The sequence below is a fragment of the Hylobates moloch genome, unplaced genomic scaffold, assembly GCF_009828535.3.
Source record: "Hylobates moloch isolate HMO894 unplaced genomic scaffold, HMol_V3 SCAFFOLD_9, whole genome shotgun sequence".
Taxonomy (NCBI): Eukaryota; Metazoa; Chordata; class Mammalia; order Primates; family Hylobatidae; genus Hylobates; species Hylobates moloch.
The window spans coordinates 43,434,037-43,578,215 of record NW_026652284.1 but is presented as its reverse complement, the minus strand read 5'-3'; the positions used below and the strand labels follow the sequence as shown (position 1 = coordinate 43,578,215).

The 144,179-nt window shown below is 40.2% G+C and overlaps 3 protein-coding genes and 1 non-coding gene across 11 annotated transcripts; 1 reads left to right on the top strand and 3 right to left on the bottom strand.

Moving 5' to 3' along the window:
• Positions 1-16,541: 16,541 nt before the first annotated feature.
• On the bottom strand, positions 16,542-17,701 carry MOS (MOS proto-oncogene, serine/threonine kinase). Its single transcript, XM_032759746.2, has one exon. It carries the CDS (start codon positions 17,699-17,701, stop codon positions 16,661-16,663), a length of 1,041 nt encoding a protein of 346 aa, XP_032615637.1. The 3' UTR covers positions 16,542-16,660.
• A 7,240-nt stretch (positions 17,702-24,941) lies between these two features.
• LOC116813991 (small nucleolar RNA SNORA3/SNORA45 family) lies at positions 24,942-25,052 on the bottom strand. The gene has a single exon (XR_004371098.1). It is a non-coding gene; the product is annotated as a small nucleolar RNA SNORA3/SNORA45 family (small nucleolar RNA).
• Positions 25,053-70,870: 45,818 nt separating this feature from the next.
• On the bottom strand, positions 70,871-117,880 carry PLAG1 (PLAG1 zinc finger). 3 transcript variants are annotated; one of them, XM_058444521.1, is made up of 4 exons: positions 117,745-117,880; positions 77,811-77,909; positions 74,749-75,107; positions 70,871-74,225 (listed from the first exon to the last, which is right to left on the bottom strand). In XM_058444521.1, the coding sequence occupies exons 3-4, from the start codon at positions 74,988-74,990 to the stop codon at positions 72,965-72,967; spliced, it is 1,503 nt and encodes a 500-aa protein (XP_058300504.1). In that variant the 5' UTR covers positions 74,991-75,107; positions 77,811-77,909; positions 117,745-117,880; the 3' UTR covers positions 70,871-72,964. The 3 variants fall into 3 exon arrangements, with proteins under 3 accessions (XP_058300504.1, XP_058300505.1, XP_032615636.1); XM_058444522.1 differs by having other exon boundaries at positions 74,958-75,107; XM_032759745.2 differs by lacking the exon at positions 74,749-75,107.
• A 495-nt stretch (positions 117,881-118,375) lies between these two features.
• On the top strand, positions 118,376-125,660 carry CHCHD7 (coiled-coil-helix-coiled-coil-helix domain containing 7). Of its 6 annotated transcripts, XM_032759738.2 has the most exons (6): positions 118,376-118,461; positions 119,388-119,535; positions 121,240-121,309; positions 123,031-123,129; positions 123,925-124,067; positions 124,191-125,660. In XM_032759738.2, the coding sequence occupies exons 2-5, from the start codon at positions 119,477-119,479 to the stop codon at positions 124,027-124,029; spliced, it is 333 nt and encodes a 110-aa protein (XP_032615629.1). In that variant the 5' UTR covers positions 118,376-118,461; positions 119,388-119,476; the 3' UTR covers positions 124,030-124,067; positions 124,191-125,660. The 6 variants fall into 6 exon arrangements, with proteins under 6 accessions (XP_032615629.1, XP_032615628.1, XP_032615630.1 ...); XM_032759737.2 differs by having other exon boundaries at positions 123,925-125,659; XM_032759739.2 differs by lacking the exon at positions 119,388-119,535 and having other exon boundaries at positions 123,925-125,659.
• The last annotated feature ends 18,519 nt before the right edge of the window (positions 125,661-144,179 follow it).

Here is a 144,179-nt window from a genome sequence, read left to right as displayed (position 1 = left end):
TTGCAGTGAACACCTCCCAGGTTCAAATGATTCTCCTGCCTCAGCCTCTGGAGTAGCTGGGATTACAGGCACCTGCCACCACGCCCAGCTAATTTTTATATTTTTAATAGAGCTGAAGTTTCATCATGTTGGCCAGGCTGGTCTCAAACTCCTGACCTCAGGTGATCCACCTGCCTTGGCCTCCCAAAGCACTGGGATTACAGGCATGAGCCACCACGCCCCACCGTGTCTTGTCTTTGATTGTATTCTCAGTGCCTGGAACCCTGCCTGGACACCATAGCCAGCCTATACATGTCTGTGAAAATAATAGTCTTATTAAAAGAACTAGAAAAAAAGGCAGTCACTAAACTTTAAGTGGGTTTTGGGTGACCAAGAAGTTAACAGTGAAGAAGCTCAGATTATGATTAAGAATTTGGCTTTAAAAGAGCTGTACTAGAGGTATTGAAATGACTCTGAGGTCACCCCCCAGCCTACCATGAAGTCGCCGGAGATGGACAAACTGGAGGACGACTCTGCACCTGATGTTTAAGAGAAAGTGCACCCTCCATGCTGCTGGCAGGTAAACAATGTTCCAGAAAGGCGGGAAGAAGGAACTCCAAGGGTGAGTTCTCACACCATCAGCCTGCAGTGCTGTGTTCCTGTTTCTTTATGCCAACTTGTGACAGGTGAAGCCTAACTCACATAGTCAAGGCCAAGCTGCAAGGGAGTCTGGGGAAGTGAGCATCTCACATTTTCAGCTGTGTAACTGAATTGAATAACAAATGTCTACAGAGGAGGAGGTATTAGAGCAAAGGTGGAATAACGAGGAGGAACTGGCCGTGCAGTAATCTGGGGGAGGGGCTTCCTGAACAGGAAAGAGCAGATGCAAATTCCCTGGGAGGAGGTGAGCTTGCTGTGTTTGCGGAACAGAGGCCAATGCAGTTCAGCACAGTGAGTGAGAGGAGGGGAAGGAGATGAGAAAGAAAGAAGTCAGGGGCCAGGTAATGTAGTACCTTGTGAAGTAGGATTAGGAGCTTGCATTTTATTCTAAGCACAGTGGGAAGATGCCTGTACTAGTTTCCTAGGACTACTGTAAACATTTACCACAAAGTTGGTTACGTGAAACAACAGAAATTTATTCCCTCAGAGTTGTGGGAATAAATAAATAAATAAATTTCTGTAGCCAGAAATACAAAATGGAAGTGTTGGCAGGGTTGAGCCTTCTGAACCCTTCTGAGGCATAATCTGTTTGTGCTGCTCTCCTAGCATCCGCTGGCTGCTGGCAACACCTGGCATTCCTTGGCTTGTAGACACATCACTGCAATCTCTGCTTTCATCATCACAGGGCCTTTTCCGTGTGTGTCTGTGTCAAATCTCTCTCTCCTTTCTAAGGACACTAGTCACTGGATTTGGGGCCCAACCTACATCTAAGACTGAACTCATTCTGAGATCCTTAACTTAATTAGATTTGCAAAGATCATATTTCCAGGCCAGGCATGATGGTACACCTGTAGTCCTAGCTACTCGGGAGGCTGAGGCAGGAGGGTCCCTTGAGCCCAGGAGTTTAAGGCTGCAGTGAGCTATGATTGCACCACTGCACTCCAGCCTGGGTGACAGAGGGAGAGCCTATATCTAAACAACATAACACAGTACAACACAACACAACACAACAAAACACCACACTGTGCAAAGACCATATTTCCAAATATTCATGGGTTTTGGATGTGAGGACTAGGACATGTCATTTGGGTGACACTAAGGATTTTTGGCAGGGTGGGTGAGGGATGTGATTACATTTTGTTTATTTTAATTTTTATTTATTTATTTGTTTTGAAATGAAGTCTCACTGTCTCTCCCAGGCTGGAGTGCAATGGCACGATCTCTGCTCACTACAACCTCCACCTCCTGGGTTCAAGCAATTTTCCTGCCTCAGTCTCCTAAGTAGCTGGGACTACAGATGTGTGCAACCATGCCCAGCTACTTTTTTTCTTTTGTATTTTTTTTTTAGTAGAGATGAGGTTTCACCATGTTGGCCAGGCTGGTCTTAAACTCCTGGACTCCAGTGATCTGCCTGGCCTTGGCCTCCCAAAGTGATGGATTATAGGCGTGAGCCACCACACCTTGCCTGGCTTACATTTTGAAGAGATGGACTATAGGAGGATAAGAGTGAAAACAAGAAGATAGTAGCCTTTTGCAGGGATGTAGGTGAGGGATGATCTTGGTGAGGGGCACAAAAGCGGAAACCTTGAAGGCAGAGACAACTGGAGATTGGAAACATTGTTTGGAAGCAGATTCTATATGCTTTGCTAATGGGTTGGATGTACATAGTGAGGAAACAGGAGGAATCAACAGTGACTTTTGGGTTTTGAGCCTGATGAACCAAGCCATTTACCGAGATGGGGAGGCCTGAAGCAGGGACAGGTTGGGGGTGGCAAATGGAGGGTTCTGTCTCTTTTTTTTTTTTTTTTTTTTTTTGAGATGGAGTCTCGCTCAGTCACCAGGCTGGAGTGCAGTGGCGCGATCTCAGCTTACTGCAACCTCCGCCTCCCGGATTCAAGTGATTCTGCTGCCTCAGCCTCCCGAGTAGCTGGGACTACAGGCATGCGCCACCCCACCCAGCTAATTTTTGTATTTTTAGTAGAGACGAGGTTTCACCATGTCTCTATGGTTACTGGAAACTGAGGCAAAAGGAAAAGTGAGTAATACTGATGCCGTCTTCATTTAAAATTGTGTTTCTGCTTGTCATAGCTTGTTTTGCTTTGATTTTGACGTTTAAGAGAATGCATTCCAATATTATTTACCTCTATTACTGGGTTTCTTGCCACTCCCTAAACTACTAAGCCCAAAGCCTCATCCTGGTCCTGGCTCTGATGGGCGCATGCAAGAGAAGCTGCCTTAGTGCAGCACAGGGGACCCTGGGGAGAAGTTGGAGGACGTGCTGAAGTCCAGGCTCGGCCCCTTATTAGGCATGCGCCTCACAAGAGTCATCGTCTCCATGGGTCCTCGTTTCCTCCTTTGTGAGAGGAGGGTGTTCAATCAGATGATCTCCCAATTTTGAATGGCAAGGCATGGAACTGAACAGATCCAAGGGTAGCTCCCCACCACCAACATACTGCTAGACATGGGAGATGCCTTCTGCTTTCTCTATCCCTCCTTCCTGCTCCCCAGCACTAGAGTTAGGCTTAGGATCCACAGGGGGAGAGTTTTGAAATAGCAGAGGAAGCTCCCTTCTCCCTATTTCAAGTCCTTCCACCTAGGGTGACCATTCATCCAAAATGGCCAGGGTAGCCTCAGCACATGACCAAGGTATCATTATTATTATTAGTGCCAACTTTCACTCAAGTGTGTCCCAGTTTCTATTTTAAATTAAATCGTCTATTTACTCAAGCCACAAGTGTAACCACTGACAGTGGAGGAGAAAACATTGAACTGGATATCATTTCAGGGTTTTAAACTGAACTGGACTGGGTTGTAATAATCTAAAGTTACCAGAAAGTATAATAATAGATTTCTTCCTAGATTTTTATTAAGGGATGGGAAAAGATGCTTTGATACAACATAATTCAAACCAGTAATTGGGAAAAAAAAAGACTTTTATGGTGTTCCATGAAAAAAGAGGCTGGTTCAGCTTGCAACTCAGTTCACAAGTGCTTTTCCTCCAAACAACCATAAAACAGCTTGCAGCAAGCACTGTATGTGTTCTCCCATTTGATCACATAGATTATTAAAAGGACAAGAATAAAGATTTAGCAAAATCTGGCCTGGCGTGGTGGCTCATGCCTGTAATCCGAGCACTTTGGGAGGCCAAGGTGGGTGGATCACCTGAGGTCAGGAGTTTGAGACCAGCCTGGCCAACATGGTGAAACCCTGTCTCTACTAAAAATACAAAAAATTATCTGAGCGTGGTGGCAGGCAACTGTACTCCCAGCTACTTGGGAGGCTGAGGCAGGAGAATCTCTTGAACCTGGGAGGTGGAGGTTGCAGTGAGCCGAGATCATGCCATTGCACTCCAGCCTGGGCAACAAGAGAGAAACTGTCTCAGAAAAAAAAAAAAAAAAAAAAGAGAGATTTAGCAAACTTCATCAATTTTACTGCTTTCCATTAATTTTAACAACCACCCAACCACCCAAAGTTGTGTTTCTATTACTAAGAGTGAATTAGCATCATTTCATTTATTTAAGAGTCATTCGTATTTCCTTTTCTGTGAATTGTCTGTTCATATCTTGTACCAGTTTTTTTCTATTAGGTTATTGATATTTCAACTCATTGATTTGATAAGCGCTCTCTGTTAAGAAGTTAGCTCTTTTTTTTTTTTTTCTTTTTTTTGAGATGGAGTCTCACTCTGTCACCCAGGCTGGAGTGCAGTGGCATGATCTCGGCTCACTGCAACCTCCACCTCCCGGGTTCAAGCAATTCTCCTGCCTCAGCCTCCTGAGACGCTGGGACTACAGGTGTGTGCCACCACATTCAGCTAATTTTTTGTATTTTTAGTAGAGATGGGGTTTCACCATGTTAGCCAGGATGGTCTCGATCTCCTGACCTCCTCATCGTCCTGCCTCGGCCTCCCAAAGTGCTGGAATTACAGGCATGAGCCACCGCACCTGGCCGAAAATTAGCTCTTAATCTGTGATCTGAGTTGCAGAAATTTTATTTCAGTTTGTCAGTCTGTCTTCAATTTGTCAGTTCCTCATCATGGTTGTTACTATCAAGAAATTTTATTTTTGTTGTTGTCAAATTAAATAATATTTTCTTTTCTTGCTTTGGGTTTTGGGTCTTCTTTGTCTCTCACAACTTCATTTTTTAAAAAATCACCATGGTTTTGTTATGGTACATCTGAGGTTTCATTGTCTACATTGATTTCATTGATCTTTCTGACACGTATTCTGGTGTAAGATATTAGGAGATTCAAATTATTTTTTCTAAATGTTTACCTAATTGTTCCACTCTATTTTTAATAAATCTTAGAATTTATTGTTCTCTCTTATGTATGAAAATAACTTGGTCAACAGTTGATGGCTAAACTCTGAGTGGTGCATAGGAGTGTGCTGTGTGTTATATGCTTTTCTGTTTAAAACATGGTTATCTTTATCTTACCAGTGTTGACTTAAAATAGTGATTGAAATTGAGCCCATTGATGTGCATTTATTTTTGTTTTTGTTTTTAACGGCTTTATTGTGGTATAATCACATACTGCACATGTTTACTAGATTATTTTATTTTAAAATTTCACAAATAGACAGTTCCTGGTTCTGTCCACTGAAGAGGCCTAGGGGTAATGATAACCCAATAGCAATGAGCACAACTGGTGTCTGGATTGGAGTCTCTAAATAGCATTTCCCACTAAAAACATCAGGGCTTACTGGAGGAATGCTTGATTCTAAATCTGGGTAGGAATTTATAAGATGAGTTAGGGACATATTGTTGCATCAAAAAGCAAGGAAGATTTATGGATTATGTCCAAAGAACAGGGGCCAATATAAAGAAACTCCCATTAATCAATTATGAAACCATTTAAGCATCAAAAAGGATTAAGACTAGAATTGATAGATATTGAATATATAAAAAACAAATTTATGATAGAGAGAGAGACAGAATGAGATCAAAAAGAGAATAACTCTAATAGCTCATTGGATGCCACGGTAAATAACTAGGACACCAATTCCTTACTCTGAAATTTGATAATTAAAAGGAAAAAATTAGCATTTACCCTAACTTTCTTTCTTTCTTTTTCTTTTTTTTTTTTTTTTTTGAGACAGAGTTTCACTCTTGTTGCCCAGGCTGGAGTGCAATGGCACAGTCTCAGCTCACCACAACCTCTACCTCTTGAGTTCAAGCAATTCTCCTGCCTCAGCCTCCCGAGTAGCTGGAATTACAGGCATGCATCACCATGCCTGGCTAATTTTTTGTATTTTTTTGCAGATATGGGATTTCTCCATGTTGGTCAGGCTGATCTCGAGCTCCCGACCTCAGGTGATCCACCTGCCTCGGCCTCCCGAAGTGCTGGGATTACAGGCATGAGCCACCGCACCCGGCTACTCTTACTTTCTTATACATACTGCATTTCCACCAAATAGCTCTATTTTATGTGGAAGAGTTTTTTTTTTTTTTAAACAGATTTCCAAATACTACATAGGGTAGGAATGATAAAATTAGGATTGCCTCATTTTGTAAGTCCTAAATAGTTGAGTCAGGTGATATGTAATGGATGGAACCATTACATGAGAGAAAGCTGGAGGATGCCAGATTTATGGAATGGCATCCTCCAGCTTTCTGGACGTAAATCTGTACGGATGCCAAATTTCCGTACGAATTTACGGAACCCCTTGATCCATCTCATTATCTCTGAAGGTGGAAAAACGAATGTATTCTTCCTGAGGTTAGGCACACAGCACCACATATGAAGGATTCTTCCCCTAAATGTTGAACCTGAACTTAGTCAAGGCTCTAAAACGAAATTCTCCTCACAGGGAATAGGGGGGATAATAGAAAGATTTAAATGTCACCACAAAGAAGCTGATATGGTTTGGATGTTTTGTCTCCTCCAAATCTCATGTTGAAATGTGACCCCCAATGTTGGAGGTGGGCGTAGTGGGAGGTATTTGGGTCATGGGGGTGGATCCTTCATAAATAGCTTGGTGCCATCCTCATGGTAATGAGTGAGTTCTTTCAGTTCACGTGAGATCTGGTTATTTAAAAGAGGCTGGCAGCCGGGCACGGTGACTCATGCCTGTGATCCCAGCACTTTGGGAGGCCAAGGTGGGCAGATCACCTGAGGTCAGGAGTTCAGGACCAGCCTGGCCAACGTATTGAAACCCCCTTCTCTACTAAAAATACAAAACTTAGCTGGGCATGGTGGTGGGCGCCTGTAGTCCCAGCTACTTGGGAGGCTGAAGCAGGAGAATAGCTTGAACCCAGGGAGGGGACGTTGCAGTGAGCCGAGATCAGGCCACTGCACTCCAGCCTGGACTACAGAGCGAGATTCTATCTCAAAAAAAAAAAAAAAAAAAAAAGAGGTTGGTACCCCCTTCCTGGCTCTTGCTTCCTCTCTCACCATGGGATGCCAGCTTCCCTTTGCCTTCAGTCATGAGTGGAAGCTTCCTAAGCCCTCCCTGGAAGCAGATGCTGGAGTTATTCTTCCTGTACAGCCTGCAGACATGTGAGCCAAATAAACCTCTTTTCTTTATGAATTACCTATTCTCAGATGTTCCTTTACAGCAATGCAAAGGGACTAACCCAGAAGCCAATAGGCAAACCCAGTATGTGGGACATTTAATAGAAAATAAACCTGGTTTGGTCAGGTGTGGTAGCTCACACTTGTAATCCCAGCACTTTGGGAGGCCGAGGTGGGTGGATCACTTGAGGTCAGGAGTTCGAGACCAGCCTGACCAACATGGCAAAACCCTGTCTCTACTAAAAATGCATTGGCTGGGAGTGGTGGCTCGTGCCTGTAGTCCCAGCTACTTGGAAGGCTGAGGCAGGAGAATCGCTTGAACCCGAGAGGCAGAGGTTGCAGTGAGCCGAGATCATGCCACTGTACTCCAGCCTGGGTGACAGAGCAAGATTCCATCACCAAAAAAAAAAAAGAAAAAAAAAAAAAAAAGAAAGAAAAGAAAAAAGAAAATGAACCTAGTTTCTGCAAACTAGCAAACAAACAATTGGGTGGGGGAAGGAATCTAGATTAAAAGAACACCTAAAAGAAATGTGTGCGTCTTATTTAGATTTTGATATAAACAAAACAACCATAAAACGTATTTTGAGGCAATTAGGGAAATTTGATTATTGATAAATCATTTGATATTAGTGAGAAATTGTTAATTAAGAGTGATAATGACATTATGGTTATGTAAGAAAGTGTCCATATTTTAGAGATGCTAACAGAAGGATGAAGAAATAAAATGATGTGACTTTTGTGTTTGCTTAAGTTACTTTAGTAAAGAAAGAAATAATAAAAAAGAACTAAATGAAGGATATTTGTTGAAGATCATTTGACCGTACACACAAGAGTTATTTCTGGGCTCTATTTTATTCCATTGGTCTATTTGTCTGTTTTCATGCCAGCACTACACTGTTTTGATTACTATGGCTTTGTAATATGTTTCGAAATCAGGAAGCGTGAGTCATTTAACTTTGTTCTTTCTTTTCAAAATTGTTTTGGCTCTTAAAGATCTTTTACTATTCCGTATGAATTTTAGGGTAATTTTTTTATTTCTGCAAAGAAAGACATTTAGATTCTGAAATAGGATTCCACTGAATCTGTAGGTTGCTTTGGGTAGTATGGACATTTTTATAGTATTAAGTCTTCCAGCTGGGCACAGTGGCTCATCTCTGTAATCTCAACACTTTGGGAAGCCGAGGCGGGCAGATCACCTGAGATCAGGAGTTTGAGACCAGCCTGGCCAACATGGTGAGACTCTGTCTTTACTAAAAATACAAACATTAACCATGCGTGAGCGTGGGCACCTATAATCCCAGCTACTTGGGAGGCTGAGGCAGGAGAATTGCCTGAACCTGGGGGGTAGAGGTTGCAGTGAGCCAAGATAGCGCCATTGCACTACAGCCTGGGTGACAAGAGCGAGACTCCATCTTCCAATTCATAAACACAGGATGAGGCCAGGTGCGGTGGCTCACGCCTATAATCCCAGCACTTTGGGAGGCTGAGGCGGGTGGATCACGAGGTCAGGAGATCGAGACCATCCTGGTTAACATGGTGAAACCCCGTCTCTACTAAAAATTACAAAAAATTACCTGGGCGTGGTGGCGGACGCCTGTAGTCCCAGCTATTCTGGAGGCTGAGGTAGGAGAATGGCGTGAACCTGGGAGGTGGAGCTTGCAGTGAGCCAAGATGGCGCCACTGCACTCCAGCCTGGGCAACAGAGCGAGACTCCATCTAAAAAAAAAAAAAAAAAAAATTTAAACACACGATGTCCTTCCATTTATTTGTGTCTTCTTTCAGCAATGTTTTATGGCAATGTAAAAGCCTTTCACCTCCTTGATTAGGTTTATTCCTAAGTATTTTGTTCTTTTGATGCTATTGTAAATGGAATTATTTTCTTAATTTCTTTTCAGATTGGTGTTTATATTATAAAGAATTTCTAGAAATTGGAAAACAAGAAAAGTTTTTTTTAAATAAATAAATCCACAGCCCTCCAGACAACTAGCCCCAGACAAACAAAACTTTAATTTCAGTCTTTTCTCTGTATGTTTTAAGAAAAATTTCTTGATTTTAAAACACTTATAATCAATGTATAATTTTGTACTCTGCCCCATTCATTGAACACTATAGTACAGCCATTTCTGTTATCACAGTCGTCATATCCTTTTGAATCAACTGTTTTATTGCAATTTATTTAGCTAGTTTAAAACATTTATCTTTCTTTGAATTTCTTACCAGAAATTCTGGTAAGAATTTTAGTGATTTTTTTCAATTAAAATTCTTATTTTATAGTATTTCATAGGATGGAGGTCCAGAAGCAGAATTACTGAATCAATGAATATAAATATTTTTGAGGTTCTTGATACACTGCCAAACTGCAGTTATTTTCCAAAAAGCTTTAATAACTTATATTGTCACTAGCAGTGGCAAGATCTTCTTTTACCACAACTTTATTCAAATTAAGAATTGTGTATGTGTGGGTGTTTTAAAAAAAGATAACTTATTTTAAATTTGCAATTCTTCAAGTACTTGTGAGATCATATTTTCCTGTTTTTCATATTGTCTCCTAAATGCATATTCTTTATTATGAATTGACCTTTCAAGATTTTCATTCATTTCTCTATTAGGGCATGATGATTTTTATTTGTGTGTGTTCTTTTTCAATTATTCTTTTCTTTTTTCCTTCCTTCTTTCCTTCCTTCCTTCCTTCCTTCCTTCCTTCCTTCCTTCCTTCCCTCCCTCCCTTTTTCTTTCTTTCCTTTCTTTCCCTCCCTCCTTCCCTTCCTTCCTTTTCTTCCTTTCTCTCTTTCTTTCTCTCTTTCTTTTTCTTTCTTTCTTCTTTTCTTTCTCTTTCTTCCTTTTTCTTCTTTCTTTCTTTCTTTTTTCTTTCTTTCTCTTTCTTTTCTTTCTTCTTTTTGTTTTTTTGAGACAGGGTCTTGCTCTGTCACCCAGGCTGGAGTGCAGTGGCACAATCTCAGCTTACTGCAACCTCCACCTCCCAGGTTCAAGTGATTCTCCTGCCTCAGCCTCCCAAGTAGCTGGGATTACAGGCGCGTGCCACTACGCCAGGCTAATTTTATATTTTTATTAGAGACGGGGTTTTGCCATGTTGGCCAGGCTGGTCTCAAACTCCTGACCTCAAGTGATCCACCTGCCTCGGCCTTCCAAAGTGCTGGGATTGCAGGCGTGAGCCACTGCACCTGGCTATGTATGCGTTCTTTATATAATAAAAATATTGACCTGTTGTCACATTTTGACAAAATATTTTTCTCCACCCATTGTCTGTAGTTTATTCATATTTTAATAATCAGAAGTTACCATTTTTTGTAATTAAATCTGGCAATCTCCTTCATAGTTTTTTCATTGTTTTTAAGCTTCTCTGTTCATATTCATAACTTTTCAATTCTATATATGCTCTTTAATCCATCTGGAAGCGATTTTGGTGTGTGGTATGTAAAGTATTTATTGAAAAAACATATAATTTTAGTAAAACCAATGGTGGAAGGCTAAAAGCTCCTTGCAAACAGGAAACATGTTTTATTCACTCTTGGGTTTCCCTGACTTTCCCAGGCAGAAGAATCACTAAAGGCAGCTTTTGTTTCCTCAGGCTCCAGCAGCCTAAGCTACATTCAGGAAACATGGGTCTCCACTCCCTCCATCTGCTCTTTCTGCTGGAAGACACTAAGCACCTTTCCCCTTGCTGGTGTCATGACATCTCCCAGGGGGTTGCTGGTCTCTTGTCCCTTGTGGACATCTTCCACCATGAGCTTTTGTAGAAGCAAGGAAACAGCTACCTTCCCGGGGGCTGCCCAGCCTTGAGCCAGCAGCGCCCCCTGGCGCCTTTTTCGTTTTAATTGTTCACACAATGCTCCATTCTCTCTGCTGGTCATTTCTCCTGGAAGGCGCCTCAAAAGATCTCCTTCAGCCGCTGGGGTAGCTTAGGCTAGTTTGCTCCGACATTGCTCTTAGGGTTAATTTCTTCTTCATTTGAACAGCTCCTCCTCAGTTAAGGAGAAGCCATTATTTCTTGGTTGCCTTTTTCTTTTTTTGATATGGAGAGGCAGAGGGGTTGTGGGTGGAGGCCGACTATTAGCCTCATCTTCTTGGTGATCTCTTTCAGGAACTCTTTTTTTTTTTTTTTGCGAGATAGGGTCTTGCTCTATCGCCCAGGCTGGAGTACGGTGGCCTGATCTTGGCTCATGACAACCTCGACCTCCTGGGATCAAGCGGTTCTCCTACTTTAACCTCCCAAGTAGCTGGGATTACAGGCATGTGCCACCACGCCTGGCTAATTTTTGTCTTTTTGGTAAAGACAGGATTTCACCATGTTGCTCAGGCTGGTCTTGAACTCCTGACCTCAATTGATCTGCCCCCCTCGGCCTGCTGGGATTACAGGCGTGAGCCACTGCGTCCGGCCCAGGAAATCTTTGAAGCTTTGTACAAATAAAATCCCAATGAGGATTTCCTGCTGTTTGAGTTAGAACTACAGGTCTTTGTAGAAATAAAATCCCAATGAGGATTTCCTGCTGTTAGAGTTAGAACTACAGGTCTTTGTAGTTCTACGGGTGCAGTGGCTCACGCCTGTAATCCTAGCAGTTTGGGAGGCTGAGGCTGGCGGATCATCTGAGGTCAGGAGTTCGAGACCAGCCTGCCCAACATGGAGAAATGCCACCTCAACTAAAATACAAAAATTAGCTGGGCAAGGTGGCAGTCCCAGCCACTTGGGAGGCTGAGGCAGGAGAATCGCTTGAACCCGGGAGGTGGAGGTTGGAGTGTGCCAAGATCGCGCCATTGCACTCCAGCCTGGGCGACAGTGTGAGATTCTGTCTCGAAAAAAAAAGAAAAGAAAAAAACCATAAAACTCTTTAAAATTGAATTTTTGTCACTAAGGAGGAATCTATAAAACAGGATGGGGGAAGAGTTCAAATAAATGAAACCTAGAAGTAGTCCTCAAATCTAATTAAAGCCAGCACTGGAGATCAGTCCTGTTAGAAAACAGAAAAACAAATTGTTGAATGTATCTGCATCATTTTCTCTCCTACCACCCTGGCAGAGATACTGAGTACCAGAATGGCCAAAACATAGTGGCAAGAGAGCCAGCAGGGAAAACCCTGAACAATCCATTAATTGCATACTCAAGCCTACATTCAATTGACTCTCTATTCAGAAACAGAATTGTCCTAGCCATGGGTTTATCCTAGCTCAAGTTAAAAGAGCAGGAAATTATGAGATAATTATGGAAAGATATACTCCAGTAGACAATTAATAATAGACCATCTACCGTAGTAGACTAGCATTACACTTGTCACAACATTCAGTTGAATATGAGAGAAAGCAGGTTATTTTTCTTTCTTTTTTAAACAATTTATTTTTCAGGTTGTTTTGTGGCAGAATTAACATTTCTTAAGGCCTTAAAGTAAAGATTACTCAATGTTGGACAAATGTTTGCTCAGACTGACTGTACAATATGTTCTAATATGGTTCACCATTTCTGAAAGTGGGAAAATCTACTTCCAGTTCTTAAGTCAGGGAAATTCTGTAACTTGACCCCTATGTGAGGGGATGTGCTTCTGGCATTGGTTGCTATTATTCTGTCAAGTTTTTTTCTCCCTTCTGTTTAAATTTCTGCTGGCTGCACTCTATTATTCCATAGACCTTTAGGTTTTCCCTCTTTGTAATTTGATGCCCTATTCAGCAGTATTCAGGAAGCTGTCTTGCTTTAGTTTAGTCCTTCTCAACTGCTTCTGCTTTCCTTAGCTGAATGTGTGGCTTGTTTCATCTTTTCAGTTTTCCCCTTTCACGGGAGCTTGTATTATTTCAATATTCTTTATAAGGAAAGTATAAATTTCACGTGAGTTGATTCACATATATCAAGGTATTAAAAAAAATTTAAGGTTTTTGATATTGTTTGCTTTAAAAAACATGCCCATACATACATTTTCTTCTTTTCATTCTTTAAATTTAGTTTTAATTTTCATCAGTTGTACGTGAATGTCAGTTAACAAGTCAAATAGCTACACTCGAATTATTGCATAGAAAAGCTGGCCTCTAGGGTGCCACATCAATTCTTAGAGTCTCCCAACCATGCTCAACTCCTTTTTGCTGTTGGTTTTGGTATTTAACTTCATACCTCTAAATATAGCATGCTTATATGACTACTTCATTATTATTATTATTACTATTATTATAGTTTTCAGCATTATCTATTGACATCCCTTTTTGGAAAATGAGGATTTACTTTTTTTCCACTCCTATCCCCAGTACATCTGGTCACAATTCCCCTCCATCTTTCCATCACAGTTAAGTTATAACTTTGGTTAGATCAATATATGATGTTACAGTATTACATCTACGTAAAGCCATTTGGGATTGTTCCATTCCTTATGCAATGTTTGCTTTCCTTTTGTTGCCCAACTTTTTGTTTCTCCTAAAGTTAATAAACTTTTTGTTTCATTTACTTTGTTTTCTCTATACTCATCATTAAGTTAACCCCCAACTTGCCTCAAATTCTGGAAATGTTCTTTCAGTCCAAACACAGGGATTCATTAGCTTTATCTTGAGTTTTTGGACCTGCTCTAATCTGTGCTGGTGCACAACTGACAGCTCATGGTCTTTATTTGCCATAATCTTTGGGGATTCCCTTTGTTTCTTTATTGAGTCCTATTTATTCCCTGGTTCCCAAGTTTTCTTCTTTCTTGGATTATGTTCTTGCTCTCGTGGAATGAACCCCCTCAGGTAACTTCCTGGAAAAGGGTACACAGATATAAATTTGAGATCTGACATGCCTGAAAAGGTCTTTAGTCAACTTGCACATACAATCTCGGCTCACCGCAACCTCTGCATCCCGGATTCAAACGATTCTCCTGCCTCAGCCTCCCAAGGAGCTGGGATTACAGGCATGTGCCACCACGCCTGACTAATTTTCTATTTTTAGTAGAGATGGGGTTTCACCATGTTGGCCAGGCTGGTCTTGAACTCCTGACCTCAGGTGATCCACCCACCTTGGCCTCCCAAGGTGCTGAGATTACAGGCGTGAACCACCACGCCTGCCCGTATTATCTTGCTTAATACTTATCTTTGCACTGTTAAGTATGCCTTTACCTCTGACTTGATGTGTATGTCAAAGAGCATACTTTGACTCTTAGCTGCTACAGAGGGAGCAGTCATGCGCCTGATCTACCTTTCACCAGGGTGGTTTTCCAACAACTCAGACTTCTTTCATCTGCTTGTTTCCTTCCAATACGGCATTTCTGTGGGTTTCTTCATGCAGCCATAACCTTCTTTCTCTCCAAAGCAAACCGGGCCCAGGAGGCTTCTTTCTGCGCCTGTCCAGTATTCCCTGCCCTGTCCCCAGGGTGACCCCCTCCTGTCCAGCAGCTGAATTTTGCTGCCAACTTCTGAGCTCTGCATGGCTGGATCCTCCGTAACACCTGCTCTTCCTTCTTTTTCTACCAGCTCCTCTAACCTCAGCACTGTTTGATCTCATTCCTGTTCTCTGATTTCTTCCCCAACATTCGCACTTCCTAGCGGGCTCCTGTTCTCCAGGGCCCCTAATTTTGCAGGTCTCTCTGGGATCTGTCACTGCTGGGTCCCTTGGTCCCCACCCCCCTGCCCTGACGCCAGCCACCCCTTACCCTTTCTGCTCTCTTTCCTTAAGGCTCCATTCAGTCTTTAGTTATTACATTTTAGAGTTTGTTTTCTCTACCCCAGTTTCACTGATTATGGAGCCTACAGTGTTTATTCCCCCTTCTTCACCTTGTCATTCTATGTGGTCTCCAGGTGAAGGGAAGATACTATTGTAATTTAAACTTACCAACATGAACTCCTATTGCCACAATAGTCAGAGAAGGGGGCTGGGCACAGTGGCCCAAGCCTGTAATCCTAGGACTTTGTGAGGCTGATGTGGGGGGATCACTTGAGGTCAGGAGTTCAAGACTAGCCTGGCCAACATGGTGAAACCTCCTCCTTACTAAAAATACAAAAATTAGCCAGGTGTGGTAGCACGTACCTGTAATCCCAGCTACTGGGGAGATGGAGGTTGCAGTGAGCCAAAATCGTGCCACTACATGCCAGCCTGGGTGATGGAATGAGACCCCATCTCAAATAATAATAATAATCAGAGAAGGGAATTCTTTATCGGTATAGGTGGTTTGTTCCCCCAGCTACCTGGACAGAGTTAGCAGCACTCTGTCAATGTTTTACATGGCCACAGGCAGCTCCCTTTTGCTTTTCTGAAGAACAGTTCCAAACCATGTTCTCACTCTGTAGACCCCCCTACCCTCAACCACTCTTAACAGAAAAAAATAGAAGTTCACAGATGTGTGCTTCCCCAGTCCCCTTTTTCCTATGGTAAATGTGTCTATAATACCAGTGTGCCCCCACCCTTGGCTCCCATCCTGGGAAGAGATGTCCTTTCTCTCCAAGATGACAATCTCTTCCCCTAGGTACTATGCTTCATCCCTTCTACAAGTATCTAAACTTTATCAATTATTTTTGCCTCTGGTGGTTCATTTTACAAATAAAATTATTTCTTTCAACCTAAAACTAAATGTAACTAGATAAAGAATCTGAAAACATTTCTGTGTCTCTGACCCCCTTTTAAGGTTCCTGCCTCTCCCTCATTAACAGTGCATGCACAGCCTCTGCTTCAGGGCCTTGCCATTCCCTCTGCCAGCCATTGCATCAGCCTTGCTTTCCACCATGCACAGAAACTGCTGTTGCTAAAAGAAAGTCAAAGTTGTCCCAATGACAAAATCCAATCACCTTCTCCTTTAAATCCTGTGTACCAACACCCATTGTTTTGATGTCTAGAGTGGGCAATCTAGTTCTATTTGTCTGTTCTCTTCTATCCGAATGTTAAATTTCATGATTCCTGACATCATATAATCTTTATCTTCTACTTCTGAGTCCCAATACCAGGTAAAAATGACCCAGTTTAGAAGTGTTTTAGCAAAATGTTTCTACTCATTGCAATGCACAAGTTAAAAATATTACAGTAAGTCATTTATTATATATTTCCTTTGAATGTAAATATACCTTAGTGTATGACTTTTATGTGTGAAGGTCATTACAAACAAGAAGTTTTACTGGGGGGAGTAGTAGGAAAGCATTACTTATTTTTTAAAAAGTTTTTACTGATTCGGTGTGGGAGCAAGTACACCATTAATAGTTGGAATTTATGTGGTAGGTATGGGATATATATGGATTTATAGAAAATTTTGACATTTCTGCAGTGGAGTTCTGTTTTGGACAAACTTTTATCATAACAAATTTAAATAAATGAAATACTAGCAATGGAAAGCAAAGCACATGACTATATGAACAAGATTAGTTACTAACAGTACCGAGACAACAGGTACTAGACTGGTAGCTTTGCTATGTGTCCTAGAAAAAGCATTGGAGACTAAAGGAGTTTTTAGTAACTTTATTTTCTAAAACTCCATCCTACAACTATGTTTTCTTCGACATCTCCACTTCCTTTAAAAACAAATAGAATCAGACAAAAGCTTATCTTGACCAGGTTTTCAGTCAGCCGAATTCAGCTTTCAAAGAGGTGAGATCCACCAAAAGCAGCCGTGCGCTCGGCCTCTGCGCCGCGCTGGGTCTCCAGCAGCGCCGGATGACGTCCCCAAGGCGCTGTCCGGGGAGCGAGTCTTCGAACACCGCAGCGGAGAGGGACGGGCGCAGGTCGTAGGCCACCACTGCGTACAGTATGTGCTGCCGCTCCCCCGAATACGGCGCCTGCTTGGTAGTCATTTGCCAGAGAGTGATGGCAAAGGAATAAATGTCGGCTTTAGGCGTCACGCCCTCTCCTTTCAGGAGCTCCGGGGCGCGGTGGGTGTATGTGCCTCCTAGGGGGTAAGAGGGTGTCTGGAAGCACAGCAGATCTTCCAACTTCTCAGAGCAACCGAAGTCACTAATTTTACAGACATCCTGCTCACTGATCAAGATGTTCGCGGGCTTCAGGTCCAAGTGCACAATGCTTTGCGAGTGGAGGAAGAGCAGGCCGTTCACAACATCTAGGGAGTACTTGAGACACTTTCCCAAACTTAACTGTCCTCCAGTGCGGCAGTGAGGCTCCCCCGCGTCCCCCTCAGGGTGGCCAGCGGCGCCATAGATGACTTGGTGTAAAGTGACGTTGCCACCGAACTCCATGATGATGGTCCCTAGGCTATTGGACCCCGCGGGCGTGCGCGTGCTGGCAGCCACCACGCGCACGATGTTATCATGGCGCAGCCTTGCTACGTTGAGCTCAGCCCAGAAACTCCGCCGAGATGCTAGTCGGTTCTTGGTGCACTTGTTCACTTGCTTTATGGCCACAGGAACACCGCGGTAAGTCGCCTTGTACACCGAGCCAAACCCTCCGGCTCCCAACCTCTGCAGCAAGCACACCTGCTCCCAGTCAATGGAGCACCAGGCCAGCCGGCGCGGCAGCCGCGGGGCCCGAGGAGGAGTGGCCCCCAGAAGCAGCTTCGCAGGGAGCTCGGAGGGACTGCTGCAGGGCCGCGCGTCCACCGATGGGGAAAACTCGCTCCGGAGGTAGGGGCGTAGGGCCAGGGGCGAGGGCATCGCACTTTGCAGGGGGACACCAGGGCCGCTGGGGTGAATGAAGAGACCAGGGGAAACCGCGGGACTTTGGAAACATGACTGACTAGTCCTTCGCTCCACCTCATCCCTTTTCTCCTTTTCCTTCACTTGTTCCAAATGAGCTACATCTGTGCTGTCACTCAGCAAGAGTTTTTATCAGATGGAGGGAGAAACCGGAATGAAGCACAGCTATCCCTTTCAGATGAAAGCATTTCCCTTCCACACTTGAAGTGAATTCTTATAAAAACAAGCTCATGCCAGATAAACAGCATGGAGCTGCCCCAGAACTCACCCCTCTTTTACAGTATTTCTTTAATTATAATAAAATACGTTTTTTTAAAGTCTCATCCGCTGCACATTATCAGTCCTCAGACTAAAGAGACCACAAAGCACGATGAAATTGTTTCACACTTTGCAGGCTATAATGATTGTTAGTGTCATTCTCCAGCTGCATTAAATCACTTCCAGCAGTTATTGGCTAAGAGTTAAAATGCAAACAGCAGACATTTGTTTAACCAATTACAGGGAAAAACTAGGTGCAACATTCATATGGATAAAAAATTGCAACCTTAATCAATCCAAATAGAACCACTGATACAGGTCATAACACACACCTAAATTCATCAGTGGAAAGGAGAATCCCCTGACACTCTGCAGCTTACACAGCAAATTAGCAAGACATCTTAGCAACATACTGACTTCCTAACAATCCTTCCTTTACAAGGCAATTTGGCCCACCTGGTCAGCTCACTTGCAAGAGAGTTCTAGACTTCGTAGCAAATGAGTTACGGAAGTTTTGAACAAGAGTTGGGGGAGAAAAAAAGAATAGAAATGATTCAGAGTTGTGATCAGGGCTTCAAATAATAACACATATGGGAGAATTGTAGAAGAGGAAAAATCTGAAGAAACAAAAATGGCATAAAATCACTAGTACCTAAATATAATGTAGAAAACCAGAAGTTGGAATGAAATTCAGGGTATTGGCCATCAAACAGTAAGTTCTTCCTTTCTGATTTTTATAATGAAAATTAATTTTCTAGCAAGTGCAGTGAGTCATGCCTGTAATACCAGTGCTTTGGGAGGCTGAGGTGGAAGGGCCACTTGAGGCAAGAATTTGAGACCTGCCTCTACAAAAAATAATAAAGTTAGCTGAGTGTGGTAGTGCACTCCTATCGTCCTAGCTACTTTGGAGGCTAGGGCGGGAGGAGACTTGAACTGAGGAGTTTGAGGCTATAGTGAGCTATAATCGTGCCACTGCACACCAGGCTGGATGATAGAGCAAGACCCTGACTCTAAGCAAAAAATTAATTTCATACCGTATCTTTGGAAAAAGGACCAATAATAATACCATAGTCATGAGAAAACACACACACACACACAAAAGTGTTAGGATCTGTATTTTAAAAAATCAAATGGTGAAGTTCCCTTCTTCTAAAGCACCTATGTGCTGGGTTATGTGTAACCACATTTTAATGATAGCAGTTGTATGTTTTTGAAGTATATTGATTTTGAGAAGGTAAATTAATAAACATGAACCATTTACAGAAGCAATTTGAGGTCTGTGAAGCCCTGGAATAGGATTTCTATTCTATACTACCTGCGTGGCTTAGTATGTGATCTAGTGTGTGTATAATATTTAACCTGCTTGAGCCTTAATCTTTTTTTTTTTTTTTTTTTTTGAGACAGAGTTTTGCTCTTGTTGCCCAGGCTGGAGTGCAATGGCATGATCTTGGCTCACTGCAACCTCTGCCCCCTGGGTTCAAGCGATTCTCCTGCCTCAGCCTCCCAAGTAGCTGAGATTACAGGCACATGCCACCATGCCCAGCTAACTTTTGTATTTTTAGTAGAGACGGGGTTTCACCATGTTGGCCAGGCTGGTCTCAAACTCTTGACCCCAGGTGATCCACCTACCTCAGCCTCCCAAAGTGCTAGGATTACAGGCGTGAGCCACCATGCCTGGCCAACTCTATGGAATATTTTAGTAGAAAGATTGCTGTGTGCAATTGTGTCAAACCCCAAATATAAAAGGATGCCAATGAATAGAGAAAAAGTAATACAATTATATTCTATAATAAATCTACATTGCAAAATTTACTCAGTAACTGTCACCTAGTTGGGATTATAATTCAGGGCTCTGAAATGACTATATAATAGGAGTGCTGTGAATATTAGCAGAGTAAGAGTGCCTTAACCCCCTAGATATTACACATAATGCAAGATAATGTGACTTATTATATAATCTTTATTTTTAAGATAATCGCATACACAATTCATTTTCAAAGTTGGTTTTACTCTTTACACAAAACATAAGGTATTAGTGAAAATGTGGCATTCTGTGTATTTATAAACCCCAAGTTCATTAGATCTATCATCTGCCAATCTGCCCAAGAATATTTAATTGAATATCCAATTTACAACAGCCTTTGTTTTCTTTTTTAAGGTATCTTAAAATATTTCTTTTACTCAGCAAATTGCACTTACCCTGAAAGCAGGATCTATCTCCCTATTTATTTTTTCTCCCCGTAACACAGTACCAAACACATTTCTTATTATGTTCTTACTTTAATTTTGTTTTTTTCTTTTTGAGACAGTGTCTCGCTATGTCACCCAGTCTGGAGTGCAGTGGTGTGATCTTGGCTCACTGCAACCTCTTCCTCCTTGGCTCAAGTGATCCTCCCACCTCAGCCTCCCAAGTAGCTGGGACCACAGGCACACACCACCACACCCAACTACTTTTTGTATTTTTTTGTAGAGATGGGGTTTCACCATGTTTTCCAGGCTGGTCTTGAACTCCTGAGGTCAAGCGATCTGCCCGCCTCAGCTTCCCAAAATGCTAGGATTACAGGGCACTGTGCTCGGCCCTTAAGTTTAATGTTTAATCCTGATTTGGTTACCAAATATGTGTGCACTATGTAATATTTTGGATCTCAAAAATGGGTAAAGCTTTAGCATGGTGGTAAAAGGCCCTTAGGGGCCAGATGGCCTGGGTTTCTTACCATCCCAGTGCCTGTTTCCTTATCTGCAAAATGAGGAAAATATGTCCACCTCAGGATTGTTGTGAAGAGTAACAGTTTCAAATACTTAGATCAGGGCCTCAATGCTAATTATTATTTATAAAACTCATTTAAGAAACCATGTGTATGGGCTTATACGAATAAGAAACAGATTTGTTAGGTAGTATTGGTTTAAAAGTATCCTATCAGGGCTGAAGTAACTCGTTTTCATGTTAAACTAACATAAAATTTGAGTATTTTTCTGCTTTTGAATTTTGCAGTTAAAGGTATAAAATCCTGCTGTATTACTGGTACAGTATATAGTAAAAACATGGGTGGAAGGTTAACACTGATCTGATCAAATGCAATGTGCCTATGTCATCCCCCAAAGGCAAAGAGCAAAATGTGTTGATAACAAGGAATTCTCCTTGGAATTATATATGAAACAAAGGAGACAAGATAAACTGCACCTCCTGAGGAGCGAAATGCTCTCGTGTTCTTGGCGCACAGGCTTTACGTGTTTTGTTCTTTGATTGGCAGCATGACTATTAAGATACTTCCGTATCAAACACCATATTTATCACAAGAGTAACAATAGATACCAGAACGGATAGCTCCTTTTAATTTGACTTTAATCAGAGCCTGAGGATCGCGGATCGTGGGAGCGCGTCCTCTTGACCAACGTGGTTGGCTTTCTGGGCACGCTGGGCCTGAGCCGCCCCAGCTCCGGGGGCGCGCACCGGGTTCCACGGGTACCGGGCACGGCGGGGCGCTGCGCCCTCCCTGCCTCCTGCGCTTGCTGCGCTGGGGCCGAGGAGGTGGCTCTGCCTTTCTTGATTCCCCAGTCTCTGGAAGACAAGCCGCCCTCACCGCCTCCTGGCTGCCCGTGGGCTCGCCCGCTGGGGCTTTTGTGCGTTTCCTAGTGCACGGGCTTTCGGCGCGCTGGTGCCCGGAAGCACGTGGGCGAGGCCGTAGGTCCCCGAAAGACGCTCAGAGTGCGCCCAGCCTGCCCTTCTGCGTACGCAACAAACTTTCCTTTCTCTTTAGAGTCATCACGTCGTCTTTTGGAAGGCAGTCTTAAAAAGGCCGTGAAACTCAACAGCAGTCTCAACAGCACATAAAACCCCACCGACGGCGGCCGCGCTTGCGCCTGCGCACTCTTGACGGCCGCCCGAGTCCTGGCAGGGGACCGCCGGGTTAAGCGTTCTCGGGTTACAGCGGATTCGAGAGGTTACAGTGGATTCCAGAGGTTACAGTGCGAAGAGCGCGAGTATTGCAACCGTGCAAGTGTGGTATTGCTGGTTACAACCGTGAATTTCATCGTTGAAATTTCACTTTTACCTTTTTTAAGACTAAAAAGTTAAGCTGTAGATGAATATATACGCCTTACTAAAAATTCCCTAAGATTATAGAGTCAAACTTGAAAAACATATCAGTTTTTTTTACTTCAGTGGAATTATACTATTGACATTCTAAAATCTGAATTTTATACTTAGCAATATAACATAGACTTGTTTCTATGTCAGTAAGGTACAGATACAGCTACTTTAATTTTTATATGGTCCATATAATATGGTCGGGGCAGATTTAAGTTTGTGGATTGCATGGAGCACGTCCCTGGATGTGACCAGCGCACACTATCTGTTTCCATGCGGGGAGGTTGGGGTTGGCTGCTTCCACTTTGCCCTGATCGCTTGGATTTTGTGTTTTGACTCTGGAGATATGTAAATAAATTTTTACTTCTCTAAATACAGCTAAACTTCACAGAAGGTTTTAAGACATACAAATGTGTTTCAAACTGGTTTTGGAAACCTTTGAATTTAATGATATCTTGCAATTTTCTCATATTTTTAAAAACATAAAATGCTTATAGATATTTGAAAATTTGAAATTTGATCTGATTAAAATGTGGCTGTCTTGAATGATTTTGTCCAATTTATGATCACATACTGGCATCCTCCCTCAAGCCAGACTATGTTTGCTTGCTTGTTTTTGTTTTGTTTTGTTTGTTTTTTGAGACAGCGTCTCACACTCTGTCTTCCAGGCTGGAGTGGAGTGTCGCGATCACAGTTCACTACAGCCTCCACCTCCCTGTGCTTAAACTTTCCTCCCACTTCGGCCTCCCAAAGTGCTGAGATTACAGGCGTGAGCTACCACGTCCCGCCTCAGAAAATGCTTTCTAACTTTGTATTTAATATTTACTAAATTCTGTATTTTTCACTGATAAATGTGTCAAAATAATAGGATGTTTGAATAAAGGATCCAAAAGTAATATACTCTATTCAATTCACCATCTTTACTCAATTTTAAGCAAAATTTTCTCATGCGTGTCATTATGGACTCGTGGCCTCTCATAGATTCAATGTGATTTAATCAACTGCAATAATTATTATTTTTGCTGCTCAAATTGACACACTTTGGCCAGTGGGGGGCCCTGTTGTGTTCTTTTGACACAGTCCCATTACTATGAATTATTTCTTGCCTCTTGGTACATACAGCAAGTTGCCTAAGGCTCATAATGTCTCCTGGAATCAGTCATTTCTCCAGGGTATCCTGGAAAGATGCCATAATCTCAGCATTAAGTGCACACATTAGGTTCATTCTCTTAAGCCCTTGTTACTAGTTCATTTTAGCTGACAGAATTGGAAAACATATACTCTTTTTTTTCTTTTAAAAGGCATGGGTTTCTATTGATATTTCTAATTCAGTTCTGACAGTATGATTCCCAATTAAAGCATTTAGATTTTACTATTTTCCTTCTCTTTCCTTATACTTGAAAGCTGATTCCAAACAAAATTAATCTAATTACTAATTTATCTGATAAAATTATTAAATAACATTTAAGATTTCTTTGCAGTTGTTTTTATCCTTATACTGTATGCCACTAACATGTGTAATCAAATTATTTTCTTGTAGAGTCACTCCTCATAGCTCATTCTGTGAGGCTTTGTTTTATATAAACCATGTATGATTAATTTGTTTTCAGTTCTGGGAGGTTGTCAGTATAACTAGCTGGCAGTTTTCCTAGAAGGTGGCAGTTTTCAGCCAAGAGGTTTTTTTCTTTTGTGATAATAAACCTTTGAGTATGGTAGAAAACTGTAAGAGTCTACCTTATGAGACGTGGGTGAAGGGAAAATCAAGCAAACGGATTTCCCCAGTTCTGTATGAAAATTTCATTTAGCCATTATCTGATCCTTACGTAGTGACCAGGTGCAACATTACACACAGAAGGTTCATATGCACAAGTTCTGGATGGCACCCAATTCTATCTTCTACTATTCAATTTCTGGCAATATTAGAACCCACAAAACTTCATGTATTTCATTACAATTTAATTTAGTAAATAGTAATGATATTAAAGCCTTTAAAATTTATTCTTTCTCTTCTTTGAGCTTCCTTTTATAATATATAACATTTCCTACCAACATATTATTATATTATACCAAAGTTTACAATGCATAAATCCAAGTGATTCTCTAAGCTGATTTTATCATAACCTAGTCCCCAAATCTTTAATTTTCCTTTTTCTATAGTTTCTCTTTATGTATATAGAATGTATCTTCTTAATGCCTCTTAGTCGACTAAGATTTTTTTTTTGAAATACTAACAATTCCTTTCTCACCTGGCCTTCTGCAGCCTAGACTTATCTGAAAAGAGACTTAACTTTATTTTTAGCCATTCTAAAATATTCGAATATTCTGCCTTTTCTTTCTTTTTTTTTTCTTTAGGCGGAGTTTCACTCTTGTTGCCTAGGTTGCAATGCAATGGCATGATCTCGGCTCACTACAACCTCCACATCCTGGATTCAAGCAATTCTCCTGCCTCAGACTTCCAAATAGCTGGGATTACAAGTGTGCACCACCATGCTCAGCTAATTTTGTATTTTTAGTAGAGATGGGGTTTCACCACGTTAATCAGGCTGATCTCGAACTCCTGACCTCAAGTGATCCACCTGCCTTGGCATCCCAAAATACTGGGATTACAGGTGTGAGCCACAATGCCCAGCCATATTCTGCCTTTTCTAGATGGAAAATATTCTAATTATTTCTAGGATGTGCCTTCTTAATGGCTTGAGGATTGCAGTGCTAATGGTTTGAGGCTGGATTTTTCTTTGTTCTTCTTAATTTTTTTATTTTTTAAAACTTTACAATACACCATGGCAGGTACCATCTGCCTGATAGGTGTGAGGAAAGATGACTGCCAGCCTGCTGTCTAAAACCCCAGGCAGGGCATGTTTCTAATCTGGGCACCGATTGGCCCCACCAGTGAATCAAGACCAGCAGATTCTCTGCAAGTGCCCTAGCACACCAGGACACTCAGAACGTGACTTGAGTCTTGGCGAGGCTGAATTTTATATGAGATTAAGAGGCACTTTATAGCAAAGCTCTGGGCATCTCCGGTTGGCATCTTTGAAAGTGGAACATCAGGACACTTGGAACTCTACTCAAGGCGATTTTAGGTGACTCTGGGGGCAGAGAAGGAGGAGGAAGTCAATTATTCGGTCTTTAGCTGTTGTGAGATGGGGGCCAGGGTGTGGTCTTAGTGGGTCACACTTGAACAGGAAATTGACAGGACTTCCCAGTGGTTCTCTCAACCTCTTTAGTGAGGTTTTGGTTACTTTCTTGGCAACTTGTGTCAGAACCTAATCTTTCCATGTATACATGAAACAATCTAATTGGCATGGTGACTTCCTTGGTCCTCCTTTAAATGTTTCAGGATATCATAGTTCCAGGATCCATAAAGGGGAAATTAAAATTTGGGGTCACCCTGGTGTACCTATTGCAGATTTAAAAGACCATGCACTATAATGGTCCGTTACAAACTGAGGAAGGCTGGAAGTGCCCTGCTGACATTTAGACATGGTGGTGCCCATGGCGAGTTGATCTAGGCTAGGGAGGAAAGCAGGATATCTTCTTATTGGATGCTATAGGAAAGACATAAGGGAGGGGGTGTGAAACCAAGGCTAGACAAAAAGATTTAATTTTTGATACCTACCCAAGACCGGAGGGTGCTGAGCTGGAGTTGAGTCTAAACACGGTAACCCAGGATAGCAAAGGCAGGTGAGGAGGTGAAGTCCACAGGAAGACAAGAGGTTCACCAAAGACTGGAGGCTCGTCCGCAGCCTCCTTTGCTGAGCTCAGGTTCCCTACTACTACAAATTCTTGTGGAAATGAGGATTATAGTTTCAAACTTTAAATTAAGACTCTGTCACATCCTAATCTGTACACAGGAAGAGGAAATAGAGAAGCACGCACACACCAGTGGCTCGACTCCCCAGCCTTCTTAGAATCTTAAGTTTTGTTTGCTCTGTTGATATTGTTGTGTATGTATGTAACAAATATGAGAAATTAATTTAATGACTTTCATAACCCATTTACTGAGTAACCCAGAACATATCTGAGAGTCGCTTTTCTCTGTACAGGAGATCCCTGGGAAGCAGTGAAGTATATGGGGGAGGGGCACCTGCCTCAATGGGGCTTCAGTGCTTCTGGGAGTGGGGAGTGGGCTAATCATCATGCAAAATCCTTGCTCCTCCACTCAGACCAGTGGACACTTACTAAATGTTCCCCTGTTATTCACAGTAACATTTGCTTTAGGCTTTTGTATTTATTAGCTCACCACAGTGTAATTCTTAACAATCCATGGAACGGTCAGCGGGAGGCTGACTTGAGGTTTATATATCCCAATTATCATTGACACTTGTTTTCAGAAAAAGTGAGTTGCCAGTTACCAAAACAGAATGGCTCGGTCCCTTCCACCATTGAATATTGATGCAGCTCTTGCCCATTGACTATGTCCTGTTATATAACCAGATGTTATAATAACTTGAGTCCATATTGGTCCTCACATTCGGCCCAACCCAAACATGGTGGGGAAAGGGCAATAATTTGCCCCAGATGGCCCCACAGGAGATAGCAGACATATTGTAGCTAGTGTCATTTTTTCCACCAAAAGGATCAGTGTTGAGTTCGTGTGTTTAGCAACCTTGTCTATCCAAGTGAAGTAGGACTGCGACTCCAGATTTTAACAGCAGCCAGTGTCAGAAGAAGTAGGGGACCAGGCTGCTGCCTCATGCCTGTAATCCCAGCACTTTGGGAGCCCAAGGTGGACGGATCACGAGGTCAGGAGATCAAGACCATCCTGGCTAACATGGTGAAACCCCATCCCTACTAAAAATACAAAAAATTATGCAGGCATGGTGGTGTGTGCCTGTAGTCCCAGCTACTCGGGAGGCTGAGGCAGAATTGCTTGAACCCGGGAGGCAGAGGTTGCAGTGAGCTGAGATCACGCCACTGCACTCCACCCTGGGTGACAGAGCAAGATGCCATCTCAAAAAACAAAACAAAACAAAACAAAACAAAAAGTAGGGGCAGGGAAACACTAGAAGAAATATAGGAAATTATTCAAAACTAGTCACCATTTTGAATAACTTGGATTTTACGTTGTATTGTCCCTTGTTAATTGTTTCCTGTGCTTTTAACTTACACTTCTCTACTCCTTGGTTTGTTTTATTAAATAATCCACACCTTGTCTTCCATGTTCCTACCCTCCCTAATCAATATATTACCATGTGATGGGTAATTATAATATTTGGCTCTAGTTTAGGCCATTGGTTTAAATTCCGTTGCACTACATGATGACATCAAGCTGGAGTAGGTACATCAACATATTATTGTTAGTGGTGTTCACAGGGAGAGAGAAGACTGTATTAGCCTGATTCCTAAGAGAGCTCATGAAAACTGAGAATTACTTAATGATAATTTTTCAATATAGAAACAAAATTAGGCATAGCATTGACAGAACAGGAATAGCCGCATTCAATTTACTACAGTCCACAGTTAACCACTGTATTAATTAGAGTTCTTAGGTTCCAAGAAGTAGTAGAACCCAACTTAAGCAAAGAAATTTATTGGAAAGATTCTGGAGGATTACAGACCCAATGGGAACCTTAAGAACCATGCTCCAAAGTAGGCAAGAAGTTAATTCCTAGAGAACTGGGAAGCAGGAGCCATGGCAGTGGTCCCAGCAGAAAGCTAGGGCCAGAATACCACCATTGGATTGATTCTTCAGCCCTTCCTTTAGTCTTCAAAGCAAGCAACCGACAGGCCAATTTCGTTCATTTTCTGACTTCCTGGCTGTACCAGTGTACCCGTAGATACACTGGTACATAATTTTGCCTCCTTTTTTGGGAGGCAGGCACCTAAAAATACTATTTCAACCAGACCATGAACATCTGGAGGGAAGTAATTTCTCTAAATGTACAGCCAAAGGCAACGAATGTCCTCTGCATTTACCAGGGGATGCACCTCTGGCAAAGACCAGAGCAATAGAGGGGAGTGGAGGTTTAAGCTACCCCGGGGTACCTAATTCCTGCATTCAGCTGTGATGGGTCTCAGTCCTCTAAGCCCCTCGTGCTATTTCATGCTCATTGTTTAGGTTACAATAGAGGATTCTGGTGGGGCGTGGTGGCTCATGCCTGTAATCCCAAAACTTTGGGAGGCTGAGGCGGTAGGATCACTTGAGCCCCAGAGTTTGAGACCAGCCTGGGCAACAAACACCCCGTCTCTACTAAAACTTAAAAAAAAACTAGCCTGGCGTGGTGGCACACACCTATAGTCCTAGCTACTAAGGAGACTGAGGCGGGAGGATTGCTTGAGCCCGGGAGGTTGAGGCTGCAGTGAGCCGAGATCTTGCCATTACACTCCAGCCTGGGTGACAACGTGAGACCCTGTCTCAAGAAAAATAATAGAGGATTCCAAAGACTCTGGTTTTGAATAACCCAGTTACAGTCCCTCCCAAAATTTACTCTCCACCCATTCAAGGATAGTTTCTTTTTCCCCCGCGAGACTATAATAAATAGTTCTTACACCACTCCTGGGAAGGGGAGAGTGACCCTGTGATGACAGGTAATGCCCCAGGCCTGTGAGGCTTGCTTGGAGTGTCAGCACGATTTAGTCAAATTGCGCACTCATGGCTCCATAAGTTCCAGTGTCTGTGGAGGTTCTTTTCACCTGTTAGGGTCTTCAGACCTGGCTGATTATCATACTCCATTTCTCTTGGTTATCATGATTGGTGCAATGTGTCTCAGTTGCTGGAATATTCTACAGCAATGAAGAAACAGTGCCCTTAGGAGTATGCTTGTCTGAGAATAAAATGAATGTAAAATAAGGCAGAACAAACAATGGTTGAACTCTTAAGACTAATTCTGCATAAAGTTAGAGCTCTTCATGGACACATCAGTTCTGTGATCCTGGAAATAAATTATCTTTGGAGAAATAGCGAGTGTGGGGAAGACCTGATTGGGATTGAGATAGAATTTCCCCATAGGGGCCAAACGCAGTGGCTCACAGCTGTAATCCCAGCACTTTGGGAGGCCGAGGTGGGTGGATCACAAGGTCAGGAGTTCAAGACCAGCCTGGCCAACATGGTGAAACTCCATCTCTACTAAAAATACAAAAATTAGCTGAGCATGGAGGCACATTCCTGTAATCCCAGCTACTTGGGAGGCTGAGGCAGGAGAATTGCTTGACCCGGGAGGCGGAAGTTGTAGTGAGCTAAGATTAAGCCACTGCACCCCAGCCTGGGCTACAGAGCGAGACTCCATCTCAAAAATAAAAAAAAAAACAAAAATTTCCCTATAGGTAGGTGAGATAGGAACCTCCTGCTCACCACCATCTCCCTTTCTCACCTAGCTCCTGTCACCCAGAGGCAACTATTTTCAAATTTTTGAGATGGATGTTTGGGTATTTACCTTCTGTTTTGGCATATACTTTTGTAGCTCTCCTATTCCGAAGTTGATGGCTGTTATGCCTACTACGTAGTTACCAGTTTGGGTTTTCCCTTTACTTTTTAAAAATTTTGTTTTATTTATTTATGTTTTTGAGGCAGACTCTCACTCTGTTGCCCAGGCTAGAGTGCAGTGGCACGATCTCAGCTCATTGCAACCTCCGACTCCTGGGTTCAAGCAATTCTCCCACCTCAGCCTCCCAAGTAGCTGGGATTACAGGTACATGCCACCAAGCCTGGCTAGCCAGGCTGGCCTCGAACTTCTGACCTCAAGTAACCCACCCACCTGAGCCTCCCAAAGTGCTGGGATTACAGACTTGAGCCACTGAGCCTGGCCTCCCTTCACTTTTATTCCTAGAATTCTCTTGGTTTGGATTCACTTTTTCCTGAATCCCATGCCTTCCTCTCATCTGATTTATTTTTTATTTATTTATTTATTTATTTATTTATTTATTTATTTATTTATTTATTTAAGACAAGCTCTCGCTCTGTTACTCAGGCTGGAGTGTAGTGGCGTGAACTGGGTTCGCTGTAGCCTCAACCTCCTGGGCTCAAGTGATTCTCCCACCTCAGCCTCCCGAGTAGCTGGGACTACATGCTTGTGCCATCACACCCAGCTAATTTTTGTATTTTTTGTAGATATGGGGTCTCACTATGTTGCTCAGGCTGATCTCAAACTCCTGAGCTCAGGCCATCTGCCCACCTCGGCCTCCCGAAGTATTGGGATTACAGGCATGAGCCAGCATGCCCGGCCTATTTTCTTATTTTGGTGAAATACATCCTTCAGTAGCTTCCTGAAAAAGAATACATGGGAGATCATTTGTTCCAGTCCCTACATGCCTGATAATGTGTTTTACTCTGACATTTGATTAATAATTTGGTCCAAATTGTATATTGAAATTAATTTTCTCTCACAATTTTAAGAACATCTATGGAGAAGTCTAATGGTTTCCTCCTGGTACTCTGCATGTAACTAACTTTTTTTTTTGTGGAAGTTTTTAGGATATTCTCTGAATTAGATATCTATTTTGGCAAAACAAATTATCCCTAAACTTAGTGGGTTTGATTTAACGTTTATTATCTCATTGTTTCCATTTGGTCAGGAATCTAGGTTCAGTTTAGCTAGGTCTTCTGGCTCAGGGACTCTCAAAACACTGCAATCAGGGTTTCAGCTGGGGCTGCAGTAAGATTTGATATAATTAATATAATTTTCTTCTGCTTTCACAGACTTCTCATCAAGCTGGAGATAATGAAATAATATTTAAACTGCTGAGAGAGAGAAAATAAGCATCGACCTACCATTCTTTATCTAGCAAAAATATTGTTTAGAAATGAAGATGAAATAGAGTTTTTCAGGCAAATGGAAACTAAGAATTTGTTGCCTATAGACCTGCACTATCAAAAATACAAAAAGAGAAATGATACCAGATAGAAACCTGGACACATACAGAGCAATAAGGAATATTGGAAATGGTAAATATGGGCCAAAGGAAAAGATTTTTCTTATTTTTCAATTGTCTCTAGAAGACAACTGAATATTTAAAATAGTAGTAGTAGTAGTAGTAATAATAATGCATTGTTGGATTTGAAGCATATGTAGAAAGCATGATGACAATGGCACAAAGGAAAGGAAGGGAAAATGGAAGCCTGTTGTTCTAAGGTTCACATTATAACTGAAGTAACACAATATTTTATGAAGGTAGACTATGGTCAGTTAAGGATATATATTGAAACCTTAGAAGAACCATTAAAACAGTAAAACTAGGAGGTATAGCTAATAATCCAAGAGTGGAGGTTAAAAAAAAATCCCAAAACTTAGCCCAAAAGAGGGCGGGGAAAAAAGGAACAAAATATCTGTATAATATATGGAAAGGTAATAGTTAGATGATATATTTAAGCCCAAACCTGTCAATAATCAAATTAAACGTAAGTGTTCTAAATAGTCCAATTAAAAGGCAGAGATTGTTGGACTGGATAAAAATAGCTAAACCCAACTATATTTTGTTTATAAGAAAACTAAGTTAAATATAAATATCCCTATAAAGCAAAAGTAAAAGAATAGAAAATGATAAAATACTAGTCAAAGACTAGTGAAAAGAAAGTTGGAATGGCTATATTAACAGCAAGAAAAAGCATAATTTAAAATAGAACTTTTACTAGGAATTAAGAAGGATACTTCAGAATGGTAAAGGAATCAAGGAATGTAGTAATCCTAAATGGGCATGATAGAGCTTCAAAATTAATAAAGCAAAAAAGATGAAACAGAAAGAGACTATCTATAATTATAGTTGAAGATAAACACTCTTCCTTCAGTGATTGGTAAAACAAGCAGACAAAAAATGTCAATTATATAGAAAAAGGGAACAACGCTTACATTAGAGTTCTCCAGAGAAACAGAACCAACAGGATTGATCTATCTATCTGTCTGTCTGTCTGTCTGTCTGTCTGTCTATCTATTTATCTATCTATCATCTATCAACATTTAAGGAATTGACTCGTGACTGTAGGGGCTTGACAAGTCCAAAATCTGTAGGGTAGGCTGGCAGGCTGCAGACTCAGGGAAGAGCTGTCGTTCAGGTCCACAGGCAGTTTCCTGGCAAAACTCTTTCTTGCTTGGAGGAGGCTAGTCTGCTAGTCTTTGTTCTATTAAGGACTTCAGCTAACTGGATACATCAGCCTACTCATGTTATGAAGGGTGATCTGCTTAATTCAAAGTCCAGTGATTCAAATGTTAATTTCATAGAAAACAAAAGTGATGTTTCCCACAGAAGCATCCAGACTAACATTTGACCAAGTATCTGGACACTGCGGCCCAGCCAAGCTAAGATATTATACATAAAGTTAATCATCACAACTCTGATCAGACTTGACCCAAAAACTGACAAACTACATATTCTTTTTAAGTTTGCGTGGAACATTTACCAAGACAAGCCATAAAACCAGTGTCACTAGATTTAAAAAGATTAATATCAAACAGAGTGCATCCTCACATCGCAATGAAGTTAAATTCATTAAGGGGAAGATATCTGGAAGCTCCCTAAATATGTGAGATTAGATCATATACTTCCAAATAATTCATGAATTTAAGAAGAAATCACAAAGAATGTTATAAAATATTTTTAACTGAATAAAAATGAAAACTCGATATATCAAAAATTTTTGGTATGCAGCTAAAGCAGTGCTTAGTGAAAAGCTTATAGCTTTAAGTGTTTATATTAGAAAAATAACTCTAAAGTAATTCATGTAAGTTTTTGTCTTAAACTAGAAATAGGGTAAATAATGGAAGGTAACCAATAGAAAAAGTAAATGAAACAAAGAAGTTGCTTTATTTTAAAAAATCAATAAAATTGATAAACTTCTAGCTAGACTGCTCAAGAAAAATTAAAAGTAAACACAAATTATGAATATTTGGAATGAATATGAACATATCACTATAGAGCCTAAAGACCTTAAAAGGATATTAAAGAAATAGTATGAACAATTTTATGCTAATATATTCGACAATTTAAGTAAAATGGACACATTCCTTTAGAAAAAAATGACCAAAACTGGGCCAGGTGCAGTGGCTCACACCTGTAATCCTAGCACTTTGGGAGGCTGAAGTGGGGGGAATCACCTGAAGTCAGGAGTTTGAGACAAGCCTGGCCAACATGGTGAAATACCATCTCTACTAAAAATTACAAAATAATTAGCCAGGTGTGGTGGCACATGCCTGTAATCCCAGCTACTCGGGAGGCTGAGCCAGAAGAATTGCTTGAACCCGGGAGGCGGAGGTTGCAGTGATCTGACATCGCACCACTGCACTCCACCCTGGGTGACAGAGTGAGACTCTGCCTCAAAAAAAATAAAATAAAATAATAATTACCAAAACTGACTACAGAAGAAATAAAAAATTGAATAGCCTTACATTTGTTAAATAATTTTTATTTATAATTAAAGATACTTTTATAAAGAATACTCTAGGACCATAAGGCTTCACAGGTTAATTGTGTTAAATATTTAAGGAAAATATAATACCAATCTTATTCATAGTCTTTCAGAAAATAGAGGCGTATCCATTTTTCTAACTCATTTTAAGAAATAGCATCATTCTAATATCAAAAGCAAACAAGGACATTGCAAAGAAGAAGGGGAAGAAGAAAGAGGAAGAGGAGGAGAAAGGGAAGCAGGAGATAGAGAAGAAGGAAGGCAGGTACAGTGCAATATTTCTCATGAACATAAACACAATTTTAAAAAAAGCATTAACAGGCTGGGCTTGGTGGCTCACACCCGTAATCCCAGCACTTTGGAAGGCCAAGGCGGGCAGATCACAAGTTCAGGAGTTCGAGACCAGCCTGACCAACATGGTGAAACCCTGTCTCTGTAGCGGAGAATGGTGGTGCATGCCCATAATCCCAGCTACTCAGGAGGCTGAGGCAGGAGAATCGCTTGAACCAAGGAGGAGGAGGTTGCAGTGAGCCGCTATCGCGCCACTGCACTCCAGCCTGAGCAACAAAGCAAGACTCCATCTCAAAAAAAAAAAGTATTAACAAATTAAATTTAGTAATATATACAAAAGAGACTATATTATAATCAAGTAGGGTTTATTCCAGAAATCCAAGGTTGAATTAACTTTAAAAAGTCAACTAATAAAGTCACTAAGTTAATGAATAAAGGGGACAAACTGTATTGTCATTTTAATAGATGCAAAAAAAGCACATCACATTTAAATCCATTTAAGATGTCTAAGCAAACTAGTAATAAAAGAGAACTCCCTCAACCTGATAAAAGGCATCTGCCAAACACCTGGAGCTAACATCATGCTTAATAGTAAAAGACTGAATTATTTCATCCAAAGATTGAGAACAAGGCAAAAATGTCTGCTTTCAGTCTTTAAATCGACATAATACTGGATTACCTATGCAGTGCAAAATAAGGCAAAGAAAAAAAAAGAGTCATAGAGATTGGAAAGAAAGAAGTAAAACTTTCTTTATACTTGGAAAAAATAATCATGTATATAAAGAATCTCACGAAATCTACAAAACATCTTCTAGAAATAATAAATGAGTTTAACAGGGTAGCAGGATACAAGGTCAGTATACTAGCAATTAATTTACAATAGCATCAGAAAGCATGAACATAAAGATTAATTTAACAAAATGTGTGTAAGATCTGCACACTAAAAACTACAAAATTGTAGGTCCACATTCGAAAATGCACCCAAAGGCAGGCACTGTGAGCTGCACAACCACACACTCATTTCCAGCCCTCTTGCCTGCCTCTGTCTAGGAGCTGAAAAAACTACGCACCCATTTTTATTTACTTACTATTTATTTTGCAGCTACCCTTGCAGCTAATGGTAGTCAAAGGACCCATTTGTGCAAATGAGAGAGACGTAGGATAATCTTCCAGGCCACTTCTGGGACAGCTACACCCTCCAGCTTCCTGCCCTGGATGTAGATGTGCTGCCTGAAGCTGTGAAAACCTTCCAACCAGGAAGTGGCACACTAAGGTGACAAGTATTCTGACAGCTCTGACTGCCTACTTCCATATTTCCTGTAATATTAAATAATTGATTGCCATTATTGCTTAAATCAAAGTTAGTTAGCTGTCCTGTTACTTACATTCCATGCTGATACATGACCTCACACAATTGGGAATAGATAGAGAATGGCCCCCAAAAGATTAGGAATTCTGCTGGTCACGGTGGCTTACACCTATAATCCCAACACTTGGAAGGCCAAGGTGGGAGGATCGCTTGAAGCCAGGTGTTTAAGACTAGCCCGAGCAGTGTAGTGAGACCCTGGTTTTACAAAAAATAAAATAAAAAATAAATGGCCAAGGCAGGCAGATCACTTGAGGTCAGGAGTTCAAGACCAGTCTGGCCAACATAGTGAAACCGTGTCTCTATAAAAAAAAATACAAAAATGAGCCAAGTGTGGTGGCATGTGCCTGTGGTCCCAGCTACTCAGGAGGCTGAGGTGGGAGGATCGCTTGAGCTGGGAATGCAGAGGTTGCAGTGAGCCGAGATTGTGCCACTGCCCTCCAGCCTTCATGACACAGCGAGACCCCGTCTCAAAAAAAAAAAAAGGAAGTAAAAAAAATTAGCCAGGCATGGTGGCACGCACCTGTAGTCCTAGCTACTCAGGAGACTGGGGCATGCCAGGCTTGAGCCCAGGAGTTTGAGGTTTCAGTGAGCTATGATCACACCACTGCACTGCAACCTAGGTGACAGAGTGAGACCCTGTCTTTAACACTACCACCAAAAGGACAGGAAGTCTCACTTGGGAGTCTCGCAATTCTAATTGAGTGAATGCAGTTTCTCTTCATTCTCCTTCCTCATCTCAGTTCAGAAGAGCTCCTATAGAACCCCTTAAAGCTGATGTACATATGGAGAATAAGCACTTACAGAGTAAGGGAGGCTAAATTTGGTACTTGCATTCAACAGACAGTGCCCTGAGTGTCTGCAGGGTCCCTTCCCCACCTTACTCCAGAGGGTCCAGGAGGCCACAGTGGGGAGCAGAGGTGGCCCCCAGGAGTGTGCACTGCTGTGTTTAGAGTCTTCGAAGCCTTTGTGTGATGATTTAAGTGAAGTTGCTGAGAGGTTCAATAATTGGGAAATAATCCTTTTGAATCTCTTATAATTGCTATTAAATCATAAATTTCCTGTAATTAATAGAACTCAGGAGCAAGTGGTAACCATGGAATTTTTTAGGGTCAGCTCTCAGTCAATGGAGTAGCATTAACACCCATGTGTTTCATAAACGTTAGAATTGCTGTTTTCTAGAGACAACTGTACATTCTCTTCTCCCACCCTCAGGGATTGAGCTTCTTAGTGTTTGGACTTATTGTGCCAAAATTGGTTTTCATCTAAACAAACCAACAATTCTAGATAGCTAATAGCCCCAATCACCTTTCCGTTAACTGTTGGAATTTGACAGGTGCCCCAGAAATACCTTGGGACATTCATTTGAAATTTAAATGAAGAGGACACATTTAGACAGCTCTAGAAACATGAAGGCAGCTCTAGCTTTGCCCTCCTCAGCCCAGCCACAAGCGTAGCCCCTCATCAAGTCCAGTATGAGAACCAGCAAGCTGGCCAATGCATTGTGCACTTAGGAACAATGCACTCATCTATTTTAGGCCCCTGTTCTGAGTGCAAAGCTCTGTCCACAGTGATTTCCTGATTTCTTCCTGATCACTACAGTGCAGGGTGAGGGGAATGGATAAGGTCTCTCAATTTTACATGTCATATCATTAATAGACCACTTTAAAAAATAGATTTAGGTGGTACAAGTGCATAATCAGCATAGCAATTGATGTAGAAGAACTATTTGAAAAATCCAACACCCATTCATGATAAACTCTTTAAAAGCTAGCAATAGAGGGGGAATATCTTCAAATTGATACAGCATATTTATAAAAACCTACACTGAATGGCATACTTAATGATAAAGGCTGAATATGTTCCCCTTGTGTTCAAGAACAATACAAGGATGTCTGCTCTTACCACTCTTATTCAACATAGCATGAGAAGTTGTAGCCAGCGCAGTAAAGCAAGAAAAGAAAATAAGTCAAAAAGATCATATAGGAAGAAACAAAATTGTTCCTATTTGCTAATGACATACTTAGATATATAGAAATCCCTTCAAAACTTACAAAAAATAAAAATAAACCCTAGAACTAATAAGTGAGTTTAGCAAGGTCACATGATACAAGATAAACATAAAATAATCAATTGCACTTCAATTGTTCATTGGTAGTTACCAATGAGCATGTGCACACCAAAATTAAAAATACGGTCCCACTTACAATCATTAAAAAAATATAAAGTGTAAATCTAAAAAAAAAGTACAGAACTTGTATACTGTATACTACAAAACTACAAATCACTGATGAAAGAAATCAAAGAAGATCTAAGTAAATGGTGACACATACCATGGTTCATGGATTGGAAGACTCAGTATAGTAAATGTTTCAATTCCCTAATGGATATTCAGGTGTAATATAATTCCAGCAAGATTTTTTTGCAGATATAGACAAGAATATTTTAAATTTAGATGGGACTGCAAAGAAATCAGAAGAGCTAAGACAATTCTGAAAGGCAAGAATAAGAATGAGAGAATCTGTCTACTCCATCTCAAGACTAATTTTATAGCTATACCAATTAAGATTGTGTAGTATTGGCAGAGGGATAAACACATAGATGAATAAAGCAGAATAGGGAACCCAGAAAGATATCCACACAAATGTGCCCAAATGATTTTTGACAAAGATTCACAAGTAATTAAAAACAGGAAAGATGGCCGGGTGCGGTGGCTCATGTCTGTAATCCCAGCACTTTGGAAGGCCAGGGTGGGCGGATCACCTGAGGTCAGGAGTTCTAGACCAGCCTGACCAACATGGCGAAACCCTGTCTCTACTAAAACGACAAAACTAGCTGGGTGTGGTGGCGCATGCCTGTAATTCCAGCTACTCAGGAGGCTGAGGCAGGAGAATCACTTGAATCCGGGAGACAGAGGTTGCAAAGAGCCAAGGTCATGCCACTGCACTCCATCTGGGAAACAAGAGCAAAACACCATCTCAAACAAACAAACAAATAAATCCAGGAAAGACTACCTTTTCAATGAATGATTTCTGGAGCAATTGGACATCTAGAGGCAAAAAAAGAAACCTTTCCCTGAGTTTCACAGTTTCTACAAAAATTAACTTAAAATGGATCAAGGACAATATAAAATGTAAAACTATAAAACTTTTAGGGAAAAAAATAATAAGAGAAATCTGCAAGAACTAATGTTATGCCAAAATTTCTTAGACTGGACACGAAAAACATGATCCACAAAAGAAAAAGTTAATAAATTAGACTTCATAAAAACTTAAAACGTTTGCTCTACAAAAGACCTTGTTAAGAGGGTGAAAATATAAACTACAGACTGGGAGAAAACACATATCCACACGCCACATATTTTCAAACCACATATCCAACAAAGAACTAGTCTATGGAATATATTAAGAACTCTCAAAGCTTAGCAGTTAAAAAAAAAACTCAATCTAAATAGGCAAAAGACAAAAAGAGACAATTCATGCATGAGGATGTACAGATGACAATCACATGCAAAGATGTGTTATTAGAGAAACTTACTATCATTAGGAATATTTATTTTCTCTCACATCTTGCTTTGTCTTTGTCTACAGCATTTATCATCACAGTATATATCATGTACTTATTTGTTTCTTTATTGTCTGTTCCCCTCCAGTAAAATGTAATCTCTATGTGGGTGGGAACCCTGGGTTCTGTTCACTGCTTTTTCACCAGGACCAGAATTGTGCCTGGCTGGTGGTAACCACTCAGTACATATTTGTGGAATGAATGAATACATGCCCTTGCATGTTTAAATGGAACTCAGCTGTGAGTTTTATCCATGGGGTCCTGGTTTTTTAAAATAATAGATTTTTAAATCACTTTTCCTTTCTTGTCTATAGTAATTTAGTTCAATTTTCTACTCCTTGGGTAATTAATACTTTGCTCAAAAACTATCAGTTTCCTCTACACTTCCAAAATAATTTCCATAGATTTAGTAGTCTCTTATAATTCTTTTACTCTATCTTTTTTTAATCTCTTTTTTATAAGGCTCAACATGAGTTTTCTACTTTATCATTTTTTTGTTTAATGAATTTTGCATTTATTTTTGTTGTATTTTTACCTCATTGAATTCACCTTATTTTTATCTAATTTATTTGGATTCATTTTATTGTCTTTTTTCCCTAATTTCTTAAGGTTGTGTATTAGTTAAGATGAAGACTAAATTGCTGTAGCAAAAGGATCCCAAAACCTCTTTATTTCTCTTTCATGGAACAGCCCAGGAGGGATAGGTGATCTATTCTACATATTTATTTCAGGAACACAGGCAAACAGGATGATGCTGCCACTCTCTAAGGTAGGGATTAGCACTTACAGCATGCAGACAAATTCTACCTGTGGCTTGTTTTGCAAATAAAGTTTTATTGCAATGCAACCATGCTAATTTGTTTACATATTGCCTGTGGCTACTTTTGATCTATAATGGCAGAGCTGAGTAGTTATTGCAGAGAGTTATGGCAGAGTTGAGTAGTTATGGCCCACAAAAACGAAATTATTTTCCCTCTGGCCTTTTTCGAAAGAGCTTGCTGATGCTGCTGTAAGGCAGTGTCCAGTCTGCATAATCAAAACTGGGTCACCAACATGTCCTGGCTGTTTTCAGCTTGTGGGGAGAGAAAAGGAAATGTGGAGAAGTCATGTCCACTGTACCAAGAAGTGGTACACAGCCTTCCACCCACATTTTACTGGTGAAACTATGTCACATGGCCACATCTAGCTGCAAGGGAGTCTGGGGACTGCAGTGTAGTTGGGCGTCAGCTACACACACCATGACCCACCTACTATTCTTTCACTGTGGTAAAAGGAGAGAATGGAGTTTGAAGGATACCTACCATTTCCTCCTTAGATAAACAGGAAGTGCCTATATTTTCTGTCTTTCTTCTTTAATAATGAAGAAATGTCAAACAATGATTTTTTTTTCCAGAACAACTTCTTTGACTCAGAGGTTCTGGTATGACACAGCCTCCTTTTCATTGTGCTTTTTTTAGGTAGTTTGTAATTTCAGTTTGGAATTCTTCTTTAAGGAATATTTTGGAGGATGTTTCTTAGTTTTCAAATACTTAAGTATTTTTTAAAGTCATATTTTGATTATTTATTTCTATTTGTTAAGAGAATGTGTCCCTAAAATGTATACTTATCCAAATGTGTTTATGACCAAATGAATAAGGAATTTTGTAATACCTGGACACACATATGGGTGTGTATGTATTCCTTTTTCAAATGACAAAGATTTATCTAATAACTACACACGTTTGATTACATTATGTCCTTTCTTATTTTTGTCTTTTATATCTAATTCTGAAAGATTTATTAACCTCCCACATTCTAATATAATTTTTAGAATTAAGTTTTTGCATTTCTAATAATTTCCACTTATATATTTACCTCTCATGTTTTTAAATTTAAGTTTATTATATTTTCCTATTTATTTATTTATTGAGACAGGGCCTCACCTTGTCCCCCAGGCTGGACAGTGGCTCAACCTCAGCTCACTTTAGCCTTGACCTCCTGGGTTCAAGGGATCCTCTTGCCTCAGCCCCCCAAGTAGCTGGGACAATAGGCACATGCCCAACTAATTTTTGTGTTTTTTGTAGAGACAGAGTTTTACCATGTTGCCCAGGTTGGTCTCAAACTCCTGAGCACAAGTGATTCAGTTGCCTCAGTCTCCCGAATTGCTAGGATTGTAGATGTGAGCCATTGCACCTTGCCAAGTTTATTATATTTTCTTTAAACATTGTTCATTTAATGTTATTTGTATCCATGTGTTTCTTTTTGAATATTTAATCTTAAATCTATGTTTTCTGATATTAATAATTTGTGACTGTGATGTCTTTTTTGCTAGTATTCATTTATCGTAGTATTCACTTTTTTCCTAAGCCTTATATCTCTAGTAAGAAAAAAAGAAAAAAAGCCTTACTAGAGAAGGTAAATGAGGATAATAAAATATGCTCTGTCTTTTATAAGGCTGAAAGAAGATAATGGCTGGGAGAGTTTTGTAAATAATGAAGAACTACACATATAACAAATATTGTTCATTCTGCTACTGGGTCTGTGGACCTGCCTAAGTTGTTCTCTGACTTCAATTATACATTTCTGGGCAGATCAGATCTATTATCTATTAATTATCTATCAATCAATCATCAATCTATCCATTATCTATCTATCCATCTATTATCTATCTATCTATCTATCTATCTATCTATCATCTATCTATCTATCTATCTATCTATCATCTATCATCTATCTATCTATCATCTATCTATCTATCTATCTATCTATCTATCTATCTATCTATCTATCATCTATCTATCTATCTATATCTATCTAATGATTCTAACCAATTTAGTCATTAGCAGTGGGCTGTATCTACTATTCCAACATAACTATATCACACACCTGCCCATTTTCATTGCCAATACCAGATAGAATATTTATGCCATTATTATTTTGGAACCCATAAAGTATAGAGTGAAAAGTATGTTTATTTTTATTTTCCTACTATTGTTATCTAAAAACATATACAGTGTTTCAAGAAAACAAGCTACTGTGAAGCATCAAATAAGAAATACTCTGGTTGGGGGCTGAGGTGGGGAGGCTGCACTTTTTTTTTTTAATCAATGTTTATTTTAAGTTCCAGGGTACATGTGTGGGATGTGCAGGTTTGTTACATAGGTAAACGTGTGCCATGGTGATTTGCTGCACAGATCAACCCATCACCTAGGTATTAAGCCGAGCATCCATTAGCTATTCTTCCTGATGCTGTCCCTTGCCCTGCAGCCCCGACAGGGCCCAGTGTGTGCTGTTCCCTCCCCATATGTCCATGTGTTCTCATCCTTCAGCTCCCACTTATAAGTGAGAACATACAGTGTCTGGTTTTCTGTTCCTTTGTTAATTTCCTGAGGATAATGACTTCCAGCTCCATTCATGTCTCTGCAAAGGACACGATCTCATTCCTTTTTATTGCTGCATAGTATTCCATGGTGTATATATACCACAGTTTCTTTATCCCGTCTATCACTGATGGACATTTGGATTGATTCCATGTCTTTGCTATTGTGAATAGTGCTACAATAAACATACATGTGCATGTATTTTTATAATACAATGAATTATATTCCTTTAGGTATGTATCTAGTAATGGGATTGCTGGGTCAAATGGTATTTCTGCTTCTAGATCTTTGAGGAATCACGACACTGTCTTCCACAATGGTTGGAGTAATTTACATCCCCACTAACAGTATAAAAGATTTCCTTTTTCTCCGCACCTTGCCAGCATCTGTTGTTTCTTGACTTTTTAATAACTATCATTCTGACTGGTGTGATGGTATCTCATTATTGTTTTGATTTGCATATCTCTAATGAGAAATTTCTCTAATTGAACTTTTTTTCATGTTTGTTGGCTGCATGAATGTCTTCTTTTGAGAAGTGTCTGTTCGTGTCCTTTGCCCACTTTTTAATGGGATTTTTTTTCTTGTAAATTTGTTTAAGTTCCTAGTAGACTCTGGATGTTAGACCTTTGTCAGACTGATAGATTGCAAAAATTTTCTCCCATTCCGTAGGTTGTCTGTTTACTCTGATGATAGTTTCTTTTGCTGTGAATAAGCTCTTTAGTTTAATTATATCTCATTTGTCAGTTTTTGCTTTTGTTGCAATTGTTTTTGGTGTTTTTGTCATGAAATCTTTGCCCATGCCTATATCCTGAATGGTATTGCCTAGAGTTTCTTCTAGGGTTTTTATTGCTTTGGGTTTTACATTTAAGTCTTTAATCCATCTTGAGTGAATTTTTGTATAAGGTATAAGGAGGAGTTCCAGTTTCAATTTTCTGCATATGGCTAGACAGTTCATTCAGCAATATTTATTAAAGAGGGAGTCATTTCCCCATTGCTTGTTTTTGTCAGGTTTGTTGAAGATCAGATGGTTTTAGGTACGCAGTCTTATTTCTGAGTGTTTTATTCTGTTCCATTGGCCTATTTGTCTGTTTTTGTACCAGTACCATGCTGTTTTGTTTACTGTAGCCTTGTAATATACTTTGAAGTCAGGTAGGGTGATGCCCCCAGCTTTGTTCTTTTTGTTTAGGATTGACCTGGCTATACGGGCTCTTTTTTGGTTCCATATGAATTTTAAAATGTTTTTTTTTTTCTAACTCTGTGAAGAATGTCAATGGTAGTTAAATGGGAATAGCATTGAATCCATAAATTACTTTGGGCACTATGGCCATTTTCACGATATTAATCTTCCTATCCATGAGCATGGAATGTTTTCCCATTTTTTTTTGTGGGTCCTCTCTGATTTCCTTGAGCAGTGGTTTATCATTCTCCATGAAGAGGTCCTTCACTTCCCTTGTTAGGTGTATTCCTAAGTATTTTACTCTATTTGTAGCAATTATAAATGGGAGTTCATTCATGATTTGGCTCTCTGCCTGTCTGTTGTTGATGTATAGGAATGCTAGCGATTTTTGCACATTGATTTTTGTATCCTGAGACTTTGCTGAAGTTACTTATCAGCTTAAGAAGCTTTTGGGCTGAGACAATGGGGTTTTCTAGATATAGGATCATGTCATCGGCAAACAAACATAATTTGACCTCCTCTCTTCCTATCTGAATACCCTTTATTTCTTTCTCTTGCTTGATAACCATGGCCAGAACTTCCGACACTATGTTGAATAGGAGGGGAGCCAGGATTTTAAAATTGTTCTTAAATCACAATAAAATTATAGTTGCAAGCAGGCACATGACAAAATGCCTCTAGCACAACTTCCACTGGTTCCCATGTGGTTAAAAAAACGTAAAATTACAGACCTGAAAGCTTGTTTTTTTCTCCAACATGTTTCCACCTTGTCAGTAGTCACTTCTTTTTATGTCCACAATCTAATTCCTTCTTTGTTTCTTAATAATCTTCTGGATATTAGAACAGGAATATCCATTTATTTTAAATCTTATTTTATCTCTTAGCTTTAAGTGTGGTTCTTGTAAACAACTGGCTAAGTTAAAAAAAAATCCATTATGACAGTGTATATCTTTTTATAGGGAAATGCAACTCATTTACTACATTTGCATTCACACTGGTACTTAAGCTTTATGTTTAATATATATATTAGTCTGGGTTTTCCAGATAGACAGAACCAGCAGGAATACACACACACACACACACACACACCCACACACACACACACACACACACACACACACCCCTCTCTGCCATAAGGAATTGACTGATATGATTATGGAAGCTGAGAATTGCAAGATCTGCAGTTGTCAAACTGGAGACCCAGGAGAGTCAATGGTGTAAGTTCCAGTCTGAGTCTGGCTGAGTCCAAAGGGAGAAGAAGCCCATTGTCCCAGCTCAAAGTCAGTCAGGCAGAGAGAAAGAATTCTTTCTTACTCATCCTTTTATACTATTCAGGTCTTCAATGGATTGGATGAGGCCCACCCACGATTGGGAGGACAATCTGTTTCTTCAGTCTATCAATTCAAATGTTAATCTTACCCAAAAACATCCTCACAGACACATCCAGAAATAATGTTTAACCAAACAACTGGGCATCTCATGGCCCAGTCAAGTTGATATATAAAATTAACCATCACAAGTCTGCCCCTTGTCAACTGGGCACCCATATACATCTCCTTAAACCATGCTTATTTCCAAATAAATATAGTAACAAAGTAATAATTCTGCTAACAGGATACAGCTATCCTGCATACCAGCAGAAACACACTAACCCCTTCCCCAGAAGATGAGGTAAAATCCTAGAATGATGTTTACCCTTCTCCTGATATCTCATAACTTAAATATTATAATTGAAATACTTAACTACATTTAAATATTATGATATAAAGTTAATTCATGTTATGTTACATAAGGGAATTAGAAAGGGAATAAAGCAAAGGTATTTGCCTATATGTGTATATGTATGTTAATGCACACAAACATATTTATAGCAAGATGAGGAGTACTCATAATTACAATCCCATTTCTGTAACTGATCACATGATTGTAGCTGGTATTTGTAAGTAGTTACAAATACCACTACCCATTCTGTATGCCATGTGCCTTCAGCAAGCGCTTTGGCTGGTTGTGATTCTTTACCTGGTGGGGTGAACGAAGCCTTCATTCCTGAAGTGTCTGGGCCATTAGCAGTGCTGCCTCTATGGGGTTGTTGCAATTTTACATTGACCTTAATCACAGGGCATGGTCATACTAAAAGAAGCCCTAAGGTATCTCCTGTATACCAGACATTTTCTCCCTTAGCTCTATTGTGGAGTAGTAGTCCAAATTCCTTTTGGTAATCAGGATCAATCACTCTAGCCAGATCAGTAACTCCCCTTTTTGCCTATTGATTCAGAGGCATGGAGATCCCCAGTGGCCAGGCAGCAGTCTTTCACTCTGCAGTTTTCAAGTCCTTGATGGTGGCACCATCGCTGCAGTCGCACCAGAGACGTGGTATTGTTTTTGATTTACTATTTTCCTAGGTAAAGTCAGCTCTAATGGCTTCCATTTGGTCTTTCCCACAATAATAACCCTCACTACACAGGTTAGGGAACTAATGTGGAGATTCTGCCAACTGCTGAGTATATCTATTTCAATTACGCCTTCCAGAACAGAGGTACACCTGATGGCAGCAGCAGCCTGTCTAGAGCAGCTGCTGCCATGACACTGGCTGCAGCAGGGGAGGCCCAGCTAGGGCTGCATGCTCCATGGAGCCACAGGGACCGGGGAACAGGCGGAAGTCCTGCCCCCTTCCAAGTCGGCAGGTGAGAGCACTGCCCTCCTGGGTGCAGCTGCCGCCTCTCAGCCATGGCTGCATACTGGGCATCCCTGTACTCTCTGGGGCCCAGGAAACCCCCCTTCCCCCCAGGCTTAGAAGTGCCTGGTCCTGCTGCTTGGCCTCTCCCTGCTCCCGGTGCCAGCTCCAATTTTGGAGCAAAGTTCTGGCTGAGCCCTGGATGCTGTCTGACCCGGCTAGGTGTGCACACACTTGGGGTGGCACTGACACGCCAGCCCCCTGCCGCCTCAGCCTTCTCCAGACGGTCACTGATGAGCTCAGGAGGGAGGCCAAGGGAGTGCTGAGGGTGGGTGCACACAGGTCTGCAGGTGCCCCTTGACCCGAACAGCCTGGGTGTCATGGATGACATGTAGATGGTGGCAGGAGGCAGGCAGGCTCCTGGGTGGAAGGAGGCAGGTCTCTGGTGAAGTCCCTTCAAGCCAGAGACCACCTGAATCATGGGGGTTGGTCTTTCAGTTCTGAGTGGAGTCTGCAGCCTGGAGTGAGAACTTATGGTGCTTCTTCTGGGCCCACTCATGGCTGCCCATGGAAAAATCAGCATGCACTTCCTCCCTTCTGAACCCCATAAAAACCCTAGACTCAGTCATACTCACAGAGACAACATGATGACCTGCCTGCTGATAGAAGCTACCCACTCCAGGTCTCCTCTCTGCTGAGGGCTGCACAGGACAACCTCCCCGTGGATAGGAGCTACCCACTGTGGGTCTCCCCTCTGCTGAGAGCTGACACTCGTTGGGATGACTTGCCTGCAGATAGGAGCTATGCACTCCAGGTCTCCTGAGAGCTTTAATGTTGCTCAATAAAGAACCTCTTTGCCTTGCTTACCCTCCAGTTTTCTGCATCCCTCATTCTTCCTGGATGCAGGATAAGAACTTGGGACGTGCCAAATGACAGGATTGAAAAAGCTGTAACACAAACAGGGCTGAAACACACCCCATCACTTGCCATGTTGCAGGTGACAAGAACGAGAGAAGAGCTGCAGAACATCAAGGAGCCCAGACCTAGGAGCTCCATGGGCCAGGATTGTGATACCCTCTTTGGGGCTGTGCAGTTCCTGGCATCTCCAAGCTTCTGGGCACCACCATGTTCCCTGGTGCCCATAGTGGAAGCCACTTGCAGTACGCTTGGTCCAGCTGCAGCCTCACATGGAGCCGGCACCTGTGCCAGTGCCTGGACCTGCCTGCCTCACTGCAGCCGGCATGCCTGGCTGTGTGCAGTGGCCAGACCCCACACTCACTCACACACCCCTTGCCACTCTGTGCCTGGCTCACCTTTCGCAGCCATGGAATCTGGGCTGGTAGCACAAGCCAAGTGCAGCTTGCCAGGCTGAGTGGGTGGAATGAGCCCAGTGGGCCTGAGCAAAACTCGGGCAAAGGCGCCACCAGCCACAGAGGTTTCTGGCTGGCAAAGCAATACCCCAAGGATCCTGTGACACAACCACAGCATGGGTTCAGTGACACACTGAGCCAACTGTGAGTTGGACTTGAGCTAAAACTCCATTGATCACTGGACCTAAGCCTATACTCTGACTGGTGGAGTATAGTGACATATTGGGTTACCTGAAATTAGTGTCAGCTCAAAGCCAATGTCTAGTAGTCTCTGGAAAGTCTAATTATTTCCTTTTCCTCATGCACAGTTACCCTGATAGAAGGCCATAGGTTTTTTTAAGGGAAGGCTGGGAAAAAGATTAACAATATAAATTCTTGGCAATGTCTGGGGTCCTTCTTCAAGGAGACTCAGCCTCTTCATTCAAGCGGTTCTGGGCCTGTAAACTGGCTCTGTAAGTCTGGGAACTGACTGAGGGGTTGTGACTGTTTTTATAATTCAGGTTAGACTTTTATTCAGGCGACCTATAACTTTTTTGCTGTCAGATAAGAATTTAATAGGCTTCCTATTTCACTTCTAGATTTCATGGGGAGATACTTCAATCTTATATAAATAACCTGGTTTTCAATAACATAGTTTTGCCCCTTAGCAGGTATCCACTGATGATTCATAGTTGCCAATTCCTGGCTTTGCAATTTCATCATTCTTTCTACAATTATTAGTTGGAATTCTACTTCAATACATATTTGTTTGTTTGTTTGTTTATTTATTTATTGAGACAGAGTCTCACTCTGTCGCCCTGGCTGAAGGGCAGTGGCGTGATCTCAGCTCACTGCAACCTCCACCTCCCAGGTTCAAGTGATTCTCATGTCTCAGCCTCCTGAGTAGCTGGGATTACATGCGCACACCACTGTGCCCAGCTAATTGATCATTTTATGTTTATGACCATGGCTTCATAAATTCTTGTCTTATTCTATGGGTTATAATCCATTACCATCACTATTTATATTTATTTTTGCCCAAGCGAAGCCAGTGGGTACCCCTTGAAGTTGGTTTCTGTGTCCTTTTTCACATGTTCTCCCATCATTCTTTAAGGATTTCCTTACTTTCTAGTATAACAATATGTTAGAGGATTGTCTTGTACTTTACTTGCCCCACTCCTAGAAGCAGCCCTGAATGTTTTAGTGGAGAATGGTACTTGGAAACCAAGATTTGGGTATTTAGTGTGCTCATTACTACTAGCTATCACTGCTTCTAAGCCTGCTCAGATGGCAGAGTTAGGAAATACACATATGCATGCTTGTGTGTGTGTATGTATACATATATCTCTATATCACATATATACACACATTGCTTTTTAAAAAAAATAAGGTTTTTTTCTTTGTGGACAAAATATCCTTTCTTATACAGAATATTAATGAGAAGATTTAAAAATTATTTTCTATTCCTCATTGCCTTTGTTTCATCTGTGCTTCCACTTTTCTTTTTTGCCATTTAGGTCTCTGTCTCCTTCATGTGGAATGTTGCCTGAAACATCCAGTGGTCACTGACTGATTGCATATTTAAGAGTGATGCACAGCCGGGCATTATGGCCCACGCCTGTAATCTCAGCACTTTGGGAGACCAAGGCGGGCGGTTCATGATGTCAAGAGATCGAGACCATCCTGGCCAACATGGTGAAACCCCGTCTCTACTAAAAATACAAAAATTAGCCGGGTGTGATGGCATGTGCCAGTAGTCCCAGCTACTCAGGAGTCTGAGGCAGGAGAATTGCTTGAACCCTGGGAGGCAGAGGTTGCAGTGAGCCGAGATTGTGCCACTGCACTCCAGCCCGGCGACAGAGTGAGACTCTATCTCAAAAAGAAAAAAAGAAAAAAGAAAAAAGAGTGATGCACAAGGGATTATTCCCTATAATGCTGAAATAGTTTATTTAGACCCACCTTTCCATGAAAACAACTACAGATGTTGGGGGAATGTATAAAGAGAAAAATGACTTCTTAAAAGCAACATAAATGGGAATATACATTCATATAACCATTTTGGAGGGAAACTTGGAGAATCAACAAAACTACATATGCACTTACCTTTTGACTCAACAATCCAGCATCTAGAATTTACCCTGAAGATACATTGCTAACAATGTGAAAATGCATATGCAGTTATTAATTGCAGCATTATTTGCAATTGCAAAATATGTGAAACAATCTAAGTGTCCATACATAGGAGAGTGGTTAAATAAGCTATGCTACATCCACAGAAGATAACATGATGCAGCAAAATAAATAACAAGGAAGAGTTCTATGGACTGACTTGAAGTGATTTCCAGGATATATTGTTACATGAAAAAGCAAAACATAGAATAATATATATCCCATAATACATCTTTTGTGTAAAAAGTGGGGGAGGGGAATAAGAAAATATATATGTTTTGCTTATTTGTGGAAAAAAAAAAAAAGAAAGAAATTTAGGAAGAATAGACTGGAAACTAATGAGATTGCTTACCAAAGCTGATGGGTAAGATGTGGGTAGAAAATGTGAGAGTATGAGAATAGGATAAAAATGATCAAGAAGTGGCATTTCTTTGACATAGTTTAAAAATATATTCTGAATGTTAGAACCATGTTAATGTTTCACATACTTAATTAAAGAAAATATACTTAAAGAAAACATCAGCGAGGGCAGGGAATTAAAAAAAGTAAACACAAAAACAAATGAACTCAGCTATATTTTATTTTATTTTATTTTTATTTATTTTTTATTATACTTTAAGTTCTAGGGCACATGTGCACAAAGTGCAGGTTTGTTACATATGTATACATGTGCCATGTTGGTGTGCTGCACCCTTTAACTGGTCATTTAGCATTAGGTATATCGCCTAATGCTATCCCTCCCCTCTCCCCCAACCCCATAACAGTCCCTGGTGTGTGATGTTCCCCTTCCTGTGTCCAAGTGTTCTCATTGTTCAATTCCCACCTAAAAGTGAGAACATGCAGTGTTTGGTTTTGTGTCCTTGTGATAGTTTGCTCAGAATGATGGTTTCCAGCTTCATCCATGTTCCTACAAAGGACATGAACTCATCCTTTTTTATGGCTGCAGAGTATTCCACGGTGTATATGTGCCACATTTTCTTCATCCAGTCTATCATTGATGGACATTTGGGTTGGTTCCAAGTCTTTGCTATTGTGAATAGTGCCACAATAAACATATGTGTGCATGTGTCTTTATAACAACATGATTTATAATCCTTTAGGTATATACCCAGTAATGGGATGGCTGGGTCAAATGGTATTTCTAGTTCTAGATCCTTGAGGAATCGCCACACTGTCTTCTACAATGGTTGAACTAGTTTACAGTCCCACCAACAGTGTAAAAGTGTTCCTATTTCTCCACATCCTCTCCAGCACCTGTTGTCCCCTGACTTTTTAATGATGGCCATTCTAACTGGTGTGAGATGGTATCTCATTGTGGTTTTGATTTGCATTTCTCTGATGGCCAGTGATGATGAGCATTTTTTCATGTGTCTGTTGGCTGCATAAATGTCTTCTTTTGAGAAGTGTCTGTTCATATCCTTTGCCCACTTTTTGATGGGGTTGATTTTTTCTTGTAAATTTGGTTAAGTTCTTTGTAGATTCTGGATATTAGCTGTTTGTCAGATGGGTAGATTGTAAAAATTTTCTCCCATTCTGTAGGTTGCCTGTTCACTCTGATGGTGGTTTCTTTTGCTGTGCAGAAGCTCTTTAATTTAATTAGATACTATTTGTCAATTTTGGCTTTTGTTGCCATTGCTTTTGGTGTTTTAGACATGAAGAAGTCCTTGCCAATGCCTATGTCCTGAATGGTATTGCCTAGGTTTTCTTCTAGGGTTTCTATGGTTTTAGGTCTAACATTTAAGTCTTTAATACATCTTGAATTAATTTTTGTATAAGGTGTAAAGAAGGGATCCAGTTTCAGCTTTCTATGTATGCCTAGCCAGTTTTCCCAGCACCATTTATTAAATAGGGAATCCTTTCCCCATTTCTTCTTTTTGTCAGGTTTGTCAAAGATCAGATGGTTGCAGATGTACGATATTATTTCTGAGGCCTCTGTTCTGTTCTATTGGTCTATATCTCTGTTTTGGTACTGGTACCATGCTGTTTTGGTTACGGTAGCCTTGTAGTATAGTTTGAAGTCAGGTAGTGTGATCCCTCCAGCTTTGTTCTGTTGGCTTAGAATTGTCTTGGCAATGCAGGCTCTTTTTTGGTTCCATATGAACTTTAAAGTAGTTTTTTCCAATTCTGTGAAGAAAGTCATTGGTAGCTTGATGGGGATGGCAATGAATCTATAAACTACCTTGGGCACTATGGCCGTTTTCATGATATTGATTCTTCCTACCCAGGTGCATGGAATGTTCTTCCATTTGTTTGTGTCCTCTTTTATTTCGTTGAGCAGTGGTTTGTAGTTCTCCTTGAAGAGGTCCTTCACATCCCTTGTAAGTTGGATTCCTAGGTATTTTATTCTCTTTGAAGCAATTGTGAATGGGAGTTCACTCATGATTTGGCTCTCTGTTTGTCTGTTGTTGGTGTATAGGAATGCTTGTGATTTTTGCACATTGATTTTGTATCCTGAGACTTTGCTGAAATTGCTTATCAGCTTAAGGAGATTTTGAGCTAAGACGATGGGGTTTTCTAAATATACAATCATGTCATCTGCCAACAGGGACAATTTGACTTCCTCTTTTCCTAATTGAATACCCTTTATTTCTTTCTCTTGCCTGATTGCTCTGGCCAGAACTTCCAACACTATGTTGAATAGGAGTGGTGAGAGAGGGCATCCCTGTCTTGTGCCAGTTTTCAAAGGGAATGATTCTAGTTTTTGCCCATTCAGTATGATATTGGCTGTGGGTTTGTCATAGATAGCTCTTATTATTTTGAGATATGTCCCATCAATACCTAGTTTATTGAGAGTTTTAACATGAAGCACTGTTGAATTTTGTCGAAGGCCTTTTCTGCATCTATTGAGATAATCATATGGTTTTTGTCTTTGGTTCTGTTTATATGATGGATTACGTTTATTGATTTGTGTATGTTGAACCAGCCTTGCATCCCAGGGATGAAGCCAACTTGATTATGGTGGATAAGCTTTTTGATGTGCTGCTGGATTCAGTTTGCCAGTATTTTATTGAGGAGTTTTGTATCGATGTTCATCAGGGATATTGGTCTAAAATTCTCTTTTTTTGTTGTGTCTCTGCCAGGCTTTGGTATCAGGATGATGCTGGCCTCATAAAATGAGTTAGGGAGGATTCCCTCTTTTTCTATTGATCAGAATAGTTTCAGAAGGAATGGTACCAGGTTGTCTTTGTACCTCTGGTAGAATTCAGCTGTGAATCCATCTGCTCCTGGACTTTTTTGGGTTGGTAGGCTATTAATTATTGCCTCAATTTCAGAGCCTGTTATTGGTCTATTCAGGAATTCACCTTCTTCCTGGTTTAGTCTTGGGAGGGTGTATGTGTCCACGAATTTATCCATTTCTTCTAGATTTTCTAGTTTATTTGCGTAGAGGTGTTTATAGTATTCTCTGATGGTAGTTTGTATTTCTGTGGGATCAGTGGTGATATCCCCTTTATCATTTTTTATTGCGTCTATTTGATTCTTCTCTCTTTTCTTCATTAGTATTGCTAGAGGTCTATCAATTTTGTTCATCTTTTCAAAAAACCACCTCCTGGATTCATTGATTTTTTGAAGGTTTTTTTTTTTGTGTGTCTCTATCTCCTTCAGTTCTGCTCTGATTTTAGTTATTTCTAGCCTTCTGCATGTGTTTGCTCTTGCTTCTCTAGTTCTTTCAATTGTGATGTTAGGGTGTCAAATTTAGATCTTTCCTGCTTTCTCTTGTGGGCATTTAGTGCTATAAATTTCCCTCTACGCAGTGCTTTAAATGTGTCCCAGAGATTCTGGTATGTTGTGTCTTTGTTCTCATAGCTTTCAAAGAACTTTATTTCTGCCTTCATTTCATTATGTACCCAGTAGTCATTCAGGAGCAGGTTGTTCAGTTTCCATGTAGTTGAGCGATTTTGAGTGAGTTTCTTAATCCTGAGTTCTAGTTTGATTGCACTGTGGTCTGGGAGATGGTTTGTTATAATTTCTGTTCTTTTACATTTGCTGAGGAGTACTTTACTTCCACCTATGTGGTCAATTTTGGAATAAGTGTGATGTGGTGCTGAGAAGAATGTATATTCTGTTGATTTGGGGTCAAGAGTCCTGTAGATGTCTATTAAGTCCACTTGGTGCAGAGCTGAGTTCAATTCCTGGATATCCTTGTTAACTTTCTGTCTCATTGATCTGTCTAATGTTGACAGTGGAGTGTTAAAGTCTCCCATTATTATTGTGTGGGAGTCTAGGTCTCTTTTTAGGTCTCTAAGGACTTGCTTTATGAATCTGGGTGCTCCTGTATTGGGTGCATATATATTTAGGATAGTTAGCTCTTCTTGTTGAATTGATCCCTTTACCATTATGTAATGGCCTTCTTTGTCTCTTTTGATCTTTGTTGGTTTAAAGTCTGTTTTATCAGAGACTAGGATTGCAACCCCTGCTTTTTTTTTGTTTTCCATTTGCTTGATAGATCTTCCTCCATCCCTTTATTTTGAGCCAATCTGTTTCTCTGCATGTGAGATGGGTCTCCTGAATACAGCACACTGATGGGTCTTGACTCTATCCAATCTGCCAGTCTGTGTCTTTTAATTGGAGCATTTAGCCAATTTACATTTAAGGTTAATATTGTTACGTGTGAATTTGATCCTGTGATTATGATGTTAGCTGGTTATTTTGCTAATTAGTTGATGCAGTTTCTTCCTAGCATCAATGGTCTTTACAATTTGTCATATTTTTGCAGTGGCTGGTACTGGTTGTTCCTTTCCATGGTTAGTGCTTCCTTCAGGAGCTCTTGTAAGGCAGGCCTGATGGAGGCAAAATCTCTCAGCATTTGCTTGTCTGTAAGGGATTTTATTTCTCCTTCACTTATGAAGCTTAGTTTGGCTGGATATGAAATTCTGGGTTGAAAATTCTTTACTTTAAGAATGTTGAATATTGGCCCCCACTCTCTTCTGGCTGGTAGAGTTTCTGCAGAGAGATCTGCTGTTAGTCTGATGGGCTTCCCTTTGTGGGTAACCCGACCTTTCTCTCTCTCTGCCCTTAACATTTTTTCCCTCATTTCAACTTTGGTGAATCTGACAATTATGTGTCTTAGAGTTGCTCTTCTTGAGGAGTATCTTTGTGGCATTCTCTGTATTTCCTGAATTTGAATGTTGGCCTGCCTTGCTAGGTTGGGGACGTTCTCCTGGATAATATCATGCAGAGTGTTTTCCAACTTGGTTCCATTCTCCCTGTCACTTTCAGGTACACCAATCAGAAGTAGATTCGGTCTTTTCACATAGTCCCATATTTCTTAGAGGCTTTGTTTGCTTCTTCTTACTATTTTTTCTCTAAACTTCTCTTCTCGCTTCATTTCATTCATTTGATCTTCAATCACTGATACCCTTTCTTCCACTTGATCAAATCGGCTACTGAAGCTTGTGCATGCATCATGTAGTTCCCTTGCCAAGGTTTTCAGCTCTATCAGGTCATTTAAGGTCTTCTCTAGGCTGTTTATTCTAGTTAGCCATTGGTCTAATCTTTTTTCAAGGTTTTTAGCTTCTTTGCAATAGGTTCAAACATCCTCCTTTAGCTTGGAGAAGTTTGTTATTACTGAACGTCTGAAGCCTTCTTCTCTCAACTCCTCAGAGTCATTCTCCATCCAGCTTTGTTCCATTGCTGGTGAGGAGCTGCGTTCCTTTGGTGAAGAGGCACTCTGATTTTTAGAATTTTCAGCTTTTCTGTTCTGGTTTCTCCCCATCTTTGTGGTTTTATCTACCTTTGGTCTTTGATGATGGTGACGTACAGATGGGGTTTTGATGTGGATGTCCTTTCTGTTTGTTAGTTTTCCTTCTAACAGTCAGGACCCTCAGCTGCAAGTCTCTTGGAGTCTGTTGGAGGCCCATTCCAGGCCCTGTTTGCCTGGGTATCACCAGCGGAGGCTGCCGAACAGCAAATATTGCAGAATGGCAAATGTTGCTGCCTGATCCTTCCTCTGGAAGCTTTGTCTTAGAGGGGCACCTATGTGGTGTCAGTTGGTCCCTACTGGGAGGTGCCTCCCAGTTAGGCTACTCTGGGGTCAGGGATCCACTTAAGGAGGCAGTCTGTCCGTTCTCAGATCTCAAACTCCATGCTGGGAGAACCACTACTCTCTTCAAAGCTGTCAGACAGGGATGTTTAAGTCTGCAGAAGTTTCTGCTGCCTTTTGTTCAGCTATGCCCTGCCCCTAGAAGTGGAGTCTACAGAGGCATGCAGGCCTCCTTGAGCTGCAATGGGCTCCACCCAGTTCGAGCTTCTGAGCCACTTTGTTTACCTACTCAAGCCTCAGCAATGACAGATGCCCCTACCCCAGACTCGCTGCCACCTTGCAGTTCGATCTCAGACTGTTTTGCTAGCAGTGAGCGAGGCTCCGTGGGCATAGGATCCTCCAAGCCAGGCATGGGATATAATCTCCTGGTGTGCCGTTTGCTAAGACCATTGGAAAAGCACAGTATTAGGGTGGGAGTGTCCCGATTTTCCAGGTACTGTCTGTCACGGCTTCCTTTGGCTAGGAAAGGGAATTCCCCGACCCCTCGTGTTTCCCAAGTGAGGTGATGCCTTGTCCTGCTTCGGCTCATGGTCCGTGGGCTGCACCCACTGTCCATCAAGTCCCAGTGAGATGAACCCAGTACCTCAGTTGGAAACGCAGAAATCACCCGTACTCTGCATCGCTCACGCTGGGAGCTGTAGACTGGAGCTGTTCCTATTCGGCCATCTTGGAACCTCTCGCAAACCCAGCTATATTTTAAACAGATAACATGACTAAACTGAAAGTGATGAAGGGGTAACTGTGAACACAGTATTTTGACTACACGTCTTCAGGGTAAAGACCAAAAGAACTGTAAACAAATATTATGCTCTTGTGAGTAGATATGGGTTAGCAATTATGAAGTACTTTTATGTATATTATAAAACTGGGTAAGTAAGTAAATATATTGTGGATAATAAGAACCAGGAGAAGAGAGTTAATATATGAAAAGGGGGAAGGTTAGACTGAACTCTGAATTGTTGTATTAAAATTTGGTGATGCATAACTATGGACTGGTAGAGATATATCTATCTGTATGTACGTATCTCTGTATCTATAGAGATAGATACACACACACATATATACACACGTTTTTTCATATATTCACAAGAAAACTTCAGATCAACATTGCTCATGAACACAGACATGAAAATCCCTAACAAAATATTAGCAAATAAAATCCAGTAGTCCATAAAAAACGATAATACTGCACAACGAAGTTGGGCTAAGCTCAGGAATATAGGGCTGGTTCAGCATTCAAAATCAATCAGTGCAACTCACTATATGAGTAGACTAGATAAGAAAAAACGTATCAGTGAATGAAGAAAAAACATTCAACAAAATTCAACATCTACTCATAATTTTAAAAAACTCATACAAACTAGAAGTTGAAAGGAATTTCCTTAACTTAATAAAAGATGTTTATGAAAAACTTCCAACTAACATCATACTTCATGGTGAGAGACTGAATACTTTCGCTATAAAATACAGAAAAATGCAAAGGTGTTTTTAATTAACACCTTTACTTAACATCAGCTTAGAATTTCTAGCTAGTTCAATAAGGCAAGAAAAAGGAATAAAAGGCATATACAGTGGAAAGCAAGAAAGAAACACAGACACACACACACACACACACACACCCCTACCTGGAACTAATAAGTGAGTTTAGCAAGGTCACAGGATATAAGGTTAATATACAAAAGTCAATTTTATTCTTTTTTTTTTTTTTTCTTTTTTTATTATACTTTAGGGTTTTAGGGTACATGTGCACAATGTGACAATGTGCAGGTTTGTTACATATGTATCCATGTGCCATGTTGATTTCCTGCACCCATTAACTCGTCCTTTAGCATTAGGTGTATCTCCTAATGCTGTCCCTCCCCCCTCCCCCCACCCCACAACAGTCCCCGGAGTGTGATGTTCCCCTTCCTGTGTCCATGAGTTCTCATTGTTCAATTCCCACCTATGAGTGAGAACATGCGGTGTTTGGTTTTTTGTCCTTGCGATAGTTTACTGAGAATGATGTTTTCCAGTTTCATCCATGTCCCTACAAAGGACACGAACTCATCATTTTTTATGGCTGCATAGTATTCCATGGTGTATATGTGCCACATTTTCTTAATCCAGTCTATCGTTGTTGGACATTTGGGTTGGTTCCAACTCTTTGCACAGCAAAAGAAACTATCATCAGAGTGAACAGGCAACCTACAGAATGGGAGAAAATTTTTGCAACCTACTCATCTGACAAAGGGCTAATATCCAGAATCTACAATGAACTCAAACAAATTTACAAGAAAAAAACAAACAACCCCATCAAAAAGTGGGCAGAGGACATGAACAGACACTTCTCAAAAGAAGACATTTATGCAGCCGAAAAACACATGAAGAAATGCTCATCATCACTGGCCATCAGAGAAATGCAAATCAAAACCACAGTGAGATACCATCTTACACCAGTTAGAATGGCCATCATTAAAAAATCAGGAAACAACAGGTGCTGGAGAGGATGCGGAGAAATAGGAACACTTTTACACTGTTGGTGGGACTGTAATCTAGTTCAACCATTGTGGAAGTCAGTGTGGCGATTCCTCAGGGATCTAGAACTAGAAATACCATTTGACCCAGCCATCCCATTACTGGGTATATACCCAAAGGACTATAAATCATGCTGCTATAAAGACACATGCACACGTATGTTTATTGCGGCACTATTCACAATAGCAAAGAGTTGGAAGTCAATTTTATTCTTATACATCACCAATAAAAACTGGAATCTGAAATTTAAAAAAATACCATTTACAATAACACTAAAGGAGTACTTAGATATAAGTCTTATAATATATGTGGAAGATTTGTATGTAGAAAACTATACAATACCAATGAAACAAAGATCTAAATGACTGAAGAAAGATACTAAGTTCATGGATTGAAAGACTTAATATTTGAAAGGTGTTCATGTTTCCCAAATTATATATGCAACAAAACCCAAAAAAAAATCCAAAGAAACTTTTTAATAGGTATCAATATGTAGATTATAAAATATATACAATCTATGTAATGTACACAGAACCAAAGGAATAGCCAAGGCAACTCTTAAAAAGGAAAATATACTCGGAAGATGCATGTATCCTGATTTCAAGACTATTACAGTAATTATGATAGTGTGAGACTGGTGAAATGATAAATACATACATCAATAGAACAGAATAGATAAGCCAGAAATGAACAAGTGGTCCTAAAACAAATGACCATACATTTGCAAAAAAAAAAAAAAAAAAACCCAAATCACAGAAACCTTAAACCTAATATACTTTACATCTTACACAAAAATTAAATCATGGCCTACATGTAAAACATAACACTACACAACCTATAGAAAAAAATCTAGAATATCTTCATGACCTTAGTTTTGGTTATAAATTTTTAGATACAATTTCAAAAGCCCAATCCACAAAAGAAAAAAATACATAAATTGGACTTTACAAAAATGGAAAACTTTTGCTTTTTTTGATACTGTTGAAACAGCGAAAAGACCAGCCACAGACTGGGAGAAAATGTTTGCAAATCATTTATCTGATAAAGGATTCATATCTAGAATGCATAAGGAATTCTTAAAACTCAACAATAAAAAAATCAACCTAATACAAAATTAATCCAATACAAAATAGACAAAGGATCTGAACAGATATTTTACTAAAAATGTTTTATGCAGTTGGAAAATAAACATATAAAGGTTCTCACCATCATTTATTATTGGGAAATGCAAATTAAAACAACAATTAGCTAAAACCCCCTGAGACCAATATCAAAACAGCTTAAGAATGTGGGGCAACAGAAATTCTCATTCATTATTCATGGGAATAAAAATCTGGTACAGCCATTTTGGAAGACAGTATGAAAGTTTGTTATAAAGTTAATCATAGACTTATCTGACCTAGGCATCACACAGAATCTTTGCTACTTACAAAGATCACACACACACACACACACACACACACACACACACACACACAAAATCCTTCATTCCTATTGTATATAAAGGCCATAAACCCATAAAAACTGGGAACTCTTTCTGAGAATTAACAGATTTCATAGCTTTTTCAGATGCAGGTATTATAAACCAAGGCAAATAAAATTCACTTTCCAAGTGTATCACACTCCCGGGGCAACTAAATCTCAGATAGAACTTTGTAGTCTTACTGACTTGAAAAATCAGACAATAGAGTTTGGAGGGAAAACAGCAGCTGGAAAGTAGAGGAGGAGATGAGAATCCCAGAAAGCAGAGAGACCCAGAACAGGAGCCAAATTCTGTATATAAACTTTGCCCACATTTCTGTCTGACTCTTGTACCCATACAACGGGCAGACCCCAAGGGGCCAAATTTAGGCTAAAAGAATCTCTATATCAGAGGTTGGGTGAGGTGGCTCATGCCTGTAATCCCAAGCACTTTGGGAAGTCCAGGCAGGTGGATCACCTGAGGTCAGGAGTTCGAGACCAGCCTGGCCAACATGGTGAAACCCCGTCTCTACTAAAAATACAAAAATTAGCTGGGTGTGGTGGCACGCACCTGTAATCGCAGCTACTCGGGAGACTGAGGCAGGAGAATCGTTTAAACCTGGGAGGTGGATGTTGCAGTGAGCGAAGACAGTGCCACTGCACTCCAGCCTGGGTGATGGAGCAAGACTCTGTCTCAGAACAAAACAAAACAACAACAACAAAAATGAACAGGAACATGTGAGCCATAGACAAGAGAAAAAGTGATCCGTGGGAAGACCTTGGGAAGGAGCAATGGCTGGGATCAGCGGAAAAGGATTTGAAGGTGATACTGAAAGACATAAAAGTACACGCTCACTGAATGAACACATAGGAAATCTCAGTAGAGAAACAGAAATGATAATAAAGAACCAAATAAAGATTATAGCACTTAATCTGCCATCAGAATACATTTAATTAGATGGTCATCCAGAGTTATGGAAAATAATAATGCAAAAGTTTGCTTGCAAAGTATTGGAGTTGTCCGAGAAGTGCCATGGGGGTGTGTGTAGGTGGGGGTGGTAAATGGGTCCATTTGTGAGGAACAGGGTAGAGAAAAGGAGTAGAGAAGAATTAGTGTGTTATGGGGCGTTCTCGATGGAGGAAAATAGTTCGTATTTTCGTCTACAAATAAGAGTCATGTGTGATAAGACTTAAAAAGCAGGGGAAGGCCGGACGTGGTGGCTCACACCTGTAATCCCGGCACTTTGGGAGGTGGAGGCAGACTGATCACCTGAGGTCAGGAGTTCGAGACCAGCCTGGCCAACATGGCGAAACCCCGTCTCCACTAAAAATACAAAAAATTAGCCCGGCGTGATGGCACTCACCTGTAATACCAGTTACTTGGGAGGCTGAGACAGGAGAATGGCTTTAACCCGGGAGGGGAAGGTTGCAGTGAGTGAAATCGTGCCACTGCACTCCAGCCTGGGCAACAGAGCCAGACTCCATCTCAAAAACACAAAAACAAAACAAACAAAAAATAAAAAGCAGGGGAAAAGGGACTGTAGTGATTAAAGAGACTAAAACATACAAAGGAACATCAAAGTTAAAAAGGGGAAGAAGTGGAATGATTAACAACTCTTATCAAACTCAGAAAAATAAGGTAAACGAAAAAGAGAAACCATCCTTAAAGTAATAAGCACAGACTAAGAGGAATAAAATCAAACAGTCTTAACGATGAATGAACTGAATAAATTCATTAAAGACAAAGACTGATTAGGTGAAAAATTGAAAACCAATAGTAAACTATCACAAACACAAAATTAAAGCAAACAAAGGGTGACCACATCACAAATGATGGTTTAATTTTTTGAGTGTCAGCTTGGTGAAGTCAGACTAGAAGGGCGACAGACAGAAGGGAGTCTCCTTTCAGTGGGGATGAAAGACTCCCAGCATGCAAATCCTGTGGCAGCACAGGTGAGACTCTGCAGGGAATAGGCGATTTCCTGGCAATTCCAAGTCCCCAAATGGATCCAAGAACAACTGGAGCATTCGAAGTGAGCGATTGCCTGAGTAAAGATGGGAAGGAGGAACTGCCCAGAGGAAGGGGCGCCTCAAGCACCACCCGCCTTTTAGAGAGCAGGTTGAACTCCCCATAGTTAAGCTCTTCCAGAACGGCAAGAAAATGAGCCCCATCCTCCACCCTCCTCCCCACCCAACCAGTCTTTCTAAAGCCAGAATAACTTGAGTTCCAAAGGCTAATAAATTCAGTAAAAAGGAAACTAGGTACCGATTTCACATATTGATATGGAGTCAAATGTTTAAATAAAGTATTAGCATAGAGAATCCAGTAATGTGTCGACAAGAAGCAGATAGTTCCCGGAGTGCCAACCTGTTTCAACAAAGATGGAAACACCAATAAACGAAAAGTAGAAAAACCTATATAAGACGCGTCAACAGATGCTGAAAAGGCATTTCCTAGAAGTCGGCAGCCAAACTTGGTAATTCTTGCATGTGATAAAGGCGACCGTCTGTTCTGCTCGGAGGGGGTTTCCTAACAGGAGGGGCCGGATGCAGGCGTCACATCCACGCCGCCCCAGGTCGTACACCTAGGCCGTCCGGGCTGTCCCAGAGCCGCAGGCCCCGCACCGTCCGCGTCCTCGGCGCGGAGCCCGCAGCCAGCTGCGGCCGAGACCCGCGCGCCCGGAAAGCGGCGCAGCGGACGCCGGAGAAGGCTGGTGGGTACAGGCTGGCCCCGGGCCGGAGCGCCCACGCAGGGCGAGCTGCGCACCGCAGAGAACTGCGGTGGGGGCGCCAGACCGCCTTGCTCCGCCCCTGAGCGGGGCGCCCCGGCCCAACCCCCTGAGGGAGGAGGGTCCAGGTGCCGCAGACTCAGCCCCTGGCCCCGCATCCGCCTGGCAGGTTCTGGCACTCCTCGCTGGTAAGCCCCGTTATTTCGTGCGCAGTGTTTACAGAATATAAGGTTCTTCAGGAAACGATGTTATAGGAGAAATGCCTGGATTTTCCCCAAACTATCAGACAGTATCTTAACTATCAAAAAAAAAAATTCATTTCACTTAACGTGGGGAATGAGACACCAATGCCTATCGTCATTGTATTTTCTTGGAGGTTTTAGTAAATGTAATAAAACAAGAACGTGAAATAACTGGCATGGACACTAGAAAAATACTGTATTACTTTTGCTCTAAATTGCTCCCCAAACTGGATTTTCCAACTTGAACTCCATAGCACCCTGTTCTGTGGTTCCATGTATGTCTCCAAAGGGTTAACAGGAGTCTTTTCTTCCTTTCTGTGGGTGGGGGTGGGGGTGGGGGTGGGGGGGAGAGCAGGGAGAGGGAGAGGGAGATAGGAACTTGATATGTCAACTCTAGCCACTTTTATGTTTATCAAATAGCCATTGAAAACATTTATATTACATTAGCATCAATCACTTTCAAAAACACTTATTCACTAGCAAATTATCAATAATTTAGATTTAACCAAGTTATTGGTGACTCCTTATCACTACGTTTATCTTCTGCTTTCTGGAGATGTCCATATTGATTCGATTTTTGCTTCTCTGGGTTATTTGTAATTAAAAAAATACAAAGTATACTTTCTGAATCCTTACGTATCAGAACTCGTCTTTTGCTTCAACACCTGGTTGATAACTTCCACACCTGGCTCCACTGACTTCTTTGTGTTTCAGGTAAGTCTCATTCTCTTTCAAATTGTAGGTCGCTGGGACCTGTGTATTTTTTCTTTTTATCCGTCTAATTCAGAGCTTAATGAGCCTTTGAAGTTCAAAGGATGATTAGAATCTTCAATGGCTCCCTAGTTTTGGTCCATTGTAGAGAAAGCATTTAGTGATGATGTACTTGTGAAGAGACAGTACACGTGTACTATCTCCTCACGCTGATGCAGAAAACCAGAACAAAAGGAAGTTTAAGGATGATTACACACTCTTCAGGGTATAACAAACTTTTCCATAGAACAGGGATGTCCCATGTCAAAATTATTTTATTAATTTCTAGTGTCAAATTTCGAAAAAGTTTTTTAAAAGTCTCCTAAATCTTAAATGGCTGAGTCTTTCAGGGAAGCACTGTTTGTCATTCATCCAACAAATACTTGATTATCTGCCCTTTGCTTGGAACTATGTGGATAGGGCTTTACCCTCAAGTACTAGAAAAAATATTATTCTGAGATGATCTAATCAACTGTGTGTGGATAGGGTTTTGCCCTCAAGTACTAGAAAATATATTATTCTGAGATGATCTAATCAACTGTAATATATGTTTAGAGGGAAAATAAATTACTGTTCAGTGAATGAGACCAGAAGGCTTTGTGGAAGAGAGGTAATTTAAAAAGGGGTGGAGGATGGATAATGAGTAAGATTTTGGCATGTGGAATTCTTGTGCAGGAGGAGAAATCCAGCATTCCAGGGATGGTGGACAACTGGAGGTGAAGGGACAGATAAGCACAGGCTCCAGTATAAGGAACAGGAAAAGGAGTAGGGAAGAATTAGTGTGTTATGGGGCGTTCTCAATGGAAGAAAATAGTTCGTATTTTCGTCTACAAATAAGAGTCATGTGTGAGCCGGGCGCGGTGGCTCATGCTTGTAATCCCAGCACTTTGGGAGGCCGAGGCGGGCGGATCACGAGGTCAGGAGATCGAGACCACGGTGAAACCCCGTCTCTACTAAAAATACAAAAAATTAGCCGGGCGTGGTGGCGGGCGCCTGTAGTCCCAGCTACTTGGAGTGGCTGAGGCAGGAGAATGGAGTGAACCCGGGAGGCGGAGCTTGCAGTGAGCCGAGATCGCGCCACTGCACTCCAGCCTGGGTGACAGAGCGACACTCTGTCTCAAAAGAAAAAAACAAAAAAAAAGAGTCATGTGTGATAAGACTTAAAAAGCAGGGGAACGCCTCCTTCCTTCCTCCCTCCCTCCCTCCCTCCCTCCCTCCTTCCTTCCTTCCTTCCTTCCTTCCTTCCTTCCTTCCTTCCTTCCTTCCTTCCTTCTTTCCCTCCTTCCCTCCTTCCCTCCTTCTTTCTTTTTTTCCCTCTGTGGCCCAGGCTGGAGTATAGTCGGCTCGCTGCAGACTCCCTGCCTCCAGCTCCCGTGATTCTCCTGCCTTGGCCTGTGGCCTACCTGGGATTGCCGGCGCGCGCCACCACCCCTGCCTGGTTTTTGTCCTTTGGCTGGAGGCGCGGTTTCGCCATGTTGGCCAGCCTGGTCTCCAGCTCCTGACCTCGAGTGGTCTGCCCGCCTTGGCCTCCCGAGGTGCTGGGACTGCAGACGGAGTCTCACTCACTCGGTGCTTGGTGTTGCCCGGGCTGGAGTGCAGTGGCGTGGTCTTGGCTCGCTGCAGCCTCCGCCTCCCAGCCGCCTGCCTTGGCCTCCCAGGGTGCTGGGATTGCAGCCTCTGCCCGGCCGCCGCCCCGTCTGGGATGTGAGGAGCGCCTCTGCCTGGCCGCCCCATCTGGGAGGTGAGGAGCGCCTCTGCCCAGCCGCCACCCTGTCTAGGAAGTGAGGAGCACCTCTGCCCCGCCGCCCCGTCTGGGAAGAAGTGAGGAGCGCCTCTGCCCGGCCGCCCATCGTCTGGGATGTGAGGAGCGCCTCTGCCCGGCCGCCCATCGTCTGGGATGTGAGGAGCGCCTCTGCCCGGCTGCCCATCGTCTGGGAAGTGAGGAGCGTCTCTGCCCGGCCGCCCCGTCTGGGAAGTGAGGAGCGCCTCTGCCCGGCCTCCCTGTCTGGGAAGTGTACCACAGACGCCAGACACAATGTGGGGGCTGGACGTGGTGGCTCACGCCTGTAGTCCCAGCACTCTAGAAAGCCGAGGCGGGTTGATCACTTGAGGCTAGGAGTTCGAGACCAGCCTGGCCAACATGGCGAAACATATGAAAAATACAACTGACAAACCAACCAGCCAACCCAGCAACAACAAAACAGGTCTACCCTGGAGTCATACTCTATTTTCCTCCCTTTCTGATCCTTTATCCCACTTCCTTTTTCTTTCTCTTCCTTCTCCTTCTTTGTCAAATAGAGGATTGAGTTATTATCATTGATCCATACAAAGTCCCTCTCTATTTTAATTCCCACCCCCCATTTCTATTTCCCGTCTTCCCATGTGCAACCTTCCTAATATGTTTGATATGCATCTTTTTGTTATGTATTTTTAGAAAATGTTTATTGTTTTGTGTGCAAAAAAAAATTTTTTTTAATAAAAAAAAAGCAGGGGAAGGCCGGACGTGGTGGCTCACACCTGTAATCCCGGCACTTTGGGAGGTGGAGGCGGACTGATCAGCTGAGGTCAGGAGGGTGATCCCATAAGAGGGTGACTCCATAAGATGATGGAAAAAGGCAGAGGAGAAAATGGGCAGGTACTATTAAGGATGGAGGAACATTTTCAGGGTCACTGACTAACTCAATAAAGCTAGCATATAGGAATAAATATGGACATATATAAAAGAATTTATGACAAAATACAAAAGTAGCACTTTACCACTGCAAAAAAAAATAATTTAACTCAGAAAGCTGGGGATGAGTTGAACTTACTGGCTGGAAGTTATTAGACAATATGGTCTTCAAGACACTTACAGGGTTTATATTTGTTACAGCCACTGATCACCATTAATTCTGGGGTGGGAAAAGCCGACTTAACTTAAAAATCTTTAAATAGGGCATCATGGCTTAGGTTATTAACTTCCTTACACAATGAACATTCCTAGGTCATGAGAATCTGTTTACAGGAACCTGCTTAAAAATATCAGGTGTGTATGAATCCTAATAACAGATCAATTATTGTTAGAAACAGCAGTTTACTAACGTTATTCCAGTAAGACTACTAGCTGCACTAGCAACACTTTGAAAGGAGCCTCAAGAAATTATTAAAGTTCTCTAATGACAAATAGAATAAACCAAAAGTAATACTTTTCCAATAATTCTAATACCATAAAGCAGAAAATCTTACGTGAGGGGCCTTTACTCTTCCCACTCTCATTCTCTCAAAACCCTAAGACCTTGACTCAGGTGTTATTTTAAAGGGACTATCTGCCTGTTTAAAAAAAAGATTCAAATTTATAGAATTTTCCACTTGTGCATTTATAATACACATTGGTTTACATTTAAAGTATCTATTGAGTAAAGCAAAGTTAGCCTGTTTACATAAAAAAATTGTTAATTTTCATCTGCAATAATGGCAGTCAAAGACTACAGTAAAGAAGATATTCTGTGCACTCCTTCATGGATACAGTCTCCATCAAGCACCGTGCTCTTTTCCCACTCCTTTTCTCAAGCAGACAGAACCTGGGAATTTATGTGCTATGCTGTTAACAGTGTATCAGGGAGAAAAGTGTTTTCATTTCCTTTAAGGTAAAACTAGCTCCTCCAAAGAATGGCAGACATATTCTGAAAAAGGCAAAAGGGCACAAGTGTTTTCCTTCTGTGAAGTCCTGAACGATTTCATACGAATTTAAAACATATTTAGTGTTAATTCTAAGAATATAGAAATACTGCATTAATTTGCAGAAATTAAACAAGTGAAAAGAGGAAGGAATTGCCACACTGGAATTATGTTCATTTTCTTTACCCCTCTGAAAATAGGAAAGTCAAAAAGGTGAGGCAAGAATTTTTCCTATTATACTGAAAGAGGTGCTATGAGATACATAACAAATTATTTCTACAGTTGGTTCCCGGAAAGGTATTAACCGAATTTTTAGAATTAATACCTGTCTCGGAAGCTGTGTTGCTGACCATTTAGCAGATGAGTTTTAGCTGAAATATGTGTGATTGCCATTTTGGTCCACACAAATTGTCAAGGGAGCTTTCTTCAGCAAAATTTTAGGCAAATAGCCCAAAGGGAACTCTGAAAGAATAATTTTAGTACTGACAAACATAAGTCTTAAATAAATGCTAAATACCAATTTTTTTTCTCCCAGAAACAAGCAACTAATACCCTTTCTTGAATTCTAAACTCACCTGGATTCAAGTTCTGATGCATCATCTTTTGACTTTTTTATTTAAAATTTCTATCCTTCCTCTAAAGATACAAAAGTTTTAAAACCAAAAACCTAGATTTTACATTTCAATAATATTGTCCTAGAACCAGCTATTAGACTATTAATCAAATGAGAAAATACTTATAATTTGAAGAAAAAATGTGATAGCAAATAGAAAATTATCATCTATTAAGATTTCAGGAAGATCTACATTATCTAAAGCCATTCTATAATTTTATTCATATATTTTGTGGAATTCACATATCTTATTCTTACAGCAAACATAACACTGTAGGCCACAAGAAGCTGCAGTACTATTGTTTAATTAGCAGCAAATTAATATTTTAAATCTGGTATATGGACAATAAATAGTCTGCTTCTTTGGATGTGAATGTTTAAAATGTAGTATCACTGCAGCTTCATAATGTGATTGCTATTTTACAGAGCTTATACACACACAAAAAATATGATCTTTGTCTATATTTTATACAAATACAACAGTAGTTTGTGAATACATTTTAAGTACATGATATACATGATAAGCCACTTGATTTCCCAATATTACAGAATAGCAATTTTAAATGCAATAAAAATATACAAAATTCGGCCTGGAATGCAGATTTTTTTCTTTTCTATTTTGACTCAAAACTTTATCATTAGAACATTTTTAGAATACTAGTCCAAACACTTTTTCATTAGCTAAAAATGCAATTTCAGCAGTCCAGCTTATGTTCAGGTATGATGCAATCCGTTTCCTAATGGATTCCCAGTTTTTGTTAAATTCAAAGGGCTGTTAGTAACATACAGCATGTTCTTCACTCCACACCCTATCATAAAGCCCACTTTCCATTCTGAGTTACAGTCACCTTGTGGACAAATGCTGGGTTTGTTCTGGTAACATTTGCATGTCCGAGATCTCCTTTTGCAAGTGCACATGAATACATTGTGGTGGTGTAAAAGTTTAAAGACAAATTAAGTCACAGTATAAAAATATATTGTACACTTTTACACCTAATGTAGTCCTTTTTCTATGGATAAAAAAATACGACTGCATGAGACAGAGAAGTTTGTAGCACCATGAAGAGTTGTAGCCCAAGTTACATTAGCAGCATGATCCAACATAATATTGAAGGAGTGTTTCTGAGAACATAAACATTCATTCTGGTTCATCTGTACCACTGAAGCTTATACAATGAAGTGTTTTATATATTAGCAATAGTTCTGTGTCATTTCTAGGCTAGATAACATCAAAAGACACTGCCTTCCATCCTCAGAGGGTTGACAACATCATAGAAAGGCCCTAAGTGCAATCTGAGTGTGCCTTCACCAATGCTGCTCACATGATCTTCTTTTCTATGATCCCAAAGGAGCTGCCTATGGGCTTTTAGCAGAAAACTACACAACTTATGTAGATCTGTGTGATCACAACAGACTATCTGTGTTGTAGACATGGCTGCTGACACAGTGTGAGAAAAACAAGACAAATTCAACTTAGGCACACGTTTACCAGAACTAACAGCCAGCCATCGCTAATGACGAATACTAAACATTTAAAAGATCTCCTCCAATGTCACATGGATCTCAGTAGGCTAGAAGCAACTTGGGTGAACTGGTATTTTTTAACTTACGTACTGGGAAGACAGTGTGCTTTGAGACGCGTAAACCTTGTAAAAAAATAAACCATTGTAAAACCTTATGAAAAGACACACACTGATTCTGTGCAATATAGCAAATTGATAAGAAAACACTGTAAAAATGTACCTGTTTAAAATACCATCTACCAATTTTGTACACAAAGCATTATATATCAAAGGCCTACATATATATCATCTAATGGCACTTGAATTATAATAAGTCTTAAAATAAAAGGCATAACCTATAAGAAAGTTTCTGTAAAGGTTTAGATTCATTTTGAAAGTGCTATATCTTGTAATATGTGTAGTATAGAGGTTGACCAAGCTCTATTTTTTAAAAAAATATTGGCCTATAATATGTGTATTGCTCACTAGATGAACGATCCTGAAAATATGTACTCTTTAACATTCATTATTAGCTTAATAAAGCAATCGGCTCTGGCTCATGTTTCAGTCAGTATATGGTTTTTAAAAACCGCTACTGTCCAAATTAACACAATATATCACTATATTCCACAAATGACTAAGAAAAATAAAGCACAAGCAACAAATAGGCAAAAATACACATCTTGAAAGAAACATTAAATGAAATAAAAAGGTTGCACACAGAGTGATGCATAATCAGCCAGGACAATTGAAGTTTTAAAAAACTGAACGTGGTAATAGGATTTTAAAATGAAAGTTTTGACAGTGATCGATAACTATAAAGGTACTTGTATACATCAATGGATAGCATTGCTTACAGTGCCAAGATCCTTCCACACTCACACTTCCGTGTTTGGTGACCTAATTTGTACACACATGTGGAAGTGAAACTGAATGAGGTTCAATATCTTGTCTGAGGTCCAAATTCTAAACTACTTTTATTTAATGTTAATCCCTTTTTTTTTTTTTTTTTTTTAACCAAGCTAAGGCACTACCAGAAATTTCAAGGATAATGATTCTGGCCACTAGAGAATGAAAACAGCATTGGCAATATTTATTTTTAATCATATCTTGTTGACATAGAAATAAACAATCTTTTTCTAGGAAAAAATGCCAATTCTGTGTTACATCCTTGTTAGAACATTGTGCAATTCAAATAAGCGAGTCTGCCTCATTTTTAATAGAAATTCTCTCAAAAAGGGTTTAGTGACCACTACAGTCAATTTTAAAAACAAATTAGCTGAATTCCCTCTTACTCTGAAGTGTTATTTCAAGTCTGTGGGGGCGGGAACAGGCAAAGAGGTGTACACATGAAAATTAAGACTCCACAATTTTAACACTGGTGCCCTGAAAGATGTGCCTCCATGTATTTGAATTTCACGCAGGGCAAGATTTAAGTATGTGTGTGTGTGTGTGTGTGTGTGTGTGTGTATGTGTGTGTGTATATATATATATACACACACACATATATATACATATACACACACATACATACACATATATACATATATGGCGCTATTCCCCATTTCCAAAATGCTTTACTTAATAAATCCTGGTACTCCCTTTTTAAAATTAGCAGTGAATACAGCCTACTAAGGCCAATGTCTCAGTTCACTAATTTGATAACTTCTCAAGTACATTTTAAACAGAATAAAGTAGTGCTTCCACACTTGCTATTTGTGATTTCTATTTAAAAATAGGTTTTCTATTTGTGCTCTGTCACCAATTTTTTTCCTTTTATATGGTGATTAAAGCAATATTGAACACTAATCATTCAACTAAAGATTTAGGTAAGCAATCTGTTTCATAGAAACTAAAGGAAGCAGTAATGAAGCAGAGCGAAAAGCCTACTTTCAGAACAAATATTCTCCTAACTAAAAGCTAGGAGCAGTTTGAGAAATTTAAAAATGTACTTCCTTATTAACATATATAATTTTAATGCCTTTGGAACACACTTTTTTAATAAATGTAATTTTTCATAATAAAATTTAAATACATAAGTATAAAAACTACTGCTCCTAGGATTAAAAAAATATAGGAGCATGATAAAATATCAGGAGTCAAAGCTCCTTCAGAGAGCAACTTTGATTCTATGAAGTGCGGTGTGTGTGTGTGTGTGTGTGTGTGTGTGTATTATATATATATATATTGAAGCCCCCATTTACATTATTACAATTTACATTTCTCCACAAATTATACTACTCCCAAATATTTTAAATAATGTATTATATTCAGTAATCTGTACTCATTTTTAGAAATTCTTGGTAAACATTGCAATCTGCAGTGATAACTGGCCCTACAAAAAGGAAAGAAGTTTCCATATAGGGCTAATGAGTGCTCAGAAATATTTTTGTTTTTTTTTAAAGAGATATATACTCTTCTAAAAACCTCCCACCCTTGCCCCCATCCCCAGTGGAGACGGTCCCAAAATAAGGTGTTAACAAGTGCTTAATAGATATGTTTCTTAGGTTAATGTCCCAACTGACCCTTAGAAAAATATATTAATTAGACCTTTAAGAAGATTATGTTGGTTGTCTAACGTGAGGAAAAGCCTATAATTATTCAGTGAATATAATATATTCTCAATTGTTATTTTCATGTTAACCAAGACAGGTTTGTTTTACTTTACTTTGTTACCCTCTACAAACTCAACTTATTTGCAACACTCCTATCATTTCCCAGAGATGCATGAAAGTGGGATTTTACTGTATATATTTCTAGTCACTTAAAACTTTGTGGTAGTTCCTCAGGTAGTTTTCTAACGCATTTAACTTCAAATTCTCCATCCAAAATATCGCAAAGACAGATGGATTCACATTGAATCAGGAAGATAACATGGGAGTAGGACTGTTGTTTTTGTTTTCTGCTTTTGGTTCTTAAGGGAAAGAAAAACGTATCACATTCAGCAAGAAATGATATAAGCGATATGCTTTTACTTTACTTCTAAAAAGTCCAGTTTTTAACCCTGGCTACAGGGGCCATGATCCCTAGACAAGTTCCCAAATGTAACCATGTGCTTCACGTCTATCTTCCTGCTTAGAAGTCTGTCACCCACAGAGGCTGAGTCAATCCACTGTGGGATAAACACACCTCATGGCTGCAGTTCCACAATGGCTCCAGATTATGGACTAACTGTGGACCAACAATGAAAATAAATTGCTGGCTGCACTTGACCCACCCCTTGGATGTGAAAGGTGGAAAAGATTAAAGAGATCTACCTATATATCGACTCTGAAGACCCCAATGCCATACACTACTACTATTATTAAATGAAAAGATAGCATGTTAGGAAGGATGAAACACAACAAAATATCCTGTGTACTAATTTAGGGCCAACTATTAAGTGACACGACATGCCATGTCACCCAACAAAGAGTCTCTTTTTGCTATAAATACTGATGCTTTGTGTTTAGGGTTTGTTTTCCTTAAAGGCTCATAATAAAGATGGCAAATATTTTAGCCAGACAATAGTGAGTCTTCAGAATATACTGATCTGAAATTATGGTGTATCTAACAAACATTTGTTATCTTCCCAAACTGGACTCTTAATTCACTTGAAGCACTTGATTATTAATCCATTTAGAAGCTAGTAAGAAAATTTAAACCCTTGAGTTATTCACAAACATTTTATACAATTTACATTCTATTGCTAAATTTTTTAATGAGCCAGATGTCAAAAGGTAGAGCCACTGTTATTAGACAAAAATGAAAATTTTAAGATCTAAAAGTAATCTGAAAATGGGATTTGTAAAAGTTTACTACTAATAATGGCTTTCCTATATGAAAAAAAAAAGTCTTAAAGTCTTAAAATATGACAATTGGCAGTGAATCAGGACAAAATACCCAGGTAAACTTAACTGAACACAAATGGTTCCAAAGCTCATTTTAAAAGCTAGTTTCTATTTTATACTGGCTTAATGAACATTTGTATCATACAAAAGCAGAAATTTTTATACTGTTTTAAAGTAGGCACTAAAATAAAAATGGTCATCTAGGGCACGGCTACACATACATTTCTGTAATGAATCCATGTCCCAGAATCCTACTGAAAAGCTTGATGGAAACGTGGGAGGGTGGTACTTGTGCTTAAACTGCTGGTGAAAGCTGCTGACAGTGAGTGCAGAGACCCAAGCCCTATAGTGTTTGCAGGATCCTGAAGATCCTGTGTTTGTGGGGGGAGCTGGGAAACAGAAGAATGTGCTTCTTCCTGGGAATAGCTCATTCCAAGGCTCCCCACTGATAGAGGATTATAGGGAGGACCATTTAAAGGTATGAAATTAAACAACTGAGAAAAATCCAATGCTGGTGTGTTTAGGGGGTCACTGATGGAGATAGAGCTTTTGGATAGGGAGAGGTCTCCTGCACCATCATCTAGGGACCCAATCTGAGGATCCAACCCTAGCTTAGATGATGACGATGCTTGAGAATCTTGGGATGAAGAGGGCACGCCACCTTGTAACTCCATCAGGTAACTCTCAATTTCCCCCTTTAATGGCTGTTCTTTTTCAGGAATAGAAATTGCATATGAGGTAGAACTGAACGGATACTTGAAAGAAAGGTGGTGAGAGGGATGAACAGTGTCCATATCTATTGGGCATGTCATTCCCAACGGTAAAGTTGTGATCATTTGGTGGGCAGATCCCGAGCTCTGCATGGACTGAAATGGAGTGTTGTAGAGGTTTAACTGCAAAGTGTTTGTGAATGGCTTTGATAACAGTTCACTGGAAGGTAAGGACATCACCGGAAGGAGCTCGTCTTTTATAGGCACAGACACATTGCAGGTAAATGGGTCGAGGAAATCCACTGGTTCTGTTTTGACCTTCAGAAGCTCTTGATTGTGACTCTTCTTCATATGTCGAGTCAGGTGATCCTTTCGCCCGAATCTCTGTGCACAATACTGACAGAGGAAGTCCTTTCTTCCAGTGTGCACCACCATGTGTCTCCGGACATCCTTTCGGGTGTAGAACCGGCGATCACAATGTTCGCACTGGTGCTTTTTTTCTTTAACCCCACCAGACGACTTGCCTGCATGAGATTTAAGGTGCTCCAGAAGCACTCCCGTGCTTTCAAAAGTTTGCAAACATACCTTACAGGTGAGGTCACCACTTGTTGCGGCATGCAAGGCCAAGTGACGTTTAAATCCAAGCTTGGTATTGTAGTTCTTGCCACATTCTTCGCACTTAAACGTCTCTTTGTTAGGGTCGTGCGTATGGAGGTGATTCTTCAGATGATCTTTCCGGTGAAACATTTTCTCACAATAATTACACTTGTGGGTTTTCTCAGGAGAATGAGTAGCCATGTGCCTTTAAACACAGATATAATCTATAAGTAGTTATTATGACAAAAATGGCATGTATTCACTTTTCAAATGGAAGCTAAACTACTATGCTAACACAGAATTCCCTTAGTAATGGAAACTGTTTAACTTAATATATACCACAAGGATAGTTAATATACCTAATTACTGCAAAACTTGAGCCATTTAAGTTGCCACTTTAGTTTTTGCTGGTTTCCAGCTATCATTACAAAAGCAAATGAGCAAGACTGAATATACTCACGTAAACGTCCTTACCCTTTTCTTGTTGTAATTTCTTTCTACAAATGGAAATTCTACTCATTAAGCATTTTATTTTAAAAAGTCCAAAGACACTAACACATAAAAGTATGTGATTTAGAATACTAAAAACTAACCAATGTCTAATCTACTTAACATTTCCTCTTTGCAAATTAGCTGAAAAATGTGTATACAAATACATACGTTTACAATGGCTTCAAACAGCCAACATAAGAGAAAATATAATCTGAAAGACAAATAGAGTTTAATACCTTTGTAATTTGTACTTAGAAACAAAGGCCTTGGTGCAGTCTTGTTGTATGCACTTGTAGGGCCTCTCTCCTGTGTGAGAGTAGGAGTGAACCTTTAATTTCTCAACACTGTTAAAGGCCTTGTCACACAGTTGGCAAGGAAAGTTTTTTCTTGGTTTGGTTTCACCACGCTTACGTTTCCCTGAAGGGACTTTCTGGGTATCTCTTACTTCTGACAAATCACCAGGAATGACAGTGGCCATCGCAGCCTAAACCAGGCCTTCTTGTTGGACACTTGGGAACTGCCCAACTCCACTAAATGATATAGCTTTAGGTGGCTTCTCAAGTTTCATGTGGTCGTAAAAGAAAGCAAAAAGGGACTGGAAAAAAAAAAATAAGAAACAACTAGTTTGTAACTAAACTCAATTTTTAAAAATTTTATTTGCTATGTGATGCTTTTGAATTAAAAAAGAAACCAATAAAATGGATTCAGCTGGTCTAATGTAATATCATCACATTACATTAGAAACCCCATAGGTTTCTTTATATTTGTCAGAATACATAGAAATGCATTGCTCAGGATGAACAGTTCATACATACCCTGAAATTCCACTTGACACATGTTTTACTTAGGCATAGTAGTAGTGATTTCAGGAACTCTCATGAAGCATCAAAACATGACTCTAAAAAGTGGCATTATTAAGCTTCAATTTTTACAAAAGATGAGAGAACATAAATCTGACTAAAAACGTTTCAGCAAATATTTCAGTCTCTAAAAATCAGTTTGATTTGTGCATGTCAGCTCTAGTCAGACTGCATTATAGGAAAACAGAGATACGCAACTGAAAACTCTTTTAGGCACCTTGTGAACCATTGAGTCTGTGGAAGAGGTACTTCACGGAGAGACACTAGAGGCCTGAAAGAGTTGAATGCACCACCCGAAGTGATGCATTATACCAGTGTCATCATACTCTGAGGGATTCCTGAGTCAAGAATAGAAATGATTCATCTTCCTAACAAATACAAATTCTTCAAATAGTAAACCTTTTGATGTTTTATTAGGTGAAGAGCATGGCTCTTTGTCATTTTGGGAGAAAGACATGGTTAATATAATTTTCCTCATCGTTTTTCACATCACAAAAATTTTAGGCACACTGAGGTTAGTAGGTAAACGCGTCAGCAGGCATCCCCGAGAGCTGAGGGCATTGGCCTTTGGACACACCTGCAACCTGTGTGCAGCAGACCTGTGTGGACTTCTGACATGGCACACAACACATCATCAAAGAGGTGTTTAAGGTTGGTAAAAAGGTGTGTCAGAGTTTCAATTTGTTATTGGTGCTGCGAAAAAGAATGAAATGTACATATTGTACAGCAAAGAGTATATCTTTTTAAACAAAAAATTTAAAAATGAATTAAAACCTTTAAAAATTCATCGACAAAACATAGTAAATATTATCAACTCTGTTTCTAGGGTAAGAAAACCAGCTCCTCAAAGATCCAATTCCTCAACGTTTCTAAAGGCTAGTTGAGTGACGTACTTTTTTTCTTTTGAGACAGAGTCTCACTCTGTCACCCAGGCTGGAGTGCAGTGAGGCAATCATGGCCCACTGCAGCCTTGACTTCCCCAGGCTCAAGCTATCTTCAAGTGCCTCAGCCTCCCGAGTAGCTGGGACTGCAGGTACATGCCATTATGCCTGGCTAATTATTTTTTATTTTTTGTAGACACAGGGTCTCACTATGTTGCCCAGGCTGGTCTTGAACTCCAGGGCTCAAGCAGTCCTCCAGTCTCAGCCTCCCAACGTGCTGGGATTATAGGCGTGAGCTACCACACCTGGCCTGTGATGTACTTTTAAGAAACCATAGAAATAATACCTGCAACCTCTTTTAAAACCAACTTCCTTATATCACCTGTGTTTTGGCACCAGACTGACACTGACACTTGCTGTCCCAAGCTACTACCAAGCTACTATTAGACTGACTTTCACGGATTCCAGTTATACTTTCCCAGGAGCTCTAAATATCTATATTTTTGTAAAATTAACTGTATGTTACAATAGGTCTAACTGCATTTTATGTAAAGGCTGTTTCTAAACAGGCAAAATACAGCAATTATCCACTCACTTGACTAACATAGTAAGGCATATGGGTAAGTTCATCAGTACTTGCTTCAAGTGTCTTTCTTTATTGGGTAGATACAGGCAAGGCCTTTGTGCTATTCAAATGGTCTAAAAATCTGCCTTGCTGTTTAAAAGTGACATTAACACAGTGCAAATGACATTACCAACAGTAACATATGTTCTTTTTGTTTTAGATTTTCTGGATCTCAAGGACTTCTTGCTCTATTTCTGTTATATTCTCATTCAAAAGCTAGCTCCTCTGCCTCCCTCAGAAATATCTAAACAGCTATTCTGCTGTGACCAGTAATGACACTATAAACCGGTATAAAGCATTCTACCAAGGCAGGAAACAAACCTTAATTTTCATTATTTGGTTTCCTAACCTGATACTTTTATGCATCTATTTAGAACATCGTGGGAAACAAGTTGATCATTTCCCAATTGCAGAATCTACATGGAATGCAAAGTATCTAAATCCCTGCATATAACTAATATCTGAAAATACTTCAAAGACTGGTCATATTTGCCATTGTGTTATAAAATCCAACCATAATGGACAAAGAATTCCAGTTAAGAAAAACAACTTCTAAGTTATTAAAAAAAATTATTAGAAGTGCACCAATATGCAATATACAAACATTTGATTGTTACTAAAATTGATGATAGTCAATATGGAGTGACAAATGAATTCTGTTATCTTTGGATGTACATACTGAGCAATGAAGATTGCACTGATTTCAAATATTACACTTTTCTAAGACCAGCTGAAATTTTTTCATGGCTGATAATACCTTTTTATTTTAGCATATTACAAACTCAAATTAATTATCATAGGTGCATTTCAAACTATAGGATAAGGTTGTGAGCTCAAAATCTAATAAAAGACCACATTCATAATATGCATATCAGTCAAATACTTTAAAGGTGCATGCATAGAATTATAGTGATTTTTAGTTCAATGCATACCTGATTACAGATGGAAAAAGCCTCAGACTTTGATCTTAGCCAGTCCCATTGACTCTTCGTGGAAGAGAGTGGAATCCAATCCTTCCCATTTTGGCCAATCTATGAAAAAAAAGTGAAAATGGACTATCCTCTAAATGGAACTGGTATGTAAATGATGGAAAATACAGGATAAAAGAATTGCAGTTTCATGGCACATGCTTACATTCCATACTCTGCTTACGAGTCATGCATTAATTTTCACCAACTACATATGTTTATTAGGTCTAAGCACATTTACATGACCAAATAAATGCATAAATAAAAAGTATTACCTAGATAAATAGCAATTTGTGATGCTGAATGACTCCCCACTTCTTTCCCAAATTTATTTATTTCTAAAATCTGACTTACCTACTGAAACAGATATTAGGGCTACTGTTTATAAATCAAATGATCAAAATTTTATTAAGTTTATTAATATTATGGAAGTGACAATCTTAGGCCCCTTTCGGAGGGTACATCTGGAGCCACCCAAAGAACAACAGGCTCCCGGTGAAAACACTCACGCCCATACTGTGCACACTAGCACAATGGGGGCTTTTCAGAGCTACACTTTTGCTATCTGCAACACCTGCCAATTTATTTTTCAGGATGCTGCAAGGATGGCTGAAATGTAGCAACAACTCTGCACTCCTTAGATTTCAAAAGCATGCAAGAGAAGTTAAATATAGATTTGCTACAGAAGAAAGGGGTGTTAGGAAGAGAGCATCATTTGGTTTAAGAGGTCACTGTTGAAAACTCTTAAAGTAGCTTATAATGTCTATCAGTAGTATGATCATTAGTAGACTGAGATCACACACAGAAAAAAATCTGTTAATTCTTGATCGTACAAGTAAACATGAAAAGAATAATGGTCAAAAGGCAGAATAATCTAGAATCACCTATTGTAGAGAGCACAAGGCATGAGAGATCAGTAAACTCAGAGTATTTTAAAGATGAACATTCAGAAATCATGATTATAAAGGGATAATTAAATCAAACAGTTAAAATAACAGATATGTTAATGACAGGTTAAATAAAAATAACTTTCAGATTCTTAACACAAATCTAAAAATGTCCCCTGTAATAAAACTTTCATACTTAAAGAATTTGATGATGTCTCAATAATTAAGTATTTAATAGAAGGCATTCAAGCATCATTATAAAAATGCCAAGGGCATATCTGAAAGCAGCTTTTTTTTATAGTTTAAAAGACAAGAAAAGCAAAAATTTAGACCTATAAAAGATATTTTAAACATTAAAGCAAAAGCTCCATTGCTTTGTAAAGCACAGGACATGCATAAATGGAAGAATGGAATTCTGCACATCAAAATTACAAAATAATAACATTAACTTTGTACATACTTACTTGCCCAGGGCACATACTGAGTTTTTTGTAGGGTAATTAAGAATATGAAAGACCATTCTGTGTATTAAGTTATTTTAAGAATATAAATACCTGACACGTGTGGAGTGTTTTCATCTCTATTATCTCCCTGGAATTCAATGAATCTGAGAGGTGGATGTGTTTACCATCATCGCCATTTTAAGGTGAGAGGCCCACAGAAGATGAACAACTTGACAGCATATGTGTGATAAGGAAGGGATGAATGCCCTAAAACCGCGACTTCACTTTTATTCTACTGTTTTCTACGACAAGGCAGGTTAGCAAACCAACTTGCAAGTGGATAAATCCTGTCACTATACTTAAAAGATCAAAAGAGGGGATAGTGCCTATTTTCTCTTTTAGAGCTGCCAAATATCCAAAAGGAAATAAATTTAAGACTTAAAAAGTTTAAAAGATAGTTTATAAAGGCAGTTTTAAATAATTTAAACAACTGTTAATGTAAAGTAATAGCTAATACATCTGTCTGAGTGGAAAACGATTTGGGTAGAAACAAATTGAAAACCCAAGTTAACTAGTAAACAATAAGTTTATGTATTTTTTCCTTTATTCTCCAATCCATATAAATTTCATTGCATTCTCAAATACATTCATAAAATCTTTATTTATGCTTATTATTCAATGGCATTTTACAATAAAAATCTTTAGCATCTAAGTATTTCAATATAGTTTAAAATTATGTATATTGTGACATATTCCAATAGTCTAGAAATCACCCATGCTACGTATTTTACAGTCTAAAATAACACAGCCAATCATTTTACTTTATTTTATCCCAAAACATAATCTTGAATTTCTTAATTTCCCTAAATTGAACATATTTTGAGTTCTTATGAGCTGCCAAATAATTTCAAAGTTCTGCTAAATATTTCCCCCCAAAAAAGAAAGCAGGACTGGTTAGAAATTATTCTTTGGACTGATATAATAAAAAACATACAGTTTGTATTTATGTAATCCTAACTGAAAAGTTAGATAAAATTATCTGTATATTCTCTTGTATAGGATTAAGAAAAACTTAAAAAGCACCAGGAGTACTATTCTGAAAAGTGCAACAAAACTTGGTTTTGTACTCATGTTTTTCTTTTCTACTTAAAAAAAAAAAACAAAACTCATCAAAGATTGGTTATTGTGCTTTTCAAGTGATGAAAATTCTTCTTTGCCTTGGTCTGATGAACTGTGAACCAAAGTAGAAAATACATACACCCATTTCAAATCACTCTAAGATGAACAGCAGTTCAGAATACCCTTCTAGGTTTTGTTGGTACCAGAAGAAGCAATTTTTTCCAGGGCAACTTTGCATACACAAACAATAGAGAGAGTATGGCGTGTTTGTGCACACACACCCAGGTTTATCTTCCAATGTTTTACATTATTCTAAAACAGTGACTCATATAAAAAACTAACAAGCAAAAATGAGTCATACATCAGAGGGTCTACTAAAATCAGTTCCTATGAGATGCCAGCAAAAGAATAGGCCTGTATTAAAACTGCTTCTTTATTTTAAATTCCATAGTTCTGATAATCATTTTGCTAAGAGCTGTGAATTTTTTCACTTACCTGCATCAATAATTATTTCATATTTAAAAGTCAAACATAGATTTTGCTAATTAAGGGCAAATACCATCAAGCATCAAAGCTTTATTCTCCTGTATGCTTACAAGATGCCTTTAGTAAGTAATTCAGATGTCAAAAAATTTCCTTAAAACAGGTTTTTCATATAGAGTAAATAAAGTAGGTTGCAAAAGGAAACTTACCAGTTCTTAATATTGTAATTTACATGTATGAAACACAAGAGAGTTTTGAATAATGTGAAAGAATCTATTACTAAGATAACCCAACTGAAGGCAGTCAGTTTTGAAGTAAGGGCAACAGTATACTTAGAACATTTTTAAGAAACAACTTCAGTGTTTCTGTATAATTTGTAAATTTTTATAGCATTCACTTTCCACAGGTCTGTAAAATCACTTATTAGTGAAAAATAACAGGAAAAAACTATCTTATAAAAACCTAAGAATGAAAAATCAACTGCAGACGGTACAGGGGCAGAGAGGTTGTGCCAGTTTTATTCACTGTTGTTTCCCACAAAAGGCAGTTAAAATAACTGTTGAATGAATGAAAAAAATTAAAACAGGGCCAAGTGCTTACCAGCATCACAATGACCTACAGGCTTGCTTAGTCATCGTAATAGACATAAGACAGAATTTACAGTTGGCCCTCTGTATTTGTGGGTTTTGAATCCATGGACTCAGCCAACCATGGATTGAAAATATTTTTTAAAAACTGCATTTGTATTGAACATGTACAGATTTTTTTGGTCATTATTCCATATGCAGTACAGTATAACAACTATTTACATAGTATTTACATTGTGTTAAGTATTATAAGTAATTTAGAGATGATGTGAAGAGTTCATGGCAGGATGTGCATAGGTTATATGCAAATACTATGCCATTTTATATCAGGGACTTGAGCATCTGTGAATTTTGGTATCCCAGGAAGTCCTGAAACTAATCCCTCATGGATAGCAAGGGACAACTGTATAGATCTATATTCAAGTCAAAGATAATGTAGTATGCACACAATTTGGTCCAACAAATTGAATAAGCTAATAGAACAGTACTTTTTTGAAACTAAGCAGCTATTTGAAAAGTCTTAAGATTAAAACAATAGCAACTGTAATAAAAGGTTATCTAAAAATACTTATTTTGCCTCAGAAAACAAGCATTCTCTAATCTTAATACTAAGAAATCAACTAATACAAGTAGATAACATCAGTCTGGCTCCCATTCCTAATAAAAATTTCCAAAGTGAAAACATGCCTGATGCCTGCATTAGTCCTTGGTATGGTGCAGGAAGGACGAGACTCTCAGTTGGGGCTGCTGGTCCCTACAGAGGCGAACAGAAAGGAGCTGGAGCAACTACTGTGAAGCGGGAGACACAGCCAAGACATGCACCTAACTCTCCTGAATTACAGCAGGTCCCCCAAAATGCATTTTATAACTGGATTGTGGAAAACTACAGTATTTACTTTCCTAAATTAGATGTCATAGTTAACTAAAGTTAATCAAAAATAAGGATGCCCTTTTTGAATTACTGTGTTTTATATTTTTAACTCATTTTGAGCAATCATTAAAATATAGTTCTAGGACATATTTTTGAAATTTACCACAAAAATTAGCCTTAATGATGTTTAGAAATGTCTCATATTTAGTATACAGATAATAAAAACTAATTGAGAAGTGAGAAGTGAGGGGAAAAATGGCATAACTTTTTGTCTGTAAGAACCAACAGGAAAAAGTCAATGAATTCCAAAGTGGAATCAGAAAATCCCAATTATCAGTTCTCTAATCTGTACAAGTAGGATGTTCCTTTTCAGGCCACTCATTTTCTAGAGTAGCCAGAGAGGATGAACAGATAACCCAATGAAGAAGGAGTATCAAGTAAATTTCATCTCCCAATTCAGACATATTTTCCTTGGTTATTTATTTTATAGAGCAAAAATGCCATGTTAAGTTAAATTTTTTTTCTCTTTTGAAAACTCCCTTTTCTTTTCTTTTCTTTTTTTTTTTTTTTGAGACAGGGTCTCACTCTGTCACCTGGGCTGGAGTACAGTGGTGCAATCTTGGCTCACTGAAACCTCCAACTCCCAGGTATAAGCGATTCTCGTGCCTCAGCCTCCGCAGCAGCTGGGATTACAGGCACATACCATCATACCAGGCTAATTTTTTGTATCTTCAGTAGAGTTGGGGGTTTTGCTATGTTGGCCAGGCTGGTCTCGAACTGCTGGCCTCAAGTGATCCACCGCCTTGGCCTCCCAAAGTGCTGGGATTACAGGCGTGAGCCACCATGCCCAACTGAAAGCTCCCTTCTAATGATACATAACTTAGAAGCACTTCATTTTAACTGCTATGTGGGGTGGGGGTGGGGGGTTCCCTATGATTGTGTATTTTTATCAAAATAAAAAGACTTAAAAATACAATGGGTGGTATAACACTGAGATATTTTCATTTTCTTCACATAGGGCTATTAGTATTTTCAAAGAGGAAATGAAAAAGAAATTGTGCAAAAGGGAAGCAATGATGCCTCAGAGAGAAAAGAAGGACAATTATATCTGAATGCAAAGTAAGATTGCTTAATCAATACTCTACTTTTAGATAATTTCCTGTGCTTTTTTTTTTTTCTATAGAACAGTCCCAAAATATTGGTGATCTGGGTCTGATAACAAAGTAGGTAGCCCACAGGTCAGCTCAATCTGAAAACTGCATGTATCCCAAATTGTGGTAAGTTATTGATCTTATTACCAGTAACTGCTTAAGTTTCTGGGAGTACAACAAAAATGTTTGACACCAACTATAAAAATGTTCACAATGAAGAACCCTAAACATCTGGAGAACATGCCTCCATTCATGTATAGCAAATTGCCTAATGCTATTAAAATCGCAAATACAGAATAATCCAGATTTCATGTCTGAACTGTCAAGCACCCATACTGAATCTGTCTATAAATTCAAACAAAAAGGCAGACATCAGACACTTTATAAGAAAAGTGCTAAAGAAAGAAAGTTTTACTTAGCTATAAATATAAGCTTTACTTATGTATAAAAGCTCAAGCAGAAATTAGTTTTAAGCCATCTCAAAGTAAAGTGTATTTTAAAGACGGGCTTGTGCTATGGCATCAATGTTGTGTATGTGCTGATGCTTGAGTAGCATTAAAAAATGTAATGAAAACAGAATTCATGGCCTGGTTCAGGTCTGCACATACCATCCATCTGTCCTCCCTAAGTTATGCTCATGTGGATGTCCAGGATAAAATCACTTCTAGAAACAACCATTTCTATTTATTCCCACATAGTTAAGGGTAAACAGGATCAGTTCTAGGCAAAACCGTCATGTCAAGGGTAGCCGCTCTCTCCTCTGCCTCCAGAGGACCCCATGTACTCTCTTGGCTGGAACAATTAGAAGAGATTTGTTATCTATATTCCTTGACCAATTCTATTTGATCAAGAATGACCTTGAAAACCTTACCTCTCTGAACCTTTCACTCTTAATATGGACTGGAAAGCTCTTCTTGAAATGACCTGTCTGACATGTCTCTCCCCCAGCGAGAGTAAATTCATCTGCAGGGATGCTATCATTCATCCTCGTATCCCTAGCACCTGCTCAGCACCCTAGCATGTAGCAGACATTTGATAGACATTTGCTGAACAGAACTGTGGTCCCTTTAAGGAAATTTCAGGAATCAAAGCTAGCAGGTAAATATGTTTCAGGTCTCCTGAAATTTCAAATTGGTTATAAAGCAAGCTCAGAAGACAAGCCCCAGAGAAATACATGGTTAGTTTGTTTTGGCAGAGAGGTAGGAACTTAGGGAAAGCACCACCACCACCTGGGAGTCCGTACTGCTTCTGTGTCCCCAGGAGAGGTGTCACCTGCTTTGGCAGACCTTAAAAGCCAGAGAGCCTCAGGCATGTGCTACCCAGAGCCCGCCAAGCACGGATACAAACCTGGGTAGCACTCAGCCAGCCTGGACGTTTAGAACACTTCTGCTTTAAATGTACTGTTCCATAGCTCCTTAAGCACATGGAACCTGTATTGATCATGGTTTATCATTTAGAAATAGCCAGTGAAGTTCTATGGGAAGGAAAAAGGAACAAAGTAAAATTCAAAATCTTTAAAAGAGGGTATCCTTCATGTGAAAATAAAATGTGAGGATCATGTTTAAAATACCAGAGAAAATTTTCAACTGATTACAGATATAGGAGAATAAAAAAGGAGAAAACCTGCATAAATTTAGTTTGGCTAAGTAAAAACTAGTCATTCTTCCTTTTTCTAGCTACTAAAAAACAACTTCATTGAAAACAAGTTTAAAAACTACAGTAAAATAGAAAAAGAAAAAAAAATCCATAACCCCTAACACTAAAGATTTTTATAGTATGCAGATAGCTAAAATTTTTATAGTATACAGATAGCTAAAATATTTATAGTATACAGATAGCTAAAATTTTAATGCTAACAGTGTTGATGCTTAAACCCATAGAATGTTGTTCTTATAGAAAATTTTAGCCTGATTAATTTGTGTATCTTTGATTTGATTGTTAAGCTCTGTTCATGTATCTTGTGAAACCCTGCCCAAGGCCTCCTTTCCCCCATCTGCCATCAGTGAAGAGTTCAGGAGCCCATCCCCTGGTATCTGTCACACAGCCACCATTGGTTTTTTTCCAGTCTCCCAGTCCTAGGGCTGGGGGTCCTGGCCTCTCAACCTCTACCCTATCTTGAAGGTCGTACTGACAGACTTACCTGGTACCAAATCCACGTGTGCCTGGATTTCCAAGTATTGCTACACCTTGATTCTGTGACACTGAGCTGCGCCTACAGGTTGGGAAATCTAGATGCTTGTGTGTGTCCTCTTCCCAACAATGCTGGCAAATTGCTATTGTTGCACTGAGTTCCTTATTCTAGCATCTGCCCCATCCCTGTGAGCAAGTCTAATCCCCCTCTCCACCTGCCCATAGGTAATAGGATCCCGCCCAGGAGACAAAAAAAAAAAAAAAAAAAAAAAAGACATAAAGGCAACATGGGATAGTGTATCACTGTGCAAGATTTAGAGAAAGAAGAGCTTAAGAGTACATCTGTGGGCTATCTGGGGAACAGGAACAAATTAAGTTTTTACAGCAGCTATGTGTTTTGTGCAAAGAGTGAGGAAGATTGCTCCTTGCTAGTATTTAAAGCCTCCCATTCGACCATAATTATTACTGAAGTCCTGATCACAGTACATACTGATAGACCCTAAGATTGTAAGTGGCATGCTTATTATGTGGCATGCTTTTCAAAGCTTTTAATATATATCTTATAGTATTTAGGAACTGGAATAATTAATCACTTTGAAAGTCATGCCATATAATGATAAAAGCCACCTACCTGAGGCCCTGCTCCAAACTCTAGCAAGGCAACCTTATTAATAGACCGTCACAGAATGAAGCATTCTGGGTGCCAAATACGGCCAAGGCAGCACCAAGAGGCAACCTAAAAAGAAAAGAAGAGTTAGTTTTAAATTCCAAAAGTCAGGCCAATCTGGTTAATGGCATATGAACCAAACTGCTTTTAATTCATTATCATTTATTCACATTCTTTGCACTTTATTGAAAAATGTATCTTAAATCCTGTTAAAAACATATAGTACATGGAAAAATGTAAAGTACACAAATTAATATCCCTAGATTTATATATTTCCTCCCGAATCACAGTTATCTAGATTACTCACAGTTTTATTTTGATAAATTATTTCAAGTTTACTGTCATTTCTCAAAACTGCTGCTTATTTTCCTTATGTTCTAAACACACCCATTATCTTCTCTGCAACACAGTTTTCAGAAAAACCTTTTGTGGTGTCTATCTTGTCCTTAACAATCGCTATGGGAGAAATCTTGCCCCATGAGTGCTTTCCTCAGTCAGAGACCAGGCCACCTGTCCACAGAGAAGGGTGCAAGCCACTGAGCACCCTCAAGCAGAGGCAGAATAAAGAGCCAGGGACAATTTCTGAGCTCTTGAATTAGTCTTTATGATGTGATTATTGCTTGTTTTCAATTAAATTCCCAGGTCATGTCCATCCTCAACGACATACAAAGAAAATGCAAAATGTATTCTCAAGTATTCAATGTTTGCATCCGTCTGTTGGTGCAGGTTATGAAGACCGATCTCTAGGGATATTAACTAAGAGAGAAAAAGAAGCCACAAGTTCTATGCAGAAAATCACCTGCTTCATTTCCCTACAACAGAGGGTCAAGGCTCAATTATACATGGTTACCACTCTACTAAGACGAATATCTGACACTGATGGAATAAACATTACCAACACCTATTATGTATGGTACCAATCTGAATTACTGTGGGTATAGACAGACATGATCCTTGTTCCGTAGGAGCACACAAGTTAGTTGTGGCTGCAGAATATATACCTTTTGTCGTGCAGAAGCTCTTTAGTTTAATTAGATCCCATTTGTCAATTTTGGCTTTTGTTGCCATTGCTTTTGGTGTTTTAGTCATGAAGTCTTTGCCCATGCCTGTGTCCTGAATGGTACTGCCTAGGTTTTCTTCTAGGGTTTTTATGGCTTTAGGTCTTATGTTTAAGTCTTAAATTCATCTTGAGTTAATTTTTGTATAAGGTGTAAAGAAGGTGTCCAGTTTCAGTTTTCTGCACATGGCTAGCCAGTTTTCCCAACACCATTTATTAAATAGGGAATCCTTTCCCCATTGCTTGTTTTTGTCAGGTTTATCAAAGAGTGAACAGGCAACCTATAGAACGGGAGAAAATTTTTGCAATCTATCCATCTGACAAAGGGATAATATCCAGAATCTATAAGGAACTTAAACAAATTTACAAGAAAAAACCCAATCAAAAAGTGGGCGAAGGATATAAACAGACACTTCTCAAAGGAAGACATCTGAAACATATGAAATATTTCAAACAAACATACGAAAAAAAGCTCATCATCACTGGTCATTAGAGAAATGCAAATCAAAACCACAATGAGATACCATGTCACGCCAGTTAGAATGGCAATCATTAAATAGTCAGGAAACAACAGATGCTGGAGAGGATGTGGAGAAATAGGAATGCTTTTACACTGTTGGTGGGAGTGTAAATTAGTTCAACCATTGTGGAAGACAGTTTGGTGATTCCTCAAGGATCTAGAACTAGAAATACCATTTGACCCAGCAATCCCATTACTGGGTATATACCCAAAGGATTATAAATCATTCTACTATAAAGACACATGCACACGTATGTTTACTGTGGCACTGTTCACAATAGCAAAGACTTGGAACCAACCCAAATGTCCATCAATGATAGACTGGATTAAGAAAATGTGGCACATATACACCATGGAATACTATGCTGCCATAAAAAAGGATGAGTTCATGTCCTTTGCAGAGACATGGATGAAGCTGGAAACCATCATTCTTAGCAAACTACCACAAGAATGGAAAACCAAATACCACGTTCTCACTCATAAGTAGGAGTTGAACAATGAGAACACATGGACACAGGGAGGGGAACATCACACACCAGGGCCTGTCGCTGGGTGGGGGGTGGGGGTAGGGGAGGGATAGCATTAGGAGAAATACCTAATATAGATGATGGGTTGATGGGTGCAACAAATCACCATGGCACGTGTATACCTATGTAACAAACCTGCACGTTCTGCACATGTATCCCAGAACTTAAAGTATGTATATAAAAAAAGAATATATACTTTTGTCAAGTTAAGAAATATAAATGTTAAATAAAATCTGCCATAAGGCGGTATCAGAGTGACAAATCAACATTTAAAAACAATATTATATGGTATAAAAAAGTACCACAGAAGGTCAGAAAAGGAAAAGAGTACTATGGATATTTGGTGATTTTTGCCTTTAAAAATGTACAATTAAGAAAGACAAAGAAAAAAGTGTGTGTGTGGTTGTAGGGGTGGGCATGACTGCCAAAAAAGAAGTCAGAGATTAGAACCACAGATGATTAGATTCTAAGATGACCTTCTGGCTACCGTGCAGCGTAATTTATACATACTGTACGAATTCAGATGAGAAAAGTGCCCAATGGGCTGGACTGTTCACACTCATGTACTCATTATGAGATGGATCGAAAGCACTGAGAACAGCAAATGCTTGGGGAGGTAGGACGGGAGAGGGAGGAAAGGAAGTGCTTGTTTGAATGAGACACAGAAGATATGTGTTGGAGTTATCCAAAGCAGAGATGAAAACCAGCAAAAACAAGATTTACTAGAAGAAAGTCCACTTATGTGCCTAATAGTATTAACAAAAAGAGATATGAGGAAGAAAGACAATGATAATTGTACAGCCAATTCTTACAGAGACAGATTCAAGCCAAGTTACTGGTTAATTGCTGATACAGCCTAAAGATCACCTCTATGAGGCAAAATCAGGTAATTTAAGGGGAGAAAGAGCAGAGATAGAACTTTAAGGAGAAGGAAGAAAAATGTGGCAGAAACCATATAAAGATAAAAATGCTAAGAGCTACAGAACTGGCCCATAGGTTCACCACTTAGGCATGAGGACGCCAAACTTCAGCAAGAGAAGTTATTGGGTGGGGCGGGAGGGAGTGAGATAATTGGGGGAGGGAGAATGAGAATGTGTAAATAAGGATAGCTCATTGGGTGATAAGGAAATGACATCCAACAAGAGGATGTTTTCTTTCTAGGAGCTTTGCACCTAAAGAGAAGAGAAAAACAAGGTAGGGGGAAACTCAAGATCCCAGAGGGAGAGACTAGAGAATGCTTCCATGCTGAGGATAAAGAGGTGGGGAAGCAAGTGGGGCATTCTTGTAAGAATCAGGGTAGAATGGGATCTAGAGAAGATGGAGAGGCTTTTGCCCTGGATAAGAAAAGGGGCTTCTTTATCAAACTAGACTTAGGAGGGAGGTATGTTCATCCTGCTAAGTTTTTTGGTAGCAAAGGCAAGAAATGCATGGAGTTTGCTCACCTTGGCCAGTGCTGAGTAGAAGGGTCCTATGTCTGGGAAGAATGAGAAAGGAGAATGGCACTTGGCTAGGGGAAAATATTTGCCTTTAAGAGAAGCACAGGAGTGTCCAGGGTATCCTTGAGGGTTTTACAAAAACAAACGAACAAAACTTTGCAATAAAGGATTAAATTGCTTAGTTACTGCTGATGGGAGTGTAAATTGTTGAAACCTTTCTGGAATATATTGTGCAACTATGTAATCAAAGCCATATAAAAGTTAATATATGGTGACTTGATAATTCATTTAGAAAAATTTAAGCAAAAATAAAAAATATTTAAGTATAAAGATGTTCAAAGTATATTTTAAGATTAAAAATTGATAATGTCAAAAGGAGTGAAGTGTGATATGCATGTGATAGAACAGCTATGCAGCCATTAAAAACCATGCAGTTAAAGAATATTAAATCCTATGGGAAAGAGCAGTTAAAGAGTACTAAGTTACATGGGGAAAGTTATAATGTTAAAATTGTAAAAAGCAGGACATACAGTAAGTATTTACACTATGATTCCAATTTTTTAAAAGTATGCACTTAAAACTAGCTCTCCTTCTCCCAATATTGTTAAATGTACCTAGGTAAATTACAAACAGAAGATTAGGAAGATATAAGCTTTATATTTTTCTACATTATACAAATGTCTTTATAATCTTCACAATGTCTTTACAATCTTTACAAATGTCTTTATAATCAGAAAAAATTATTTCACCAAAAATAATTTTTTTTAACAAATGCTGCTGGAAAAGTTTGATATCTATACATCAAGAAAATGAAATTGGAATCACATCTCACACCATATAGAAAACTTAACTCTAAACAGATCATGAACCTAAATGTAAAACCTAAAACTATAAAACTTCTGGAAGAAAACAGAAAAATTTCTGTGGCATTCATTTAGTCAAAAAGTCCTTGGTCACAACACCAAAAGCACAACCCATAAAATAAACACACTGATAAATCAGATTTCATCAAAACATAAAACTTCTCCTCAAAAGACAATGTTAAGAGAATAAAAAGGACAAGCCATTAGAAGATTAGAACATCATCTCTGCAGAGATCAGCTGTAAGTTGATAAATTACTTGTATCCAGAATATATAAAGAACTTCCAAAACTCAACAATAAAAAAACAACTCAATTAACAAATGAGCAAAAGGTCTGATCAGACATTTCACCAATGAAAATATATGAATGGTAAAGGAGCACACGAAAAGATCACTGATCATTAGGGAAATGCAAATTAATACCATAGCGAGATAATGCTATCTACCCATTAGAATGACCAAAATTAAAAACGCTGGACAGTTTCAAGAGCTGCTGAGAATGTGAAACAAATAGAATTCCTATCTATCATGGACAGGAAGGTAAAAATGGTACAATTGTTTTAAAAAAGTTTGGCAATTTATTTAAAAGTTGAACATGTGTCTACCATGTGACACAGCATTTCACATCTAGCTATTTACCAGGAGATCTGAAAACATAGGTCTTCACAAAGACTTATTCATGAACATTTATAGTAGCTTTTTTTATAATAGTCAAAACTAGATGCAACCCAAAGGTCTATCCTTGTGTGAATGGATAAAATCAGGTTTTAGCTGGGCACGGTAGCTCATGTCTGTAATCCCAGCACTCTGGGAGGCCAAGGTGAGTGAGCGGCCAAGGTGAGTGGATCATTTGAGGTCAGGAGTTTGAGACCAGCCTGGGCAACATGGTGAAACTACTGAAAATACAAAAATTAGCTGGGTGTGGTGGCGGGTGCCTGTAATCCCAGCTACTCGGGAGGCTGAGGCACGAGAATCACTTGAACCTGGAGGCTTGAACCTGGGATGCTTGAACCTGGGAGTTGGAGGTTGCAGTGAGCCAAGATCATGCCACTGCACTCCGGTCTGGGTGACAGAGTGCGACTCTGTCTCAGAAAAACAAAAACAAAAACCCCAAAACAAATAAACAAGTTGTAGTATATTCCTATAATGGGATACTAATCAGCAGCAAAAAGGAATAAGCTATTGATACATACAGTAACATGGATGAACCTCAAAATAAGTAAGCTGAATGAAAGAAATTGGGCAAAACAAAGAGTACATACTGCACGATTCCATCTATACAAATGTCTAGGAAATGCAAGCTTATCCATAAGGGACAAGAAGCAGATCAGTGGTTGTCTAGGGACAGGAGGTAGGATAGGGAGGGATCCATCACAAAAGGGCATGAGCAAGCTTTTAGGAATGACGGATATGCTCACTATGTTGATAATGGTAATGGTTTCAGGGATGTATGCATATATATGTGAAAATTGTAAGCACCCTTTACATATGGGCAGTTTGTACAATATCAATTATACCCCCCAAAACTGTTAAAAAACAACAAAATGGTAGAGTTTTCATATTATAAAAAACAAAATTAATGAGGATGAGAAACTCATCATCATATAAATTTACAGAAGTATGAAAATAAAACTTTATGCAAACTGATAAACTAAAATCCTTTAAGTGCAATGACTCAAAATGACTAAAATCTCTCCTTCCCATTCAGAGGGAGGGAAAAAAGAGGAAAGGAATACTGGCTTAAATGTGAGTTGCATTCAGTCCTTACTAGAAAAGGATATATATCTAGGCAGGTTTTAGAGCCACATTCTCAGCTGTCAAACTTGGAGGAAGCCAGTTCGGTTCACCTGTTGCGTTATGGGCTGGCATATCACACTACATGATTTAAAGGCTCCAAGAATACATCTAACTGGAACTGAGACCTATGGATGATAAATAGTTCTGGGATACATTCCATTTATCAAATACCAAAGGAAGTACCCCCTGAAGTGTTTCAATGCAGCCTCTGCATAGCCTTTTAAAAAATGTTCATTAGCAGTTGCTTTAAAAGAAAGAAGTGCCATGCTAATTGATAGGCTTGCCTTTGATTAATTCAATAAAACAAATGAAGTAACACAGAGGCCAAGATAACAAAAGAACAAGTATTAGCCAGGCATGGGCAGGTACTCCAGGTAGAGGGAGTCACAAACTGTATGGTGGGTCTAGGTAACTTCAGGAGATTTACTGTTTTTGGAGCTAAGAGCAAGAGAGGCAGACTGGACCTCTGCAAGAGACAAGAAGGGTGAAGGAGCCACGTATGTGTCATGTCAGAAGGGGCTTAAACTTTAAAAATTATTTGTATAATTTACAAATTATCTTAAGTGTAGGTGCCTATACAACTTGCTTCCCCAACTCCTATACCCAATGCCATTTTTAGATTCTTCAGAAAGCAACCAATCTTTGTGTGCCTTTGTTGCTCTCCAAAACAATTAAGTGGTCATTCTCCTTTCAGTTTCTAATTAGGTTATTTTATTCATTTTTATTTATTTTTATTTTTATTTTTTTGAGATGGGATCTCACTCTGTCATCAGGCTGGAGTGCAGTGGCGCAATCTTGGCTCACTGCAACCTCCGCCTGCTGGGCTCAAGTGATCCTCCTACCTCAGCCTCCTGAGTAGGTAGGACCACAGGTGCATGTCACCACGCCCAGCTAATTTTTTGTATTTTTGGTAGAGATGGGGTTTTGCCGTGTTGCCCAGGCTGGTCTTGAACTCCTGACCTCAAGCGATCTGCCAGCCTTGGCCTCCTAAAGTGTTGGGATTATAGGCGTGAGCCACTGTGCCCAGCTGGTTACCATTAAAAAAAAAAAAAAAGTGACCTTCCAAAATTACTATTATTACATTATTTTGAGACCAAGTTTCGCTCTTGTTGCTCAGGCTGGAGTGCAATGGCGCAATCTTAGCTCATTGCAACCTCCGCCTCCCGTATTCAAGCAATTCTCCTGCCTCAGCCTCCTGAGTAGCTGGGATTACAGGCATGCACTACCATGCCTGGCTAATTTTGTATTTTTAGTAGAGATGGGGTTTCACCATGTTCGTCAGGCTGGTCTCGAACTCTTGACCTCAGGTAATCCACCTGCCTCAGCCTCCCAAAGTGTTGGGATTACAGGCATAAGCCACTGTGCCTGGCCTGACCTTCCTAAATTATAAACTCACTTAAGCCTTTGCAGTGTTTGCTGACAGTTAATTAACAAAACGGGGTTCAAATCCATCAATGCAAAGTCCCAGGCTCCTCTTTCTTGAAGCTTCAGCACCAGGATCTGGGGTGGCCCCTACACTGCATGATGACACACTCCTGAGTTTGCCCCCATTCCCCTGGTCTCCTTCCCTACTGTGATACACAGATGTGTTACAGAGAGAAGGTCTTTCCACTATCTCAGGCAGTATAGTTCTGAAAATCACCTTTGCAATGTTACTTTAAAACTCTGACTTGGAGAGGGCCCCAAAACATGAATCCTTGTCCTGATTCAGAGCCTAAAGCAGTGCAGGGGAATAGCAGCAGAGAGGTGAAGGCAAGAATCAGAACTAGGCTTGAATCCTGTCTGACCTTCACTATCTGTGAAGAGAGACTAAATGATGTATTTAGTCTCTCTTCAGCATTTTCCTCTGTAGGATGGGAAAAATACTTACCTTGCAGTAGTGTGTGAATTAAAGAGATGTATGTAAAGTCTCTAGCATAGTTCTGAGGGCTCAAAATGCAAAGCTATTATATTCAGAGTGTTACTCAGAAGTAAGTGCTGCCCTGGCCTGATGTGGATTTAAAAAATAAGGGTTTTTTTTTTTGGGCACAGGCTCTTATACAGAATCACAGTCAGTGGAATCTTTGAAGGACAAACAATGGGAATACTTCCTGAGAAGAAGGCTCATATATAATGAGATTTGTATTAGAAGTGATATTTGGTGAAGTAGCATACTTCTGATCTTCTCATCTCTGTGGCATAGGCAGGGTGTACCTTAAATTTTATGGTGGCCATGGTCATACATAAACCCAAATCACAGCTAAAGTAAAACTGATCCATGGGAAGCCAGCAGTCAGTTTGCATGTTAAATTGAAAAGTAACTTGGGTAATATGTAATTATTGACTATCCAGCAATGGACTGACCCCTGTTTATGGCTTAACTTTGGCTGGTAAAAGATGATAATGCACCTATGAAAATATTATAATAGCTAAAAATTAGAGAAAATAGCTACATGTCAGAAAAAAGTCTACTCGACTGAAGTACATAGGAGCCAAGATTCCATACTGTGAGTTCTACAACACAGGATGCCTCTTTCACATAGCCTTTCAAATTAATCCCCTTCTCTTGTCCTCTTGAAATGAAGGCAAGGTTTGGCAAGAGGTTGTGTGGAACTGAATCCCATCTTGCAGAGCCATTCGGTATGCGTGGAAGATGGAGGGAGGGGACAGGGATGTGATACTGGAAAAAAATGAATGCTCAACTAAGATTCATACCACAAAGGAGGCTGCTCTAACAGATAGTAACTTCTTAGTCTTAAAACAAGCAATCTGTGATAGTTGATGCTTCTAAATTATTACATGTGTATTCTTCTTACACTCTTGTTTACCCCTTGAAGAATGTTTCTAAACACTAGATGCAACTTTAAGTAAACTTATATTAGGTCCACCTTATCGTCACCTTTAGCACGGACACAGTGTATGTCAAATTTGTCTATAGGCACCTATCACAATGCTGGACTTGATTGCTTTCTTTTGCTTTAAAAAACTTTACTGACAATGATCAGAAAGGAATGAATGATACCAAGACCTGAGTATGTACTTTCTCATGTATCTACCTGTGCAACATTAGACATGATTTTTTACCTTTCTTTAACTTCCCTGTCTTCAACTGTAAGAAGAACACAGTCAATTCTTGATTAACTGGGTAACTGGGAAGCAGGGGAGAAGGCCACCAATAATCATGGCTAAAACAAAATCAGTCACTGTGATTCGCTGACCAGTGGTGCCTTTGCTTGTTTAAATGAAACGTGTGTAGATAATATAAAACTATGGATCGATCCATGCTGGGGGAAAGGGGAAAAGATGACTCCAGAAGTAACAAAAAACAGCAAGGAAACTCTTGGTTCTGTCTCCAGTATCTTCCACTGGGTCCCAGTGAAGGCCACAAAATGTAAGCTCCATCGGAACAGGATCCTGCCTTTTACTGCCCATTTCTGTATGTCTAGTACCTAGAACAGTGGATGCACACAGAGGGCATGCAAGTATGTGTTGAATGAATAAAAGGAAGATGAGAGGAAGGGCAGGAGGAGAGCTTTCCATGCTGTTGGCCAAATGAACCCACGGAAGAAAACAGTTGCCCGATCTATTTGCTCATCTCTGTGAATAACTAGGAATTGACATGCTTTAAATTTGAAAATTCTCTTGGATTTCCCTTGAGTCTCCTGCAATCAAGAAGACATTGTTCTTTCTTGACTTGGCCCACCCTCTACAGATATCAGGACACTGCAGTCACTGTTGCCATCTTGTGGTCATGTCCAGAAAGTTCGTCTTCCCCAACAGACCAGTATAGTTCCCCTGTCTGCACAGAGCTCCGGGTAAGGGATATAAGAACAAACTTACAGATAAACAAATCCTTATCATTTAATTTAACTATCAAGGTATCATGGTGAACAAAAAGATTAATCAGTCACCAGTTCTACCATCAAGGAGCTTGGGCCTAGTAGGGGAGGTATCCCAAAAGGATACTCATAATTTATAATTATTGATAATACAAAACAGAAGGTAGAAGATGTCACAAGGTAAGTATAGATTAGGTACAGTGGGAATTCACAGAAAGAAAAGATCTTTCCAAGCTTTGGAGATAGGAATTTGGGACGAAAGAGCCAACTGAACTGAGATTGGGGGGAGGTAAGATGTGGGCCTGCACAGGTGAGGCTGGAGAGGTGGGGAGTGCGTCCCAGTAGGGGGAGAAGAAGAAAAGGGCAGACTAGGGTAGAAATGCTTATTCCTCCTGTGACTGGAGCTGATGGTGTTTTAAGGAAAGCAGCGGGAAGGGAGGCTGCAGAAAGGCAAGGCTGGAGCCGACTGAAGGCTGAGAGCCACTGCTTTAACAAGTGTAACTGGAGATGGAAGGGCTGCAGGACAGGTCACTCAGCCAGTGGTGTGGAAGCAATCTCACCTGGTGACTGCAAGTCAAGTGGACTAGCTCATGGCCTTGGGTAAATGACTTATCTTTCTTTAGTTTCAGTTTCCTCAGCTATAAAGTGAGATAATGAAGCCCTACATGATACTGCATGTAAGGCATTTAACACAGTAAGTGGCATACCAGCAAAGGTTTTGAAGAGCAGGGTAAGGACTAGGGGGAAGATGGCATACGGCAGAGACCATGGCACTGCAAGGTGTGGAAAGGGGCATGGAAAGAGGAAAGGAGGGACTACCTGGAGAATGGACAGAGTGGGGAAGCCAGCAAACAGGTCGAAGGTATGCCACTGCGTAGCAGGGAAAGCCAGGATGCTCTAGGGTCACAGAAGCCAAGGGAAGAGAATGTTTCAGGGAGGCAGAGCCAAGATAAGGACTAAACCCTACTTCCTCCTGGTTGTGTGACATGCAGGTTTTTACTAATCTTGAAAATAACTATTATACTTTGGGGAACCAGAATGGAGGCCTGGGGTGAGGAAGGAGTGCTGCATGAGGAACCTAGGGCACTAAGTCCACATCCCTCTTTGGAGAAATGCTATCAGCTGAAGGGGAAGGTATAGAGAGGAGAGTGAGCTGTCACTGTTTTATTTTTTAAAAGATGGCAGAGATTTGTCATGTTTAAATCCTGACAGGAAGGATCAGGTGGAGAGGGAAAGGGAGAGAAAGGATAATGAATTAGAGGGGACGGGACCCAGGGCATAAGAAGAGATAGAGGAGGACAGGGTGTGCGCAGATGCCAAACCAAAGACCATCAAGGCACAGGGGGAGGACACAGACAGTAATTAATTTTGCTTCATAGAGTAGGTGACACATGAGCAGTTTTCAAGGATGAGTAGGTATTGGTCCAGTGAACTAAAGGGGTAGTAAGAACATTCCAGCAGAGGAAATAGCACGTGCAAGGGCAGGCATGGGAAATGTGGCTTGACGTGCTGGAGGAACGTGGGAGCCCGGCACTACGGAATTTAAAGGGAATGGGGGTATGTTCCCATGACAGGGCTGGAGAGTGACCAAGGAGGGCCAAACGACCACAGACCCTGGACTCATGCCATCACTGCAGGCCTGCTTTACACGCGCTGCTTTTAGATCACCCAGTAATGTCACTGTCCTGAGTCATCTGGAAAAGGCAAGAGGAGAGGATTCTCCCAGGGCTGGGAGCAGGAAGGTGAAGTAGAGAGCAGTGGAGAAGCAGAACATTCTAGAGCACTAGCAGGAGCCAGTGGTGGCGGCAGGGAGCACATGAGAGCTGAGCTAGAGAGAAGGAGGCCCAGAAGCATAAACTGTAGCAGCAGAGACAAAGTCGGCAGGAGCAAGGAAGGAAGTGGAGGCAGAGGACGCGAGCCTGTGGTCAGCAATGGCCATTTTAGGGTTCAAATTCACAGGGGTGGGGTGTTCCAGACAATGATGTGACTTTACAAGCATTATGCAAATGTGAGGTATTTTTAGTATGCACTGTAATTTCAGAGCACTTCGATGATGACTTTTGGAGTTCTAATACTTAAGATTCTCAACTGACATTGCTCAGATAGATAATAACTAAAGGTACCAAAAGAGGTGCCAATTTCAATCCTTTTTTTTTAAAGGCAAATTGTTGGGTAATGTGAATAGTTATTCCCTTAATTTATCTGCTTTACAAATTCCATTTAATTCAGAGTTTGGCAGGTGTGTTTTTCTCTCCACCTTAACAGAACCTGTGGTATTAACATAGGGTGATCTTTCATTTATCTGGCAACATCAATAATCTAAGACAGGGAAAAAAAAAACCCAGAAAGGAGGAACACAGGTTCTGAACAGCCAAAGTAGATACTACAAATCTACACATATCAAGCATTTCATATTGAGGCGTGTACTGTGCACCCTTACTCAGTGTCAATCTTTTAGGCAAAATCATAATAAGTTGGGGTTAACTGGGATTTTTGGTACAGGGAAGATTAGCAGCCCCAGGTATTAAAGGGAAATGCAATGATGGCAGGTAGGTGACAGCTAAGAACGGAAAACACGAAGGACAAATTAAAACAAAAGAAATCAAGTGTAGAGAGAGGGAAGGTTGGTGTAAGTGGCTGTGGCCCATGGTGGGGAAAGTGAAGGAAATGGGCACTCCTGTGTACTACTAGCGACAGCGACTGTAAGTCTTCCCTGGAGGTCAAATCTGCCATGCAATTGCCAAGCCAAAGAAAGTGGGCACTTATGTTTTCGCCCACTCATTTTACACCTAAGTGTTTAACTTAAGAAATAACCTGAGACACCCATAAAGATTCATGCATGAGGTCATTCATTACTGCATTATTTAAAGACTGGACTGGAAACTACCTACTCGCCAACAACTAGGGAAGGCTAAATAAACTGCGGTCATTCATTCGCAAGTGGTCTAGCTTTTAAGGAATACAAAGAAGTAACATACAAGTACATGGGAAACAATCTTTATACAATGTTACATTTTTAAAAAGTAAGATACAAACCAAAGATCCCAATTCAATTTTTTAAAGTATTACATAGTTTTATAGAAGAACATTCCAGAAGGAAATATCTGTTAGTTTTTAATGCATTTTTTAAAATGATGGGAACACTAATTCTACACCGTAATACTATAGCTATGATAAATAGCTATATTTACTATATTGGTAGCAATGTTATCATGATTGCTTATGGCACTTAATTCAATATGTATTTCTTCCACATTCAATCTTTCCAGCTTTCCTTTTTAAGAGACTATAATGTGCTTGGAGGCAAAAAGCAGAACCTGAACCTTATAGAGCATGTAAAGAATACAACAGGGATGCAATCCGCAGAACTCAGACTTGGGGGAAACACTACAGGACAGACAGACAGACACAAAAACAAAAGACAAAACACCCATTTCTTTAACAAATGCGTTTTAAGGAAGAAAAAAAAATGAGTAACTGTGGGTCAAAAAAGACTTAAGAGATATAACAGCTAACAGCAGGTATGGACCTTACTGGATTTGGATCGTGGAAATCTTTACAAACAAAAGATAAGTAGGCAGATTTGAAAACTCACTAGATATTAAGGAATTATTGTTCTTTCGGTGTGTGATAATTGTATTGTAACTACACCTTTAAAAAGAGTCTATACTTTTTGGAAACACCAAGAAATATACAAATGATATGAAATAACTGCATCAAAAGAATCTGCAGGAGAGGCAATGGGTAGGGGTAGGGGACGGAGGAAACAAGACTGGCTGCTGCGGTGTGGTGACTTGAAACTGGCGATGGGTGTGAGGATTCATTCTACTGGTCTCTGTACTTCCGTATATCTTTAAAATATTCTACAATAAAAAGTTTTTAAAAAATACCTAAAGGTAGCACTACACTTCACCCTACACAATAAACCTACATGTACATGTACCACAAGCTCTGGGTACATAAAAAAAGCTGGTTGACAATGACAAAGTCAGAAGTTATTTATACAGTTTATGATGTTTACATCTTCTCCAGCCTAAGGAATGCACATGATCATTTTTGTATCCTTGACCCTGCTACAAAGGCCACAGACCAATCAACAGATAATTCTACTCTACTGAGGCTAAATGGTTATTTCTAAGCATTCGAGACTGATGTACAAGTAACACAGTAACAAATGTTTAACAGTCAGATCTTTCATTAGGTAAACTTTTTTTTTTTTTTTTGAGACGGAGTCTCACTCTGTCACCCAGGCTGGAGTGCAGTGGCACGATCCCCACTCACTGCAAGCTCCGCCTCCCGGGTTCACGCCATTCTCCTGCCTCAGCCTCCCGAGTAGCTGAGACTACAGGCACCTGCCACCATACCTGGGTAATTTTTTGTATTTTTAGTAGAGATGGGGTTTCACCATGTTAGCCAGGATGGTCTCGATCTCCTGACTCCGTGATCTGCTCACCTCGGCCTTCCAAAGTGCTGGGATTACAGGCGTGAGCCACCACGCCCAGCCTTTATTAGCTAAACTATTTTTTAGAAATAAATATTCCTGTAATCCCAGCACTTCGAGAAGCTAAGACTGTTGGATCACTTTAGGCTAGTAGTTTGAGACCAGCCTGGCCAACATAGCGAAATCCCGTCTCTACTAAAAAAACACAAAAAATGTGCTGGGTATGGTGGCACACGCCTGTAGTCCCAGCTACTCAGGAGGCTGAGGCAAGAGAATCACCTGAACCCAGGATGTGGAGGCTGCAGTGAGCTGAGATCATGCAACTGCACTGCAGCCTGGGTGAGAGAGCACAACTCTGTCTCAAAAAAAAAAAAAGGAAAAAGAAATATTGCAGTTAGGCTATCAAGCAACTATTCAGCATATGATGACTAGTCATTTTTTAACTAATAAAGGTGGAGAATAAATAAGCGTAGCAAGATCAAGGAGCTGTGTCAGGCTGAGGTGGCAGAATATGGTGGCTCATGCATGCAGTGGGTGCACTACAGTGGAAGAGACTTGGGTCATGGAGCAGGCAGGTGGAGGAACTGGAAGAGCATCTGCTGGACTCAGCACCGGGTGTGTGTGTGTGTGTGTGTGTGTGTGTGTGGCGTGTGTGTGTGTGGCATGTGTGTATGTGGGTGCAGCGTGCGTGTGCGGCAGGAGGCCATCATGAAACCTTTGCCAAAGTTGCTTTGGGGGAGTGGTGAGGCAGGAGTCTGCCAGGTGTGGTTTGAGAAAGACGTGAAGGCCTGTAGGAGAAAGAGAACGGAGATGGCAGAGACAAGTGAAGACTCTGAACCGTTTTGGTCTGGAGAATCTTGAACACCTCCACTGGCTGAAGGGAAGAAGTCAGTGGGACCAAACACAATCCCATATTCAATGGGACAGTGAAAGAGTGGATGAGCCTTGGGCAGAAGAGCAGAGCTCCTCTGCAGCCAAGACAAGGAGGGGTTAGAAAGCAAATAAGGTGGGTGGTGAGAGAAGAAGCTGCTGAGGGTGCACATCTGATAGACTCAATTTTCTCAGTGAACTTGGGGGGTAAAGTTACCTAATGACTATCAGAGATTTCTAGTTCTATTAGAGACTATTATTATCATCATTATTAGCCAAAATTTCATGAAATAGAGTGAATAAACTTGTTTAGAACAAACAACCAAAAACCATTTGACCACTTGAATGGAACCAGGTGTTATGCTGAGAATTTTTTTCATGCATTATCTCATTTAATACTTAGTGACTTGAATTATCTCTGCTCATTTTCTTCCTTTATAACTGGGAATCAAGACAATACCCATGTTAGGGAGCCATTACCAGGATAAATGGCATCACTATGTGTAGGTGCCCTGAACAGTCAGCACAGGGCAAGCACTTCAGTCAGACAGCACTATTATTCCACATAAGGGAGTCACTTCCCAGTTCACGGGGTCTGTTCCAGAGCTAGCTGGCCCACCACCTACACTCTTCATGGAAGCTAACCAGCCTTCTTGGGCCAACAGGGGAGAACATGCAGAGGACAGATGCCAGAGAGGCTGGGGTAGGGTGGTGGTGGAGCCACGACCCAGAAAGCCAGCGTCCAGGGCTGGTGAAGACTGCAGGGGGCGAGACAGATGTGAGGAGGCCCAAAGTTCATAGCCAGCGGCTGGAGAGAGCACTGAGCAGGTTCCCTGGCCTGAGGACACCTCAGCCCAAATCTAAGGAGGCAGGAGGTCCTGAAGCTCAAGGCGCCTGGCTTCTTGTGGGAGAACAGGTGACGGTGCAAGCCGGGAGGGGGCCAGTGCCCAGGGAACCCTGGGTTGGTGAGAAGACAGGGCCCAAGATGGGCAACACAAGTCTCTCCTTTGAGCTGTTACAGCTCGGGGCACTTGTCTCACAAAACCTCCCAAGTGCTTGCTGCGTGCAGGTGAGCAGTGACATCAAGATGACGGACCTAGTCCCGCGGGTGTGGGAGGACACACCTAACTGCAAGGCAAGCCAGCTGCATGCTCACTGCTATAACATGGGCACCACAGGGGAATCTTGGGGGCACAGAAGTGCCATGGAACCAGAGTTGGCCAGAAAGGTGCTGTCTATGGAGCAGGGGAAAAGAGAATCCCTAGTAGAAGGAGCTGAGGAGCCAAAGGCACATGATCATAAATATACAAATGACACGAAATAACTTCACACCCGCAGGAAAATAAACAAGCCCGAGGGAATGGGGACAGGCATGGGTACGGGACAGAAGAAACAAGCCTGGCTATGGAGGCACTAACTGTGGAACCTGGTGACGCACCAGCATTTACTGTATTGGTTTAACCAAGGGGTTCTTCACTCTACTGTTGTACTCTCAAGCGTGTACATCACACTCAGAGGACAGAACTGGCTATATGAGTGTGTGATGCCTCCGCTGTATACTTCCAGCATTTTAATTAGGGTAAAGGGACTTAGCGTGACCTTCTGTCTGGATATGGGTGACCTGAGGAGGATAGGAAGAGTTCAGGTACTTTCAGGGGCCAAGCGCTGACTGCCATTCAGACCTGGCTCTCTGGGCACACCCAGTGGGGTGTGAGGACATGTCAGTCAGAACTGGGTGGCACCGCGAGCGTTTCCTGCCCCAAGTCTTGGGGATGGTGCAAGTACCACAGGCATGGACGAGTAGTGTGTGCACATCTCGTGAACCCGTGTGTCTCCTCTCACTGCCCTTGGTGTGCTGTCCTTCACCTGGCCTGTCTTAACTCCTCTGCAAGGGTGTGGGCCTCCCTCCTGTCTCTTGGCATGCGTACACTTGTGTGCGTCCTCCTCTATGCATGTCTCTCTCTCCCCTCACCCCATCCAGATGCGTGGGGGTGTGCATGTGTGTGCACACATGTGCCGCCTCCCTTTGGAGTTGCTCTGTCTTGTGTTCCCACATGGGGTGCAGGCACCCTCTCCCTCCCTAGTGTGTGTGTGTGTGTGTGTGTGTGTGTGTGTGTGTGCGCGCGCGCGCGCGCGCGCGTTCCTCTCCCCCTCCAGGGCTGTGTATGTTTGTGGATCTCTGGGTCCCTCCCACTCTGGCGTGTATTTCTGTCTCTCCCCCCAACTCTGGGGGTCTGTCTCTCTCTCCCACCTCTGCATGCTTCTGTGTGTCTACCCCCGTCTGAGCATGTGTGCCTCTCTCCCCAAATCCTGGTGGGACTGGTGTCCTGCCCTCACATCCGGGACTGTGTGTCTCCCTCCGCCGTGGGAGTGAGTGCGTCTCTGCTCGCATCCTGGCGTGAGTGTAACTCTTTCTCCCCCCCATCCTGGAATCTGTCTTTCCCACCTCCACCTTCTGGATGTGTCACTTTCTCCCCCAGTCCAGGTGTCCTCAGTGTCTCTTCCCAGCCTATCCTGGTGAGCGTGCAGTGTCTTTCCCTGCTTTGGGGTCTCCCCTCAAGCAGGGGAAAGACAGAGTCAGAGTTGCTGGTGCATCTCTTTCCCCTCTCTGGGTGTGAACTGGGTGTATTTCTCTCTTCTTTCTCTGTGCTTGTCTTTCTCCCACTGGCTTTCTCCTGAAATATAAATGTAAACATAATTTACACATACCTGCACAGACAGATACAGCCTCCCACGCCCACTGTGCTTAGGTCCACGTGTTTCTCTGTCTGGGATTGTGGGTCTCCCCTGCTCTGGGTATTCTGGGGGGTATGCATCCTTTTCCCTCATGCATCTGTGTCTTTCTTTGGAGCATGTGTAGTTGTCTCTGCCACCCCCACGGTAACAAGGCTTGCTGCAGGTGAGGGCTGGCCTGGTGGCGGTCAGGAGGTCTGTCTGTACTTGTTGGGCAGGGCTTAGCTATGGAGGGAGCAGGGAACAGGGTGGGTAGGGAGCAGCAGAGACAAACTTAACTACCTCCTCTCTCCCAACCTTGCTGTTCCACACTTCACAGTTAACAAGGGGCTGAGTGACTCCAAAGAAGTGATCCCAGGCCTCCTCTTACTGACTTCTCCCTGGAATTCATGTCGTTCCAGACACCCTCTGGAATGGACGACCCACATCACACAGCCTCTAACTGCTGCTCAGGGCTTCCTCTAGCTTCCCTTCACCACAATCAAACCTCTGGACTGCCCCTGAAAACAGAGCACCCCTCTCCGGGAATTTACCGTGTGCCGGTTCTGAGACAGAGAAAGCGGGGTGGAGGACAACACACGGTCCTTGCCCTCCAAGGCTCAGCCCCGAGAGGAAGCTGCATACCCATGCATGGTATGGAGCGGTGCTCCAGGACCAGTGAGAAGGACGTGGCTGTGCAGGCACAGAGGGGTCACCACAGCTGAGGCAGGCAGGCTGCGGGTGCCCCAGCAACACGCCTCTCAAAGGGGCAGGGGAGGAAGGAGGTGATGGGAGCATCCAGGTCCTATAGCCATGTGCAGAGGGCAGCACAGATGAGGATGAGGCTGGAGGTGACAGCCACCCTGCAAAGGACAACCCCTGCTCTGCTCTGGAGTTCTGCTGCACTCCGGGCCAGTGGTCCTCATAGAGGTTACAAGACAGCCCAGCAAGATGGCTCTCTGCCCGGTCCCCTATCTCGCTCCCTCTGCCTCCAGCACATAGGGCTCCTCCTCCAGACCTCAGGGCCTCTGTCTGGAGCGTCCCTCCAGGTCACTCGTGGCCCACCCCTTCTCATCATTCAGGCCTTTATATAAAGGACTTTTATCAAGAGGTCTCCCCTGATCACTGTCTCTTAGGGTCCCTCTTCCCCGGCCCCCAGGACTCCTCACCTCTGAACTCCTTCTTAATTCCTTCATGCTGCCTGCTGCACCCCAAGGGAACTCTACTAACTACTGTGTCCTTTGCTCATTGAGGGTGGGGCCTGGCTTAGTACCCAGCATGGTACTTGACCTGTGTGGCAGGCACTTTGTAAAATTTGCTGAATGAATAAGATATGAAAGGAAAGGTGTCTTGCACATAGATGTGGAGATGTTAGTGTAAACAGAAAAGAGACATGGAGGCCCTCTCTCTAGAGAGGTAGAGACTAAGGCTTCATTAGCAAGAAGCTGCAAGCTAAAGGTACCGCAGGAGTGGGAACGCGTGCTCAGGAAAAGTGTACACTGAGAGAAGTGGACTGGGGAATGCTGCGAACCCTGGGGAATGCCAAAATGCTGGTGGTTGGGGGGACAGGTGGAAAAACGGTGCCACCCAACCAAAGTGCAAAGGAGGTGCCAGAGAAGGAACAGCAAAGCCAGAAAAGTCAGAGATGCAGGAGTTTGCCAAACATGTGGAATCCCGCAGAAAGGCAAGTGGGGATAAAATGGAAATGATGCCACCAGCTTTGGTACCTGGGAGGCTGTTGATGGATGTTCCCTTCAAATGCAGACTCAAAATGAAGGGGCAGGATAGCTAAAGAGTAAGGGGAGATGAAAGAAACAGACAGCACATGGACCACTCTTCCAGAAAGTCTGGCACTGATGAAGAGAAAGGTACTGAGGGAAGGGGGATGATGACGACAAAGGTGTATTTTATTTTTTTGATTTGGGAAGATCTGAGCATATTTTGCAAGCGGAGAGGAAGAGATGGGAAATTCCAAGATGGGAGGGGTGAGTGACAATACAAGCACCTACGAGGGGCTGGAGTAACCGGCTGGCTCCAGTAGCCCCGGCATACAGCCCTGGGGCCCAGCCTCCCCAGCTAGACCAACCCTTCCTGGCACTAGGCAGTACATCTCTGCCACCCCACCCCCCCGATCCTCCCCTACAGGAGGGCTGGCCATCATTACAGAGGAATCCAGAGGTAAAGACAGCACTGACAGTCCCAGTCTTCTCTGGGAGCTAAGCTAGACATCTGGTGAGAGGGTTATAGGAGAACATTAGATGTTGCCAATCACTGGTGAGAGGAATGAGCAAAAGGAGAGAGAATGGAGACGCAGGTGAAAGAGTGGATTTACACCATGAAAGACCCAGCTCTGAACCTCAGTGGGTGCCCTCTCAACGGAATAAAACCCCTTCTGTGTGGCCTTCGGGACCTGATGCCTCCTGGCCCGTCTCCCTTTCTAGCTTTCTCCACCATCATTCTGCTCACCCCTGACACCCTGACACTCAACTGCAGAAGAATGGGTACGTGCTGCATATGCGGGCCCAAGCATCCTTCCCTGGATTCCCTGGCCTTCCCCCCGATTCTCGGCTCTACAGGTACCTCCTCTGTGAGTCTAATTCCCCCAAGTGGTATTAACTTCTTCTATGTGTCCACTTCGTTAATGTCTCTATAACACAAATATTAAACCTATGATGGAAGTTCCAACTGAATACAGAAAAAGGTGGTTCCATGACTGGGGAACTAAAAAAATGGTAGCGCCATTCACAGAATAGCTGAAGTCTGAATTGCTAGCAGAATGGACCTAGTGGTAAAGACCTGAGACCTCTGCATGCAGCGGCCCTGCTTCCGATGTGGAATATGTTCACATTTCTGTAACTCTAGTCTTACATCCATGGGGTCAGTTTATTCTGGACTCTGGATCAACTTAACTTTCCTAATTCATCCTCCTCTGCTCAAAAAGCTACAATGCCTTCCACAGCACATAGTGCACATTCCTCAGGCTGGTAATAAAGGCTTTTCACAATCAGATCTCAGCACACCTTTCTAGCTGCTCCTGAACGGTCGCCTTGCAAACCATCCTCTCCAGTCAGACTGGTCTTCTCTGTCTCCTAACCTCTGCCAAAACCATTCCTCTCACCTGAACAGCCCTGCTTCTTTCTGCCGATTCCTAACTCATGCCTTTTTCAAAGCCCATCTCAAGTTCCACCTCTCCCTCCCTTGAGCACCTATAATTTTTACTGTCTTTACCATTCATTTAGCATTTAAAAAAATAATGCTCTGGGATCTCTTTATATATTAACTCATCATCCAAAGGCATAAAAGCAGAGAAGTTTAAAAAATTTTTCTTTTTCTCCCAATTCAACATTTAGCCACATTTCCCGTGTCAATCACATTTTTATTTTAAAATAAATTTAAGGAATATTTATGTGTTTATTATAGGGGAGACACAAAGGAAGAGAGAAATCCCCAAATCCCCCAAACCCATGGAGATTACATGAATAACAAAATGGAGATGTGAAACTTGGAATTCTTTAGTAATTGGGACAATACCACATACTGTATTAAATTCTTTTAACTCTCCTGGGTGGGAAGATCATCAGTGGCATTTCTAGCTTGGAAGCCTAACATCTAAAATTAACCAAGCTAAAGCAATATTTTCAATTGTCATCATGTAGAATTACATTGTTTAATGAAATAAGACCATTCAAAAATTTGGGGAAAAATGTTTATTCATTATTCTGAAATCAGACAGCTTTGCAACAAATTTGTTTAAGGCCAAAATTAATAAAACTACCTATTTAAGAGCCTTACTATGAGATAAAGTTTATGCTTATATCTTTAGAAAAATCTCCTTTAGCTTAATAAGTTGATAAATTTCCCCAATTCCTTATGTACAGCTTAAAGATAAGTTGACATTTAGCACTTTCTAACTTGAATTACTCTGTCAACTCTATGCCTGAAATCTTCATTTTGTAAGAATGTACAATTTTTCTTAAATATATGAACTTCAATATGGACATAAGTTAGGTTTATACTACCCAAATAACATATAATAATTAGCTGCTATAGGTCTGTCCATTCTAAAGATTTACTTATAAAAAGTAACAGAATTCCAATTTCTGAAATCATTATTGCTTCTTGCATACACATTATCCCTGTAATTCCTATCTCATGAGATTGCTGTGAAAACTAAATGAGATAATATAGGTAAAAGCAAAGACTGATAGGTAGCCAAAGTATTTTACGGCTGAAGCATAGCATTAATACTCAAAATATTTTGAGAGTTATAAAAGTCATGTTGCTAACGATTCAGGGAATAATTCAACCAATCAAGTTGGACTTCTTTTTCTTTTAAACATAAACAGTTTCTTTCTGTGCTCATTTTTTTTTTGTTTTTACTAGGAAAAACCTTTAACTAAAACTTGGCTGAAATAAAAAATTTTGTAACATCTCATCTTTAAAGGATCAGAACCTCTGCTTTCTTATTTGATCAATTTCAAGCTAGATTTAAAATACTTGTCTAATTCTACTTTATTTCAGTGAAATGATGGATGAAATAAAGTTACTGATCTTTAAAATTTTCTGAATTTTATACTTAGCAGTTGAAGACCACACTTCTGAACTGTGCAACTTAAAAAAGATCTAGATTTTAGTAGAGCATTAAACATAGAACCAGAGTATACCACAATGATTTTTATATTAATTTTAATACATATGCTCATTTTCCAGAAGTGATTTTGGATGTTATTTCTTGATTTTAAAAAGCACAGAAAACTAGTCTACGTAAGGCACTGCCATACACAGGGTGGCAGCACTGAGAACCAAACACATGCAAACAGCAAGAACACTTGGAAGGGCCAATGGGAGCACACAAGTGTGCCTGAAATCTGATTAGGACAAACTTAGACATGCGGGTATTTTGGCTTTAATTAAAAAATTTCTTTTAATTCTGGAAAAGTATCATGCATTGAACAAAAGCTATTATGAGTCAGCCTCTGAATGTGATCAATTGCACTTCTCCCACAACAAACTGCTTTCTCTACTTTTCCCTGCACTGATGGATAAAAGGTGAACTAAGAACAATTAAATTCAAGCACCACATGAAATCTAATGTTTAAGTAGAGCAACTGTATCTCTGGTATACATCTGAAAAGATAACCCAGGCTATGATTAAAAGTGCTCCCAGATAGGAATTTAAGAATAATATGATCTTGAGAACATATTAAATAAAAGCAGTTACAGAAGTAAAGTTTTAAAATAACTGTCTATCAGCAATCTCTCAACAACAATATTGTGACGTAGGAGGTACAGACATTAGTTTATACTTTCCCAAAAGAAGGGCTTTTAAGAAAAACATCTGTAACCATACTTAAAAAATTGAAATACTATTAAAAGTATTAAATGCTTGATAATTAAGAATTTAAATACAACAGACATTCAACCAAGTACTGACCTATTTGTCACTACTTTTCTTTGAAAAATAATGAAAATAATTGAATATATCATGATCTTTAAGTAATTTTGACCATATATTTGAAAAAATATTAATAAATTTATTAACTGTTAAAGGCTAGCTGCTTACGAACTTCTACAGAATTTTATATGTATTTTTTGTACTTTGTTTACAAACTTCTAGGCATAAAAAGTAGATTCAGATACAAAAACAACTATTTGAATTAAAATTATGTATATTTCAGCAGTAAATCGTTATTCAGTTAAATATTTAAAGCTTTCATTCTATGTCTAATTAAGCCTATTACTTGATAGTTTACTTTCATTTTGATTTGGGTAAGCAAATATGACAATATATTTTAATACAGCATCTTTCAAAACGTAATATATGCCAAATTATTGCTGAAAAAATGTCTTACACCTTTTTCTTAACAATAAACTGAGCAAATTACATTAAAAGCTAGACCTGATAGATGTGCTTAACATACAGCATAGTTAAATCAGTTATTTGTTTGTGTGACAGTAGCTCTGAGAATGCTCATGTTTTATGAAGCAAGATAAAGAAAAACATAAAATGTCACTAACTCCTGTTTGGTGTGCCTGATCATCACAGAACCTTTCCTTCTTTGAAACGTTTTAAAAATCTTCCAAATAACTAGTAGAGCTGCTTCCACCACTCTTGGTGTAATTAACCTATTTTATTATACATCTATTTCTATTCTAATGCTAAAATCCTATGAAATTGAATAGTAAACATCAAGTAAAATGCTACCAATATTAGAAGAGAAAAATCTAGATTGAAATTTATACAATTAAATTACCTCAGTCTATGACAAATTAGCAAAACACATGAAGAACATTTTCTCAGATTTATTTAGAAACAATTTTAAAGGTGCAAGGAAAACAAATTCATATTTGAGATGTAGCTTATTTATAATAGGATATGCTGGTCATATTAATATTTGTTTTTAGGCTTATTTATAATAGGTTATAAGGTCATAACAATCCAAATACATAAAGTGACAACTGTTCTATAAGTTCCAATTGTGTAACATAGAATAATGGAGCTAATTTCTCTTCAATGGAATGCAATGCTTAAATAAATTATGTTTAGGAAATACAGAAGATAGCTTAAGAAAAGGAAAGTGCTCATATATAATAAAACAGCATTTTCCCTTCATTGCCCAAAGTTGATAAAAATAAAACCTACTTATTATAACTCTTTCAGGGTATGATGAAAAGTGATGTGAGCTCTATGTAACTCCAGCATTAAGACAATACAAGAAAAAATCAAGTTACTCAGAAAATCTGGTAGACTAAAATCCAACCGGTGTTATTTTGAACCTGTACACTTGAACTATCTTAAGTTTCCAGGTTTAATTTCTTAAAATTCTCATGATCAAGAACAATTCAATAAATATTTACTAATGTATCTTCAAGGGAATAAAATTGATTATGACACTTTCCAGTTTTGCCTTTGAGCCAAAGGGGCTAAATTCCACATTTGCTAATTGATTTCTAGTTTAACAGTCTCCAAAAATGTATTTTAAAGTTAAAGGGCTCTAATGTCTAACCATTGGTTAAAGAGAAATAATTTTTTAAAAACTGATATGGCAGCCTTTTACATGTAGCACTTATTCTGAGAATACTATCACATTCAGAAACAAAAATATAGGAAATCACAATCAATATGTGTATGTGCAATTCCAATATTGGTCTGCAATAATAATTCAAATATTTAATGAGTGAAAGGCTAAAGTGGGGCTCTCATTCTCAAAAAGAAAGAGTTCAAGACTCTCTAATGGCACATCCTTCACAATCTCTAAAGGATTCTGTTGCCTTTTAAGAACAGATGCCCCCCTCCACTCTCAAAATATTTTCTAATACTAAAGGCAACTTCTATCCCAGAAGATAATACCAAAAGTTTAGATACTCTTTCAGAAAAGCAATTGCTAATTAATAAATGGGAAAGAAAAAATTCCTTTAATCGGCAGCATAGACCTAAAAACATACCAGAAATTAAGAACTTTGTTGGTGAAATGTTATCATTATCTTGTGAAAGGCTTTTTAAATGTGACTAAGTCTGTAACAAATTATTTAAATTGCTCTAAAAAAGTCCATGAAGCAAACTATTCTTAGACTGAGGTTTTAAAATTTATTTCATTAACTTAAAGTTTTAAGCTTTCTGATGAATAATGAAGAAAATGATTTTCAATAATTTCTAACTTTCTCAGGACACTTCATGAAGACACACATTTAAAATAATCTTTAAAATCTTTTATAAAAATAGCAGAAAGTAATTTTTCTTATTTAAAAAAATTCTGAATAACCATTACAAATTATTCTTAGAATTTAATTTAGTTTAATTCAAATCTAAGAAGAGAAGGAAGGCAGGCTTTGGGGATCTATTTTAAAAAGGTCATTATCAAACCAGCAATTGGTATTAAAAATATTCTTTGGTAGATCTCCCCAATTATCTAATTTTTAAGGCAAAATTTTAACTTTTGCCCTGTAGTTGGTTATTATTTATTCACATAAGATGAATTTTTAATTTACCACAACTGTTATTTTACTCTGAAATTCTTATCTACCAAATTCTTTACCATGAATTTTGGACATTTTAGTCCATACTTATTGTTATATACTTTCATTTTTTAAAATTCTTATTTTTAAAAGGCACCAAAAAAAATTTTTGCTTCCTAACATCTTCACATTGCTAGGTTTTCTATGTTTTTAGATTAAGAAGATTCCACTTTTAAATGTAAGGAAACATTTCAAGCAAATTTCTTGTCCTATTAACCTAGGACACAACTGCGTAAGTTCATTCATTCTACACATGCACACACATTTTTTAGGTACTCATCTCAAATTCCCAACACACACTGTGGTTAGTTTTAATACCATGATCCTGTAGTAACTCTGTTTACAAGACATCCAGGGACTTTTAAATACTAACAATTTTAATGCAGTATCACACCACCTTTTAAAAAAAGTAGGATATTTCTGTTTTATAAAATTTTTAAATGTTCTGATAAGCATTTTTTTAAAAGAGCAAAATTCTTAACAACAAACACCAATACATACGCAAAATCAGAAAACAAAAATACCCAAGTGCCCTTGGAAGTTCCACACCACCATATCCTTGTCAGTACCACCCTGTAAAGAGGAGGCAGGGATAGCTATAAACAGTGAGTATAAAGCAAACCTCTGGGCAGCAGGCTAATCGATTTAAAAGTAAAAATCAAATTATGTCCCTGTAATAATTTCTACTAGGCTTTCATACACATACATTTCTTATAACTTCAAATGTTAATAGCTCAATACTTTCATAAAATGTTATAATCTAAAAATCTTAATTTAATTTCTAAAATGATATTTTACAATGAAATTTGCAAATAAGATATAAAAGTTAACCTAATATAAATGAAAAGTAGTAACAGTGGATTTCAGGTTTGAGCATTTCAAAAAATTTAGGCAATAAAATACAAAAAGCAAAAATTAGTTACCTCCAAAGTATTCTTATGGTAAAATAGAAAAGAATTCCCATGCATAAATTCTAAAATCAGGTTAACGTTACAGCTAATCAATCTGATTTATCCTGCATTCATATTTTACTTATTTGTAAATACTTTTCCATGACTACCTAAACACTTACTAATTGGTTAAATATACTACCTATATTAATTCCTGCTAAAACTAAAGAAACTAAAGGTCTACCTTTGTTTTTCAGAAGTGACTGATATAGTTTCAAAGTATTCAATGTTTCAGAAAAGGTGTTTATCAGGTTCTTAGGACATTTAAAAATGGCTCAAGGGATGATTTATAGCCCTTTTACCTTGATCATATTCACTACCTTGGATTTTGTTGACCAGATTCAGTTTTCTCCTTTTGAAACTCTTCCCTTACTCAAATAATTAAAGAATCTAAGATGTTATCAATATAAAGAGAAAAAATTAATATTTCTTATACACTTGCAAACACACCAAAAAGAATATGTATTCCAAGCAATGTAAGTAAGTTTCTTCAGTAAAAGTTTTTTTTCCTTGGGGATGTGTGTAACCGGTAATTTTTTATATATCTTAATTTTTCAAAGAACAGGATTCTAAAGAAAAAATATTAAAACATTCTTAGATAAAATTATTTTGACTACACAGCTCAAGAGGCAAATGATTACTGAAACAAAACTTCAAAGATAGCTATAGATATATGTTTTAGTTATCTGGCTTTCCAAATCTCACTTAAGACAGGAGCATCACATTTAATTTAGGAAACAACAAATTTAATCCTTAGAAAGGAAAATTTGCAGAATATCAAACCAAAATGTACATAGTGACAATCAGGATTACATTAAAAATGAAGGAATAACCCCCACCTGTGCATGTTATTAAAACACAAATAGCACCCTTCAAATTTTAAAACTATACTGATAAAGCAAATTCACTAATTTATTTTGCTCTATCTATTTATTATTCACTAAAATATTTTGGTAATAATATACAGATATAGAATGTGTCAATATTAGCCCACACTTATAAATCTTCCACAGCAGCTAAATTCTTTATAGAATTTCAAGTAGCAAAATTAGGCATATAAATTTAAAATAAGACTATCAATATATGAGGTTTCTCCTATTCCAACTGAAATAAAGATTTTGAGTACACAATATCATGACATTATTTCTGTATATTGGTGTAATTTAATAGTAGCTTCAGAAAAGGATGAACAGGTAGTATTTCTAAGGCATCACGAAACCTCAGTACAATCACTTCAAATTAAATATTGTGCTGTGCCCCATCTAAATAAGACTCTCTAAGCGATTACAGATTTTAGATTGGTGCACTCTGAGTGCATTTTCTAAATCAGACAAGTAGCTAGTTGCATAAAATACAAACATGAAGAAAGTTTTACACCACCCTATATGAGAGGAAGAAAAAAAATCACAATACCAGCACTTTTATTTAGATTGACAATAAACCAATCATAAAGTGTCCAAACAACCTGAATAACACGATGATCTAACAGAACTTGAATTCCTTCTTTTTTTATAGAGATTGAATTTATTGATATTAGTATCTGGTTTGTCAAAGTGGCAATTATTCAAGATCTAAGTCTCATTTATTTTAAATGCACAGCATAATTCTGACTACTTATAGACAATGTAACTGTTTTGAGCCAAAATACAATGAAAACGTAAGATAAAATGAAAAGGCTTTGTAAGTCTTAATGGCATTCTGAAACCTCTGGACAGAAGATCACTGGGCATGGAGGAGTTTCCCTTCTCTATTGATAGCTTAATCCTTTTCCAATCAATTTTGATTTAACTGTGGGTGATGAGATTAATCTTTTAATGAGTTCTTAGAAAGTTGTAATTGCTTCCAAAATCAGAAACCACAAGATGATGTACTCAAACACGTTACCGATGTGATGTTGTATGGAGGTATTTACAGAAAGTTGGAAGAACTCAGTTGTAAACACAAGTTAACATACAATAGACTACAAAAATAATAACTTGTTTATACAGTAGGGCAAGAAAAAACATTCTATATAAGAAGTCTGAAAATTCAGCTCTAACTTTAATCCATGTCTATAAATCATAAAAACAAAAGGAAATAAGGATTTATTTCAGAAACTCCATATACCTGTGGAAAATGGAACACAAGTAATTTCTACTGAAGATTAACCTTAATCCCCATTATAGCACAGCTAACAATTTACATATTTTAAATTTTGAAAATATTGCGGAAATCTAAAACATAAAAGCCGATAGTAGTTTATGGTCAGTAAACACTTTCTGTTAAATAACACAAATAAATTCAACTTAGAAAATGAAAACTCATAGGGCTCAGGATTTTAAACATCTTTTCATTTCAAAGGCGCAAAGTCACAGCCCATGTATAGGATGGACTTTAAAAATGGATGTGTAAACTTTTCCATGGTGTTGGTGTGTGTGCTTTCCTTCCCCCTAAAGAATTGCCTACTGCTTACAATTTTAAAGAATCTTCACCACTCTGTAATTTTCAACCAGAAGTCCTCAATGTACCTTAAGCCAAACTGAATATTAGGTATTTTACAGTTTTTACAAAATGGCTGTAAAATCACATTATGGGCATACATAGCTCTTTGATCTCACTGCACAGAATTCATAACTGTTCAATAATGCTATACCATTACACCGCACACCTTAAACTATTTCCATTTTTCCACAATTCCTTCCAAAATCAGCTTCCAAAGCAAAGCAATGTAACATGAAAAGTTCCTGGGAGGGCTTGTTACACAAAGGAACAGCTTGGATACAAACTATACACATATCCATCTTCGGTTGAGGCTGTTTATCCCTCCTGTCCCTCCATCACTCCTATGGGTGGGTGCACTGGAGTAACAGAAAGGGAAGGCTCTTCCATCACCACACCCTCCCAGCACCTCTGCTTTTGGTCCTCAGACAGTGATTCTGTGTAGGTGATGAAAACCATAAGAAAAGAGAAGCTGTCCCTTTAAAATGCCCTGCTCTGTCCCATATCCCACGTGGAACCAACATCAGCAGCACTTTCCCATTAACATCAATGTGATGCAAGAGACATCATCCTTTTATATACATAAAACCAGAAAACCTCAGCTTAACATTCTTTAGGAAGGATGAACAGGTGAAGCAAACGTGTCAGGAAGGGGGAAACCAAGCAACTCCACACCCCTCCCCAAAAGGTACTCCAGCCTTGCACTCCAGCCTCTCTGAGCACCATCACCTCTCTATCCCTCCTCTGCAGAGCCCAGTTTAAAGAAAGGAGGGAGCCACTAACAAAACCTGAAGCATAAATGCGACGAAAATGCAATCTAAAGCCGGAAAGGTTTATTCTTCCAATCACACATATTAACTCTATTAAGAAAATGGCATCACTTTTTTTTCCACCCAAAAAAACCCCGCAAAGATCATTAAAAGAGAGTTATAAAATAGCAAATATAGTGTTTATCTTATCTCAGATCAGTCCACATTACCAATAAGTTTAGCAGTTTCTGCACTACCACCTCCCCCCTCGCTCCCCCTGCTTCTCTTGCATCGGATTTTCACGTTTTCTCATTGTCGGTTGAGTTATAAAAGGCTTTTGCCCTTCGAAAGTTTTAAAAAATAAATAAATATTAACTCCTTGGTCCCTGCAAAGTCAAAATGGACTTCAGGGGAAAGGCGGTACATACTTTTACCTTTAGCGAGAAAAGGGGGAGCATCCCGGATTTTTAGGGATTTTTTGCGATTTTTTAAAAATTTTTATTTGGTTATATGCCTGAGTTCTCCCTCCATTTTGGTTGTTTATGATACTGACAACAAGCTGTCCCTGCTCTGTGCCGATCTCCTGCTTTCATTTAGCACCCCCTCCCCCTACCCCCCCTCGCAGCCACACACCCCGGGCTCACACCTCCCTGCAGACCCCGCACCCCGACCCCGGCTTGCCCACCTGAGGAAAGGGCAAAAACAAATTCATTTCTCCAGAAAAGAAAAACCTCTTTTGGAAAAGGGGCAAAGTTACCCCAAGTCACTCAAAGTGCCCCCCAAATATTGCCGACTGCGGGTTTCCGCCAGGCCCTTTGGGAAGCGACCTTCTCCCGGGATGTTTTGGTGGAAAATGCGGAAAGTTTACTCTCAAAACTGAATTTATATTAATTTTTCCCTTATTTTTCGGGTCTCTAATGTCTTCCGCTCTCGCTGCTGCCGCTGCCGCTGTCACAATATTCACAGCACCAGAGAGGAGGAGGAGGAGGAGGAGGAGGAAAACTTTTCAAACTTTCCAGACCCTGAATAAAGGTTTTTTTTTTTTTCCCACCGACCTCACCTTCGGGTCCCCAGCCGCATCGCCCCCTGCCCTGTCAGAAGCGACTTCGGGAGTCCTCGCAGCCCCGCGTAATTATTTTATTTTATTTTTTTTATTATTATTTTTCTCTCTGGGGTCCTGAGCAGGGGCTGAGACTAGCACAAACTTTTCCTCCTCCTGCCGCCGCCGCTGCTCCTCTGCCCCCTCGGCTAGTCCCATAATTTAAATAACCCTGATATTTCTCCCGCTAAACGCCTCGCCGCCGCCCCGGACCCCCGGAGAACTCACCGCGGGGCTTTAACATCCTCCCTCCGGCCCGTCCGCCGCCTCTACACCGCCCGCGGAATTTCTAATAATTTTTTTCTCATATTTCGGGCTGGACGCGGCGGGCCTGGAAATTGTTTCCTTACGCCTCTTTCCAGCAGCCATTGTAGTGTATGCGCTGCCCCTGCAGCCCAACTTGCAGCTGCCGCCGCCGCCGCCGCCGCCGCCGCCGACGTCGCGCCCACCGCTGCCTCCCCCTGCCTGTTCGGCCACCGCCCCCGCCTCCCGTCGGCCCGCCCCCAATCCCCGCCCGCCGCTGCGCCCGCCCCCCGGGCGCGCTCCGCCCGGGAGCTGGCCACTCGGAGCCGCCGCTGGCGGGAGCCGGCTCGCCCATTGGGCCGCGACACCGCCCGTCAAGCCGAAGTATTAAGAGACGGGCCGCGGCTGGGGGGCGCGGTGGGGCGGGGGAAGAGGGGGCGGGGTCGCGCTCACCGCCCCGCCCACTCCTCCGGCCTCGGCCCTCCTTTCGCCAGGCGGGGGCGGGGCGAGGCCCGCCCGCCCCTGCGGCCCAGGGCCCCGCGCGGCTGTCAGTCTGGCGGCGGCGCGCGCCGATTGGGCGGGCTGCCGCCGGGGAGCGGGGGCAGCAAGTTGGGATGCGCGCTACTTAAGGTCCTGCTGCGTGAGCCATTGACGTGTTTGGAGCTGGAGACGGCCTGGGTGCTGGCGAAGCGGAGGCCCGAGGTGAGTGGTTCCCCCGCCCTACCTCCGCGGCGGCCGCAGAAAAGCGGGAGGAGAGGGGTGCCCTTGGGCCGTAGCGGGGCCCAAATCCACTTCTGCGGCGCGGAGGCGCTCCTGCCAGGCTTCGCCGCGGCGCGGACCTCTTCCCGTTGCTCTTCCTCCCGCCACACGGGTCTGTTCGCGCAGGGGGCGAGGAAGATGACCCCTGCCTAGTCCGGGCAACCCCAGTTGTTCTTCCACTCTCCTGTGTAGCCTCTGAAGCGCAGTTGCCGGCCCCACCCCCAGTTCCCTGCGTTTTCCTCGCCCCTTGCTTCTCTTGGCATGGTCTCAGGGCACAGCAAGGTGTGTTCACCTGTGCGCGCCGTCCAGGATCAGGCGCTGACGGGCTACATCGCAGAAGGCGGCGAGGCCTCGGGTTCGCCCCTCGTTTCTCCTCGCCCTGCCCTCCCACCTCCGGCAGGCCACCCATGACTTCTTGCCCCCTTCCCCTCTGCACCTGGCAGTGGGTTAACGGCACGGCGTGTGCAGCTTCCGGGTTTAGCAGAGCCGCGGACCCTGCCCGGGCTCCGACCACGGGGCGTATGGGCATGAACGTGTTCAGAAACGTTTCCTTCCCCCTGCCCTTTCAAAGTTACTTAGAGAGGGGGGACGTGAACCACTGGATGGGAAATCAGGAACTGCTTTATTAAGCAGTTTGCCCTTCGGAGTGGATTTTAGAGTTATTCTCCGAATGTGCTATGGTTTTGTGGCCCCTCCTTCATATCTTTGCTTGGTTTTTCTTTCCGGCTATCCTCTGCAAGTAGGAGAGCCTTGTAACATTTGTTTAGTACATTCAAAAAGTAATAGATAAGGCCCCTTTAGCGGAGCACTCGATGTTGCACTTCAGCTCCGCTTCTCACTGTAAATTGACATTTCCTCTTCAATTCCAGTTAATACACGAGGAACTCATGCAAAGGAGGGGACTTTCGGAAATCCAAACTTAGAGTGCCTTGTATTTAGAATCCGGAAGGAAAAGGAAATGAAATGTGAAGAAACTCAGGCACCAAACTCGAACTGGGTATATGTGATGTTACCTAGGTATTATTTTTGAAGAATTTCTGACTGACAATAAAATATAGAGTAGGATACTTTCATGTAAGGCACGAAACTTAAATTTAATGCAAGGTTGTCTGATCCTTGTTGAGATTATTAAGTCTAAGGTGTATGAATAGCTAAGAAGAGTTCTGTGTTCTCACATCATAGGATAGATGTAAAAAAGAAAGCTGTGAACTTATTTACTATCGTCATCTCTCTTAGGAAGAAGTCAAGTGTGGAAAAAAATTGTCTTCAGGAGAGGAAGAAGCTTGTAGATTTAATTGAACAGCATCTTGATTTCTTTTTTGCTAATTTGTTACTGTTGGCTTGATATTTTCTTGTATTGTTCAATGAAAATCATAAAATTATTCAGCGATTACTTAATGGACACCAGAATAACCAAACCCTTTTCCATTCTCTTTTTGCAAAGGCTGGTCTCCTTTGGCCTGGACATCCTGATCTTTCCCATAGTAGAACTGGGCTGGGTGACTCTTTTTTTGTTTTTTGTTTTTTTTTTTGAGACGGCGTGTCCCACTGTCGCTTGGGCTGGAGTGCAGTGGCCCGATCTCGGCTCACTGCAACCTCTGCTTCCCAGGTTCAAGCGATTCTCTTGCCTCAGCCTCCTGAGTAGCTGGGATTACAGGCGCATGCCACCACGCTCAGCTAATTTTTGTATTTTTAGTAGAGAGGGGGTTTCACCATGTTGGCCAGGCTGGTCTTGAACTCCTGACCTCGTGATCCGCCCGACTCGGCCTCCTAAACTTTTGCAAAGCTGTATCTCTAGGAATTGAATTGGAAGATTACTGAAGCACAGTAGCATTCCCTGACTTCCTGCAACGCAGGGAAATAATCACTTAAAAAGAAGATGCCACTGGAAGTAAAATTTCAACTCTTTTGTTTTTGAAACAGTATAGCTTTTCATAAGGTCAACTAAGCAATAACTTGGCTTTTTGGTGTGTTGGCTACCCTACTATTGGCCATAAAATAGGCACTCTGGTACTTCAGTTGTTGAATGTTTTTGCCAAAGTTGGGCTGTACTGAATTTCATTCTTATTTTGTACGCTAATTGGTTTAAAATAGGAAGTAATTGCTGGAATGCATACTGTATTCTTAGGTTTTATTAGTACATTTGGTTGCTTAAACTTAAGAAAAAAGGGTAAAAAACAACTGAATTATAATTGAACTATCTTTCTTTTTTGTTTTTTTGAGACAGGGTCTCTCTCTGTCACCCAGGCTGGAGTGCACCGGTGCAATCACAGCTCACTGCAGCCTTGACTTCCTGGGCTATCCCGCCTTAGCCTTCCAAGTAGCTGGGACCACAGGCACACGGCACGACACCAGGCTAATTTTTGTATTTTTGGTAGAAATGGGGTTTCTCTGTGTCCCCTAGGTTGATCTCGAACTGCTGAGCTTAAGCAGCCCTCCCGCTCCAGCCTCCCAAAGTGCTGGGATTACAGGCGCGAGACACCGCACCCGGCCTGTAGATGCATTTCAATCCAATATATGGCCTTTGTGTTGAGGCATGGCAATACAAAGGAAAAACACGTTCAAGTTTTTATTCACAAAATACAGAGAATACATGAAGTTCCTCACTAAGTGATCATTATGCCAAAATCAAAATTTCAGGTACTTTTAGTGCTATTGAGATGTATTGATTTATTTTCTGTCAACTACTGTATAATTATTTTTTTTTCTGTCTACCCTCAGTAAGAAGACTGTTAGAATGCCCTTGGTAACACAGAGGCTGAGAGATCCTGACATAAATCCTTGCTTGTTGGTAGGATGGTTTGCTTTAATTTTCATGGGTGTTAAGTTGGAAAAACAGGCTGCTTTTAGTTTTGTGGGCCTTTGTTTTCTGCAGTTGTTGAATAAAGTTGTTTCTCTAGAAAAATATTGCTGGCCAGCATATCCTATTTAACTAGAGCATTTTTAGATGTTTATAATTTCTCTAACAAACATTCATCTTTTCTTTAGTTTTCCTTATTTGTATAATATGCAAGCATTTGGTTGTCACTGTAAAACTAGACAGGAAACTGTAACACTGAGAATATTTAGTCCAAACATGGAAAACTGGAAGGTATGATATTTTTAAACTGTCACTGACATTTATTGTTTCACTAGCAATAATATCATCATGTCCTTGACAACCTGGCTGAGAGTAATGGGCTGATAATAGAATTAGCCTATTTAAAGCTTAAAGGTTTTCACAAAGGTATCTGATAAACAAAATGTTTTAAGAGTAAGCTTTTATTGGCATTTATTTGGTATGATTTGCTATACTTGTGGCTTTGCTACATTTGAATAATGTAGTTATCATACCTATCCCATGAAAATTATACTGTTTAGTTATATGCATTTTCCAAATATATACATTAAATATTTGGCATAGAAATTCAGCTTTGTTCTGTTTAGGTAGAATGTGTTTCTTAGATATGTGTTGCAAGCTATCTACCCATATAGCTAAAGCTTTCCTTTAGATCTGTGGTCCCCAACCTTTTGGGCACCAAGGACCGGTGTTGTGAAAGACAATTTTTCCACGGACGGGGAAGGGGGTGGGTGTCAACAGGCATTAGATTCTCATAAGGAGCTTGCAGCCTAGATCCCTCACATGCACGCAATTCACAATAGGGTTCATGCTCCTATGAGAATCTAATGCTGCCACTGATGTGACCGGAAGGGGAGCTCAGGCGGTAAGGCTCACTTGCCCACTGCTCATCTCCTGCTATCTGGCCGGGTTCCTAACAGACCACAGACCAGTACCACTTTGTGGCCTGGGGGTTGGGGACCCCTGCTTTAGGTGACTTCACAGAATCATACCTTTCACTTTTAAGTTTGTTATTCAATCTACTTCAGTTCACACAGCTTAAATTTAATCCACATGTGGCACCTACTTTCCTTTGAATTTATAGCTTGTGTTGTTGACTTTGGTTTTGAAGTAATATCTATTAAAATTGCTTATATAATAGTGTATTTGTATAATGGAGTAAATGGTAGCCAAAAACGCATTGAGATGAATGGTGTTAATTTAGGTTGCCTTGGTGTAGACCAGTTATTAGTGATTTACTTGGAATCTTGAAACCAACATTATGATCAAACATTCAAGCCAAAGTGAAAATCTGGAAAAGCAGGAGAGATGTACTGTGAGTCAGGAGATGGATTCTGATTCTAGTTGTGCAGTAGTCATTTAACACATTGCACCTTGCCTCAGTTTCTTACTAAAATGGTTACTGGATTAATTGATCACAGTTATTTGGCTCAAATTCCTGTGATCACATATTCAGAAAACTGGCCCATATTATAAAAAGGAAGGTGTTAGCCTGAGCAGAGTGCATACTGGGATAGTTGGCGAGATTGTCCAGTTTTTATTAGTCTACCCATCAAAATGAACACAAACGAACTATTTCACATTATTTGCTTCTGGGGAAGCAGCTTTTGTTTGTTTGTTTGCTTTTTGATCCTATTCTACCTTTTAAATGATGCCTCTCTTATGTCTGTAAGGAATCTGATGCTTCCACCAGATGTCTGGATGAAAATAACTATGACAAGGAAAGGTGTTCCACTTACTTCTTGAGGTACAAAAACTGCCGGAGATTCTGGGTAAGCCTAGATCGGTTAGCTTTGTGTTAAAACCCATCTCCTAGGCTTGAAACTGAAGCCTAAAATTAGTCAGTACCCACAATGCTTTCCCACTGATGGCTGTAGGGAAACTTAACTTTTCAGCTTTATCCTCTGTGTGCTACTTCAGCCCTGAAAGATCCTTGAGAGCTCTTGGTAGCTGCCTCGTCGTCCTCTAAGCTATAAGAATGCAATTTTAATATAGGTGGGTCTTCGTAGGCATTTAAGTATCTGCAGCCCTAAAACAATGTCTTTGTTATAAATTTAGTTTTCCTGGAGATGAACAGAATGTTTAACTTCCCTTATCATAACACATCATGTTAGGCTTCCATTTCTGCCTTTTTCTCTCTCACTGCTATCCATGGAAGTTAAAATGGTCCATTTTTCTGAAAACATTGGTATATAATTTCTGTTTCCTTGAACCACTGGATCCAGCTATTTCCTTTCCCTTTGCTAAATGCACTGTTGGTTTTATTTCACGATTATTCAGTAGCTCTTCTTGATGGACTGTATATACTTTTGTACTTTGTATATTCCTATCCCAATTGCTGTTAATGTATTCCTGTGGGAATGACTACTTCTATTTAATTGTTAATAATTTAAATACCTTTATCTGGAGTCCTATAATTAGGTTTTGGGGTTTTTGTTTTTTTTTTCTTAAACTTGGTTTTTAGAATTTCGTTTTTGAGGAAGCAATAGCAAATTACTGGCAAATGGTTAGCATTTAATACATGACTGATTTTGGCTTCTTCTTTTTATTTTAATGCCTGTACACAGAATTCTATCGTGATGCAGAGAAGAAAGAATGGAGTGAAGCCATTTATGCCTACGGCAGCAGAAAGAGATGAAATTTTGAGAGCAGTGGGAAAGATGCCCTATTGAATGTTTGCATTAAAAGTGTTTATATAACCTAGAAGCAGGTGAATATTTCTAATAAATGATTGCTGTAACATTTAAGACTGTACACCCCTTACCCAGACAGACCTTAAGTTCTTCAAGTGGAGACGGTGAAATCACCCCGTGTCCTTTTTGCTTGCTCTCAGTGCCATGCCGATGGTATGTTGCTGCTGGCTGTGCTGTGGCATGAGTTTGTATGACTTTCTGGAGGCATGGAGTTAGGTAAGGCTACATGAGAAATTGAGCATTTCCACTGGGTTTTGAAAGAAGAGTATGATGTGAACAAGTAGAGACTGAATGGGGCTGAGATGAAGGCAGTGTTTCCAAGGAAAGAAAATGTTATGAGCAAGAGTGTGAGGCAAGGGAAGCTGGAACCACATTCAGAGAGTATCCTGTAGATTGTTCCACCTAGAATCTCGGGTGGAGCAGTGGTGGGAGAAGACTGGAAAGGTAAGTTGAAGGTAAGGAATGTGTGGCAGGCCTCAGATCCCAGGCTCATTCCTCAAATCAGTTCTTACTTCCCTCACTTATTTTTGTTTAAATAAGGTTAGTACATTCACTAGGGGCAAGTGGGTTTTTCTAAATAAATGGCATAAAAAAGAACTGGTTGTCTTTCTTTAAAGAAAGGCTTAGTTACAGGATTCTGTGATTAAAATCCTTAAATATTGAGTAGCCTTCTGCAGCTGTAGTATCAGTTTTTGAACCACAGTAATGGGAAGAAAGACAAATGGATTCCCTTAGAAGTAGGATTTCTATTTGCAGGATGAGTTGGGCAGGGAAAAGGGTCAGGGTTCATCAGATGAACTCAACACTGGGATGAGACTAGAACTTCACTTTATGATATAAACACAATACGAGTATTCAGTGTGGTGACTGGGGTAGATTGTGAAGCAGCCCTCCTTGTGCCCACTGCCTTTTAGAATCGTTTGTTTCATTCATGGTAGTTTTATGAAGACATACTATTATTGAATGAAATTTAATGTGTACTTGAGAACATTGCTTTTGTCCTTCTCTTCATGTGGTCTTGGGTCAAGAACATTGTTTTAATGGCTGCCGACAATGAACTGTCTGTCTGAGTCTAAAACCAAGCTCAGGTTTTTAAGCCACATGACCTTGATTGTTAAATGTAGTTATATTTGAATAAAAAATGGATCATTTCCAAAATTCTTTTGATTTGTATTGACTGCTATAAAAATGATGGATTAAAATAGGACCAGAAAAGAATGAATGCATACCTGTGTAAGAAGTATTTTTGTACTTTTAATCACACTTGTTAAAGGGCTTGGAATTTTAATGTCACTTCTTTGAATGTACATACCAATATCAACATTCATCTTGTAACTAGTTGTCCTGATGCCACTCTTGTTGAGTCTTTATTTTCAGTACCTTTACCTTATTGCTGAGCACTTCAGGTAAAGACTTGGACACCCGCCTTCCACCAGGCCCTCCTGCCCGTTGGGCCTCTGGGTTGAGGTTGATGTAGGTTCAAGAACTGCAGTTGGCTGCTAGGCGCAGTGGCTTATGCCTGTAATCCCAGCACTTTGGGAGGCCAAGGCAGGCGGATCACGAGGTCAGAAGATCAAGACCATCCTTGCTAACATGGTGAAACCCTGTCTCTACTAAAAATACAAAAAAAAAAATTAGCTGGGCGTGGTAGTGGGCGCCTGTAGTCCCAGCTACTCGGGAGGCTGAGGCAGGAGAATGGTGTGAACCTGGGAGGTGGAGCTTGCAGTGAGCCACGATGGCGCCACTGCACTCCAGCCTGGGCGACAGAGCGAGACTCTGTCATAAAAAAAAAAAAAACTGCAGTTGGCTTACCAGTGTCACTCTGTAGGGAGCTATAGTTCTGGATATTGGGGAAGAAACTTTTTTTTTGAGATGAGTTCTGCTCTGTTGCCGAGGCTGGAGTGCAGTGGTGTGATCTTGGCTCACGGAACCTCTACCTGCCAGGTTGAAGTGATTCTCATGCCTCAGCCTCCCAAGTAGCTGGGATTACAGGCACCCATCACCACGCCCAGCTAATTTTTGTATTTTTAGTAGAGATGGGGTTTCACCATGTTGCCAGGCTGGTCTCAAACTCCTGACCTCAAACTCCTGGACTCAAGTGATCCACCTGCCTCAGCCTCCTAAAGTGCTGGTATTACAGGCATGAGCCACTGCACCTGGCCCAAGGGAGAAATGTTTAAATGCTCAGGACCAAGGGGTAGCTCAGTCCAAAGCTGGATGTGGGGGCAGAACTAGCCTGCAGGGTTCGAGTGATCACCAGAGCCTCCCTCCTAGGACTGTGGCATATGGAGTCCACACAAAGACAGGTCTATTACTTGACTTCCTGAAAGACTTTAAAAAGATAACAGCCTTATTGAGATATGTCATGTATATCAACTCTTTAAAGTATGCAATTCAGTGATCTTGTATATTCATGAAGTTGTGCAGCCATCACCACAATCGATTTTAGAAAGTAATCATTTCATTACCCCAAACTGAAACCCTGTACCCGTTAGCACTCACTCCCCTTTTCATTTTACTTTTTATTTTATTTTATGTTTTTTTTGAGAGAGACTTGCTGTATCGCCCAGGCTGCAGTGCAGTGGCGCAATCTCAACTCACTGCAACCTCTGCCTGCCAGGCTCAAGCGATTCTTGTGCCTCAGACTCCCAAGTACCTGGGATTACAGGCATGAGCCACCACGTCTGGCTAATTTTTGTATTTTTAGTAGTGACGGGCTTTCACCGTGTTGGCCAGGCTGTCTCGAACTGCTGACCTCAGGTAATCCACCCTCCTCAGCCTCCCAAAGTGCTGGGATTACAGGCGTGAGCCACCGCGCCTGGCTCATTTTATTTTTTAGAGATGAGATCTCACTCTGTTGCCCAGGCTTCACTGCGTTGGCATCATCATAGCTTACTGCAGCCTTCAGCTCCTGGCCTCAAGGCATCCTCCTGCCTCAGCCTCCTGAGTAGCTGGAGTAGTATCTGCGTGCCTGGCTCCCATTTTCTCCTAATGCCAACCTTCAACACTTAGGCAACTGGTAATCTACTTTCTCTTTATCTTATTGCCTATTTATAGACATTTATATAAATGGAATCATATAATATGTGGTCTTTTGTGACTGGCCTCTTTGACAACCTGATGTTTTCAAGGTTCATTTATGTTGTTGCATGTATCAGTGCTTTAGCATTCCATTGTATGGTTATACCACATTTTATTTATCCATGAATCAGCTGATGGGCATTTGGATTTCCACTTCTTGCCTATTATGAGTCATGCTGTTTTTTGAACATTTTGTACAAGTTTTTATGTGGACACTAATTTCTCCTTAAGATATATACCTCGGAGTTGAATTGCTGGGTCAGGTGGTACCTTTTGAGGCACAAACAGTTTTTCAAAGTGGCTGCACTGTGTATGAGAGTTCCAAATTTCTCAACTTCCTCATTAACACTTGTTATCTGCTCTGAATTACAGCCATCCTGGTGGGTGTGAACTGATATCTCCTTATGGCTTTGCATTTCCTTGATGGCTAATGATGTCGACCAAATTTTAATGTGTATATTGGCAGTTTGTATCTCTTCTTTGGAGAAATGTTTATTTGGATCCCTTGCCCATTTTTAAATTGAGTTGTCTTAATTACTGAGTTTTAAGAGTTCTATATATACCAGATACAAATTCCTTGTCAGATATGTGGTTTGCAATTTTTTTCTCCCATTCCTTGAGTTGCATTTTCACTTTATGGTGTACTTTGAAGCACAAAAGTTTTTGATTTTGATGAACTCCAATTTTTTATTTTCTTTAGTTGCTTTTGGTATCATCTAAGAAAGCATTGCCTAATCCAAGGTCACAAAGATTTCCACCTTTTTTCGTAGAGTGTTATGGTTTTAGCTCTTACATTTAGGTCTTTGTATATTTTGAGTTAATTTTTGTACATTATGAGGTAGGAGTTAGGCTTCATTCTTCTGCATATGGCTATTCAGTGTTCCCAGCACAGTTTATTGACAAAGACTATTCTTCATTGAATTGTCTTAGCACCTTTGTTGCAAATTTGTTGACTGTACCTGTGAGAGTTTATTTCTGGCCTGAAATTCTATTCCATTGATCTGTATAGGTCTATCCTTATGCCAGCACCGCACTGTCTTGATTACTGTAGCTTTGTAGTAATGGCACAGCTCTTTGATGATTGGTTTCTATAAATGTGTTTTTTATAAAGTACTTTCAATGACAAACTAATTGTTCTGGGATTTTTAATCGGCAAATCCTTAACATGTATGTAATGACTCTGTCCAGGCAAAACTTGTTCAGTTTAAAATTTGTCTTCACTAATTCCCTAATTCCTAGTTTGCCTCTTTACACCTACCCTGAAAACTTCAGTATACTCTTCTTATAACCTGGTTGTTCAAGATCTCATGGCACCACTTTTGAGTGGCAGTCTTGGGAGTTTTTCTCATCACCACTGTTAAATTTGCCTCTATTGTATTTATTTCCCTTTCCAAGATTCTACGTTGGGAGAGGTGAAGCTAATTAATTTGATAAATTGTGTCAGTGGGTGCCATGAGAAATTTTGGCGTCAGGCAAGCCTTTGATATCAATTATCAACTAACAAAATATAGAGAAGGCATTTTACTGTGTTCATGTGCATCTCTGTCCTGCAGGAACCATCTTATTACAGATTCTCAGTGGGTTGGGGGAGGATGGTGCACTGTGTCTGTAGCATGGAAAAGCATCTTTTTTTTTTTTTTTCTTTTTGAGAATCAGATCTAGTATTTGTAAGCTCCTGGAGGACATAATATCATTCACGGTTATAGCCATAATGCCTGGTCTGCTTCTATTATATAGTAAATGGTCAACAAATGTGTGTGTTTGAGGAAGTGGTGGCTTTTAAAATTGACCACACTGAAAAACATGCAGGTTCAAACAATGCAAAAGGGTATACAGTATACAATAAATCTGCCCCAGAAGCAGCCTGTGTCAAGAATTTTCAAGATTTTCCATGCATATAAAAGCTTATCTATTACATAAAAAGAACATCATAGTACATGAGCTATAGGATACCTTGCTTTTTTCACTTAATGATATTAAGTGATATTAAGTTTGGAATGATTTTCTATCTGTGATTATAGATTTACTTTATTTCTTTCAGTGGCTTCAGTTTCTGTTTTATGATATACCATTATTGAAGCAATCTCCTGTTGATGAGTGTGCTATAAACAAGGTTGCAACATCTTTGTTCTTGGGTCTTTGTCTGTGCATGTTTTTATCTGTAAAATTTCTAAGAGTGGAATTTCTAGGTTAAAGCTTTCTGCATTTAAAAATGTGTAGATCCTGCAAATCAATTGGCCTCCAAAAAGGACCACACCAATTTATACGCTGATAAACAAAGCCTGTGAGTGTTTCTTACCTGACACCCTCAGTCCCACTGGATACTTTAAAACTCTTTCATCCTTACCAATCTAATCAGTGAAAAATGGAACTGCAGGTTATTGGTTTTCCCTTGCCCATTTAAAAAATGTTGGTGTGAATGATTTGGGGACCCTTGGTCTATCAAAGAAATTACCTTTTTGTCATATGTATTCTATGTGTTTTCCCTAGTTTGTCTTTTAACTTTATTTTTTGCTTGTAAAGATATTTCTGTACAGTGTTTTACATTTCAGTGTAATTAAGTGGATCAGTTTTTTTTTATTTATGATTTCTGGAGCTCAATAAATATTAAGTGACTCCAAGTACCAGTACTGCTGTTACCGTTCAATTCTGCTCAACAGATATTTGCCAGGTGTCTGTAATGTGCAAAATGCTAGGCTAACATTGTGGAGGAGCATGGATGGATAACACTATCCTGGCCCTCAAAGAATTCCACTCTGCTGTAAGGGAAAATGAAATGAGCACCATAATAGGAATAAGAGCAAACTTCTAAGAGGGGAGCCTCAATAAATACAAAGGGGCAATAAACACATAGCATGTTGGAGGAGGAGTTCTTACAGGAGCCAGGGTGTGTGAAGGGAGGTAGCAAGAGAAAAAGTCTAGAAAGGTAAAATGGATGTAGATTATGAAGGGCCTTGAATGCCATGCTTGGTATTTTAGACCTTATTCTGTATGCAAGAGAAAGCTATGAAGCATTTTGAGATGGAGAGGATCAAATCTAGTTTGTGTTTAGAAAAATCTAGAGGCATTGAGGCAGACAGGTTATTACAGTGATTCTGAATCATACTGCAGCTGTCTTAACTTTTCTCCCATCAAATCTTACCCCCGACCTCCCACTGCCATTCCTTCTTTATACTATGGCCAGGCAAATCTTTCTAAAACACAAATGAAATAATTCCTCTTCTTGGGAAAAAATTACCAAGACTTGCTCACCACCTCAGGCACACGTTCACATTTCTTCCCTTGGTTTACAAAATCCTCTGAGAGCTGGCACGTTTATGAAGGGAGCAGCTTGAGGAAGTTAGAAAGAGATTTGGTTTTGGACACATAAGACCCAGCCCATGTCCTCAATGACCTTAGATTTTAGTTAGATAGACAGACATAAAAATATCTAACTACAGGCTGAGCATCCCTTATGTGAAATACTTAGGACTGGAAATGTTTTTTATTTTGATTTTTAAAAAAATTTTGGAGTACTTGCATTATACTTATCAGTTGAGAATCCCAAATCTGAAAATCCGAAATTGGTATGCTTTAATAAGCATTTTGTATGAGCGTCAAATTTGGGATTTCAGCACATTTTAGATTTCAGATTTTCAAATTTGGGATGCTCAACCTGTGCATTCCTTCCATGCACACTCACCATTCCCGATGTATCCTATTTTCTGAACTTGAATGGCCATCTCTTGACTGCTCCAGTTAAAATTTCACCTGTCTGTTCAGGCTCACCTCATATGAAATCTCTCTAAGTCCTTCCTCATATGCCCGGTCAGAATTCTTCTCACCTCCTCTTAATTCCCCCTCATCTCTACTGTAATATTTACTTTGTGTACTCTGGGTAGCTGGGTACATTACTGAACGTAGTAAAATTAGGCAAATCAAGTCACCTAAATGCACTCTAATTATTTCACCGTCAGTTTTTATTTTGCAGAGGAAAAATAAAAGAATAAAATGTAGTTTAAGCATCAGTTGCTTTATTCCAAAAAGGAGACTAAAAGAGGCAGATTTGTTTTGCTTTTCAGTTATAAACACAAGAACAATTTTCACTCATAATCTTCCATATTATGAGTGGTGTCTGTCATTGCTTGTGTCCGTCAGCACGTGACAGCCCTGCAGGTGTCAAGTGTGGTGTTGGTGAGGTCTGAAGCCAGGCCTCCTGCCCCATTCAGAGCCCACGGTTTCTCTCAGAGCTGCTGGGCTTTTCCTCTGACAACTGGATGGTGCTATTGTGCAACGAAATGCAAAGTCTGTTTCAGAACGCGTGCTTTTTTCCAGGAAAACTCTTAAATTACATTTAAAAAACTGTTCACCTACAAAAACTTTAGTCTATTTTCTGCTTCTTTTGTCATTGTTTAGTGACCACAAATGAATAGGCTTGAGATAGACTCAGATTCCTCCCACCAGTCCTGGTAAGAAACTAAAGGAAACTAAAGGAAAATCAGGTTCATTGCAAAGCCTCATACTTCAGTATTGGTGGGCTGAAGGAAACAGGGCCAGTTATAATGAAGTTTAAGCAGGAAGAGAGGAAGTGATAGAGACTGATGAGGCACTTGCAAGAGAAGAGAATGGCTCACTGAGTACAGGATGGGGGCTGTGGATTGCAGTAGGTCCTGAGGATAAAAGTTCATCTACCATAAACATGAAGATCCTCATGCCACAATCTCAACCACAAATTCTGCTGCACACACAGAAGTAAATCACAGCAGGGTGTGGAAAGAACGTTGCATTCAGAGTCCAAATATCTGGGTGTGAGTTCTGGCCTTGCCTGTTATCACCTGGATGGTCTTGAGTAGCTTGCTTCATCTTCAGCACCTTTCCTTCTGTGAAATATGTATTTAAAAAAATAATCTGTAGGTTGTTGTGAAACCCAAAGAAGGTTCCCATGTTGTGCAAGTAGACATTATTAATATTTGAAATGCATCTACATAGATACTTGATGTATTTGTAATAAGTAAAAGCCTCAGCTAATTCTTGATTGACTCTGGTAAAGCCATAATATCAACTACTACTTCTTACTTACTTTACTCTTCTTACTTAGCCACCTCTTAAACTTCTCTCCCACTCACCCCCCAAAAATCCAAAATGACAATTTAAAAAACTTCTCCACCTCTCCTATGAAAAGTTACAAAAAGCCAAATTGTTTTTTCTTTTATTTCACTCCTTTACTTTTAGTTTTATTATATGACTTGGTCCAGAATGTTCTCTCTCGATAATTTTCTTCTCCTTCACATCCTACCACGATCATAGTTCCTTAATATATACCTGGAATTTCCAATAAGCAAGGAGTACAAAAACATTTTATTGCGGGGAGGTGGGGAGATTATAAAAGGAATTGGACCTATGTACCAAATCATTGAGAAGAAACTTAATAGCATCCATCAACATTTAGAGCACGACGTATGTGGGTAAAGCTGACTGTCAGCTAGATGGTCCCAGTAACTATAACCAGAAGTTCTCTCCTTTCTCTTGCTTCCAAAGCTATGCTTCATTTCCTTCAAGAACTGCTCTAGTCTCTTCTCACTTCCACTGAAATCTGTGTGCTAATTGTGCCTCTCCTAGTCCTGTTCCTCAAGCACCTCTTCAACCTCACCTGCAGCTTCCTGGCTTTCCACCTTGCCTGTGCTGTAGCGCTGAGTACAGCTCTAGATGGCTCTGTACATGATTATATGTTGGTGTCTATCATTTTATCCCACATTGTACACATAGGTTTTATCTGTCACGGCCTGCATGAAAACGCAGAAGCAGAGACCACTGGGGTCCTTCATATTTGCACAGCCCTTTGCAGTTTATAAGATATTGTCAGAAACATGATCACCTTTAAGATGCAATACAACCCAATGAAATCAGTATTTGTCCTACTTTGTAGGTGCAAGATGGAAACTCATGAAGTTTAAGTGACCTGCCTACTGAACGGGGTTCTATGTTGCCCCCTGTCCCCAGTTTCTCCTGTGGTGAACTCCACCTGCTCAGTGTCCTTCATTTCCTTTGCAGCTCCTGACTGTGACTCTTACTCAAATTACTATTCATTTCACCATTTCATACTTACTGAGTGGTACACGCACACACAAAATGCTTCTGTAGAAGATGTAAAAGTGAATGAGGATGTTTATACTGTAGGAGAAAATTACAAATTAACAAACACCATTGATTGGATAACTGATTCTCTAGTAAACCTTCTCATGAACTCTAAGAAGTCTTTCAAAATGTTTGATTCTGTATACCCTGCCAACCTCATCACATCCTCATCCCATCCACTGTTATCCTCTGATAACAGTGAGAGATGACATTGGTGAGAGATGATAACATGCCCTTTGTCATAAAGTCAAAAGGAAGAATAAAGCAAAAAGACTTGATCATCTGCAAAGTGGACTTCTCCCCCCCTGGATAAGTAGGCTGGTTTTGTCCTTTTCTTGTACTGGAGTTTCCTGACACATATGTGGACTCCTTAAAGACTTGGGAGTTGTGGACTGGCATGGGGTGTTTTGAATTTATGGTACACACCCTGGGCAACCAGAGTGTCATCTCCCTGTTTCTTTCATTTCATATATACATGTATGTCATCTTCTAGAACAGAATTCGAAACCCTTGACAGCTTCTGTATATAATTCCTACTTTCAAAGAATGTCTTTCATAACTTTAATAGATTGCATTTGTCTCCCTCTCTGGAAAACAAAACCAAAGGACCACCACTGCAACAGAAAACCCAGACTGGTGAATACTCCTGCAACCCTGCTAAGCTGAGGCTGTACATCTCCAGCCGTCTCAGTGTTATGACTTCTCATGCCTAGTACAAGGGTGTTAGACTAGTGTTTGGGTCAGTTTCCTATGTTTCCTTTTTAAATCTCATTAATTATTTGCTTATTTATTTTTAATTGTTGTATGGGGATGGAAGAGAAGATATGAAAAGTTGAGGAGAGAGGGTATACAATGGGAGGTGTGCCACTGGTGATTAGAGAGGCATGGTCTCTTCGCTGGCTGGATTTATAATTCTCCTTACTTATTTTTAACTGGGAGCTTTGGATACATTCTTAGATTTAAAAGTCTTAAGTTCTGTAACTGTAAAATGCCAACCTCAAAGAGTGACCTGTGGATATTGAGTAAGACAATGTCTGTAAAAAACTTAGCACCGTGACTGGCTCATAGGAAGCACCAATAAATATTGGCTACTTTTATTATTCTCTATTGCTACCTTTTGAAGAGAAGGGAAAGTAAAAAGACACTTATGAAATCTCCGTTGAAACAATGGGGTTATATTTTGGTTTTTATCTGCTGAAATAATAGATCAATATTCCCTAACCGCCATGCTGTTGAGCTCCTGATGTTCTCAAAATTGCATCCTAGTCTTGAGTAAGAATTCATTATTGCTGAATGATTACAAAACTAATTATAGTTATTTTGTATCTGGATATCTCTAAGGGAGAGGGCAAGCTCGATAAAATTGCATGGTGTTGCAAGTCATTAATCTTCAAGAAGACAGTAACATATTTCCAAAGATAGCCAGAGCATATTATAGCAATTAATTGGAATAGAGACCTTTCTCCTAAACTATAAAATAAATGGTGGGATGGGATTTCTTAGAAGGGGTGAGTAACCAAAAGAGGGACTGCATCGTATAATGAAACATTGGGCACTCTGAAGAATATAGGCTAGGGTGGGACAAGGAAAGGATGCGTTTAGATTAAATAAAAGTTCTGGGCAATGGGGAATGTGGGAAGAAGGTAACAAAAGAGAGAAGAGGCCAGGCACGGTGGCTCACACCTGTAATCCCAGGCTTTGGGAGGCCGAGGCAGGTGGATCACAAAGTCAGGAGTTCGAGACCAGCCTGACCAACATGGTGAAACCCTGTCTGTACTAAAAATACAAAAACTAGCTGGGCGTGGTGGCAAGTGCCTGTAATCCCAGCTACTCAGGAGGCTGAGGCAGGAGAATCTCTTAAACCTGGGAGGCAGAGGTTGCGGTGAGCCGAGATCGTGCTCTTACACCCTAGCCTGGGTGACAGAGCAAGACTCTGTCTCAAAAAAAAAAGAGAGAGAGAAGAATGACATGAACAATGTTTAATTTGAAATTTTGCCAAGGCTTTGCACCTAGAAATGAGGAAAGCAAGCAAGGAAAAGATTTAGAGATGAGCGGGGTATACATAATGACTTGAGCATTAGAGACATAGCTATCTTTCAGCATTCGTTCATTTGTACAATAAATATTGAGTACTTGCCATGTGTTACACTGTCCTTGGAACTGGAGGTTCATAACTGAACAAAATAGGCAAGATCCCTACCCTCATGGAACCTATATGATAGTGGAGAGAGATGGACAATTTGCAATAAGCGCAATAAATGAACTAGATACAATATCAGGAAGTTATAAACGCTGTGAACAAAAGGATCCATAAGGCAAGATAAGAGGGGCTGGAGGTGTGTGCCTAGAGGGTTAGGGGTGGGGAATAAAGGGATGCTGGGGAGGAGGGAGTGTGACTGTACTGAACATGACAAGCGGCAGGGGCAGCAAAGCTTGTTCCTTCCTGGCTACCACCCAAATGGGTGACTTAGCTTCTTGCTATCCTATCTGACTGTTTCTCTATTGAACCTCTCCTGGGTTTTAGAATGTGCTAATAAAAGAGGTCATATGAGTGTCCCTATGAGAGCAAGAGTGGGCATTTAAGGAACTTAGAAATAATGTTTATTGAGGTAATGAAAATGCAGCAGTGAATAGTAGTGTCAAAGCTTTCTAGGGTTCAGGCAACAAAGGACTCTAGGGATGCCAGGACAAAGACAGTGAAATGAACTTTGAATCCACAGACAGCAGGGAGTGAGTTTGTGTATTGTCGTATAAAAAATAAATGAAGGCTGTGCATGAAGTTCAAAAATACTTTCAATTTTGAATGTATAGAATGCCAAACATCTTTGGCAGACAGCTCCTTCTCTGCTGTGCTGTCTGTTGCATCCTTGCAAGGTTAAAAAAAATATGCCAAACATCTTTGAAGAAAAATCCCTTAGCACAGGGGATTCTAAGGTCCTAGGTGGAAAATTCAGTTAGTCCTTTGCTATTATAATGCCAAGCTCCTAGATGATTGCCTCAATTTCTTACTTCTCCAGGACACTGCACTGTGTACTCAGGGTCAAGCCTGGAGCTGGGATCAGGGGGCTGGTATAAGATACCTGTGTGAGACTGGAGCAGTGCAATCTTAGGTAGAAGGAAGAAACATTTTCCCCTCTTTTAGAAAATGTTCCGTTTGTTGTCCTGGCTGCTGGAGGCCATGCTATCCTAACCATGTTGTTTAGTGGTGGACCTTTATTTCTGACAGAGGCAAGCACAGTGAGTCCATGTTTCTAAATGTGGAGGGCCCCTCTAAGCCACAGGGAGAATTTGCCAACCTCTACTCTGTTATAAATTGATGCCACAGTGGGAGTACTGTTTTCCAATTCCCACCTCTTCACTAGAGAACCAATTTAGGAGAAACAGAGGAGCAAGGGCCCTTGTGCCAAATTCTCTGACCTTCCCAGGGCTACCCCCAGGGTGAGCTCAGCCTTTCATCTGAACACCACACAGATTGGAAGACACGATATGGGGTGAGCGTTCTCTGAACCACCTATCTAGTTAAACAGGGTTTTTAGCCTCTGACGCTCCAAGTTGGGGCTTGAATGCTTCCAAAATAATAAAACAATATATCACTTCTCAGGATATGCTGGGGGCAGTGATGTCTGAGTGAATGGAATGAATGAGACAAAATCACCTCCACACTACAGAACACTGGAGTTCACTCTGGGTAGCCCAGCCACACAAGACGCTGCTTACATCAAAATATTTCACAATATTCCACCCAAATTAAAACAATGGAGACAACTAGACAGTGATATAGGAACTATACATAAACAAAGGACGAGAAAGTTTCTTAACACTGACAGGAAAATACAGAATAAATAAGGGAAAAATAGGCACTTGAATGTTTTTGCAATTTTTTTTCAAGCTTGGGGGATTCTTTTGCAGCAGATTTTCTGGGCACCAGAAAGGGATTACAGGAGATATAAGAAACAAGTGAAAGACAGAAAGAAGCAGACAGAGCTGGAGGCATAGAAAGCATATTTAATTTTAATTCGAATCTAAACATTTTTATGGAGACTTCAGGGTTTCTGGCTTGGCTGCATAAGTTGGCTATGAGTTGCAATTGTTTCATATTGTAGAAAGAAGGAAGCATTTCATGGAATTGTATTTTCCCCTTTGTTTTTCCTTGCTTCATTGCAAAATGTTAAAACGAAAAAGTTTACTCTGTGGTTTATTCTAAACAAATTCAATTCAGCGTCCAGGTATTACTGCTCTACCGGCCAACTGAAGTACTTATTTTGAAAATTGTATTTCTGATTTTAAACACTCAAATCCACTGTGGTTTATCATGTCAATGTATATTTTGGAGCATGCACAGCTCTGCGAAAGCCTGTGGAAATTCCTTAAAGGAGTCTGTGAAAGGACTCAGCTACAGAGGCGCAGCCCTGTTTGCAGAGAGCATGGATCTACATCGCAGACACCTCATGGCGTATTCTGAAACTGTCTCTCCTAAAAGAGAGCTGAATTCAGGCCCCAGTGGGGTAAATGTGTCAACCAACCAAATAAGTTGTTTTTCAGTTAGTACAAACTAAATTCAAGAACCAGCATCTGTATGGGTGAGTGAGCTCACATTCTGAAATAAGAAAAACTTAAATTTGTACAATGATTTCAATTACAACTTAATCCAAGTTTTTATCAGCTGATATCCAATAACAACTTTGTAAAACAAGCCAGATTCTAAAGTCTCTATTTTCACAGTTGAGGAAAATTGAGATTAAATATTAATCAGCGATGTCCAGGGCCACAATATTCTTCCTAATACAGTAGATGAAGGATCATTTAAATATGCATGTTTGGTTTGGTTTTAACTTCAAATCCAGTGCACATCCATTATATAATATAAAGCCTCTTGAAAGTAAATTCACGGCCAGGCATGGTGGGTCACGCCTGTAATCCCAGCACTTTGGGAGGCCGAGGCGGGCAGATCACGAGGTCAAGAGTTTGAGACCAGCCTGGCCAACACTGTGAAACTCCAGACTCTACTAAGAATACAAAAATTAGCCGGGCGTGGTGGCGGGCACCTGTAATCCCAGCTACTTGGGAGGCTGAGGCAAGAGAATCTCTTGAACCCGGGAGGCAGAGGTTGCAGTGAGTCAAGATCATGCCACTGCACTCCAGTCTGGGCAACAGAGCAAGACTCTGTCCCGGAAAAAAGAAAAAAAAAATTAACTGAGTGTTGTGCCGGCGCCTGTAGTCCCAGCTACTCAGGAGGCTGAGGCAGGAGAATCAGTTGAACCTGGGAGGCAGAGGTTGCAGTGAGTCAAGATCACGCCACTGCACTCCAGCCAGCGCGAGAGAGTGAGACTCCGTCTCAAAAAAAAAAAAAAAAAAAAAGTAAGTTCACTTCAAGTAAAATAACGTTCATAATGTTAGGCCATTTAAAATTTTTGTGTTAGAAATATTGGCAGGAATTTTTGTTTTGTTGTTTTTAATTATGCCGATTGTCAGTTAAAATAGCACAAGAAAGATTTTAAATGAATTAAATGGAACCTCAACGGGGAAAAATTTTTTCCCCATCTAGAATGTTCCCCATCTAGAATGTTCCTGGATGCTGAGCACTTTTAGTTTACTCAGAACACTTTTTCAAAGGTCCTTGTGGTATTCAGAGAAGACGGGTATTTATAATGAGCTCCAGTCAGGAATGGGAACATTACTTTTGCCAAGAACATTTTTCAAAGACATTCCACAGTTAATAATTATAAGTTGTCTCCCAAATAGAGCAATATTGCTACCATGACTGTCGCTGCTACTACATTAATATTAATGATAATAATTACCTATATATATATTTTTTGAGATGGAATTTTGCTCTTGTTGCTCAGGCTGGAGTGCAATGGTGCGATCTTGGCTCACTGCAACCTCTGCCTCCCAGGTTCAAGTGATTCTCCTGCCTCAGCCTCCCAAGTAGCTCGGATTACAGGTGTGTACCACCACACCTGGCTAATTTTGTATTTTTAGTAGAGATGGGATTTCACCACGTTGGTCAGGCTGGCCTCAAGTGATCCACCGGCTCTGCCTCCCAAAGTGCTGGGATTATAGGCGTGAGTCACTGCGCCTGGCTAACAATTACCAATATTTTATAAATGCTTAGTATGCACCAAGCACCATGCCATGCGCTTTCTGTGGATACATTGCTTTTCCTTCTCATTTATTCTTCATGACAGCTCTCATTCTCATATTACAGGAGAAAAACCTGTGACTTGAGGTTAAATAATTTGCCCACAGTCATATAAGTAGTATGGGATGGAGCCAGGATTTGAACTCAAACAATATAATTCCAGAACCCACGAGTATAAATGTAATGTGACATTACCTTCCCAGCAGAATTTATAATAAAAGTTGAAATGTATTAATTGTTTATGGTCAAACTGGTTATCAAACTTGTTTTCACAAATAAACTAAAGGAGATTTGAAGAGGTGAAGTGACTTGCTCAAGTTCACAAGGCTAGTAAATTAGAAAATAGGGATCCATCTAGAATACTTTATCCACCATTCAGTTTTAATGATTGTTATATGATATCTTAACTCTATACTTTATTTAAAAAAATTTAGGTTTGGGAGTATGTGTGTATGTTTGTTACATAAGTATATTGCAAAACTGGCTTCTAGTGTACCCATTACTCAAATAGGGAACATTGTACCCAATAGGTAATTTTTCAACCCTCAACTTCCTCTCATCCTCCCCACTTTTGGAGTCCCCAGTGTCTATTATTTCCATTTGTATGCCCATGCCCATTGTTTAGACCCCACTTGCAAGTGAGAACATACAGTATTTGACTATTTCCGAGTTACTTCATTTAGGATAATGGCCTCCAGCTCCATCCATGTTGCTGCAAAGGACGTTATTTCATTCTTTTTTATGGCTGCATAGTATTCCATGATATGTATGTACCACATTTTTCTTTATCCAGCCAACTTTGATAGACACTAAGTAAGGTTGGTTCCATGACTTTGTTATTGTGAATAGTGCTGTGATGAACATACGAGTACAGATGTCTTTTGTACAATGATTTCTTTTCCTTTGGGTAGATACCTGGTAGTGGGATTGCTGGGTTGAATGGTGGTTCTATTTTTAGTTATTTGAAAAATCTCCATACTGTTTTCCATAAAGGTTGAACTAATTTACATTTCCACCAACAATGTATAAGTATTTCCTTTTCTCTGCATCCACGCCAACATCTGTTGTGTTTTGACTTTTTAATAATAGCCATTCTGACTGGTGTAAGATGGTATTTCGTTGTGGTTTTAATCTGCATTTCTCTGATGATATTGAGCATTTTTTCATCTGATTGTTGGCTGCATGAATTTCTTCTCGTGAGAAATGTCCATTCATGTCCTTTGCCTAGATTTTAATGGAGTTGTTTTTTTCTTGTTGAGTTGTTTAAGTTCCTCGTAGAGTTTGGATATTAGTCCTTTGTCAGAGGCATAATTTGCAAATATTTTCTTTTTTTTTTTTTTTTGAGATGGAGTCTCACTATGTCACCCAGGCTGGAGGTCAGTGGTGTGATATCGGCTCACTGCAACCTCCTCCTCCCAAGTTCAAGCGATTCTCCTGCCTCAGCCCCCGGAGTAGCTGGGATTATAGGCGCATGCCACCAGGCCCAGCTAATTTTTGTATTTTTAGTAGATATGGGGTTTCACCATGTTGGCCAGGTTGGTCTCAACCTCCTGACCTCAAGCGATCCACCTGTCTTGGCCTCCAAAAGTTCTGGGATTTCAGACATGAGCCATCGCACCCAACCTGGGAATATTTTCTCTCATTCTGTAAGTTGTCTGTTTACTCTGTTGATTATTTCTTATGCCGTGCAGAGTCCTTAATTACGTCCCATTTCTTTATTTTTGTCTTTGTTGCATTTGCTTTTGGGGTCTTCATCATACCTTCTTTGCTTGGGCTAATGTCCAGAAAGTTTTTCCTAGGTTTTCTTCTAGGATTTTATAATTTCAGGTCTTATGTTTAAGTTTTTAATTCATCTTGTTAACTCTATATTTTAATAAGACATTAATATCTACTTTTTAAAAACAAAATGAATGTACTTAAACATGATAATTTCTTCTATCTTTCATATTTCTAAAGAATTTTAATTATAATTTTATTTAGTTATAATTTTTAGAAATTATCTTCATTTTTACCTATACAAAATTATCCTTTTTTGGGGTCCTCCTCTTTATAAGCTGCTTATTCTGGATAAATCATTCTAGGTTGAGGGTCTTTTTGTTTTTTATTGTTTTGGTACTGTGAAGTTGTTATATAATAGTTTCAGAATTTTGCTCTTCTTGTTTAGGAGAAATCTGTCTGTCTAGCCGTTATTCCTTTATAAGTACCCTGTATTATTTCTTGGGATGTATTTAGACTCTTTTTTTTGTATTTTGTGTTTTTAGTTTCTTGTTGATTTGTCTAGGTATGTATTTCTTTAGGCTTCTTGAATTTGAAAATTTGTATTTTACATTAATTTTTAAAAATTAAACTTCATCGTTATCCTTTAACATATTGTCCATCCCTTATTCAGTCTTTATTTTGCTTCTAGAAATGTAGAAAGTTCTCTATCCTCAAGTGTTTTAACTTCTCATATTTCCCTATTCCTTATGTCTCTGAGATGCGGTCTTGGTATTTCTTCAATAGATGCAGTTTTGGTATTTCTTCAACTCTACCTTCCAATTTGCTTTTTTCCTCATCTGTGGCTAATCTGCTTTTTAAATTGTCCATTTAATTATTACTTGTAATTATTCCACATTTTAACTACTGGAAGTTTTCTTTGATTCTTTGCTTGATATTCTTGATTATTTAATAATCTCCCATTCTTTATTCATATGTTCAATCCTGTATATCAGGGGTCCTCAATCCCTGTGCCATGAACTGGTACCGGTCTGTGGCTTGTTGGAAACTGGGCCACACAGCAGGAGGTGAGCAGAGGGCGAGTGAGCAAAGCTTCATCTGTATTTACAGCTGTGCTCCATCACTTGCATTATTGCCTGAGCTCCTCCTCCTGTCAGATCAGAGGTGGCATTAGATTCTCACAGGAGTGCTGTGTGTGTGAGGGATCTAGGTTGCATGCTCCTTATAAAAATCCAATGGCTGATGATCTGTCACTGTCTCCCATCACCCCCAGATGGGACCGTCTGGTTGCAGGAAAACAAGGTCAGGGCTCCCACTGATTCTACATAATGGTGAGTTGTATAATTATTTCATTATATATTATAATGTAATAATAATATAAATAAAGTTCACAATAAATATAATGTGCTTGGATCATCCTAAAACCATCCCCTACCCAGGTCCATGGAAAAATTTTCTTCCATGAAACTGATTCCTGGTGCCAAAAAGGTTGGGGATTGCTGCTGTACATAGAACATCATGTAGATCTTTAATTTAAATCTATTAATCACACATATATATGTGATTCCATGTATGAAGGTCCCAGTATTTAATATTTCTGCAGATCTTATTCTCTTGCCTATTTCATGTGGTTTGCATGCAGTGGTGTCCTGTTCTAGTTTGTGTTTGGTGGTTTTTGATTATGAATATGTTCTTTAGAACTTTATCTGTAAGACTTCTTTGTAAATACATTTCTCTAGAGAGGATATACTTTTTAATAATTTGGGAACATTTAATATGAATTATTGGCTATTAATTTTTAGGGAAACATTGATAATGGGAACTTGAGAAACACATCTATAAGAGGGCCTATTGGTAATTTTACATTTTTTGGGAATTCTTTTTCTTCTCCATCACCAGAAAGATGAAGAAAAGAACATTTTCTTTATGTGAATAAAACCAACAACAATGAATAGGGATACAAATTCATACAGTCTGATTCCCAAAAAAGGGGAGTGGAACCCCATGATTTGATCACTTCCCCTTCCTGTGAATGATCTCACAAATTAAGTTACAGGTCTTAATTCTCTAGAAAAAGGGACTTAGATATTATATCCTCCCAAATCCAAATTTCCTGCTCAGGAATGCTCAAACTTTTGAATTGACAAGGAATCACTTTCGTTTCATGGGACTGTTATGAATGACAGAAGAGCTTGAGAGACCTGGAAAGGCTGGAGCCACATATACGGAAACTTCCCAATGATTATGAAAGGCTTACTGATGGTGCAGAAGCCTGAGACCACGAGATTCAGAAAATCACATTCTTGTTTGTCCTAAGGATGCTTTGGACCTGATTTAAAAAAACCTCATATGGTTTTTGTGAGAAAATATTGCAAGGGGCTCTGTGACTGATTCTTTTGCTGTCCCTCTGGATCCCAAGCCTTTGAAGAGAGGAGTCTTTACACAGAGCAGGAGGGACCTGCGAAAGCTTAGTTCTCATCTAGCTTTGGCAGGGTAAAGGGATTACCCAGGTGCTGAAGGTGGCTCACTGCAAGGCTGGCACAGGCGTGATCATGTGCTCATTCTTCTCCACCACATGGTAAAGTGGAAACTACTATCACCTTGTCAGATAGCAAAGGTGATCTTTATTCTTGCCAATAGTTACAATGAAGAAAATTATCTTCTATCATGAGAGTACCTCTTAATTCCATCTTGTCTATCTGGGCAAATCTAGAAAAGAGACATGCTGAGTATCTACAGAAAAGAACTGGCTTTTTAATTTAACACATTAGTTTGAATTCAAAACATGTACAAGGTGCTGTGATGCAATGGCTTTCTAACTGTCCAAATTTCCAGAATGCACTCTGGTGGAAATATAGCCCCCAGGAGAATATGTAGCGTTGTTCTTCTACTACGATTGCAAAAACAGTTGAATGGAATGGTTGTGCCTGAAGAGTTGTCTGAGATTGTATTCACCAGGCAGTTTAGAGAAGGACGCACATCAGGGAGGCAGGGGATATCCATCTTGGCCCCCATTCCAGGGTGGTGCAATGACTCCAGGACTGCAAAGAGTCTCATTGTACAAGACCTACCTAAG

What these genes read in the sequence shown, in the direction of transcription:
- PLAG1 (XM_058444521.1), bottom strand. Translation starts at nt 74,990, where the DNA reads ATGGCCACTGTCATTCCTGGTGATTTGTCAGAAGTAAGAGATACCCAG. An exon ending in TCTAAGTACAAATTACAAAG is followed by an intron (nt 74,226 to 74,748) that starts GTATTAAACTCT and finishes CTGTGTTTAAAG; the next exon opens with GCACATGGCTACTCATTCTC.
- MOS (XM_032759746.2), bottom strand. Translation starts at nt 17,701, where the DNA reads ATGCCCTCGCCCCTGGCCCTACGCCCCTACCTCCGGAGCGAGTTTTCC.
- CHCHD7 (XM_032759738.2), top strand. Translation starts at nt 119,477, where the DNA reads ATGAAATGTGAAGAAACTCAGGCACCAAACTCGAACTGGGTATATGTG. An exon ending in ACATAAATCCTTGCTTGTTG is followed by an intron (nt 121,310 to 123,030) that starts GTAGGATGGTTT and finishes TATGTCTGTAAG; the next exon opens with GAATCTGATGCTTCCACCAG. An exon ending in AAAACTGCCGGAGATTCTGG is followed by an intron (nt 123,130 to 123,924) that starts GTAAGCCTAGAT and finishes GCCTGTACACAG; the next exon opens with AATTCTATCGTGATGCAGAG.